This window comes from Nelusetta ayraudi, unplaced genomic scaffold (assembly GCF_046127955.1).
Source record: "Nelusetta ayraudi isolate G7.1 ecotype Tasmania unplaced genomic scaffold, CSIRO-AGI_Nayr_v1 ptg000011l, whole genome shotgun sequence".
Taxonomy (NCBI): domain Eukaryota; kingdom Metazoa; phylum Chordata; class Actinopteri; order Tetraodontiformes; family Monacanthidae; genus Nelusetta; species Nelusetta ayraudi.
In genome coordinates, this window is record NW_027466061.1 from 16,089,050 (window position 1) to 16,206,980 (window position 117,931).

General features: G+C 44.4%; 7 protein-coding genes across 11 annotated transcripts in view; 3 read left to right on the forward strand and 4 right to left on the reverse strand.

The window, feature by feature from the left end:
* bcl2b (BCL2 apoptosis regulator b) overlaps positions 1–2,749 on the reverse strand; it is a 25,461-nt gene extending 22,712 nt beyond the window's left edge. The window contains exon 1 of the mRNA XM_076021450.1: positions 1,347–2,749. Coding sequence (XP_075877565.1) covers positions 1,347–1,904 — 558 coding nt within the window. The 5' untranslated portion in view covers positions 1,905–2,749. The remainder of the gene's footprint in view (positions 1–1,346) is intronic.
* A 528-nt stretch (positions 2,750–3,277) lies between these two features.
* Positions 3,278–9,429, reverse strand: kdsr (3-ketodihydrosphingosine reductase). The gene is made up of 10 exons (XM_076021449.1): positions 8,995–9,429; positions 8,361–8,450; positions 7,260–7,316; positions 7,091–7,156; positions 6,876–6,971; positions 6,540–6,731; positions 6,165–6,248; positions 5,997–6,080; positions 5,807–5,908; positions 3,278–5,721 (listed from the first exon to the last, which is right to left on the reverse strand). The coding sequence occupies exons 1-10, from the start codon at positions 9,181–9,183 to the stop codon at positions 5,602–5,604; spliced, it is 1,080 nt and encodes a 359-aa protein (XP_075877564.1). The 5' UTR covers positions 9,184–9,429; the 3' UTR covers positions 3,278–5,601.
* A 269-nt stretch (positions 9,430–9,698) lies between these two features.
* On the reverse strand, positions 9,699–17,699 carry vps4b (vacuolar protein sorting 4 homolog B). Of its 2 annotated transcripts, XM_076021446.1 has the most exons (13): positions 17,487–17,699; positions 16,707–16,818; positions 16,012–16,112; positions 14,177–14,288; positions 13,654–13,801; positions 13,481–13,539; positions 13,267–13,386; positions 12,988–13,144; positions 12,746–12,894; positions 11,960–12,041; positions 11,661–11,880; positions 11,413–11,553; positions 9,699–11,325 (listed from the first exon to the last, which is right to left on the reverse strand). In XM_076021446.1, exons 1-13 carry the CDS (start codon positions 17,505–17,507, stop codon positions 11,224–11,226), a joined length of 1,524 nt encoding a protein of 507 aa, XP_075877561.1. In that variant the 5' UTR covers positions 17,508–17,699; the 3' UTR covers positions 9,699–11,223. The 2 variants fall into 2 exon arrangements, with proteins under 2 accessions (XP_075877561.1, XP_075877562.1); XM_076021447.1 differs by lacking the exons at positions 16,012–16,112; positions 16,707–16,818; positions 17,487–17,699 and adding an exon at positions 15,175–15,415.
* A 614-nt stretch (positions 17,700–18,313) lies between these two features.
* LOC142885203 (laminin subunit alpha-3-like) lies at positions 18,314–70,207 on the forward strand. 3 transcript variants are annotated; one of them, XM_076021442.1, is made up of 77 exons: positions 18,314–18,892; positions 19,475–19,627; positions 28,116–28,233; positions 29,031–29,149; positions 29,230–29,400; positions 30,170–30,270; positions 30,701–30,816; positions 32,035–32,153; positions 32,829–32,919; positions 33,701–33,832; positions 34,719–34,769; positions 34,870–34,917; positions 35,865–35,999; positions 36,108–36,242; positions 36,856–36,990; positions 37,092–37,144; positions 37,506–37,605; positions 38,590–38,642; positions 38,753–38,858; positions 39,041–39,140; positions 39,600–39,756; positions 40,327–40,465; positions 40,642–40,784; positions 41,555–41,658; positions 41,878–42,034; positions 42,507–42,667; positions 42,789–42,897; positions 42,972–43,069; positions 45,412–45,610; positions 45,759–45,885; positions 46,139–46,290; positions 46,718–46,833; positions 47,028–47,239; positions 47,323–47,527; positions 48,804–48,948; positions 49,051–49,191; positions 49,473–49,634; positions 49,814–49,915; positions 50,014–50,097; positions 50,870–51,100; positions 54,828–54,941; positions 55,345–55,463; positions 55,575–55,655; positions 55,734–55,834; positions 55,931–55,984; positions 56,083–56,234; positions 56,653–56,763; positions 56,869–56,980; positions 57,243–57,410; positions 57,939–58,135; positions 58,559–58,675; positions 58,926–59,080; positions 59,223–59,364; positions 59,491–59,590; positions 59,677–59,793; positions 59,865–60,035; positions 60,151–60,302; positions 60,382–60,576; positions 60,660–60,808; positions 60,887–61,049; positions 61,136–61,263; positions 61,366–61,510; positions 61,614–61,709; positions 61,818–61,972; positions 62,060–62,177; positions 62,269–62,409; positions 62,497–62,627; positions 62,745–62,882; positions 62,998–63,118; positions 65,114–65,247; positions 65,718–65,898; positions 66,001–66,159; positions 66,253–66,418; positions 67,111–67,265; positions 67,361–67,454; positions 67,563–67,682; positions 68,949–70,207. In XM_076021442.1, the coding sequence occupies exons 1-77, from the start codon at positions 18,551–18,553 to the stop codon at positions 69,089–69,091; spliced, it is 10,317 nt and encodes a 3,438-aa protein (XP_075877557.1). In that variant the 5' UTR covers positions 18,314–18,550; the 3' UTR covers positions 69,092–70,207. The 3 variants fall into 3 exon arrangements, with proteins under 3 accessions (XP_075877557.1, XP_075877558.1, XP_075877559.1); XM_076021443.1 differs by lacking the exon at positions 49,051–49,191; XM_076021444.1 differs by lacking the exons at positions 65,114–65,247; positions 65,718–65,898; positions 66,001–66,159; ... (3 more) ...; positions 67,563–67,682; positions 68,949–70,207 and adding an exon at positions 63,474–63,740 and having other exon boundaries at positions 18,315–18,892.
* Positions 70,208–70,867: 660 nt separating this feature from the next.
* Positions 70,868–80,965, forward strand: LOC142885205 (tetratricopeptide repeat protein 39C-like). The gene is made up of 14 exons (XM_076021445.1): positions 70,868–71,417; positions 72,784–72,832; positions 73,239–73,367; positions 74,374–74,488; positions 74,587–74,953; positions 77,108–77,276; positions 77,404–77,497; positions 77,583–77,690; positions 77,788–77,897; positions 78,884–79,007; positions 79,106–79,203; positions 79,299–79,403; positions 79,583–79,621; positions 80,316–80,965. The coding sequence occupies exons 1-14, from the start codon at positions 71,272–71,274 to the stop codon at positions 80,403–80,405; spliced, it is 1,743 nt and encodes a 580-aa protein (XP_075877560.1). The 5' UTR covers positions 70,868–71,271; the 3' UTR covers positions 80,406–80,965.
* Positions 80,966–81,258: 293 nt separating this feature from the next.
* LOC142885209 (oxysterol-binding protein-related protein 1-like) lies at positions 81,259–97,994 on the reverse strand. Of its 2 annotated transcripts, none has more exons than XM_076021451.1 (28): positions 97,630–97,994; positions 97,415–97,544; positions 97,244–97,329; positions 97,018–97,092; positions 96,790–96,901; positions 96,611–96,696; positions 96,159–96,303; positions 95,944–96,011; positions 95,358–95,402; positions 94,979–95,052; positions 94,721–94,784; positions 94,521–94,622; positions 94,284–94,409; positions 94,091–94,169; positions 93,734–93,840; positions 89,202–89,370; positions 87,768–87,951; positions 86,289–86,364; positions 85,515–85,649; positions 85,315–85,412; positions 84,331–84,513; positions 84,148–84,255; positions 83,782–83,871; positions 83,521–83,647; positions 83,330–83,446; positions 83,089–83,212; positions 82,866–82,956; positions 81,259–82,423 (listed from the first exon to the last, which is right to left on the reverse strand). In XM_076021451.1, the coding sequence occupies exons 2-28, from the start codon at positions 97,536–97,538 to the stop codon at positions 82,321–82,323; spliced, it is 2,898 nt and encodes a 965-aa protein (XP_075877566.1). In that variant the 5' UTR covers positions 97,539–97,544; positions 97,630–97,994; the 3' UTR covers positions 81,259–82,320. The 2 variants fall into 2 exon arrangements, with proteins under 2 accessions (XP_075877566.1, XP_075877567.1); XM_076021452.1 differs by having other exon boundaries at positions 97,860–97,955.
* Positions 97,995–103,747: 5,753 nt separating this feature from the next.
* On the forward strand, positions 103,748–108,722 carry LOC142884225 (histamine H3 receptor-like). The gene is made up of 3 exons (XM_076019740.1): positions 103,748–104,187; positions 104,617–104,783; positions 107,910–108,722. The coding sequence occupies exons 1-3, from the start codon at positions 103,947–103,949 to the stop codon at positions 108,660–108,662; spliced, it is 1,161 nt and encodes a 386-aa protein (XP_075875855.1). The 5' UTR covers positions 103,748–103,946; the 3' UTR covers positions 108,663–108,722.
* Positions 108,723–117,931: the final 9,209 nt, after the last annotated feature.

Here is a 117,931-nt window from a genome sequence, read left to right on the forward strand (position 1 = left end):
AAAATAATCCCGTGGATTAAAGGGGCCGCTGTCTCTCCCTAAAGAGGATGCAGAGCAGCAGAGATGCGCTCGCTCCCTCGCTCATCTCCGCCCGGCTGGAAAACGCAGACTGTGATGATGACCTACATTATTGTATCAGTGGGCTCCAGAGACGGCAGGCAACCCGGGCTGTGCAGAGCTCCGAGGCACAGGTCTCAAACAGCCAGACAAAGGAGTTCCAACCTATGCACCGAGGACGGTGTTAAACACAGTGGCGGCAGATTAGTGCTCCCCTCCGTCCCTGCAGGCAGGACCCTCCCCTCCGGTGCCCCCTCTTTGATATGTGGCGCAACCTGCCACCTCCAGGGGCCAGGGCACACTCAAGGGGAATGTTAAACGCTTCTTCCCTTTGAGATGAAATGTTCGATATGAATCATTGATGATGACCCTCCTCCCTCTACCCTGCATAAAAAAAAAAAGTAAAAACCCCAATTCTGATCCCTGGCGGCTAGAATAAGCCAACAACACAAACGTTATGTTCTCATTAAGGGCAACTCTGCCAATTACAGGCTGAATCACATTAAAGAGAAGGAGATGCTGAATATGTAGCGAGGGCAAGGTGAGGGCACATTAACGGCTTCCCCTCATCAGAATGGAGTGTGTGTGTGTCCTCTGGAAGCTGAACACTGCGAGCACTGAGCAAATTATTTCAACATTTGTCTTTTTGAAGATGCTTCCGCCGGTTTCATTCCCCACCCCTCCCGTGGCCTCAACCTCCTCGCGACAGTCTGCCGCGCTCTGTCTCTTGGAACGTATTTAGAACACAGAGTCAGTGAACTCTAAAAGCCAGTGGGAAGAGAGAGAAAAATGCTGGATGATTCAACCTGAATGACAGCAGCGTGATCGCCACCACCGGGGCTCTGCAGCTAACAGGGAGGCGCTTAGCAAGAGATCGTGGGGGTGTGACCGAGGTCTTCGCCTCTGATTGGCCAATTGGTTAGACTGCCATCACCCTCGTCCAATCAGAGCGACGAGAAAAGCCGTCCATCTCGTGCGCTCGCCGTGTTCGTGCGTAATGGGCGCATCCAGAGAACTGGGTTTCCTTTTATTTCTTTCTTTTTTTTTTTTTTTAATGACGAACCGCAGCTGCAGTTTCGTCCCTACTTCCTGTCAAATCACATTACCACGGCTGGATTACTGAAAATTGATTTAGATCATGCGCATTTACTTATCAAAGTCTTTCCTTTTTTTCATTAATTAAAAAACACACACACACACACACACACACAAAAAAAACCACACACACACACAAATGGAGGACTCGTGTGTCCTCGCAGCTGCGCCACATGATAATGAATCACACCTACCCATCCCCCGTTATCTTCTATCCAGCTGTTCAGAGGCCCATTCAAATATTCCGTCATCCACTCAGCGATGTTGTCCACCTGGCGAGTCATCTCCTCCCGCGACACGCACTCCACGCACACCGCTCCCCCGAACTCGAAGAAGGCGATGATGCGGCCCCAGTTCACACCGTCCCGGAACAGTTCGTCTATCACGTCGGCGAACCTGCCTTGCGCCGTGCTGGACGTCAGGTACAGCTGCCGGGACATCTCAGTGAAGTCCGGCTGGTACAGCCGCTCAAGTTCGTCCCCGGCCTCTCGCAGGACTCTGTGGACGGCCGCGCACGGGCCGGTCTGCGGGAGCCGCTTGCACACAAGCGAGGAGACGCTGCCAGTACCGGTGCCGGGCCTGGGGCTCGCCTCAAGCAGGCGGCGGATCAGAGCCGGCGCCGGGTCGACTACCGAGCCGTGGTCCGCGTCCTCGTCGTCCCGCACGTCGCCAGATCTCCATTCGAAGCCGCGTTTCGAGAGTTTATGGTAAATGAAGTTTTCCACTATGTCGCGGTGGTACTCGATCGCCATCCCGGCTCGGTTGGACACTTTGCGCGGACGGGGGCTGACTCAAATCGAATGCATTGCGATCCCGTTTGTGCGACGCGCAGCTCGGGCTGAGCCAGAACTCGGTTGGAGCAGGAGCCTGCCGAAGATCAATCCCACGCAAGAGAGCAAACCGCTTCGTGACTTCGTGAGGGGGTGAAAAAATATCCCTCATCAAAACAAACAAACAAAACAGCTTTTAAAAGGAAGCTTTAAAAAGTTAGAAACCCCACTGAGATCAGCTCTTCATGTCTGGGATCCTCGCGGGGACGCTGGTTCTTCTCTTCGCACACAGATCCAATATGCGGAAGAGGCTGGAGTCGTGTCGCTCTTCCTGTGCACATCAGCCCGCCGCGGATCCGCTGCCGATTAAATCATGAATGAGGGCCGAAGTTGTCGCCTGCGTGCCTGCCACGAGTCGTACCGACGCCCACGAGCGTCTCGGCAGCGCTTACGCACGACTGGGCGCGCGAGTGGGAGCCGGTCGAGGTTGGACCGAGTCGCCTTCCGTCCACGGCTGCTCCTCACAGCCTCTCCAGCGGCTCTGCTGCTCTCGCCGGTTGGCTGCACTCTGCTGGTGAGTCCCCCACCTCCTCCTCCTCCTCCTCTTTCTTAGTCCTGACGTCAACCACGCAAAGTAATTCCTTGTGGTGAAGCTCGGAGACTCCCGCGTTGAGAGAATGAAAACGCTCTGGAAATCGTTAACAGCCTCTTCCTCTCGTGATTGCACGTTGAAAGCAATAAGTGGCTTCACGGCAGCAACAACAACAAAAAGTTTAGTTGCTGCGAGCCGTGTGGCTAGCTCCTCTGAGAATGCGGAGAGCGAGAGAACTCTCCCACTGTGCTGAGAGGCTGCTGGCTGTGGTTCAGCCACCCCCTTGTGGATGGAGATTCAGCCTTGCACTGTGGAAAAGAAATCAAAGCGGGACCTATGTGCACGTGTTTTCTCTTAAAGCAGCGCTATATAGCTGTGCTACCGCAGAATGAGCCGTGTGATGTGCAGGAGGGCAACCCCGCCGCTGACACAGAGCACCTGGCTGGAGGGTGCTGGGCAGGCAAGCAAAGTTATCCGGTCTCAGCCAGTAAATTGTGAAAATGAATTTGAAACTTATCACTTTGAGATTGAAACGCGTCTCTCTTGTGCTGTAATTCTATCCTCTCTTTATTATCCCTTGGGAATTCTTATTCTCTGATTGGACGACATGCGAACCACCAAATCAAATCTGAGATGCTGCTTTGATAAATTCCCTTGTGGATTGCAATCTTCTTTCTTCCCGCTTTTAGTCCCCATAACCTTCTCGCAACAGTAAAGTGGGCATTGTTAGGTAAAAAAAATAACCTCACATCAAGTTGCGCTGTTCTTTTTCCAGTGTTTATTCAGTTTATCACGTAAGAAAATAAGACAACAGAACGTTCCACCTCTCACATCATCTTTCAATGGCACACAAGGTGAAGGTGTTTTTTTTTCTTTACCAGGAACATAAAATAAAAAGAATGAGAATGTGACTTCCATGACAATACTTATAGAACCAATCCGAAGATGATGCCTTTAGTGGGGGGGAATCAGCGTGACTTACAGAACCCAGACCTTGAATGAACATAAACACACTGTAAGCACAGAATTCAATTGCATAGCTTTAAAGTTAAAATAAAACCTACTAAAATAATGGCCTATGTGTTTTTTAACAAGTGTGTGTTGCTACCTTGACCTAAACAAGACGTCGACGGCAATGATTGTACAGTAATGAGAGATTCTTTAGTGCAGTACAGTTTACCTTCCACTAGTATCAAATGAGAACATCATCCAACTCAAGTCATCCATTCTCAATGTCATGTCTAGAATTTCAGTAAGGCTTATTTTTTTTGTACAAAGACAAACAGTTGGCATCTCACGCTGAAAAGTAGCTGGGACTAAGCATTAAATGAACTGCTAAACGACATGAGAGCAAAGCGGCGCCGCTCTGCAGAGGGTCGCATTCTCATAGCATTAACTTCTTCAGTCGTCTTGTCTTAAGGCTAAGAATGCCCCCCCCACTGCCTGGCAGTTTGAAATGACTAACCCTAAAGATCAGCAGAGCAGCAACACAAAGATAAAACCTTAAATAAACACAGTGCATGTCCACAGATTTCCTTGAAACATTTTGGCATTCAAATACTGGTGAATTTCAAAATAATATTCCTGCGCTCATATTCGGTTGCTTTGTAGTAAAGAACATTCTCCCTGTGTGTGTGACAAACCAACGGAAGGCTTGAAGACATGAGTCAAAACTACTTTTCTCTCGCTGAGATGCAAAAAAAACAAACAAACCCAAAGAAAACAGAAAGACTGCAGTCGTGTCCAGACCTTCCAAGGCTCGTCACAAATGGTGAGGGAATTGTCCTAAATGTGCAGGGCAGCATGACAACAGAGGACTTTCATGCTTGCTCCGCTTGTTTTGGCGTCTCTCCTTCAAAACAAATCTCTAGCGCCATCACCGGCCCCCCTCGGAGACACGACTCGAACCAGCAAGTCTGCCCCTGCCCTGACTTGCACCACCCCAACGGATTCAGGATCCCACTAGACTGGGGTGGCTGTGTGTGCGTTTGTGCTCTGCCTTGTACAACTGCATGTTAAAAGCCACTTGCTACCGGTCACGCATGCTGTGAAACATTGCGAGTTCAATGTGATCCAAATTTGGGTGAAATAACCTGCGCGGCCTGCTGAGAAAATAATTTGCCGCGTCTTCCGTGAAATCTAATGGCTTTGCTTTCCCCAGGGGTTGGCTCAGTCACAGCAAACACACACGGTCACACACACCCAAAAATTGTTGCCTCGAACACACACACACACACTTATGAATACTAATTTTAAAGTTATATATCTGCATTGACAAAACTTAACAATCAAAGAGAGTCACACGTTTTCACTCACTCTCGCCGCCATGGTATGACTTTGGAGTAACACTGCGCCACATCTTGGCCTGGCTCATGTGAAAAAACAGAATGAGAAAACATCCCACGGCATTTTCAGAGAGCTGTGGGACACAACTGGTTTCTGACATGGAGGTGATTTAATCAAACTGAGGGGGCTTTGCCTGCAAAGACCCTTGGTGTGGGGAAAAGGTGAAACTACCTGGGCATAAAGCCAGTTTGGAGAAACATGAAACAACAGGACCGAAAGCTGAGCATTAGCATTGCGGTTTGTCACTATTGCCCCTGGTGGGAAGTAAACTCTAGCCGTGTTCTGCGCAACCGGTCAGACAGGCTCTCTGCCCCCTCCTCCTCCTCCTCCTCCTGCTTTCCAGCAGGTGGAAAGCAGGGAAGCCTGATAATCTGTAATGTCAGTGGTTTTTCAAAGCCTACCTGCTCTTACGAAGCAGGCGGTGGGATATTTAGTCTGCCCTCATTTGCTCAGAGTAAGGCTGCTCCCTCAAAGAAAAGCACGTCAACACATCAAACTGGGGGGAGGGGGGGGATCAGTGGAATGGCTCTGAGAGGAAGTAATGAAAACAAATCTGTGAAGTTCACGGAGGGGTTACATCACTGGAGTAGCAAAGAGTAAACATCTGCCACAATAACAGCTGACATCGGAAATGCATTCGGAGACCCTCCTGGACCCCCCCGACCCCCTCACCACGGTTGTGCACTTGTACAGGTTAGGAAGGGAAGGGGGGGTGGGGGGGGGGGGGCTGCAAGGCGGCCGCTATTCCCTCTTGTCCGCCGCCTTGGACTGCTCCCTCTGAATCATGCAGCGGCGCACGATGCTGTCGAAGCTCCCCAGATAGAAGAGGGCGATGGTGCGGAACAGCCCCATGGTGACGATCTAAGCAGCACATCGGGCGACATGTTGTGACCAAAAGTTCGACAAACTTTGGGAACCCAACCAATGCCACATGGGGCGGCTTTACCTGCTGAAGGCCTTCCGTTATGGAGGTGACCGGTGACATTCCGCAGGTGACGGCCGACAGCATGTAGCCGTCAGGTCCCACAGAGCTGTTGAAATTCCCCTGCTGCATGGGTGAGGAGATGAAAAGAGTTTTTAAAGGTTCAAAGGCTTTTAAAGCCAACCAGTCATACGCAGGAGAATTAGCTTCTCACCACTGCATCCCGAACAATAATTTTGGCCACGTGGTCTGGCTGGGAAACTCCAGATGTTTCAGAGATTAATTTAGTCTCCAGGGGCTAAGAGAGAAAATTAAAGAAAAAATGTTGGAAGGTGACCATTGAAAATGCTCCAAGACAGGGTTGCGTTAAAGAGGAGCTGACCTTCATCTTGTTCTCCTCTGCCAGCAGTGGCGTGTCAGTGTCGGGGGGGTATGCCAACGTCACATAGATGTTGTAAGGCTTTATCTGCAAGAGGAGAACAGTGATGCTGAGAATGTTTTTATCATCCTCAAACTACTGCACCAACAGTTCACAATCTTCATCCACATTACCAGAGGTTCATTTACAAATGACCACTGTGTCAAGGGACGCTTGCTTTAAGAATGACCAACTTGTGGTTGCTTGTACTTCTGTTTCCTTAAGGAATTGCTCTTTGTATACGTATAGAAGCGTATTAGACAAATTGAAGTCAATTTGATTTGAACAGATCCCTTTGAAACGTGACACAATGGGTCTTTGTAAGCGCAAGAAACTCACCTCCATCTGCAGGGACTCTGCTAAGCCACGCAGGGCGAACTTGGTTGGAGAGTAGGCCGTGTAGCCAAACAGGCCGATCTGACCCGCCTGGGAGGACACAAACATGATGCGGCCCATTCTTCTCTCCTTCATGGTGGTTATGACGGCCCGCGTTGGATAAACGCTGCCCAGGTAGTTCACTTCCATTAGTTTCTGTGTGAAAACGAGAATGCAGTCAGTACAGCATATCCCACGTCTGTCCACATTTTGACGGCAGAAATGCACACGTTGGCACGAGCAAGGCTTGAGTTTGCCGACACGGTGCTTCTCGGCCTAACCACACGTCCAGGTACCCACTTTGAAACGGTCCACTTCTACTTCTTCAAACTTTGCAGAAATGGATGTTCCGGCACAGTTCACCAGCATATCAACTGGTCCCAGCTTCTCCTGAGCCTACACAATGACAAGAGGTGAGTGGGGTGGGGGTGGGGAGTCTGGTCACTGCTTCAGCTGCATTTACTCTGTTGGCTGTTGTATGTACTGTATGTTTCTAAGAGGGGGTAACGCCTGACCTGTTTTATCACACTTTCCACCTGGTTGTAGTCACTGGAAACATCCACAGATATGCAGAGCACCACCTGCGAAATGATATGGTTCATTATGCACTGGAAAGCATAACTCACATCAGCTTTACATAATAGCCGACAAAAACTTTCCCATTCAAATACACTCAGCCCTTACCTGTTTGTCATTAATGGCACATTTCTCCACTTCTTTCTTTGCTTGGATGAGTTTAGCCTAAGGAAGAGTGCACAAGCATGATCACTTTAAAACTTTTGTGGTGATGTTTATGACTATAGATGTCACCAGACGCTTTTAGAGGATTGTGGGAAATCCGGGGGTTTGTTCAGAGAGTGTGTGTGTGTGAGGGTTGCTGCTCTTCTCCGCATCATGTGGCTGATTATCTGTTACACACACTAAATGCATGAACTGAATTTTGCGAACATTTAGCTTTCTTGGCACTTAGAAAACAGGACTAGACTATAACCATTCACTTTAAAGGCTACACCCTTAGACTTATGAACCTGAAAGAGCATCTGTTGCTAACATTCACTTTAATGACAGCCAGTAGGCGATAGCTTTGTCAGTTTGCCAGTCACTTGTCTCTGACTAGTAAATCTGATGACCTGATTGGTGGCTTGTGGCACAGAGGAAAAAAAATGTCTGATCCATTCTGCTATTGATTCAGATCAATCAGGAGTCAGTGAATCAATGAGATGGACACACTTCTTCCTGGCAGGGCAGGTTGCTGCCTCCCTGTTGGAGTCTGTTACTGCAGGCAGGCCACACAGTGAGGCAAGGGGAGGCCAACTGACATAAACTGTGACATTGATGTTGTTGTTGTTGTTCTAAAACATTCTAGGCTTATGGTTGGGGGAAAAAACAATAGCATACAGTAAAGTGAATTAAACATGTGAACGGAGTGGAACAAATTCACCACTGTGTGTGCAGTGGCGGAGCCAGCTTTTAAAATTTTCCATGGGCTGTCCAAGCTCGGAGCCACCAGACTCAAGTATATGATGGGGAGTTGGGGTGCTGCCTGACAATATTGTACGGCTGGGGGGTGGGGGGTAAGGGGAATGCTGTCAGACCGAACTCATTGCTGCCACAAATAAGGCTGTATTTTAGGGGTGCCAGACAGATTTCAGGGCTAGCCAGTGCCACCATGCTGGTTCAGCCTCAGTGTGTTTGACGTCAAACAAGTGAAGTGCCTAGAAAAACACCACGGCTGTAACGTGATAAATACAAGGGAATGTCTGCTTGAGAGAAGAGTTTGCTGACCTCATCCCGTGCTACCAAAGTTATGAATGCCCCTTGCCTGTAGCACTCAATGGCAATGGATTTCCCAATCCCACTCGAACCTCCTGTCACCTGAAAATTCAGAGAGACAGAAGAACCTTCAGCTTAGCTCAAACGTTTTCCCGGCTAATCTGTAACTCTGTACCTTTGGCACGATTTAAGGGGGTAAAGGTTCCCAAATATGACAGGTTTATTACCTTTTAATTTCAAGATAAAACATTTCTACTTTGTTTTTCCATTAGAGTCACTCAGTGACTCGAAATCTATTTGGCAACTGTTAACCTAAAATACACCAGTTACACACGATTATCATGATGTTTTATATCTGCCTGCAGTTCATTAGTCGGGGGAAATTCTGAACCGACTGTAGTACATGACGACAGCGCGACACGTCCACGTAACGAACTATAAGGTGGGCGTGTCGCGCGTTCTGACAGTTGAGGCTCGACCTCCACTCCGCACCAAATCACGTGTTTCCACGTAGAAGAAGCAGGTATTCTCACAACTTTATAAAATGCGTTCAGTTAATTAACGCTGCAAAAACAAAACGCATTGCAGTCGCAGTCACTGGCGTCGCTATCCAGGGTAACGTTCGCTAGCATTACGGCGCACTTACCACGACGTGGGCCCCATTCAGTTTCAGAGGTTTGGGGCTAATAAGAGGCGATATCATGTATAACAGCAAGACAAAAGCAACAATGAAGGCCGCCACGACGAGGAGCATTATGACTGGCACGATAGGCCACCAGGAACTGATGAAAATCCAATCCGTGACCGTTGAGCCCGAGGCAGCTTCAGGGGACATGGGTGAAGCCAGGCGACCGTTAGCTTGTGTGCTAACTAGGCTGGCTGGTAGGTCGGGCCTGATAGGTCCGATAACAAAGTTACGAAGCTGGCCGCGGCCCTAAGCGGGAGTGGCAAAGCACAGCCCTCGGAGGAGGAGCTTCCCACGATCCGTCAGTGAGTCTAGATTACATCCACGTTGAGAAGCACAGTGGACTTCGGCATCCCGTGACAAAGCCCCGTCTATACAAACCAAAACAAATCGAACTGTGCAGCGTAAGGGGACTTCCGGGATATTTGGGATTTGTAGTTTTTAGTCACAGTCCTCTTTGATTTTAGCGTGCGTTTTAGGGCGTTTCTTGACAACAAATCCCAGAATGCACCGATTCACTTCCTCATTCTTTTTTAACCAGTCTGCAGCTTGGCCAGCCAACCGCATAGCAAAGGCGGTGAAGTCTGGGGTATCAAATTATATAATCTTAATTGCATAAAAATTTTTTTAAACAAACAATTTATTTATCACACAAAGGTACACGATTTTTCTTGAAGTAGTTGTAACTTTTATTTACATTTAGGAATGAAAAACAGAAAATCTTCAATAAAGTGACATTGCAAATAAATGGATCAGGAAATGAGTTGGGTATATGCATAGGCATTTACAAGAAAATACATGTTTCCCACCAAAACTGAAAAGAAACAGTTTTTATACCTTAGATGAATGTAGCTGAGTAATGGTACAAGTGTATACAGTCTATAAGATGCTACGTGAAATGTGAATTATATATTGAGTACTTTTGACAAAGCAAGGAATAAATGCAGTATGACCAATTTTAAAATAAACCAATAAAAATGAATCTGCAGCTTTTCAAGAAGGCACATGGTGCACACTGTCACAAGTGGCTACCTGGAGTTCATGATAAAATTATATTGGGCAAGGGCAAAAGATTTTAAAGATCTCTCATCAGCACTGTCAGTGTTTTCCTTTATCCTTCAGTACATACATGGCGTTTTATCAAAATTTACATTAAGACATTGATGGAATATTAAGGCTGAGATTTTTTGCCAAAGGCGTTAAATTGAAAAGCTTAAGAAAGATGATATTAATGTAATCTACTGATAGCCAAAACAAAAACAAAAATATTATGTTTTTCCCAGACAAACGTACAAATTAAAGCTATCGGACTGTTAAACTGTCAAATAATGCTGATTTGGCACCATTGGTGATGTACTTTCAATGTTAATGTTCAATTCAGATGACAAAGGTGCAACACATGCAGCAATTATCTGTTCGGAAACTAAAGGAGCCCATTTTTCCATAACATGTTTTAAAGCTACCTTTATCTTGGTCTCAAAATGTTGACGGCCGCCTCCCTGAGACGTTTATTTGCAGAAAAAAATCCTTGAAGCATCCGTCTTCCACAGCACATCATTTGTACATTCCAAAAAGTACAGTAAACACTATAAAATGCTTGTTTTTTTTTTTTAATAATACAAAAAATAGATATGGGGACATTTGTTAGTGAAGTGAAAAGTTTTGGTGACTCAAAATGAAGAACAGAAGACTCTGTCCTTCATTATAATAAATTATTATTTCCATGGCCTTATTTTTCCAAAAAGAATAATTTTGCCACTTATTCCCTTAAGTCACATAACTATTCTGCTCAGCCATAGTCTCAGAGAAAACTCAAAAGCCTAATTTCCTACTACATCCAAGTGATGTTCCTATACAATCAGCTTCATTGGAGTTTTGTTTATTAATATGTATTTACAGTCAAATAAATGATATTTTAAATTTAAATTCCACCTATGACTGTCACTCCTAGGTGCAATAAATTTCTGTTTTGGGTGTAGTGCCTGATGTTTTTCTGTTTAGAGATCCAATAAAACCAAATCCACCACTTTCTGTGTGATTATCAGTTAATAAACATGTCTATTCTGGTCAATCCACAGGGCCTGATGAATGATTAGAAGACAGAGAATGAAACAAAAAACAGGACAAGAACAGTAAAGATAGGCAATCACAATTCATTTGCTTTGGTTTGGCTTACATCAATCATTACACCTAACCCTCTTGTCCAAAGTCTTCTGTGAATTTTTTCAATTTATTCAGGTCTTGTTCGTTGACTGTTGGCTTTGTGGTTGCCAGAGACCTCATCATGTCAGACTGGCAAGAAGAAAGCAAAGCAAGAACAGTTTTGGTGATGCAACACTGAACTTAATAGTTCTCAAATACATCATAAAAAGCTCTTACCATGCACACCACCGGCTCCATCAGCTTTTCCCCAGGGACATCAATCCACGTCATTTCTAGGGCATTGGGATCACCAGGTGAGCAAGGCATCAAGAGGTCATCAATAATGATGTTGGGGTCAGTCCGAGATGGACCTCGTACCTAAAAGTAATTATAAAAAGAAAGGATGAGAGAAGTGGCGTTCAGTCAACTCCAACAAGTTCAACTAAAGGTGAATTTAAAATGTATTTCTTTTAAGGACAACCTACCCGCTTGAAGTGTGTTGCTGACTGGACCTTGCGAACAGGCTGCATGAGAGCATCTCTGACAATGATGCTGATATCGGCTCCCGAGTATCCATCTGTTTTCTTGCCCAGGGTTATGAAGTCGCTCTCTGAGAGACTGTTGGGCGTGCAGCCCAGGTGGAGCTTAAACATGGTGGATCGGGCGTGCTCCTCGGGCAGTGGAATGTAGATTCTCTTTTCAAATCTGTGTGAGTGTGAACAGTGCACGGTCAACACATATGTTGGAAACTGGGGAAAACTTTCACTTGGACAGTCACAAATACCGTCTCCTGATGGCAGAGTCGAGGGTCCATGGAATGTTTGTTGCTCCGAGAACCAGCACTCCGTTGTTGTCAATGCCGACACCTGCAAAAATAGCATTGTCAGAGCGTAAACACACATGAATTCTAACACAGAAACAGTGCCTGCCTGGATCATGCTGTCAAAGAAGTCCTTCTGTACATTCCTCACTTACATTCCCCCCCCCCATTTCACCTTCATATTCTACTGGTGATTTTTTGTACAACCAAATCATATTGCTCAGTTCAAGAAAGGTGCATGTCAAAATAAAATGAAAGCCTTTTCCTTCTACATTTGGAGATTTCTCTTATTGTTCCGGAGGCTGAGAAAACATGCTGCACCTCAGGCCACACCCTGGTCTGTGACATCACCCCGGGTCTTTTGCATATATATCAGAGTATACCTGTTCTGACATCTGTTTATGTGTGAGAGTGGAGTGAGGGAACGGCACTGGACTAAAAGTGCAACGCTTCAGTGTGCATGCGCTAAGCTGGAAATCTGGCATACAATGACTGCAATGCTGTGATAAATCAGGTTTTTAAGATTTAATGATCCTTCTGCAGCTTCACGTTTCACAAAAGTTGCCCGATCAAGTGCATGGAAATCTGAAAAAACAGTTCAGACCCAAAAGCTGTCAATAACGGAAAGAGCTTAACTGGTATTTTTCAATTTTCACACTTTAAATGGTTAATGAAAAAAGTAAAAAACAAACCAATACAAAAAAAAAAATCACAATATTCTGTGTCCACAGTTGTTTACTGCAGACTTACCCTGCATCTGAACCAGGAACTCCGTCTTAATACGACGAGCAGCCTCACTCTCATTCTCACTTCTTGAGCCGCAGAGTGAGTCTATCTCGTCGATGAATATGATGGAAGGCTTGTTCTCCCTTGCGAGGCTAAAGAGGGTTTTTACCAACCTGGAAAACAAAGCAAACATTTGTGAGAAGGTTTTCAAACAACATGCTTTAGAATGACTTTATTTCTTATGGATTGTTGTTTATATGACTGACTTCTCACTCTCTCCTAGCCATTTGGAGACAAGGTCAGATGAGGAGATGGAGAAGAAGGTAGAGTTGTTTGCCTCGGTGGCAACAGCTTTAGCCAGATAGGACTTCCCTGTACCTGGTGGTCCGAAGAGCAAGATCCCTCTCCACGGAGTTCTCTTTCCTGCAAATCAAGAAAGGAATTGATTTAATTAAAAAATAAATAAATAAATAAATTAAAAAAAATCCCGAGATTCATGACCACACCATTTACATCCATGAAGCATTCTTATTAAAACACAATACCTGTGAAAAGGTGGGGGAATTTAATTGGGAGAATCACTGCTTCTTTCAGTGCTTCCTTGGCTCCTTCTAAACCTGCAACATCATCCCATTTGACTTTTGGTTTCTCCATGACAATTGCACCTGCAAAGTATGACACTGCAGTACTAAGTATCCAAGTCATAAATCCATTACCAATTTAAACAAATGCTTAATATTTTGACATTGCATTTCTGACCTGAGAGTTGATTCTGAAATTTCTTTTTTTCTGGATCACCACCTTCATCACTTTCATTTCTGGAAAAAAGAAGAAGAGAGAATTAGAAATCCTTAATTTTGATGCTTATAAAAAGTACAGATTTATCGGACATGTGAAAGGCATTAGGATCATTGCCATGCACATAAACCTACCCTTTATCATCAGACCCGGACTCTTTGACAGGCTTCGCTACAGACTTTTCTTTTTTGTCCAGATAATCTTTCAATTTCTCTGCTCTGCACAAATACTCAGCGCATTTTGCCCTGATGCTCTCCTTGGCTCTGTCGCCCTGAGCTTCATCTGCAAGAAATAAAGATAAAATCAGGATCCAAAAACACTCATTTCAGATTTTGATATTTATTCAGAAGCACTTCCCGACTTAATTTGTTGGCTTACTCTAGTATATGGAAATGAAGAACAAAAACCAGCAATACTCAGCAATTCATTCATTTATGCATTTTCTTTTCAATCACTGATTGTCCCACACTCAGGGTACGGGAGCCCATCCCAGCTATCTTGGGGTGAGGGTGGAACCAGTGATCAGTTCACCACTCACTTATATCTAAAATTTTGAGTTGCCAATAAGACAACTGAGTGTAAAGAGACACAAAACAAACAATAACAAAGGTAAAACATTCAAGCTCCATACAGATTGTCAAATAAATAAAACCTTACATTTCACCACATGAAGGAAGTACTGAACAGCACTCTGGTATAGACCGAGAGCTTCCTCATAGTTCTGAGCTCTGTCTTCTACAGATGCCTTGTTGGCCAGGTCAATGGCTTTCTGAAATTAAGAAACACACACACACACACACACACACACACACACACACACACACACACACACACACACACACACACACACACACACACACACACACACACACGCACACACACACACACACGCACGCCTTGAAATATACAAAAAACAAAATAATGGTATTTGAGGACAGTTATATTTTGAGAAACAAAAATCAACACGAAAACAATAGAATGGAAGAAAATGATAATAAACAATTACATCAGGGTGCCACACATGAATATAACGTAAGCGTCGTAAACTTGTCAGAATACGTAACTAAATAGCTAGAAGTCATGTGCATGGATGAACAACACTTGCGCTATTGAGCGATTAAATATATATATTTTTTTTAATATTTTATCCCTTTTGAGTATTTGATGATGCTGTAACCTTAAGGTGAGACAGTTAAATTAGAAAAAAGATACGGTTTATACAATTACATAAGCTATTAGCCAAATACAACCACTGTGCTCCCTAGCAACTGTTTACCATTAGCACTTTATTTTTTTTAGTTTACAGGAAACGACAACTTTGCCCAGTTGTTAATGTGGCAACAATCTATGAGTACACCTAAACAAAGATTTTGAAAAGCACAAAATTGTAATGTACAGTCAATGCTAAAATCTGGAAATATACTATCTTATCTCGCGAAGTGTGCTAACAATGCTAATTTACGTTAGCTAAACTTTGAAGCGTCCTTCTTAGCGTTCGAGCGCGGTTGTACCAAACAGCACCTGGCAATTTGAGAGAACAAATGTTGATTATCCACAACTAAACAACTTTTTCCACGGTCTTTTGACGCAATCGACTTTGACAGGTTCTTAACGCGGCCGTTTCGGCCCACTCCAAAGGCTGCTACGCCACTTACCTGTAAATTATTTGCCATACGGGCTGCTCGCTGGACCAGAGATCAAAGCAAACTTTAGACACTCTGAGAGTGGAACCCTAAAGAAAATGAATCTAAAATGTTGATTATAAACGGTCGTTTACGGCCAGATGATCTTTTAAAGACTTCCTAGATTCGCTTCCGAGCAGGACCGACTATTTATGGGACCGACCGGAGCGGACCGACGAAGGGACTTCCGCATTATAGTCAAGACTCGCGTGCACGGAATGTAATGACGTCAAGACGTAGGTCAGGGACGATTAGTTCACGAGATTGTACACGGTGTTTTAAAAACAGATCTTTAAATTAAGGGGCCGATGTGTGACATTTGAAAGGGATATTTTGTTTTATTAGAAGAGTTCACTAAACAAATAACTTATATTTTGATCCACTCAGAATAAACACTAAATGGCAGAAAGAGCACGTCATTTTTTTGGGGTCGCCGTTTATTTTCAATAGCACAGAATGTTGCTCTACAAGGCGCTTTGTGGTTCTACCCTGGTATCTCCGCTAGTAATGCCTACAAAAAGTTTTCAACAAAATAAAATAAAAAAAATACTTTTGAAGATTTATGTGAGAAAGACAAGTTTTTAGTACCAGGCCAAAGGCGGCAAAAAAGTGATGTTGCTTCCTGTCTTTGGTTTGTTCACAACACCAAAATGAGAAAAAGGCCCGATTTAAGCAGTCTGACAAGGATGATGACCAGCACGATCACGGAAGAGAGAAGCAACTTGATTTTATTCTACGAAAGGAAGATGACTGTGTAAATGTGCAGCAACGGTGTATAATTTGTTAGACATATTCAGTCGATGTAACAACCTGTTTATTTTGTAAGTACTCCTGTAGCTCTTCTGCTCTGTCCAGGTACTGTTTGCATTTATCTCTGATTTTCTGGTTGCCATCCTTACCTTGCGGTTCACCTAATAAGAGAGAAAACATCATTTAATATATAAGGATATGAGATTACATGGTTTGCATCAGGAATGTTATGAAGCAGTTGTTGCCTAAGTTTAATTCAAGTCATATATATTGGATTTTATTGTCAGTAGAAATGGACAAGAAGTTAAAAAAAAAAAGTCTGGGATGCTGTTGTGTCAAAAATGATGCATGTTCCACATAGCTCAGAAAAAAGGTAAAACAAAAATAATCATATTACAGCTACAGAATACTGAAGGCTGTTTTGATGGCTCAACAACCGTTTAATAATGTGTTGATAATCTTCAGTCTATAAGCTTCGAATAATGTGATATAAAGGAGTGAATTTTTTTTTTACAAATGACCGATAACTATTGAACCAGTTTCATGGAATATGCAAGCTTCCACAGCTGTTATTAGCTGATTTATGCACATTTTAGCCTAATCTGTAAGCAATGTAATTTTACTTGTGGACTAACTGGTCCTTCAAGTTATGATAGGGAATGAAATCTCTCTATAAGTTACCATGCAATGTCTGCAGACCTGAAGGTGGTGTTTGTTAGGTTAGAGAGATTTAGTTTTGATCTGTGAACACCCACGTTTGACAATGTGTAGAAAGTACTTGACAGCGTGTTCGTAGGAGATGATGGCATCCTCATACTTCCCTTCCTGGTCTTCCTGTGAAGCCTGTTGTGCTTTAGCAATAGCTTTCTGTTTGAAAAAAAAAACAAAACATTTCCATTAGAAAATACTTTCTAAATTCACGTCACAAGTGTACCCTCTTGTTTATTTTAATCATTATCATATGCCACAGACTGTATTTGGTTTGTCTTCTCAAAATGTTGATAAATAAATTACTTACAGGAAAGAGCTGCATGAAATGAAATGCCAGTTGGTTTACAAGGACAATTTATTATCCCTAAAACTAATTTCCAATTTACAGCTAAAAGTCTGCAGAACAAAATAACACAAATCCCTAATGCATCCACAATACTGTTGACTTCCGTCCTTGACGTTTACAATGATTGAATAAGAGCTGTTGAACTGTTGACATGTTTCACAATTTAGCAACAAAAAGACTATTTAGAGCAGTTATTTGGGTCAATGCCTACAGTTCGCTAAAACAGAAACACTGAAAACAACTACAGTACAACGTGTGAGGTACAATGTGCGTAATTTCCCATTGGGGGCAAAACCTAGAGAGCAAAGCAGCTGAAATGAGATGAACATACATCTACCTGCACTGCACATGACGAAATGAAACTGAAGACGCGGAAGCGCCAATATCATTGGTTTGGTGCCACTGGAGGGCATGTAGCTACGCTTTACTCAAAAGACGAAAAAGCCCACGCAGAAGCGGTACATTTTCCCCACCTTACCTGTAGATTAGTCGGCTCCATGTCCCACAGGAAATAACCAGGGCGAAGACGACCTGAGGTAGTTTCGTTTACTCGGCGCAGGGCTTGTTACCGCTCAGCCTGTTCCTGTTTGCCTGTCGCTCCACACAACCGACACTCAGGAATGGCAACAATGCTGGTAGGCACAACAGTGCTGCTGACACTGAGTCACGGCGATGAAGTTGTCGTGCAAGTTCGTCACAAATTCTCATCTGATAATTTCACTCACGAAAGAGAGGGAGAGATAGATAGATAGAAAAAAAAACACATTGGTAATAGAAGTGTTGACTGGACAAAGGGTTCTTTCTGTGTTGACATACAATAACGAAGCGCTCATGACGAGACAGAGATGAGAGTCTACTTACTTGTAACCCAGCCTGCCAACTGTAATTACAGAAGAGCATGTGACATTAACTCGCTTTTTCACTTTTTTACACGACAGCCCCTAGAGGTCGCACGAGATCAGCATAAAGTTCTCTCAATGGAGAAACTGTTGAATTGGAGTTTTGAAACTCTTTTAAGTAACGAAGTAACTGATCTTTTTTTTTTTTTTTTTAATGACCTGAAATAAAACTAACTAACCAAATAAATAAAATTAAATACTTAATTCCGACACAAGAACGTGAAAGTTGTAAAAAAAAAAAAAAAAAAAAAAAACTATAATGAAACTAAAGCATCTCATTATTAAAGCGGGCAAAGAGGGACTCTGACTGATGCTTTAAAATTCACCTTAAAAGCTTTTTATTCACACACACACACACACACACACACACACACACACACACACACACGTCAGCCGCCATATGAGACCTTTGCCCCCGTCGCGCGCCCGCTCGGTGGATTAACCTCGCGCTCAGACACCTGATCGTTCCAGTGTGGCGCGCACGGCTCGCCAGGGAAGACGGAAGCCCGCGCGGCGGCGTTTTGAGGGAAACGTGAGCAACGCGTCGCTTCAACCTTCATCAACCTTTCGCGAGGGAAAACCGTCGTGTGCGTCACCTCGCGCAACGCGCGCCACACATTTGTTTCCCCATGAGGACCTCTGGATGAGGAGACCTGCGCGCTGCGCTGCGGTGCCGGGTCGATCGCAGCATCTACCGCTACTTGTGGCGTGGAACATGGCGAGCGGGATGAGAGGAGCTCATCTCCCCGCTCTTCTGCGTGTTCTCACACTGCTGCTGACACTGTGCGGGGACGCGGGCGCACAAGGAACATTTAATGGTTTCACGGGGTTCAACTTGAACCCTCCGTATTTTAACCTCGCCGAGGGGGCGAGTATCTCAGCCACAGCGACCTGCGGACAGGATGAGAGAGGGGCGCCGAGACTGGATTTATACTGTAAGCTTGTTGGGGGAGCGACCACCGGAGTTCCTACGGAAAATATTCAGGTAAGAAAAAAAACAAATCAAGTCCGCTGCAAAAATGCGCGTAAAATGCGAAGTACTGAAGTAGGCCAGGTCAACAACACAGCCGTATCCACAGCACACGTTCACTCCCGATGTACCATTTAACTATTAACCATTAAACTGCTTTGTCATCTGCGACTGCCTCAAGTTGCAAAGATTTTATCTATTCAATTGTAGCTGTGTTCCCGAAAGAGAGTGGAAATGACTCAATTCCTATGATGATTTACTTTGAAAGACTCCTCATTTTTGTGAAAACAATGTGGGCATTTTAAAGCAGTCAGCGACTCCCTCATGGGGAATGTTAAGTCTCCTTGAATTGGCCTGGACCTGTTCCATAAAGTGTCATTAAATTCCTTTTATGGTGCTTTGGCGCTGTGAGCACCTGATGTGACGTGCCTCTTCTTCCCTTCACCTGAATCCAGAGTTAGATGCATTATGTTTCTTTGCATTTGGTCATTTGCCAGTGCTTGCCCGTGTCATACCAAAGGGAGACAGCAGCTGTTTTCCTCCACCTATTTGCTGTGCATGTTTCTAAATCCTTTCCCCAATTTTTAACACCATCAGGGTCAGTACTGCAGCTACTGCAACTCCAATGACCCGAACAAAGCCCACCCGGTGACCAACGCTGTGGACGGGACAGAGCGCTGGTGGCAGAGTCCCCCTCTGTCCAGGAGTCTTGGCTACAATGAGGTGAATGTCACGCTGGACCTTGGCCAGGTGAGTTACTATTACCTCAAGTCTACTCCAGCATGAACCTTTTCCTGTTACTGAAGAATCGACAGCAGTGTGGCGACTGTAACGGTGTTATTTCTCTGGGGGAAGAGCTCAGAACACTTTTGCGCATGTGGAAACGGAAAGCCTGCAGCTCTGTGAAGCCTGTGCACCTTATAATCTGAGGAGAGACTTTGTTTGATTCTGTAGGTCACGTTAACTACATATTCTTACTGATCATGTTTACTGTTTGAGCTTTAGCACCCCAGCCAGCGGTGATCATGTGGGCAATGTGCAGTTACATGGCTGCCAAGGAGCAGATTCGCGGCCCCGTTTGGCCAAGCAAATATGGCCCCATCATGACTTACGTCTCTGGCGGGAGTTTGGCCCGCGGCCCATGAAATTGCACCTCACGCTCAATTACCCAGGGTGAGGATGGAGAGGAATTCTGTCGCTGGATTAGGGATCAGAGGGACGTGGAATCAGATTGTCGAGCTGCAGGTGGACCTGTTCGCGTTGCAGGGTTGAGACTCATTGTGCCAAAACCCAAAAGAGCTCTTTGCCACATGTGTTGCATTTCTCTTAGGCTCCCGGTAGTGTCAGACAATGTGTGTTGGCTGTTTAGGTCCTTGTTTTTAGCGGAATTGAGCTGAGCAAAAATCCGGCACGGCTAAATATAGCCCTCACTTATGAGAGGATGGACACATGTGGGGCCTTCAGTTGCCTCTGACTTTAATACTCTGTAATGCTCTTTTTATGTGGGGACAGAGGAAGGTAGCATTGTTGCATTATGGAGAAATAAAGATCAGCCCCAGCTGGACAAAAAGAAAGCAGACTGCCCTCACACACTTCAACATCATCACCTCCACCATATAAACACACGCACGCATGCGCGCACGCACACATGCACATACATACGCAGACACGCACACACACACCTGTCACGCACATTCTTCTGTTTCTGGCGCGTGACGCACCCACCAAGAGGGTAACAATCCTCACCTGCCGCCATTCCATTTTACCTTACGTTTGTTTCAGCGACTCGAGCAGCGAGGAGAACACACTTTATACCACGACGTCTCTGAAACGTGCTGAAAATTATAACAATCAGCTCAGTTGTTTGCAATCCAAGGGCATCAAAACTTGCACATGTTATTCCATGAATGGTGACAAGTGCGATATGAACATAGCATTGCTGCTTTCATCTGAACTGCTGCTTTCATCAGAATCAAACTCCCTCAAACACAAAATCCTTTGTTTTGTTTTTGATGGAGTTTGATTCTGACATGATTTTCTTCTTCATGGTAAAAACACAAGCTCATGTGTTTAAGCTGTGTGACCATGTTCCATTTATTTATTTTTTGACCTGCTGAGTAAATCATTTGCAAAGCGTAATGTAAGCATTAGACTCGGCTGAATGGGTTTCGTGGTTTCTTTCAAGACCTACGCAGGTGGCGGTTCCGCTGTTATCTGTACAGCTTCTAAATAGATATTTGAGATAAGGGATCGCTTGATGTTTATGTTGTAATGGGACGGTTCAAAGGCTTTTCTGAGAGAGCCGTTTCCGGGTTTTTTTTCTCTGTGGGGAGGTTTTCAGAAGTTCAGAAGTCTTTACAAGCACTGTTTGTCAGCATTTTGCTGCTTTGTCAAACGTTAAAATTGTCTGTTAAGGCTCTCAGTCATCCAGGTCATCCTAATGTAGCAAGGAGCCTTGTTCTTCCAGATCTCAAGAACAAGTTCAGTTGGCCCAACTTAACCTTTCTATAACCGTTAGAATTGTTTTGTATGAAAATATTTTGGCATTTTCATGGACATTTCCGCATCTAAGTTTATTGAGGATGCTTTTCCCCCTCTGCTTCCTTTATGCACTGCCGGTACAACAAACATATTCTTATCCTTCTGCTTGAATAGGTAAGCTTTTTCTAAACGTATGTCAGGCAGTAGACAGTTCCTTCAATCTTGCATTCACTCAGGAGGTGACACAACGCCTCTCTAAACTGCTCCCAGGTCAGAGAGCTCCTGTGTCTCCGGCAGGCTGATGAAAGCAGGTTGGCTGCTCTGTGATTTCGTGACATCCTGACTTTTGACCCGTAACAAATCCCAGCTGGAGTTTGAAAAAGGTCCCATCACTTGGCCTCTGTGTGGATAAATTTGCTTTTTGACAGTGTTGTTGTTATCTTGAATTCTTCCTTGACACATTCACATCCAAAATGAAAAAAAACAAAAAAACTTTAGAATATTTATGGGATCAAAGGTCATTTTCTGAAGGTTTTTTGCTAGTAAATAATTTTCCTCCCCCATTCAGTTCCACACTAATCTAGGTTTGGCTGAGCCAAAATTGGCTACAGTTCCATTGAACTATTTACGGGACACAGTAGTCAGGTCATTGTTCTGGTTAACATTTACGCTATGTATCAGACTGCCAGTCACTCCTTCTTTCGAAGGAATGTATTTTAGGAGCCCTGACCACATGTACTTATCTGCCTGAGTGAGCCCAGAGTGGACCATGTGAGGCAAACAAAACAGGGCTTACTTCTGTCCCTCTCCCATCTGATGAGGCTGAGCAGCCTGTGATTGGTCGGGTGCCGTGCTGAACTGATGTTCTTAAAGACTTGACTGGCATTTTAATGTAGAGGTCGAAGCTGCAAGTTTGAAAGTTGGAGCTCTTGTATTTGAATTTGAGGAAGTACAAATCCCTTTGTCATCTCTTATCTCTAAAATTTGCTTAGGAGGGCAAGACGGCGACTTGTCACTTTCTAGATCATGTATTAAAACTAAGATTTTAACACTTTTAAAGATATGGCTCATCTTAGTGCAGTGTCTTTGGCAGAGAGAGACATAAATAGGCAAAGCTTCCTTGAACTCAATTTTAAATACGTTGCTCTGGAACTTAATCCCCCCTCGTAGGGTTCCACATCTCACCAAAGTTGGTTTGAACGTTTTATTTGCTGCGGTCGCCCCCTTTTGTGGGAGAGTCCTCCTAAGGGTATTGTGTGACACCCTTTCTATGCACTCAGGCTCCCACTAAAGTTCAAGATTCCCTGAAAGCGAAGTAACCGTCTCTTCACTAAATAAATGGAAATTGAAGTAGAGAGCTGGTGTAATTTGGTGCTAAGAGATTATTTAAAGAACCCATATTTTGCCCATTTTCAGACATATCTTTTCACCCCAGATTCCAGTGAAACACCTTGTATAAAAAAAATAGTATATTTATCTCTCTGTTTAAAGCCTCCCGCAAAAACATCAGGTTTTGTTCTTGTAAATGCACTTACTTAATTAAACAATCCCCTCATGTATTCTTTTGATGTGTTTGTGTCTCAGTCTTTTGCTGTCTTTACCACACTCGTTTTTCCGTGCAGTGCCTTGTCATTGATGATTTCCCTTCAGCTTTTAGTGCTGTTCTTATAAATGTGCTCTGAGTCGAAGGCATAGACGCTAACATGCAAGTTCGGCACAAAAATTTATTGCACTGCACATTGGACTGCATTTTCAAAAACATGCCTGACTACACCATCCGGTATTTTTAACCTGGTCTAAACTGCGGCTGAAAATGCAAAGCGTCTTTAATTTCTCTTTTGTTGCCTTAGATCTGACCTGACTGATGGCTAGTGTTAGTGCTGCTCATACTGCTGTACTGCTGTTGGTGGTGATGTAAGCAGCTGTCTTTAGCCGGGCTGCGCCAGGCCTTCCCATCACATTTTTAACCACCCCTCTAAGAACCAGCTCATGCTACATAGCTTTGCAGGCGGGTGACTGCAGTCTATCCTAGATCTGACTTTGAAAAGCACGTGGCAGCCAACTTCACCTTTTCCAGGCCTTTACAACCAATATAGCCATGGCAGCAGCCGCGGCAGTTGTCACGGGCGAGCTGACGCTGACGCAGGCATTGATGTAATGGGACGTGTAGGAGAGCGGAGCAGGAGTTTCCCTAGGCCTGTTTGATAGTGCCTCTCATTAATAGTAGTGCTCAGAAATAAACAGGTTGACGCAGGGTGCCGGTTGGAGGAGAGCGACGGGTGATATTTAACCTTCGCTGGTAAACCTTGTTACGTTTGGACTCTCGCAGCTCGCTGAGTTTGCTGTAGGATTGATGTTGCCTTGTGACTTTTAGCCAGCCGTTATTTGTTACCATATAGCTAATTCTGTCATGGAGACAGAGAGATACAACAGCAGACTAACCCCCCCTTCCCTCCCAAACTCCTCTCACCCCCTGCCCGCCCTCCCCTGCCCCTGCCCACCTGTTGCATGCAGACAAACGCTTGTACGAGAGCATTGTTACAAACTGCAGGGGCAACTGCTGCGGTCGGCTCTGTCTGACAGGGATGATCCACTCTGACAAAAGGCGAGGCCTCCTTTGAATTGTGTTAATCTGATGTCACGTCAACATTTCAGGATTAAACCCGCGACGCGCACTGTTGAGTCTGGTGGATCAGCACCGCCGGCGGCCCAAAGCATCGGCGTTGATGACATGCGAAACACAAGACGGTCATTCGGACTGCTCTGCAAACAGGAGTGGACGCTGGTTCTATAAATTTCAGTGCACACCCTGAGCCCCAGTGGCGCGCCTCGCCCATAAACAGTAACACCTGCATGCAACTAGCCATCATTCTAAATGAGAAAGAGAAAATGAACAGGTGTTCTCACCCAGTCTACACAAATATTTTGAAGTAAAACCACTGGAGGCTGAATTTGCAAATCTACTGTTCATTTCTGTCAAACTCTTTGAAAAAAAAAAAACACTTTGAAATTGATTGCTTGTTTTAGTTTTTTCCCATTCTTCAAGGTCTCTTTTTATGGAAAAATTTATTTTAGCAATACTTTCTAGTACTATGTGTCCCTAGTCTTTTTGTCTTTTGTGCCTTGATTTATTCCAAAGAAAGCTAAAGTGAGTGTTTTTGAGGGCTAAATGTCTTTTTTTCTGGAGATACCCAGAGTTGTTGGCATAACTAATTGCGGGAGGCTGCTAGCATCCAGATTGACAACTCAAGCTCTGAGAATGAGAATAAAATGGGACTTTCTAAAACGCCTGAGTTTGGAGTCCGACTTATAAAATTCTGTGTCTAATTTTTGTTCCCAAAGCAATAAGTATCACTTGTGTAAAGTATCAAGTCTACCGCTACATAATACGGCCATGACCTAATTCCAAAAAAAAGAACACCCCCTCATTTGTTCATCATGCTGTTGCATGTTCTCACAAGCATACTCACAAGCAGAGAGTGTGAAAATGTTCATACGCTGATGTTAAAATAGCGTTGGCTCCTGAGTGACTTGCTGTGCTGCGTTTCCCAGTGGTGCTAATTAGAAGGTCAGAGGAGTTCACCATTCTTTATTCCTTGTATATGTGGCGCTATTATAAGGGCCAGAGAAAAGGAATTTGAGAGGGCTTGTTGTTGTCAGACACTCCATACCTGCCGCAGTTCAACCCTTGACCTTTTTGACACCCACCCACAGCCTCCTTCACTAAAGCTCCTGGCATGACACTCCTGCCCCGATCTGGAGGCTCCACAAGCAGGGAGGGGCCGGTGATGGCTCAGTGCAAATGTTATTCCAAGTTTTTTTTTTCCTCCTCTTAGGGCTTGTCAGTCTTTTCAATTTATTTTTACAGCACAGTCATCCGTTAGTGTGCATGGCAGGGCATCACTGTATCTTGTCTTGTGCAGGAGCTAGGCTTGTTTCAAGAATGTGTTTGGATTGTGAAGGCAGTAGCAAAAAGAGACCTGAAATAAACCCTAAAACTAAGCCAAGCTCCTGACTTCTGAGCTCATCATTTCAGTTTTTATGATCAGTCATGCTGGCTGCATGGGAACAACTGAAATGCCCTGAAAAAATAGAATCAAGGATGTTCCAACTTATTGTCATGCTGTATATTACCTATAGTACAATTTAAGTTTGCACTTTTAAATCATACAAATGATATTTTACAGGTAAATGTTGTTGCTAATACTGTACATGTAATTATGCAGCAAAGAAAAAAACCTTAATGCTTCAGTGGGAAACTGCAATGTCAATAGTCATGAGAATGAAAGAAAAGACATTAGATTAAGTTTGGTGTGTCCAAACTTTTGACTGGTAGTGTATATGTACTGTGTTTTACATATCCTGTGTATACGCAATGCGTGTATCTACTCTATATCTGTAGATATAGATACAGTATGTAACATATATATGTGTGTGTATATGTTATAAGTACATAAATGCATGCACCTTCACTAAAAAGCAAACAAATCAGCAAACCATTTTCTTCCTAAAAGTCTGAATCTTCTCAGCCTATAACTTGCCAACCCTTCTGTGCAGAGTACACAAATGAATGCAGCTTTTCCTTGTACTGTTTTGAGGAGCGACTTTACCTTTTCTGAAAAACAATGTTCCCACTCAATGCAACTGTGGTTTGCATCATGTACATGTACCGTCAGTATCATCATAAACATATATGCCTCAGTATTAACAACAATTAAGCGCAGTACATAACATAGACCTTTCACCATGGAATATTCACTCCTATTAGCCATGAAAATAATTTAGCATAGCAATTTTGTCTTTTCCAGAGAATGGTCCAAAACCAAAATGTGTGTGTGAATTGGCAGTCAATATCAATGAGTGTCAGTGATGAGAGGCTTCAGAGAGCAGCGGCGTGTTCTGCTTCAGGGACATTAGGAGTGGAGGAGAATGTGGCGCTATGTTTGGAATCTGAGATGGGCCTGCATGCCAGCCAGCACGTCTCTAGGCACCCCTTCCTCAACACACACACACACACACACACACACACACACACACACACCCGGGCCAACGTTCCAACAGCCCCCCCCCCCCCCCCCCATCACTGCAGATCTTGTGAACAGTGCTTCATGATGGATGTTTTAGATGGCCAACATGTTGATGGAAGGCAGCACCTCATTCTCTCTTCTTCTTCTTTTTTTTTTTTTTTAGCTGGATCACATCCCACATGCACATGAACATGCTTTTGTGTTTACGTCTTCCTTTTTCTTTTTCTGACATTATATCCTGTTGCACATGGGCGGAACTGCTCCCTGATTATTTCTGAGTCACACCCTATTGGTAGTTGTGGGAAGAAAAGTCATTTTATTTGCTGCCAGAGTGACTCCATGGGTGATTAAAGAACGGCTAAAAGGTCTATTCTGGGCTATCTGCCCAGCAATCATTGTGTTGTTTGTTACAGGGGTATTTTTAGAGAAAAAGACCAGGCTAAAGGCTGACCTTTGACCTCTCTCGCCATCCATCAGTACGTGAGCAGCAGTAGCATTGCTTTTCAAGGTTGCGGTGAAGCGATCCATCGGGATAATGGCTGCTCCTTCTTGACAAAGTCCATGACTTCAGAGTGGAGACTTCTCTCTGTTTTCCTTTGCTCTAAGTGTTAACATAGCCGGTCCTATTGAAAGAGGCACAGGGCCGGGTTGCTTCGAATGCCTGCAAGGGTTTTTAATCAAGGCGCCGAGGGATGCAAGACGAGTGCGGGCCTGCCTCCAACCATTTCAAAGAGCAGACAGTCTATTGAGTTGTCTTGTATTTAAATAGCAAACATCACTTCAAATACAGTTTTGGTTGAATGCCGTGGTACCAAAGCCAGTCAAATAAAAATCAAGGCATTTTGGTCAGAGCACTTTTGTTTATTTTCAGATCTTTCATGGCGTTTGTTCCAGGTTGAGCCTCCAGTTCTGCTCATTGGCTGACATGGTCAGGTGACAGGCCAGGAAGACCAAAGTCAAAGTTTTGCACATTTGACTCTTGGTCAATTGGTCTATGGATGCTCGCATTGATTTTGCACACCAATTAATACGTCAATCCATCCCTGATCTCTTCCCTTGGCATAGGGATTGATTAGAAAGTCTGAATTGAAGTAAAATGAACTGGGGTACACGTCATGCATGGCAGCTGAAGGCCTCCAGACGCAGCTCACAATATGCAGGCTGATGTCACAGGGTTCATACTTAAAGATAAACAAAGTTCATTTGAGACCATAACAAAGAAAAAGCCTTTTATACTGGGCAGATTATCTGCCCTTTGTTCAATATTTAATCAAGTTGATGTCACAGGCTTTTATATGGCTTGATGAGTTGATGATCCTCAAAGGGAAATGCGCTGCCCTGAGCAGAATATAAGTCTTTCAGAAAGCTCTCTGCTGGCAGCAACAATCATTGGCATGATTTCCTGCCCTTGTATGGACTCCATATACTGATGAGAGTTTGAGATAGGGTTCAGAGAGAACCATGTAGATCATGGGGGCTTAGATGACGTCTCCCTCCTTCTGTCCTGGCCGCACCTGCATCGCTTTTATTGACTCTGTGATGACAAATGTTGACAGATTGTTTGTGCTCAGTGCAAGGAGATCCTGACCTTGTGACCTTATTTTGTTGGTTTTGTACTTCATAATTTAATTTGGAGGAAATGAGAGAACTGGCCCAGCTGCTGGAAAAGCCTAAATCTCATTAAGAGCAGTAACTACCTTTCACTGACTCTTTGATCTTCTGCTTTTCAGCTCTTCCATGTGGCCTACGTCCTCATCAAGTTTGCCAATTCACCGCGTCCTGACCTGTGGGTGCTGGAGCGCTCTGTAGACAACGGCAGAACCTTTACGCCCTGGCAGTACTTTGCACGTGAGTTCATCATGCTGTCCACGTAAAATTCACCATACATCTTTGCAGAGAAGTCATAAATGTTAAAGCATCATGGCAGAAACTGCCATTTTGCACCTGTGGTTGAGAGGTTTATATGGCATCATTGGCAGAATGCAGGGTTATTTTGTGGCTTTTAATTATCTATCTGTCTTTCATGCTAAGACACATCAAAAATGAAAATGTTGCCTCAGATGTAATGAAAAAATAAATGAAAACTGCCAACAGAAGATTTCAACAATGAAACCTCAGTATCTGAGTGCAGGTTTTGTTCCAAAATGTAGCAAGTGGCAACATGATTAACTCATCCTACCTTTTCGGGATGACCTAAACTGCACTGCATGAGTGTGCAGTCAGGAACAGCTGAGTTGACAAATGGAGGTAATGATGACCAATAATACCCTGAAGGCACCTGAGCTCTGAGTCGGCAGACACAAATTCACAACCCCGCTGAATTTCTCTTTTCAGTTCAGGTTTTCATGTCTGGTCTTCATGTTATTTTTTATTTTCTGTCATTCTGAAGTAGGTTAGAGACTATAATGTTCCCATTATGCCCCCCAGGATGTTGTTTTCTGTAATAACGTAACAAAGGAGTTTGTATTACAAAATGCAACTTTTAAAAATATTATTAATATATTTATATTAAATTCAGGTTAGACTGCTTGTCGTTTTATCTGATTGTTCATTACCATTATAAAAGCACAATGCTAAGGAATGACCAGTAAAAAGTGAAATATATTGTGGCAAAAGTTCAAAAGGTCTTGAACTTCTCTATGCAGACTCAAAACGTGAGTGTCTCGAGAGGTTTGGAAAACAGCCCAATGGTCGTGTAGTGCACGACGATGACCAGCTCTGCACCACAGAATACTCCCGGATACTTCCTCTGGAGAACGGAGAGGTATAATGGCCCATCACGTTGCTGTATTTCACCAGTCATCAAAACACTTGTTTTTCTTGAAAAATGAATGTCTCGTCTAGATTGTGGTGTCTCTGGTCAACGGTCGGCCGGGTTCCAAAAACTTCACGTACTCACCGGTGCTGCAGGACTTCACAAAGGCCACCAACATCCGCTTGCGCTTCCTGCGCACCACCACCCTGTTGGCTCACCTGATATCCAAGGCGCAGAGAGACCCCACTGTCACACGCAGGGTGAGGGCTCGTCACATCATCACAACCTCTTGCCACTAACTCGGGGTGTGGAGGGGTAGCAAGGATCGGCTTGCAGGTGTTGATAATGGTTGACCAAAGACGGATAAGTCACTAATCAGGGAAGTAGTGAAAATTTTAAATTTATAGATTAAATGTGTAATATTTGGAGATTCTGAAGAAGAAGCAGAGACATCAGGTGGTTACATTTCAGATTGCAGCATCTTTCACTCTCCCAAACGCAATGTCAGGCGCCCTGGATTGTCCATACAGGCTTCCTTAGAACTTTAGAAGTATGGCGGTAAAGTTTTGGCACCCAACTAAGAGCAAGACCCTTGCTCTATGTATATTCCTTTATATATGCGTGTATAAATTTGTTGTGCTGCGATTATACACTTTTATGAATGTATTTATGGGCAGTATATTGAGCTTTTACCAATAGAAAATTCATAAATCAGGCCAAATATTACACACTGGACCTTCTTTAAGCTTTGGCTCTGTGTGTGAGTTTGCGTTGATGGAAATCAACAGACTGCTTTCACGCCAGAACCGCCAGATCCTACCTGATTGGCCTGGGCCGCATGTGGAAGGGCCCGGTGCTAAGAAGGTTCTCCATAAACGGCTGGTATCCACTTATCTAAATACTGTTTGACCCATTAAAAACTAGCCACAGCTGAGACATCTTGTTCACAGTTTATGGTTCACATGTTGGACTGGCTGTAATGAAACTGTAGTATGGATTTTTATTTCCTTTTTTCTTGTTTGTTGGTAGTACTACTACAGTATCAAAGACATCAGCATCGGTGGACGCTGTGTTTGCCATGGACATGCACAAGTGTGTGGCGGGGGGCAGAGACAGAACTTACCAAGCAGGTGAGTGATCTTTTTCTGAAGGAAAGGTGTGAATATTGAACATTTTGTTTGATTTTCAGGGGCATAGAAATGTTCTTTAAAGTGTTCTTTTACCACAAATTGAATGGATTCTACATTAACGATGGAAAAATGGAAATATGCAGCGTGTAAATCAGAAAATTCCTCACATATACTGAACTATATTAGTTGAACTGACAAACAAATTTTCTTTGTTTGATTTTAAGTGTATCAGCTGTAATGCTACTCAGTGAAGGTTTTGTTTAGAGCTGTTACCTGCTACTGCAGGAAGTCACTTTTTTCAGGAATCTCCTTTGATTGACAGACATTTTTAAATCACAGGGCAGAAACACTAATTATGCTTTAGAGGCACTTCAGGCCCAATTAAAACCCAACAGTTACCTAATTCAGGTGTCTTCTTACCTGTATTCAGGCACCAGTGTGAGTGCCAACACAACACCTGTGGGGAGTTATGTGACCGCTGCTGCCCAGGCTTCAACCAGAAGCCATGGCGTGCCGCAACTGTTGACAGCCCCAATGAATGCCAGCGTAAGTGTTCTCGTGCAGCGTTCGTTCATGCAACTTGTCAGCAAACCCGCCGTGTGCTGCTCTTCAAATTACAGCCCTGACAGTGGACTTTCGCCGCCCATCTGATCTCCATTATCGATGCCCTCATATGGTGCTGTGGTCCCACATTCCTCATGTGACATGTGTGATGAGAAACACTGCACCGCTGACTGCAGGATAGTTACTTTTTTTTTTTCAGGAACAGCCAGCCCGCCTGCAGTACCTGCATCAGCTGGATGCTAGCAGTTGGCAGTAGGACAGAGCGGCCTTCTCCAATTCGCACAGCGACGTATCGACGTATTTTGCACATGCAAGAGCCAAATGAACTCGTCAAATAGGCAAAAAATGGAAAAGAAGGAGCTTCTGCTCTCCAAAGTTGCTCTTTCATTTTCACTTCTCTTACCACATGGCACCAAGTCTCCAAGGGGCAGTGATTGAAATCTACCACTTCAAAATCAGACACACCTTGAACATGAGGCAACCTAATTGGTTGCTTCATGAATTGGGGCAGCTGATTGCTACACCCACACACTATACCTAAATGTGAACATGCAAAATGGATGGAATGGGTTAAATGGTATTAATGGGCCTGAACCCAAAAAAAGCAGAATGCGATACCCTCTCAAACAGGAACAGATCACGTGACTCCACAAGTCGGTACACCTCAGAATACAAAAAAAAGCCTATTAAGCATGTCTTATTGTGCATAATAGTGTATTTTGGGAAAAACTTACAACTCTGTCACACACAAAGGTACCCATATTTTAGCCTGATGCCTCAAGTGTAAATTATGCATTAATGGAATGAAAATTGAGCTCTTCAGCAAGCTGCAGGCTGGCTCACTGTTTATTGCCTCTCTTTTTTAAAAACATGAACACACATTTAGAGAAGCCATAAAAACACATAAGAAGTATTTTAATCTTGTCAGTTTGATGGAAAATAATCACAGACATTCATAAACCTGAATAAGAGATAGTATGGGTGTTCAGGAAGAGGAGGTGCCACCTTGTTGCCTTTGTATTTTATGGTTTCTCATAAATACACCACCGACAGGCTTTTAAGTCTCCTTTTGAGAGCGAGTAAGTAGCCAAAGGTGTTTATATACAGTCGAGGAGGGGGATCAAGGCCACCGTTGCCAGGGCGTGTAAAATAATTCTGTGTATATTTCTGTCTGTCTCGATGGGGGGGTTTCCTCCTCAGCCTGCCAGTGTTTCTCCCATGCCGCTGACTGTAATTACGACCCAGAGGTGGAAAGAAAGGGAGCAAGTTTGGACACCTTCGGCAGGTATGACGGAGGAGGCGTGTGCATCAACTGCCAGGTATGAGTTGCGTGTCAAGTTGAAACTGATTCCACTGTGTAAATATGTGTGCTTGTTAAGCTAAGTGCAAGGCTATAAGGTGGGAAGATAAGGCACATTCCACATTTGATTGTGCCGTTCCTTGTGGCAACGTTCCCAGTCTGCAAGGTTCGGTGAAAAAACTCCAAATTTAACACCGAAAGATGTATTCTTTTGTTTACTCCGACTCCACAAGAAAATAAGATGTGCAATAATGGTGCAGTTTTCTTTTACCCAGATTAAGTTGAATTGGTCGTTCCGTTCCGTTACATTACATTACGTATACGATAAAATGTCATTATGTAACATTATGTTACGTTGCATTACCTTGAGTTGTGTTGCGTTCCGTTCCGTTGTGTTCCGTTCCGTTCCGTTCCGTTGCATTGCGTTGCGTTGCGCTGCGTTGCATTGCGTTGCGTTGCGCTGCGTTGCGTTGCGTTGCGTTGCGCTGCGTTGCGTTGCGTTGCGTTGCGCTGCGTTGCGTTGCGCTGCGTTGCGTTGCGCTGTGTTGCGTTGCGCTGCGTTGTGTTGCATTACGCATACGATAAAATGTCTATCTGATCTGTGATGTGTATCTAAGTGCCCTAGAAACACGATGTTTCTTCGGTCCTTGCTCAGTTATGTGGGACTCACATATAATTTTATCCTCTTTCATAGCACAACACTGCTGGAGTGAACTGTGAGCTGTGCCTTGAAGGTTTCTACAGACCTTACGGTGTTCCCCCTGAGTCTCCAGCCGGATGCATACGTGAGCTGAAACATGTTTTGTTTTTTTCTCCATCTTTGATTAATTGCCGCTACTGCATGTCATCCGCGCGTGCCTCTGACAACCTCCCTGACCAGCTACACACTTGTCTTTGCTGAAAAGGGCAATATGACAATTTATTCTCCATTCATTTTTAAAGGTGTTGCAACTGAACATTTTCATCAGACACATTTCCAGTGCAGAGGCTTTTGGAAGCAGATAAAGCTTCACTATGTTGGTTATTTATGAGAGAGACTAGAGCAAAGCTCAAACAGGGTTATATTCATGGAGGGAAGTTCACTGTCAAGAGACAGACACCAAAGGTACCAGCACGTAAACACCACTGGCACCAGTGCTTGGGTTACTGCTAAACTGGGCATTGCTATTGTTTACGTGACTTTAATGGGATGTGGCTGTCCCTCTCCACATAAATAGCTGCCACTTGTGTTTGGATATTAGAAAGCGCAGGAATTAAACTGGTTGCCCCCCCGTAGCGCTTTGAAAAGTAAGCTGTTAAAATCCATGAGCTCAATTAGGACTGCTTGAAAGGAGGGAGGCGTTCAAAAACACTCTGAACGTCCACTGTAAATGTAAACACTGTAAATCGTCAGAATAATCATTACTTGATTCGTTAATCACAATACATACATTTTGTATGTGACTTTGAATCTACATTCCTGGAAGGCATTTACATGCACAGATGGTCATTTTAGGTGCTTATTATCTGGTGCTGTGTGTTTATTTCATTGTGTTTGTTACTTAATAAGACATATGACCTCACCAGCCTGCAGGTGCGATGAGAGGACCGCAGCCAGATGTGAGATGGGGTCCGGCAGGTGTATCTGCAAACAGCAGTTCACTGGAGCAAACTGTGATCGCTGTGCAGACGGACACTATTACTACCCTCAGTGCATCCGTACGATTTTTCTTCCATTCTTTGCATGTTTTCTGTTTTGCGTATTTCTTTTTATTCAAATACGCCGCTGATGTTTGAAAATGATGAGTCATTTTAGCGTCTCCTGTCTTTGGATTGACTGACATGAATCCTTTTTAGGCCTCTTACAGCAGCAACCAGCTTTAAAACCCTGTATTGTCAGTCTGTCAGGCAGGTATGTGTTTTCCCAGAGGTTGGACTTCTGTTGTAATTTAACTGGAGTTAGCTTGGTGCGTATAATGAGCCACAGACACATGAGCTCAGTGCACATTTGAAGAGGTACTTCTCTTGTGCTCAGCACTGGAAGCCACTTTCATTGACCCGCGGCAACGTCTTTACCGGGTCATTTTTCAAACACATGCAAAAAGGACGCATTTGTAAACCCCCTCCATGTGTAGTGTTTGTTGTGTCGTATAAATGAGAAGCGACTGTGAGGGAAAATACACGCTTGGTTTTTTTATGAGTAACATATTTATAACTGGAGGTTATGATAAAAAAAAAACCCCACATGTCTCTTTAATCTCCAGACTGTTGGCTGTGGCAAACCAGCCCAAACATGCTGGCTGTCATTATAAGGCTGCCTGGGGTTCGAGAAATTTTAATCTGTTGTCTTTGTGTCAGAGTTTGAAATGTTCACCACCTGCCTTATGGTACAAAAAAAATAAAAGTGGGTGTGGGTGTCGGTAATTTTCATGTTTATTAAATTTTTGTTTTTGCTGTTATTTTGTTGAAATTAAAGGTCCAGTATTTGGCAGGATTGAATGCACAGTGTGTGTACTGTACCATATTATAAAAAAAAATGTACAGAGATCTCCTTTCCTGTTCTTTAAATTGAGTTTTTGACTTGAATCTTTTCTTTGAAAATCAGGGTATCCAGTTTATCAGACAACTACCTATTCCCCTGCGGGACCCATTGTAGGTGAGTGTCATTAAAGACATTTGGGTTTAGACTGAAGTTCCCTTCTTGAAAACATGAATTGTTTTACCTGCCTGTTGCTTTGGTCTCTTTCCCTGTACAGTTCCCACCACCTGTCCCCCGGGTCACTATGGCTCACCAAACTGTCAACGTGAGTGTTGTGAGACCTGATACCTAGAGTAATATACACACAGACTCAAATATTAATGTTTAAAATGTTTCATTTTATTTCACTGCATGTAGACTCAGCTCTTTGCTGACTCCGCGTCGTCTTTTTTATCGGGCAGTTTTTAATTTTTTTGTCATTAACATGAGTTATGGAACCACTGTGAGTCTGAGCTGAGTTCAGTTGTTTAACTTTTACTCGGATCTATTGGCACGAAAATGACTGGAAAATAGGAATGTTTCTTTGTATGCGATATGCTTTAGTATCAGTAGACACTGGTAAATCATACACACTTGGCCTTAAGTGTATGCTAAAACCTAATGCAAGTCATGCATTAACTTCCCATTGTATCCAAATGTGACTGGCGAGCACTGAAACTCAGTGCGTCCGTGTGGATGTAAGTTCAAGTGCTCTCTGTCCTCCACTAATGTCAAAAGTCAGTCTGGACCTTTCCATGAAAACTAAATCTATTATTAGTTATGAGGCCTTTGCAATATTTCCTTTTCTGGTTTCATCCAAGAAGAAGAAACTATTATTAGTTTTATGGAATTTTCTATTTAAACAAACACCCTGTAACCCTGGCCTCTTTTTTCTATCTCATAATTTGGTAAAGAATGTCAGCAAAAATGAACTGACTGTGAACACGTCTCCAGTCTTCCATTCTTTGTGATGACTTAGAGGGGAATTTCGTGAGCGGCCATGCGCAAAGCTAGTTATCATGTTTTGGAGTTGTCACGGATAAAATAAAACAGTCCCGGTCTCTCTGGTGAGTTGTTTTCTTTGTCCCGCTGCCAAATCTGTCCGACTGAGACCTGAGCGTCACTGAAGCTGTGGCACCTCGCGACACACAGTACGCTAGCAATTCATCTGACAGATGGAGCAATTGAAATATTGACACTGAAATGCGTGTTTGTGTGTATGTGTGTGCGCAGAGTGTCAATGTGACTACCGAGGGACAGTGCAGGCAGTATGTGATGCCTCAGGACAGTGCCTGTGCCGTCGGGGTGTCAGAGGTCCTGGATGTGACCGCTGCCAACCAGGATACCACTCCTTCCCCAACTGTCAAGGTCAAAACTGGAAATACTGCTCTTAAATTAATATTCCCTTAAATATTTTAGAAATGTGCTGCTTTCTTTCATTAGATGCTCACGACATTTTCATTTCTCCTCCTCCAGAGTGCGTCTGTGATGGCGCCGGCGTCGCCGACGCTGTGTGCACTCCAGCTGGCCAGTGCATTTGTTTTCCCAACTATGCCGGCGCCGAGTGCGACAGCTGTGCACCTGGCCACTACGGATACCCGGACTGTGCTGGTGAGTTGGCGTCATCGCTCTGAGCCGCACAGTGAATGGTAAATGGACTGCATTTATATAGCGCTTTTCCAGCACCTTCACGGTAAGCGCTTTACAAAGTTCTGTCATTCATCCATTCACACACATATTCACACACCACTGGGTGGCTGCTGCCATGCAAGGCGCTGCCAGCTCCATTGGGAGCAATTTAGGGTTAAGTGTCTTGCCCAAGGACACAACGACGGACTAGGATACATTAGATGAACCGAGGGGTGTTCCCTTGGTGCGCCATTCTCTTGGGAACCACGTCGCTGCTGGTTTCGCCGGGCTGCCGTTCGGCCTCTTCTCATGACACTGCCCAGCGTACGTCCTCGTTCTCCCACAGCCCCTCATCAAATCTTGTTGTTGACATCCCCCTGTGATGGATCTGCAACTTTTCTCAGGAAGCCGCGGCGTGAGATACATGCCGACTCCTTCCTTTTAGGGAGTACTTGTCCCAAAAATAGACGATTGGGAATCAGATTCTGGAAAACAGCTGGGAGCCATTCCTTGCGTTTTGGTTTTAATAGAGTCTTTACCCCAGTGGCGCAGTGATGGAACTGCTTTTCACGGCATTCTTGTTTCCTGTCAACAGCCTGCCACTGCTCACAGGAAGGCTCTTATGGAAAGTCGTGCAACCCGCTGTCGGGCCAGTGCTTATGTCTCCCAGGGGTGGTGGGCCAACAGTGTGACCAGTGCGCCTCTGGACTCAGGTTCCCCCACTGCTCAGGTAACCATACCAGCACTCACAACTGAAATGAATTTGGCACTGAACTGCATCTGATTTGCTTCTTCTTATGTAAATGAACATGTGTTCATTTTGTCCTGTAGCTCCCATTGTTGTGTGTAACTCAGCAGGAACTGAGTCTGCTGATCCCCAGACGGTATGACACTCACCACAACTCTGTTTTTTGAGCACAGGAGTCAAACTGTAATCATGTTTTTCATGGCGGTGACCCTGTAAATCAAGCACCAGACTAATGAGTGTGGAGCTTCAAGAAGTCAAAGTTGTGTTACTGATAAGACAGCAAAATAAAGGTCTCTGTGCTTGACAGGAAGTGCAATTTCCTTAAAATCTAAAAACAGTCAAAATAAAGGAAAATAAACTTCCTTCTATTTTGAAAACAATGACTCTGTCAAAGGTTATTCTCTCCTCTAATTTGGAACCTTGGCCCCTGATTTCAGCCATGTTGTTTTCAGTAACCACCTCTACGAGACTATAATACTATTTCTCTGTTGTTTCAGGGCTCCTGTCACTGCCTCCCAAATGTAGAGGGGATCCTATGCAACAAATGTAAACCTCTCCACTGGAATTTGGCCTCTAGCAATCCTCAAGGGTGCACAGGTGAGAGCCAAGGAAGGAACATTGGGCGGCATAATCGATCCAGTTAGATTCCATAACAAAGTCATGAAGGTTTTTTTTCTTTTCAATTTGGACTCCCGTGGTGCAGCCTCAGATGATTATTTGTTTAAAGAACTCTGCAGATCTCCAGTGTATTTAGCCCTCTGTTTGCAGCCCTCTTTCCTGGGTGTGGCTTCTTCTAATGTGGGTCATCAGTAATCATCATATCAGTATCATAAAAGTATCAGCGGCGCTTATGCCTCTTGTGTGTGTGTGTGTGTGTGTGTGTGTGTGTGTGTGTGTGTGTGTGTGTGTGTGTGTGTGTGTGTGTGTGTGTGTGTGTGTGCGTGTGTGTGAGATGCAAACAAAAGAAGGGAAGGACGGATTTTTCCCATCTTTGCCTACCTTTCTACCTTTCAGTGCGGAACCTACAAATAATGCACAAAGCTGTGGAGCTGCAATTGAACCTGCAGACCTTCCTGCTGTCACGTTGAGATAAGAGTTGCCCGGAAGGACATTTTTAAACAGTGACTGGATTTCTGTTATGTCCTTTCTCTGCCAACAGTTAAAAAAAAAAAAAAAAAACTATCCCCATCCACCTCTCAATCTGAGAACAATGCATTAGCATCTATTATGCAGGCAGAGGAGAGAGAACAGCTTCAGGCTTTGTTCAGGCACCTCTCTAAGGTTACACTGCGGCTCTGTCGCAGTAACGTCATTGCCACGCTGCCTGAAGAACTACTATCCCCAAAAACCTCTGCTCAACTACAGGATGTTTTTTTTTTCTTTCACTGCGTTGAAAGCAAAGCCATAGCAGTAAATCTCCTCCGCACGTTTGATGTGAAGATCTCTCGCAGATTTTGTGGAGGTTTGTGCGACGGCGTTTCATCCGTGAAAGTGACAATATCCTGTAATCAGAGTCTATTCACCGAGATCCTGCTCTGTCTTTTCCACAACAACCCCCCCACCCTCCCTCCCTCATTCCAGACTGTCGCTGTGATGTGAAAGGGACCCTGAGTGGTGTTAGAGAGTGTCAACAGGTGAGAACCAGGAAACCAGGAAGAGATAAACACCTTGTCATCAAACTGTCATTCAGGTTGCAATCCAGATTAGCCGGATTTTGGCTGAAACCTTTGTTTGTGTGCGCTAGGAAAGTGGGCACTGTTACTGCAAGCCAAACGTGCACGGACATTCATGCAACACCTGCAAGGACGGATTCTTCCTGCTGCAGAAAAAGAATTACTTTGGCTGCCAAGGTGGGTCATTGACCTGTATGCTTATAAAATATAACAAACTAATACAAGGACTACACTTATTTATATTGTTTGTATTTCCTACGAACGATGCCCGGGGCTGTAAAATACTTAAGCACAGCAATAAAATTCTTTTCAGCCCGTTAGCGGGTTAGTCATTAAATGGCCTTTGCTTTCTTTGACAGGTTGCCAGTGCGATGTAGGAGGAGCTGTTGACATGCTGTGCGATGACAAGTCCGGCCAGTGTCTGTGTCGCAAGAATGTAATTGGACGAAGATGCACAGAGTAAGAAGTGACTGTTTTTTCCCCCTGAACACGTACCACAACTACAGCTTGTATACAGTCCACATGAATACAACTTTGCCAACACACACACAGATACAAACGCTGCTGTGTGCGCTACCTCCTTGCTTGTGGATACAAACGCCACTATCAGCAAATTGCATAAAGGTGCTCGGTGTGAACGTGGCCCTGAGGAAAATGGGCGCAGTTGCCAAACCCAACTTGGTGACGTCATCACCATGAGGTCTGAAAGCACCTTTAAGACCATCGAGGTCACGTTTGAGCAGAATGAAGAATTTGACAAGATGACAGCATGCGACCAAAAAACAGAGACAATAGTCGCTTTTTGTTGCTATTGCCCTTCTAGAAAACGTCCTGCTGGAACAAAAAGCATCATAGAAAATGAAACGGAATAAGATCACAACCTAAAACTGTGATTTTTTTCTCGCACTGTCATGTTAGGCCAGCGCCCGGACACTATTTCCCCTCCCTCCACCAAATGAAGTACGAGGTGGAGGACGGCGTCCTGCCCAACGCCAGGCCAGTGCGCTTCGGCTACGACCCTCGCCAGTTCCCAGACTTCAGCTGGAGAGGCTACGCCGTCATGTCTCCTGCGCAGGTGAGCTCACTTCGTCTCCTCATCTCCACCTCCAGTTGTCCTGCCGATTATTGTTCTTGACGAGCGACGGTTCACGGCTTCACAAAGAGATCACCTGCTTCCTCTTCTGGTCCGTTCTGATCGTGCCTTGTTTTCCGCCTGCGCGCTCACATCTCTCTGCACACAACCTGCACGCCGGTGTGGGACCGCGGACAGCGGCTGTCTTTAGAGCTTGATCTGTCTCTCTTCAGCCGGAGGTGGTCCTATCGCTAACCCTCGCCTCGCCTGGCCATTTCCATATTGTCATGCGCTACTCTACGCCCCGACGGAAGGGGAAGGCACGTGTGCGAGCGCGGATCTTAGCGCTGGATGAAGCTGCCTTTCGCTCTTGCTGCGACTGTAAGTCAAGGCCGCGCCTTCCTCCTGCTGTGGCTTCTTTTTTCTTTCCCAAACCTCTTTCACCTTTTGCCCGCTGTCTGATTATTAACCACGTCTGTGTGCCGCGAAGCCCTCATGTGCAAACTGCCTCGCTCACGTTATGTTTAAAACCACTCACCCACTCACTCTGTGTGCCCCCCCCATCCCATGCAGAGTGAAGTCAGAGTAACAATGCATGTCGACCCGAGCGACGGCAGGCAACGTTTGTTCCGCCTGGTTCTGCGTTTCAGTAACCCGAGCAGCGCCAGCGTGACAGGCAGCGTCGAGGCCGCCAGTAGCAGCGGCGCCACAGGTGAGGCCGCCTCATGTCGTCAACCTTAACAAAGACATCCAATTAATTCATAATAAAAATAACCCAGCCATTATTCCCTCTTACTGTGCCTCACTTTATACCAATGATGTGTCTTTCCACTCACAATTCAGCATTTGAGCGACGCACCACTGATGTTTTGCTCTGCTGCCCTGTAGGGTCGCTTCAGAGTAAGGAAGTCATTTTCCCAGCGAGCCCCTCCCCGTCTTTCCTCACCGTCCCTGGGGAGGGCTTCGCAGAGCCCTTCGCACTATCTCCAGGGAAATGGATCCTTCGCATCAGGGCAGAAGGAGTTCTGCTGGTGAGTGTGTTCCACAGGATAACATCAACACTCAAAGCAGCGTTTCTCAACTGGTGGGTCGTGGAGCTGTTTTGATTGGGTCGCAGCTTAAGGGGCAGTTTCCCCACTTTTTATTTAAAAAAAAAAAAAAAAGGATTTCTAAAAATATATCTTTACAGAGGAGCGTATGTAGCTCAGTAGGTAGAGCTGATTGTCCAATGACCGAAAGGTTGGCGGTTAAAATCCCGCTCCATCCCAGTCTGTCTTTGGTCAAGACACTTAACCCACATTGCCTCGTACGAATGTGAGTGAATGTTGGGTGGTGATCGGAGGGGCTGTTTGTCTTTCTGTCAGTCTGCCCCAGGCCAAGCCACCCATGTAGCTTGCTACCACCAGTGTGAATGTGGTGTGAATGAATAATGGGTTCATTGTAAAGTGCTTTAGGTGCCGTGAAAAGCGCTATGTAAATCCAATACATTGTTATTGTTAGAGAAAATGTGAGGTATTCATTTTGCAGGGTACACAATTCAATTCAATAATTTCAATAATTTATTTTCTAGACATGGTAGAAAGAGGGCAAGCGTTTTATTTTTGTGGTTGTGACTTCACTATAAAAAAAAAACAAATGTGATTCCCCTAGTTGAGAACCACTGTCTTAAAGTATGTCATATAATGTTGTATAACACTAAATGGAGAGGAATCCTGCTGCACGTTAGGGCCTTCTTTGAATTTTATTTGTCAAACAGACTGTGTTGTAACATACAGTACGTGTTGTCACTCCTCTTCCCCAGGACTATTTAGTTCTGCTGCCGCAGGATTATTATGAGGCGCCTTTACTCCAGGACAAGACCACCGAACCCTGCACATACTTACCCCTGGCAAATAGGGGCGAAAGGTAACATTTATCTACACTTAAGTGCCACATTTCTTCACAGGTCAAGTTCACCTGATACAGAGTCAAAATAAACTAAATGAACAAAGAGCCTGGCAGTCAGTTAGCAGACAGTATTTGATACAACTTAGTAACTTTAATTAAGCCAGGTGGTTTCCATCATTTTGCACCGAATTTGTCCATCGTTTTGCATTTTTTCACGTCACTGTGTCTCTGTCCCAGGTGTAAACTGTACAAGCATGTGGCCATGGACGGCTTCAGCTCAGCACAGGGCTCACAGGGAACAGTCTCCAGTCGCAGCGGGCGCAGGCGGAGGCAGGCGCGTGTGCTGCGTCCGACCCCGGACCACCTGGAGATGGTGGCAGTCAGTGGTAGACAGGTACAGCAGCAGCGTCAGAGAGAATTACTGCAGGCCTTACAGTGCTGTTTGATAAAGAGTTGGAAGCTGTTTGCTAGTGTCTATATAGGTTGTTATGAATTCATATTCAGATTCAGCTTCCTTTATTGTAATTCATACGTTACATCAGAGATACACTGCAACGCATTTACAATGCACTGGTCACAGTCAAGAAATTGGATAAACAGCATAAAAAGAACAAAAAAGAACAATAAGTGAAAACCAGGTCAAAGAATAGGAAGCAGTATAAATATATCATATGTTATTCTGGACAAAAAACAGGTAAAAGCATAAAACTCTTGCAGAACTTCCTCTTCATATCATGAGCGAGTTGTGACTCACACACCAATCGCCGTGGTTTGATGTCTCCTGTTTGGCTCTACATTTGTTTCTCTTTTCATCACGGCTTGTTTAAATGAGACGAGGCGTGTTTGTTTGATTTCCCGTGCCGCAGGTGCTCCAGCTCAGTTTGCGCGTGCCTCGCCCTGGTCCGTATTCCCTGGTGGTGGAGTACGCCAGCGAGGAGGACACCGTCCAGAACGTCAACGTACTGCTGGGTGAGCAGGCGGACGGTCGGGTGGCAGCACGAGTCAACATCTACAGCTGCGCCTACAGGTGATTCAGTGGCGTTTTGCTTCGGCAAAGCAACACAGCGCTGATGTCTGTGAGTGTCTTCTTTACATTTTAGAGGGGGAAAAAAAGGAGCTCTCAGACGTTTTTGTGTTCTTGTCCGCAGCTTCTTGTGCCGGAGTGTTGCAGTGGAGAGCGGGAATCGCGTCGCCGTGTTTCAGCTCTCGCACAGGACGGATGTTCGTCTTCAGTCGTCCACGGCATCGTTCCTGCTGGTGAGGGCACCTTGCGAAAGACGTCGACCTTTGTGGAGGCGCGTCATGTGACCTGTGTCTGTTGCTCTCCGCAGTACAAAGTGTATGCAATCCCAGAAGAGGAGTTCTCTATGGAGTACGTGGAGCCGAAGGTGCTTTGTGTCTCCACCCATGGCCGATTTACACAAGACAGGTTTGTTAATCAGTCCCAGTTTGTAGTTGTTGTTGTTTTTTTGTTTTTTTTAAAGTGATAAGTTGCAAAGCGGTCAGTTCTAAAAAAATAAATAAATAAAAAAATCAAAGATGGGGAAAATGTCATACTGAACGGTTTCAGCTTAAATGTGCAGCTGCTGTTAAGAGTCATTTGCCTGTTGTTGTGTATTTTCTCACTGCTACTCCCTGGGTTTCCTGACAAAACTTTTCCAGCAATGTCCCTTTCTCTCAGAAACGCATTTTGTTTCAATGAAGGACATTAAGGAACTCAAACTGGAAGAGTCCATTTTCAACATTTTCAACATTTTCATGAGATGGATGCACTTAAAGTCGACAGTTCTTTTTGTATTAGTAAACCAGACCTAATGGATTTTTTTTTTTTTTTTTTTTTTTCTACAAATGTGCTGGATTTGCTTAAAGTTAAGCCAAAGGAAAACATTTTAAAATGGGGGCATCCCTTCTAAGAAAAACTGGGATGAATTTTTCTATTTTCTGTCTGGAACAAGACTTGAAATACCGTAATTTCTGGACTATAAAGCGCACCTGAATACAAGTCGCACCAGCTAAATTTAGGGGAAAAAACAACTGTGTACATATACAAGCCGCACTGGACTGTAAGCCGCAGGTGTTTCGTCAGGAAACGGGTGCGACTCTGGACTCGCACCGCGATCCTGTTTGCGGGGGCCCGCTGGTCACCTCGGCTAATTGGTATGGAGTCGGACCAGAACTCGAGGCAGCGACGCACCGGAGCTCACAAACACAGAGCGCATAAAGACAAGAGAACATACAGACGAGAGACAAAACAGAAAAGTTGCGCACTGAACCCACTGAACACACGTCGAACCGCTGTCACTTTCCTTCATGCGCACTGGAACCATTAAAGCCGCTTCATGAACACTGAAGCCAGAAACCACCTGTCACTGTTTATCTTCCTCCTGCGCACTGAAACCATTAACGTCACTTTCCTCAGTGTCGTAGTTGAACAGCCTCAGAAGAGCTTCGTCACAAACCTTTTCTGTGTCCGTGTCAGTGTTGCTCTCGGTGTCGCCGCTTGTCTCGTTTTTGCACTTCCTGCTAAAGCGCCCCCTGGCGGGGGAAGTAAAATCCACAGGAAAGCCGCACCTTTCCAAAAGCCGCATGGTTCAAAGCGTGGGAAAGAAGTAGCTGCTTATAGTCCGGAAAATATGGTAATTTTAGTTTGCTCACATTTCAGTTGCTTGATATTTTCCTGTGTAAACAAAATGGATTGAAACGAAAGGTTTATTCCGAATCTGCAGAAGCACGGATTCCTGTTGGTGTGAAGGCCGACGTGAACCATGATGGGCTGCACTGTTGAACTAAATTCTTGCTACAGGCACACAGGAGGAGAGAAAAGCCTCTGGCTCTCTTCTCTTCCTGTCTTTGAATGAGGAAACGTTGCCCGGTTCTGATATGTTGCGTCACCAACTCTCCTTCCCCTTCTTTCCTCTCAAAGGATGCTGATTGATCCGGTGATTTCCACCAGCTAAAAGAAATAAAACAATTCAGAGTGAAACTTTGAGGTGGATGTGTAAGAATCCAGACTTACATCTTGAGATTAATTTTATCATGATGTTCTGACCAGTCGGCCCGGGCCACTGTGCAGAGTTGCTGCCCTGCACCTGGAACTGCACCACATTGTGCTGTTGTTGTGTGAAGCCACACACCTGCTTTCCAGGTGTGGCCGGCATTCAGCCGTTCAAGTGTGCAGGGTCACTTAGCTGAACTTTGCCTCTCATTCTCTTTCACCTTTCCCTTTCCCTCGTCTGTCAGTTTAACGTGTTCCAGCAGCGGATGACACCTTAGGTGCTGGATGTAGAGTAGTTACAGCCTTGGGGTGCAGGCCAAAACATGCCCAAAGTAAATGCCAGGCATAGTCAGGGAAAAAAAATACTTTCAATATTGCTTTTTCTGCAAGGAAAAAGAAGGCGCTTTTCACCTTTACAAGTCACAAGTCATCGCTGCAGAAAGGTTTTGCTGCTGCCACCTTCACCGGCACTAATCACACACAGGTCCTTCGTTGTTCCTAATTATTATACTGCTCTGCTCTTGTGTCTGTGTGTTTAGAGTGTGATGTATGGAATCCTGCTCTTGATCGTAGGTGAAGCTGAGTGTGATAACCAGAGAATTTCAGGCTTTAAATAGGATTATTGGAGATTAATGTCTCCTCATTGGTCACAGCCTCTGACTGCTCGCTGACCCTGCTCCTCAATAACGCCTCCAACCGCTCTGCTGTGTCAGCTGTTAAAAAGCTATTAACGGGATTAAGGTGATAAGAAATGCTTGGATGTTTAATGTTTCCAGTCGACACTGCGTGCTGCGCCAATTTGACAAGCCCACCTCGGCCAAGATTCTGTACGCGGGCCGAGACGGACGGCTGTCATCTGCACCTGCCGCTTCTCCTCAGCAGCGGCAGAACGAGGACTGGAGGCAGAGACGACAGACTAAAACGTTCCCAGACCGTGAACCTCAGAGTGATGGCGTGTTGCTGAAGTTCCCTCAGGTATGAAACCTCTGCATGTCCTGACCCGTGTCGGGTAAATCGAGCCCTTGCTGCTAGCCCTGCTTTTGACCGCGCTGCCGTGAGACCTGAGATGAAATGTCTCTTTCATCACTCGGTTTGACGGCGAAGTCTCTCTTTAATTTTTCAGACGGAGATCACTTTCACTGCCAAGGAGCCCCTCAGGGGGAGGTATGTGGCAGTGGTACATTATCGCCAGCCTGAACACACCTCCTTCCCCGTGGATGTCCGGGTAACCACAGAGCAATCGTGGAAGGGTAAGTGTGCCAGGCTCCCCTCGTATGAAGGGTTTACACTAGATGTTCTTATTAGACAGAATTCAAGTTACTCAGGAGGCGAAGAGGAGATCCATCCTTTGTGCGATGGTGATACATCTTTATGAGCAGATTAACTCCTGGAGCTCATGACAAGGAGATCAAAGGCTCTGGGCACAATTCCCTACATGGCTTCAAAGGAGGTTTTTCTGCCTGGCGTTCAACCCCACTTAAACTCATCTAACTTCTCTTCCAGGTTCAGTAAATGCTTCCTTCTGCCCCGCGGTCTCTGGCTGCCGCGAGGTCGTCAGTACTGACGGTCGAACGATGACCCTCGACTTTGATGAGAATTCTTGGCAGATACCAACCATCTCTGTGACAGTGCCACCTAGGAAGACACTTATCCTGGTCAGTGGGTAAAGTTGTAAAGTCCAATAGAGATCCTGATTGTCTTTCATTACTCAAATGTATTTCTTTTTTCAAGGCCTAAAGTATATGGTGTGTGTGTGTTTGAACTAAGTTGTTCCAGGTTCAGTTTTTGGAATGCTGAGTTCATCTCTCATCCACAACAAAGAGGGAACTGTATTGTACCTGAAAGCACCACAATGCTTTGCCAATTCTAAGCTTCCAACCATCATAAAAGGAGGAGCAGGACTCTGTGTTTCCCTCCCTTCATCTGATAAAATGGATAACAGAAACAGGGCTTTTTAGTTTACCTTTTCACTCCCTAATTATTCCCATTAATCTCTTTTAAGTGCAAACCAAACCACAACTGGAAGTCTCTGGTTAGAGGGTGTGTATTTAATCGTTTGTGTGATTTCTTTCCTCCATTCAGGATTATATCATGCTGGTACCTGATCGCAGTTACTCTCTAAATCTCTTGGAAGAGCAGCCGCTGGATAAATCTGCAGATTTCATACAGCAGTGCAGAGGAGAAAGTTTCCATATTGAGTAGGTCCACACAAAGTAGATGAAATCAATTTCCATTTATTGTTCTGTGATACTTTGGCGTTTGTTCTACATAGTCTTCTTTCTTCTGCATAGTCTCATCTTTAATGTATGGTTGGGAAATTGTGCCCTCTAGTGGTACTGTTTCAAACCAGTATCGCAAGGCAAACCTTCTTGTTGATGTTGTGCCACCCCAGCCGCAGCACTTCTTCACAGTATTGCAGAGACTCGGCCCGCTCTCTGGTGGCAGCCTATAATGATGGAGCTCTGCCATGCAACTGTGACGCTTCCGGCTCCACGGGAGATGCGTGCGATCCAGTGGGAGGACAGTGTCCCTGCAGGGAGCACGTCATCGGCCGCCAGTGCACAAAGTGCTCCACGGGATACTACGGTTTCCCCCACTGCAGGCGTGAGTGAACCTTTTACTACTTCTCGGTTAGTATAAAAAAAGCTTGCTTTTTCTCCTTCTCATTCTCTTGTCTCACTTTGCAGCGTGCGAGTGCGGCCGCCGACTGTGCGACGAGGTGACGGGGAGCTGCATCTGCCCCGCGCAGACAGTCAGGCCAGCCTGCGATGTGTGCGAGGCTCAGACGTTCAGCTACCACCCTCTGCTTGGCTGCGAGGGCTGCGACTGCTCCCCCAGCGGCATCAACGACGCCGCAAGGCCCGAGTGTGACCGCATCACCGGACAGTGCAGGTGTGTGTAAGAGGACACCTGCTGCACACAAAGGCTGTGCTTGTCATATCATTCTGACGAGGGATTTTTCAGGCAAATCAGGCTGGTTTGTCTCCATGTTCCTTGTGCTTATTGTTTATTCAACAATAATGTCCTCTCTCAATGCCTTCTCTCTTGAATAGGGATGCACCGATAATACTTTTTTTTTTTTTAAATGAGAAGAGTAGCAGCATTTCAGTACTCACCGATGCCGATACTGAGTACTTAATAAGGCCATTACACATTATAGAATCACTTTGATTTTCTTTCCACAGATGTTCTTTTATTTGAACAACATTCCTCAGCATGTTTTTCTAGAACAGGGTGGCTGTCACAAGTTTCACTGCAGTACAAACGCAAAATCAACAAAATTGTCATAAACATACACATACAACTGGTATCGTTGTCGTGGTATCGGCATGTATTCTACGAGTACAGGAAGGATACTCAACCCTGGTATCGGTACTGATACCAGATACTGGTATCAGCATTGGTGCATCCCTACTTTTTAATGTTATTTTTGGCAATGTGGATGTTACGACCCCCTAGAACCGCTCGCTCCCAATAGGATCAAACACAATCAAACAGTCAAGAGTTGCAAATAATACACTTTTTATTATTGTGAGGCAAAGTAAGTAACGTGACCAACTCAAAAGAAAACGAAACCTACCAAAAAATCATGACTAAATAAATGCTGGTGGGCTAGCCAAAAATAACAAAAGGAAAGAGAACCACTACTGCCCAGCCCACATGAGCGGTCAGAACAGAGTTCTCCCCTCTAACCCAAGCAACTAAACCCAAAACAAATGAGAAATTAAGCCACGGAAACTGAACTACTGAACCCACCAGAAAATAAGAAGTCAAATTCACAAACACAACTTAATAAGGCTACATTGAGTTGACTGCTGCTGCTGCTGCTGCTGCTGCTGCAAGAGGGAATGGTGAGCATGTAACAGGGGGAAAGACTGTGTCGCCTGCAGCAGTGAACAGAAAAACATGTCATCAACCCAGAAATGATTGAGTGGGACGTCAGAATGATCTACAGCGTGTCGGCTCCTTTGCGAACACTTGAATGGAATGCGTGAACAGAAATCAAATGAATGGCGCATGCATCAGTATCCAGAATGTGATTGTCCTTTTTTTCCCCTCCCTAATGGCCCAGTCTAAATTTGCACAGCGACATATATTGTTTACAAACTGATGTGTGTATGCTGTTTTAGGGAATAAAAGTGTTTGGCTTCAATATTGTGTTTCGCAGTTGCAAGTCGAGGATCGGAGGCCGCCAGTGTGATCGCTGCGCTCCAGGTTATTACCGCTTCCCCGACTGTGTACCATGTGACTGCAACCGTGGCGGCGTCACACCTGGCGTGTGCCACCCAGACACGGGGAGGTGTCTCTGCAAGGTGCGTTCGTCTCACTCAGCCGACTGCCGGCTTCCCTCCCGTCGCTCCTGACTGGGTTGCTGGGTCTTTAACTCTCTCTGTTGTATGACTGCGCGCTTGCAGAGAAACGTGGCCGGTGTCAAGTGTGATGCCTGCAAGGGCGGTTCCTTCCACTTCAGCCCGTCCAGCCGTAACGGCTGCACCAGCTGCTTCTGTTTCGGAGCCACTGACCGGTGTCAGAGCTCCAGCAAGCGCAGGGGGAAGGTGTGTTTGCTTTATTGTGCCGCTGCATGCTGCATGAATTCCTGTTGGGAATTGAACGCCTGCTAAAACTATGTTCCTGCACTGAACAACATTATTGTACGATGAAAGCTGTGCCTTTCAAAGATAGCGATCTGGGAACGCTCTGTAACTGAGAGTGGCTTGTGTTCTCAAGCGAGATGCTATTTGCATGTGGGGTATGAGGATTTTTCCCCAATGGTGCTCCTGCAGATTTTGACCAGTTTGAGTTTGAATCTTATATTTTCACCCTGTTTTACCTCCAGTCCGTTGACATGAATGGCTGGCGATTAGAAAGCCCCGACCAGGAGGATGTCGTCTCAGTGCTGAACACAGCCAGCAACACGGTGGTGGCAGACATCCAAGAACTTTCACCCACAGTACAAAGTCTACACTGGGTGGCACCATCGTACTATCTAGGAAACAGGGTAAGAAACAAAAGAGAGAAAGAGATCACTCCTGCCCTGATGACTACTTGTATTCAGGTCTCTTACTTTGAAACAGGATCCCGGTCACATTTTTCATGCTTTGTGCCACAAATGTCCCTGCAGGAATTTGCAATAAAGTTGAAGAAATATTGAAGCTTTTTTTTTTTTTTTGTCCTCAGGTTTCATCTTACGGGGGTTTCCTCACCTACCAGACCAAATCATTTGGGATTCCCAGCGAGGGCATGACTCTCATGGACAGAAGGCCTGATGTCGTGCTGACTGTGCGTAGTTCCAAAGACTCCTTATTGAATTCATACCATAAATTATGAAACTTAATGAAACAAATAGATTGATGGTCTACCTCCCTACTTGTGCGCAGGGCCAGGACATGACTCTGGTCCACATGGCGTCTCAAGTCCCACTTCCAGACAGACTGTATCAAGGCAGAGTCCAGCTCGTAGAGGTAAAATGGTCTTCCTCCATCATTGCGTTTCTTACTGGATAGTCTGAAATAACTGTAAATTGTGGAACTACCCAATGATCGGCTCATGGGTTAATTTATTTTATTGTCTATCAATATTGAAAGCAACACTAAGTTGTTTTTCTGCTCAAATCTTTCCTATCAACTTTATTTGTCTAGTTTATTGAATTGTAAGAGGGAGACCAACACTCCTACTATTGACACAAAGCCTCCATCTGGAACTGCACTGGACTGTGTACCTGGTTACCTGACCGGCATCTCCATGCCTGTTTGAGCCCTTGTCCAGCTACTTTTTTGTTCTCACCTTCTTGCTTCCTCTGTTCGAATTGGATCTTTTTGGCTCTCCCATTATGAACATACAGTTAGCTAAGTCCTTATAGGTTGAAGTGATACATGGTAGCATAAGAAAGATGTGAGCTCAAGTGGAACATAAGAAAAAAATGGATTAGTCGTAACATTGTTTGCAGTGTGTTTTCTTACCACTAGATGCCGCTAAATGTTTCACATTGGGCCTTGAAGGCGTAAACCTCTGCTAGTGAACCAAATTAAAAGAGTTAAAGGGTAAATTTAACTTTTATTTGGTTAAATTTGCAAGATGGCTGCTAAACCCTAGTCATTCATTCTAAAATATATATAATAGAGCCTGGCCACTGTTTGAAAACCCTCCAACTCATGTTAAATCTGTAGTTTGACCGAGGACTACTCTTTCTTTTCCCCTGTATGTGTCAGTAAATAACCAGTCTGTAATTTGCAGGGAAACTGGCGCCATGCCATCACCAACAGGCCCGTCTCTAGAGAGGAACTGATGAGGGTTCTGTCTGGCCTGGTTGGCCTGAGGATCCGAGCCTTGTACTTCACCCAGAGCCAGCGACTCAGCCTCGGGGAGGTGGGCCTGGAGGAGGCCAGTAACACGGGGACGGGGGGTCCTGCCTACACAGTTGAGCGCTGCTCCTGCCCTCCCCAGTACACTGGGGACTCCTGTGAGGTGAGCAGCTTAAAGTCCAACAGATGTCGCTCAGTACAGGCAGTGTGTATTTTTATAACCTCCCAAAGCAGCTGGATGGCTGGAATTTCAGATAGGAAATCTTGCACCTGAAAGCATTCCATCCCTAACTTCATATAAGTGTCCTTCCAGCTCAAAAGTATGAAAGCCGGAAGTAGCTGCTGTAAGCTAAAAAAACAAAACAAAAAATCCACAGAGAATGAAGAAGAAATACAGGAATTGTCTGCGAGCCTTGAGTCTTGGCTGATGCTAAAACGCTCAGCATGGCTGTTGCAGTACCAGCAGCCTCAAGAGCACCATTTTGCTTTAGAAGTTTTTACTTTACTGCATCTGGCAGGACTGTATTTACACACCACAAGAATCTTGCACACGTTGTCCGATTGGGAGCCTTGCGTTGTTGATACGTTGATGAGTACAATTTGCAGCTTAAACCTTCAAAGTTTCTATTTTGTTGCATTTTGAACGGTTCTGATGGTTTCCTCACCAGATGCGTATGTGAAATAACTCCAACGGAATTAGGGAATGTGCTTGAGTCCCAGGTTAAAAGTTTCTTTGAATTAAAGGAAAGTGTAAACACCTCCAATTAGATAATTAAAGATTTGATCTAATAACAGACTATCTTGATAGCCAAAAGGAAATTAAAGTTCTACTTCAGCATCTTTAAAAGTTGCAGTGGAAGTTATTTGTGGTTTGGCAGACGCGTTGACATTGCCAATCATGGATTTACTAAAAGACCAGAAAATTTGTCTGTATTGGAATACAAAGATTAGAAACCTTGAAAACTTTGAAAACTTTGTCGTTGCTGTGTATTCACTTGAGTAAAACGAACAGGGCGGAGGGAGGTGTTGACAGTAAAAAAAAGGCATCATGTCACCCTCTTGAGTTGGGTCTACTCATACACTTCTGGTGTCCTGACACGCCTGGGCGAGGCACCACACCCTAATCTGAGAGGGAAAAATATTCCTCACATAAAGAGCCTCAGGTGGAATGTACTGGAAAATACCGAGTGGAGAGCTGTGCGGCCAAATCGCGTAGCCCCAGGGCTGGGAGATGATGCACAATCACGCAGACATAATACTAGTGATTTGATAACTATATGAAAGAGAATGGCCGCAGTGTGCAGGACGCCTAGTGTAAACCAACCTGATGCAGTTGCCATGGAAAAAGCTTTGGTTGAATTCTTTTTATCCTGGGAATGGCGCTGAGTGGACCCAGCGCGTTTGTGCTGCCCAGATTTAATTTGTGCACACATGACTGCGGTGGGTCTTTGCCCGCAGGAGCTGAGCAAAGTCCAAATACAGTACCAGAATCTGCTGGTGAAGAAACTCTGACAGAAATATCACCTTTTACGTTTGCTGTTGTGACCTCTATATATAGAATATGTGACACCCAGCGCACGTCTACCCCTGTTAGAGAAGGATGCCGCTCTCTCGCTCTCTTTCTGTCTCTCTCTCTCTGAGGTTTCCTCTTTTTTCCTGCTGAGTTTTTGTTCCTTACCCAGTTCTAGGGTGGAGTGTGTTGCATCTGTAGACAATGTAAAGCCCTTTGAAGCAAATTGTGTTTATGAACCTAGGCTGTACAATTCAATTTGAGTGATAGATAATGTCTTACTCAAAGCGGCAAGCATCCAATTGAAAGCGAGCCGCAGACCAAATTGGGTGTGTTTGGAAGGAAGTTATGTGTTTTGTGTGTCCAGGGGCGGAATGACGTGGCGCCTCACCTTGACTCGACGGGTGTGGCGCTTGGCAACACACTGTTACTCAGAAAACCTATGTGTGCTCGCTTGAGTGCAACACAAGGTGTCTGCGATTGCAGCCACCACGCCTCGTTGTCTGTGTGAAGAGGTGTGATTCAGGGGTGACTTTGTTGTCTGACAAAGTCTGACCCTCTTTGCAGTCATAAACCTTGCACAAACACACACACACACACACACACACACACACACACAGGTGTTTGTGAATCCACCTTTGCTACTTTGTTACTTTGTTACTTTGCATTAAGTTCGTTTTACAGCCGATCCCAAACTTCATTGACATAATGCCTGATCTCAATTCAATACCTGATTTCAAGACTTTACTGGCGACTTGTCCAGGGTGTCACCCTGCCTTCGCCCTATGACAGCTGGGATAGGCTCCAGCAGACCCCCGTGACCCTGAGCTCGGGAAGAAGCGGGTATGAAAAATTAATGAATGAAAAAAGTAGCTTTTATGTTGTCTTTACACGAACACGCAAAAAGCGCACACATAACTGCAAAAGTACAAACTGCGCTGTGTGGCCACTCCCTGTGGCTTGGTGCCAACACAAGAGCACTGTGATTGTCCTCCGGTCGAAAACTGCTGGACTTCCTGTGTTTGTGCCCACATTTGTTTTTCTGAATGCATATCTGTGTGCGTTGGGAGGGAGAGAGGGAATCGGAGCAGACAGAAGAGAGCGAGGGAGCATGCAAACACTTGCATGTGCGAGCTTGTGCGCCAGGGAACAGACAACATAGTGACTGCGTCAGGTGAGGAGACAGGGGGAGTGTCTCTTCCTTCTCCTCTTCCTCCTCCCCCTGCTGCGTCACACTGGTGCGTGTGCGTCCGCGATGAGCGCGTCTTCTTAAGAGGCCGGGACGGGGGAGCGCGGTGAGTTATTTCACACGGGCTACACATTCGGAATGTCACACACGAGGACGGGAACGCGGCGGCTGGCGGGGCTTTTGTTCCAGACCCTGCTGTTCTGGGCTTTGATTGCAAATTCCCAGGCCGGCCACAGGCCTTACCAGCGAGGGGAGCGACCGCGACACCCCAGGCATCATGACAGACAGGCTCAGCGCGTACACCACCCTTCGCATCACGGCCGGGGGACTCAGAGGATAGAGTATCCGTCCGTCAGTGACCGAGGCAGCCAGGGGCTTCGCTACCCCTGGCTGCACGACAGAGGGCAGAGAGTTCAGTATCCCTCCGTCAATGACGCTGCTGCAGGTGCTCAGATTCAGGTAAAAAAAGAAGAAAAATGACAGAGATGTTGCTTTGTTTGACGTTAAATCTATACTTGTCAGGTGTGGCCTGTGAACGACTCTGAGGCTCTTATCTGTTAGACTTGCACTTAGGTACCGCGCTGTTAATTTTTAACGGCACTCAAATGTCCACTGTTGTTGTGGTTGTGGTTGTCGCCGTTGTTGTTGTCGTCGTGTACGCCGCAAGTGGATGTTGCCATGGGAGAGGAGATTGTCTCTCTTTATTAATCATCTGCTCTGGACAGGCAGATTCAATCACATTCATTGCTCCCTGAAATATTGAGCATGTTGCTGGATTGCAACATTATTCAAGATCTTCACACGACAACCAAGGACAGATGTTTTACAGTATTTACTAAACAAAGTTTTTTTTGTTTTTACGTCTGTAAAAAAAAAACATCAGTGAAAAAAAAAAATCTAACTTCACAGATAAAGTTAAAGTTTTATATATTAATATCTTTCTTTATAACATTTCATGACAGATGTATTTTTAAATGATGGTATGAAATAAGTAGTATTCCTACCTACCTAATAAGTGTACACCTTAAAAGCAGTTTACCTTACATAGATAAATAGATATTTACTTGCTGTACCTTATACACCCATGTCTTTTATCTTGTCCTATTTTCGCGTGTGTACGGACAGTTCACTTATGGGTGGTTAAATGGGTAGTTAAAAATTAATGTAGTGATCTGTTCATTTCCTCCTCAGAAATGCGCTCCTGGTTACTACAGGGATGCCAGCGCTCTGTACACTGGCCAGTGCGTGCCCTGCCAGTGCAACGGCCTAGCGGACGAGTGTGATGAGAAGACAGGGAGGTGCCAGGTAAGAAACACCTTCACCCATACGACACACACCTGATGACCTCCCGCACAGCGCTCAAACCTCTCTCCTGGAGGGAGCGATCTCTCTGAATCTCTAAATCATCATTCAGCACTTATTCCCTGATGTCTTGATACCTGGATCCTCTCCTCTTCTTCTTGCTGGGTCACTGATGTCATTTTGGCATTTCGACCTGTTTGTTGCGTAAGACACTCAGGACTGGACATGCGTGAGCCACACAAGCACGGATCCACACCCCAGCATATTAAAAATTAGCCGCCTCCTGGATAGCTGCAATCAAGCCAGAGAAAGTGTATTACTCTGCCTCAGAGTAGAGTCAGGAATGGCATTTGAGTTTAGTTTTTTTTAAAGCAGCCTATTAATAATTTTGACACCTTGTTTTCAGAATTGCCAGTACAACACAGCTGGGGATCGCTGTGAACGCTGCAAGGATGGCTATTATGGCAACGCCGCTCAGAGGACGTGCAGAATTTGTCCGTGCCCCTTCAGCATGGAGACAAACAAGTAGGTGGAATTTAAAAAAAAAAACACAAAACAAAGAAACCCAACAACACTAATGCATCAGTATTCATACATTTGTATTTTCAAATGTATAATCTGTCTGTGTCTGGGCAGCTTTGCATTAGGATGCAGGGAGGTCTATGGAGACTTCCAGTGTGTATGCAAGACAGGCTACACTGGGGAAAGATGTGAGAGGTGAGCGTCCATCAAATTCTTTGCGTGTTGACTTAATGCTGGTTTATTTTGCCACTCATTCTACTTTGCTTGTCTCAGCTGCGCTCCCGGGTACTTTGGTGATCCTGTGAGTCGGGGGGGCAACTGCCAGCCCTGTAACTGCAACGGCAATGGCAACAACTGCGATCCCAAAACTGGAGGTCAGAGTCACCCTGGCAAGGCATTTATGCCCTTTAGGTTGGTTAGTTGTTGCTATGTTATTATTGTGCTCTCAAATAAAATCTCTTCTTCTTCAGTTTGCAAGAACACGCTGGAGCCAGGAGACACAAACACAGATGAGCGCTGCCAGGGTCAGTCGGCGCAACAACAACAACAACAACAACAAAAAAGGAAACTTAAAACTCAGATCTGTGCCTCTAATCTTAGGTTAATTTGATCTGTCTTGCAGAATGTGACAACTGTGCCCAGACTTTACTCAAAGACCTGGAGAAGCTGGATGAAGAGCTGCAAAGGATCAAGTCTCAGCTGGGCAACGCCACTGCCAGCGCCTCCGCTCAGGAGAGGCTAAAGAATCTGGAAAAGGCTTTGTTGGACACAAAGGTAAAATGTCCAGGCCCTGCCAGCTTGAGCTGTAACCATGAACTCTTTAAAATGAGGTCAAAAGAAAAAAAACAACAACAACAACTATTAATCAGGTTTTTGCAAAATGTGCTGAACTTTGCACGCCTTCTCCCTCCTGGTACAGTACACTCTCACAGGAAGACGAAGGCACAGCATGGGTGTGCTTGTTCAAACACTGGAGATCCCTGCTGATAAGCAATCTCAGTCAATTTTCTCCCAACGCTCACGTGTCGGCATAAGTTAGAGGCCGTGCCACTGGCCGCAAGTGTCCGTTGCCCCAAAGTGTGCATTCATATTCTCGGCCTCTTCCTGCTTCTTCACTGGGTTTTTGTGCAGCCACAAAAGTCAAGTTGCTGAGCAGCTTCTTCTGACTTTCTGCCGTTGTGCCCTGTTACAGGATCTTGTCAACAAATACAGTGCAGCCGTCAACAACCAGAGGTCCAAAGTTACTCAGTTGGAACAGGACCAGAGAAACCTTTCAGATGACATCAGCTCCCTTAAAGACGAGGTAGAGGGACTGCAGACAGTGCCTGGAATATTTTTTATTATCATGCCGTTTTATGTGTGAAAATGGGCTTGAGTGTGCTTCGTCTGTGCATATCTCCACATGAAGGCAGATAAAAGGGCCGCCGATGCCGACAAGGCAGTGGCAGCAGTGGAAAAAACCCACAAGAGGGCAAAAGCTCTGGATGCAGACATCAAATCCACTCTCAAGAAAATCCAAGGTGAGGAAAAATTCAACCTAGTGTTGTCTTTTTGTCGCACACCCTTATCTTATGACTTACCTTCTTATCTCTCTGTTTTTAAATGATACCTTTTCCGCTTATACACTTAAATATTATAGTATAATACAGGGGTGGGCAAACTTTTTGACTGTGGGCCATAATGGGTGCTAAAATGTGAGATGTGTCGCTGACTTTGGTCAGTCCTTCCTAAAAAGTCCTTCCTAACTGGAACAATGTGCCTTTTTGTGTGTGTATTTTAAAGCTCTAGTCGACCAGCTGCAGGAGGCCGACACCAGTGGTGAAATGGTGCCCAGTGAAAACCTCGGGAAACTGATGGATGAAGCTAAGCGCATGGTGGAGGAGATGGAGAACAGGGATTTCACCCCGCAGAAAACAGCTGCTGAGAAAGAGAGAGATGAGGCCAGAAAGTGTAAGGAAACAAGCAAATGTTAAAGGACCCATATTATGCAAAATTCAGGTCATTGTCCAACAACAAGATGAGTTGACAAAGCTTGTGAATGATCTCCTCGCAACAGAGGGAAGTCCACCCTTTTGCTTCTTTTGCTTGCTCCACATTTCAGAAAATGTGTGCTGAGGAAATCAGCCCTCTGTTACCGTGCATCGCCCCTCCCGCTTCCAATATGCAAGCATCACTTTTAACAGGAAGCTAAAGCTGAACATTTTTCAGGAAACACAGAGACATGTCATGTTGCGTAGTTTCCCAGTTTGGGATCAATGAAGCACATCTATCTATCTTTCTAATTATGCACACACGGCTGTTCCGTTGAAGCCTAGGATGATAACAAAGATTTAAAAATAAGTGTAATATGGGTTTAATCAATTTCCCCCTTTTTACAAGAACAAGTAACTCATTGGCTTTTTTTCTTTGCGTTGTTTATAAAATCTTCAAGCCCCATGGGCAAAAGATTGATGGCGTTTTTTTTTCTCAACAATGCAGTGCTGGAACACATCAAGGCTAACGTAAGTAAGCAGTGTGATGAGAACGAGGCTGCAGCCAAAAAGCTCCGAGACCTCCTCAAGAGCTATGAGGACAAGCTGAAGGACCTCGATGAGGCTCTTAAGGAAGCCAATGACTCTGTGAAGAAAGCAAACGTGCAGAACGGACTCAATGCTCAGGCGATGGAAGATCTGAAGGTACGTTTCCTCAATTTTCCACAAGCTTATTAGTTAAAGGCACAGCTGGTAACGTCTGCAAGGATCTATTGTCCAGAATCGAAGCTTTTTAGTCCGACAAACCCTTTAAAAGTCATTACTGTTGTTATTGTGTCATATTGCCCCACCACATATCTACAATAATCCATAATGTGGAACTGCTCAAGTGTTTGTGATTTTCCTTTATGGAAGAATTTTGATCACGTTTGACTGTCATTGGTTGCAGCATGTTCTCCTAAATATTACACACTGGCCCTTTAAAGGGGCTCGCTGGGCTCTTCTGCATTTGATAAAGAATTCACACATATGTTTACATTAAATCAATGTTATAAAAGTTGGCTTTACAGAAGAGACTGACAAAGACACGCAGTTATTACAAATCTAACAATGTTTGTTTTTTTCCAGAACCGTATCAATGACTTGAAACAGGAGCGGAAGACCGTTGAAGACCAGATGGCCATGGCAGGAGAAGAGCTGCAGAAGGCAAAGGATTTGGGGAAAATGCTGACAGACAGCAAAACGGTACGAGACACCAGCAGCACTCGCTGTACACTTCCACGTCATTTGCTTCAAGCATGAACCTTTCAACTCTCTATAGCTGTCCCTTATTGTGCAATCCCGACTCCGATTTCACACCTGTGTGCAGTCAGGCCCTGACATGTCATGTAAATGCTGATAACCATCAGCATGCCCTGCTTGTCATGCCCATCGCTGAGGCGAAAGGCATTTCCTGCTTTATGACGAACCTGCTCCCCCTCCTCCATCTCTGCAGGAATACGAAAGGCTTGCAGCGCAACTAGACGGCGCTAAGACCGACCTGACCAAGAAGGTGAATGAGATTTCCAAGGCTGCAGCCAAGGCGGATATCGTGGAGGCTGCGGAGGATCATGCCAGGAACCTCAACAAAATGGCAGATGACCTGGAGAAGTATGACGTTTGGCCTAAAACTCAGGCCTCATTTTTACTAGAACCCTTCAACGTCAGAGTTCTTTCTTTGTTGATTCTTTGCACGAGGCGTCTACGTTTGCACCTGTTTCTATATTATCTACTCTTATTTTTCTTTCGTCAGTGCTGTGAAAAATGCTAGCGGACGTTCGGAGGTGCGTAATGCCAAAGACGCCATCGATGCCTACAAGAACATAACGGATGCAATAAATGCAGCCGAGGCTGCAGCTAACGAGGCAAAGAGGGCTGCAGACAAAGCTTTAAATGTAAGGCACACTTTTGTTCCAAGACAGTTCAATTGTAAGGTTGTTTTTTGTATCTTTTTTGATTTAGATTGATTTTTGTTTTGTCAAATGAATTAAATGAAATGATGATAAATGTTTGTTGTTCAGGACCTAGTGAAGCAGAATCTGACAGATCGAGCCATAGACATGAAAGATCTGAGCGAAGACTTACTGCAGAGTGCGAAGGATGCAGACAGAGAACTTAATGGTGATTCATCCTCACATTTAACACCCCCCAATCAACTTTGCCCCCCCCAAAAAAATCCCATTGGTTAATTCTCTGTTCCCACAAAGATGCTGCAAGTGATCTCACCAACCTCAAGAAGCGGCTGGACGATGCTGAAAAGAAGAAGAAAGCTCTGCAGAAGGACCTGCAGAATGCGCAGAAGCAACTGAATGGCATCAAGACAGGTATTCAAGTTGAGCAGATTGGTTCTGTCACACAGTGCCAGAGCCAGAGTTCTTATGTTCTTTATCTTTAGACGACATCAGCGGAATGATCGATGACGCCAAGAGGAAGGCGGCTGATGCCAACAGCACAGCCAGCAACACCATGAACAGACTCAACGACATCCAAAAGGAAATCGACAAGATTAAAGTGACTCCCGCTAACTCCAACCTGAGCAATGTCTTAAATGACGTAGATCAGACGGGTGAGAGTTTGCGCCAATAGTTTTTGTGATCGCTGCTTTAGTGCTCATTTATTATGTCCTCTTTAAATTGCGAACTTGTGATTTTTACTGTTCCTTTCCCTTCTCATCTTCGCAGTGAAGAACTTGTTGAACACCATACCGTCTCTCAACGATAAGATCTCTGAGGTGGAGAACCTGACGTCACAGTTCTCGCCCCTCAGCAACATCACTGAGAACATCAAGAAGATCAAAGAGCTCATTGAGCTGGCGCGGGACGCGGCCAACAAGGTGCGACGCCTCTCTGTCAGGTCGATCCGCCTCAAACTGCAATGTCTCCGCCGTCTAACTTTTCACCCTTTTTCTCCAGATCGCCATCCCGATGAAGTTCACCGGCAACGGCCACGTGGCGCTGCGTCCTCCGAAGGACCTGGAGGATCTGAAGGCTTACACGTCACTTGTGCTGTCGCTGCAGAGGCCCAAAGGCAGGGGTGATGGACGGCGGCGACGCAGACAGACCAGAAACAGCGCGGACATGTTCGTGCTGTATCTGGGCAACAGAGACGTAAGTCTCTCGGAATGCGCAAATGGCTTGGCGCCAAGATTGAGTTCTTAGTTCTCTTACCCCGAGCAACCTGTGTCCCACAGCCCTCCAAGGACTACATCGGCATGGTCGTGAAGAACAACGTGCTGTACAGCGTCTACAAGCTGAACGGCGTGGTGCACGAGATCAAGACGGACTCCATCACCTCGTCTGAGTCCGAGCCGGCCAAGTTCGACAAAGTCAACCTGCACAGGTGAAGCGGCGACAGGACGTCCCCGTTTTCAGCTGCGAGTTTGGTCGGCATTTTAATATGTGTCCATTGATGATCTAGAATCTACCAAGATGCAGAGATGGTCCTGGTCAAAGACATCACCTCACAGACGCCCAAAGAGCCGATTGTGCGCACCACACAAGGAACCAACGAGAAGAACCTCCTGGACCTGACGCCCAGCGACGTGGTCTTTTACGTGGGAGGCTACCCTTCCAACTTTACAGTGAGCAGCGGGAGAACACGCGTATAAAAGTGACGTCTTCCTTTCTTGTCTAATTAAACATCTTTTCACCGTTTGCTTCTCCCCAGCCACCGCCGCCTCTCAACTTTCCCAGGTACCAGGGCTGCATCGAGTTCTTCTCCGTCAACGATAAAGTCGTCAGTCTGTACAACTTCAAAAACGCTGAGAGGATCAATGAGGAGACTGCATGCAAGAGGTACGATGACAACCGCTGAGAGGAAAATCCACTTTTTTAGGGTATCTTGCCAGATGGGATTTTTCAAATCTCATTTCTTGTCTTTTTCTCTCTGGCACACAGATATGTCCCTCCATTCAATTCTGAATACTATGAAGGCACTGGGTACAGTAAAGCCGTGATAAATAGAAAGATGACCAGCCTCGTCATCAAGATGACCCTCTATTCCCGCTCAGAAAATGGTCTGCTGTTGTACGTTGGTACTGAGGTAAATCACTTCCCTGTGGTTCTTTCATATGGTGCGAGAAATAGTCCCGTTTGACGGCATATGAGTGAGTCAGAATGTGATGAATATATTATGTGGACAACAGGACGACTACTTCACTGTCACCATGGAAAAGGGGGAAATTTTCCTTCATGGCAATTTGGTCTCTGCTACAACTTCACTAAACCGCAAAATTTTCCCGGTAAATCACTTCTTTCCCTTCCCATCTCATTTGCTATCATTTAACTTCACCCCTTGGCCTACATTTGATTATACTGACCTTGTTTTGTTCTTCCGTCATCACTCTCAGACGGATGACTGGGTGGATATCCTCATCATCTGTAGAAACACAGGTATCTCAGTGCGGGAAAAGGGTGCAGAAATTGCCACAGCTCAGGCGAAATACAAGACAGATCAGTTTCAAGAGTTCTACATCGGCGGTGCCCCGCAAGAACTGAGGGAGAGGTGCTGAGTACTTACATTCTCTAACAGCCACGTGATTGATTATCCATTCTGTTTTTGACAACTTTGATTGAATTCCCCTTCCTTCAGAAATAACATCACCATGCAGCCATATAAAGGATGTTTGAAAAATCTGAGACTCGGCTCCGACTTCAAAACTGCTGACGAGCAAGTGGGCGTCAGCAAAGGCTGTCCCAAAGAGTCCCTGGTAGGACCATTCATTTCTGCTCTGCATACCTTTTTGCCCAAATAACACCCAGACCCACTTGGCCCACTGACACCATCCTGTCACTGTCCAGGTCCCCCGTAGAGCAGAGTTCAGCCTTGGAAGCTCGCTGTCGACGGAGCTCAAGAATTTCAGCCTGAGCGATCAAGTTGACGTCTCCCTCGGGTTCAAGAGCACGCAAAGTCAGGGTCTCATTCTGCAGGACAAACAGCAGGTCAGCCGCAACGTTTCCTTTCGGAACATCCCCAGCAATATTTCACCCGGGTCGGGTTTTAACGCTTTCTCTTCTGACACTTTCCAGGCAAACGGGATGAACATTGGTTTGGAAAACGGCCACGTGGTCTTCCGTTTCAACAACAAAATGTGGAAATCAAACAAACAGTATAACGATGACTTGTGGCATTATGTGACCGTGACCAAGACGTCCGGAGGGTAGGGAAAACTTCTGCGGACATGAGCGCTTGAGGCATTGAAGAAAAAAAGTCCTTAACAGAAATATAAATGTAGGGCCGAAGGACAAACAAGTAATACAAGTGTTTTTCCAAACAGGATTAAGATGATTATTGATGATGAAGACAAGGGTCAGGTCCAGAGCGGCAGCACCTCCATACCCTTCACAGGCGGCACTGGCATGTTCCTGGGAAACAACAGATTCCAGGGCTGCGTTTCCAACCTCTACACAAGACGGTGAGATCTGCTCACATTTCAGTGCACGTACAAATTGTTTTAGGTAACATTCTGCTGCGAGATGGGCAGCAATTTGCGCTCTTGGAATGCGTAGTAACAGCAGCTTGTCTCACAGGCCCAGTAACCTGTACAAAGCCGAGGACTTCAGCAATTTCCTGCCGTCCGGAGACGTCCTGCTGGATGTGTGCGCAGCTGACAGCCCTGCTCAACTCATGTTGGACCGCAGTTCTAAGAAGGTGAGTGTTTGTCTCACATTCCCACAGATTTTTTTTTTTTTTTTAAGTTAATCAGATATATGCAGTCCTAATTCTGTTGTAAGTCTCAACTTATGCAATTATCCTATCAGGTTTGTCTGAGTTGAGCTGGTACATGCAACTTTTTCTTCACACTTCCACATTTTGTTATAGTGTAATTTTCAGAAGCACAAACATAATAAATATGCATGAATTTGGCCGCCAACAAGCAGTGACCCTTAACAACATTTTACTGTTTCTCTTTTATATTTATGAAATGAAATAGCTATTTTTAGGCCATGCAGTGTTTGTCTTGTGTTGACGCTGTTTACATCTTATTTTGCTGCCTTATTTCCAGAGGTGAAGACAAAGGAGCCATAAGACCTGCTGATGCCGGCGAGAGTTTTAATATTGACATGAAAATCAGCCACTTTGCACCACAACGCCCTGCTGTTTCTGCACATGCTCATTCATCTGCACGTGTACTTCCATTAAAGACAAACGGAACAAAATAAAAGCTGCATGAACAATCCTAATAATTATAATAATTACCCACTGTGTTGTATCTCTGTCCATTCTATTTAAAGTTCAGAAAAAAAGTTGTGAATAACAAGCTTGAAATCAACTCCTGTCTCTTTTCTTTCTTTCGCACAAAGTCAGCGATGACTGAACAGTGATTCACAAGCACTCGACACTCACTAATCCAGCGTCCGGTCGAAACCGTCACGCTCCCCTTCATGCCATGATTCCAATGTTGATTACATTACATTATCCCAGTTAATCAGTAGCCATCAGCATGTTGTTTCACAATGTCAACAAGTCTATCTTTGAAATGAATCATTGTGCTCTCAACATTAATTTAGTAAGTGTAGATTTGATTTGAAATACATCAATAGATTCACGTCTTCATAATTAACTTTTACTAATTTTGTCCAATCAGAGTGAACCTTGCATGCTGGCCACGCCTCCAAACATAGTTTAATTTCCCCCTAACTCTGTATGACCCTCAGCGGTGAATTCTTGACTGCTGTGTGAGTTCATGCTGGCCTTGGTAATCTGATGGATCTGAAGCAAGATACCAAATGACACTGCATGAGATCAGCTGATGATTCAGCCCCGCATAACATCCCAGCGTAGTGGAAAAGTATGAGCTAAGACTAGCCAGTTATTGGTGCCTTTTGCACCGGGAGCCATGGCATTATAGTGTCCATGCTGTTTTAAATTGTTCACTTGTAGTGCTCAGGTGTGTCACCAACTGAAATCCTATAAACAGGCGGCAGGTATTGATGCAATTGCAATTTAAAGTTCTTAAAGTTCTCTTGTCACATTGAAACTCTAATCCTTTCATATCTAACACTGAAGAGCCTGATGCATCCCATTAAAACCGACTACTTTACTTCATCTTACATTTAGCTTAATTTTCAATTTTTTAAAAAAATCATTAGGAATAAGCTGATTATACAATTAGGGTTATACTAATGGGGTAGTAGGGTTTATTGGAGGACACTGTATACCTCTGTTTCGAATAATGCTATTATATACATATAAAAACAAAAAGAAACTGGATGTTTTCCTGCGTTGAATAAATTGGGGACATTGGCAGAGTTTTGAAATTGATTCAGCAAGTGATCCATAAAATGATCAAAACAAATAAATGGTACCAAATGATTGTACTTTTTTCTGAAAGCTGGTGAGAAAACTATGGTCTGATCCTCTCTTCAACCATTTGTTTTGTTTTCCCTGGTTATGTACATTTGGCAGCACTTGAAGTGTTCTATACAAGCAGACGTAAATAGATGAAGATGAATTTCCACACAGGGGACACTAAGGATTCCTATTCTCCTGTCGTCAACTATGAATTGTTCTTTCAGCAGCAGTGAAAGAATTCCTTGGAGTCTTCCCACAGCGGTCAAACGAGCAAACACTGGAGGGCCAAATGTGCATCCTGAGCTTAATATGTGTGTGTTTTTTTCTCGGGGTGGGTTTGTGGTGTTTTAGGAGAGCGTGATGAAACCCCTGAATGAGCGCCCACCAGCCTGCGCAGCACCGGCCCTGGTTCAACACGCTTATCGCATGTATGGTCATGCCAGCAGCCTGAGCTACGGCCTCCCACTGCAGTTCTTGCAGCCCAGGTGAGCAACTCATCCACCCTCCGGTTTCTCAACACTTGAGTAAAACTTGTGATGTACAATAGAAAAGAGATGCTAAAACAGCTTACTGGTGTGTTTTCTGCTGAGTAATAATATGGGGCTATGTTTAAAGAGTAAGTCCACTTGTTGGGAGGCTTCAGAATGTGGGTCTACCAACATCACTGTTGGTATAAGAAAGATCCGAGAACAAGTGAGACATCAGACAGCAGGGATTAAGATCAGAGTAACCTTCTCCAGATGGAATTTGCTGATGAGAGAAAAATGTCTGCAAAGCTAGCCTGATTACAATGTATTGTTTGAATAGCTCAAGTGATGCCAATGTTGCATCGAGCCTTGACAAGATTAATTAAAAAAGAAGGCAAAATATGTTTTATGCCATTGGATATAACTGCAGCTACTAAGACTGTCTCATTTAAAAATATTCATATTCTACTTCTTATTTTGATCTCCAGGCCTCACTTTTCCTTGGACGTCAGGACCCGAGCATCAGAAGGACTGCTGTTCTTCGCTGCCACCAGAGGGGGGCTCGCCCATCTTGCCTTGTACATTTCCAAAGGAAGGATCAGACTGTCTGTGGGCAGAGAGAAGGAGATCTTCAACAGGGAGAAGTACAATGATGGGAAGTGGCACTCTGTAAGTGAGCCCGTCTGTGACCAAAAAATAATAACGACACATTCCACAATATCTCGCACGTCTTCTTCACTGTCAGACACTGTGTGGTGGCTTTGCTCCTAGATCATATTTAGTTTGGAGAAGAAGAAATTCCGATTGGTTGTGGATGGGATCCGAGCGCAGGATGGTCAGCTGACACACTCCGAGCTGACATCCATGCAGTTGTTTTTGTCACCAGTGTATCTGGGTGCTGCCCCGGAGACCTTCCATAAAGAGTTAAAGGTAAGAATAATAATAATAATGATAACAACGATAATAAAACTTATACACATAGTTAAAATATTGACAAACTGATTGTTTATCTTCTTTATTTAGTCAAAGGGCCTTCCCAAGCAAAGCATCTCCGGCTGCATCCGACATTTCAAAATGAACGGCGCACCAATGCTAAATCCAATTTCAAATCACGGAGCTGGGCCCTGCTTTGAGGGACCGACGCAAAGAGGGGTTTATTTCTCAGGGAACGGAGCTCATGTCATTGTCAGTGAGTGCACACTCATCACCCCAAAAGTGTCAACTTTTGGAAATATTGTTGTACAGCCTGTGTTTCATACTCCTTTAAAAAGATAAATAAAAAACCCTTGAACGCTCCCAGTCAGTTCCAATTCACCAGTGTCATCGAAACAATTGTATATCTCTGTAGGCTGTTGTGACATTCCCAAAAATCATTTTTTCATTTACTTACTTCTTTTGCTTGCTCAGTTTTTCATACCCTGTATGGGGAAAGTTGTGAAAACCATCACTGATTCTCTGACGCATGTTAATGGCTAAGTGCGAACAGATGCTGCGAGATCCGTTCTCGTGATCCAATCACCCAAAACAGTTACAAGTGACCAAGTGAAAACAGGGCCTAAGATCACTGATACCTCTTCTATCCTGCCTCTTCTTGGCAAAGGAGGAAAAGCAATTCTAAAGCAAATCTAAAATCTGAGCGATCCGAGCGAACGCCATTTAATGGTCTGACTTCTTGATGTAAGCTACAACCTTTTGATTCAGGAGCACTGTCCCCTGCATTAGTAACTCAATTAGAGAGATCCCTTCAAGGACTTCAAGGATTTCTTTGTAGATTAGTTGCCAATCAGTTTTTTTTTCTCAAGAAAATAGACTCAATCAGATGGATCTCCTGGACATCTCCTTTCATTGCTGTCTCCTTAATGTTCTCCTGCTGTTTTTCAGACGACTCCCTTGTTGTGGGCTCCAGCTTAGAGCTGCTGTTTAACATCCGTCCTCGCCGTTCCACCGGCCTGCTACTGTATTTTGGAAACTCCAGCAGGAGCCAGTATGGACCGGAGATGGGTCACTACCTCACAGTCTACATGCTTGATGGAGAGGTGGGTCTTCTTGACGCCATGTTGCTGTTAAGAGGCCATAACGACGTACGTTGAAACTTTCCTCCTACGTGCCATCATTGTGTGTCTGTTTGCAGGTCGTGGCCCAAGCCAATAACGGAAAAGGGGAATTCATGGTGAAGGTGAAGCCAAAAGCTTCTCTCTGTGATGGAGCATTTCATAAAATATCAGGTAAAAGACAAAAATCCCTCTTTGGGACATTTTTAAAATGTTTGGCTGTTGTTTTGCATAAGCTCTCATATAAAAAATTAACTCATGTTAATTCAATGTGTCCTCCAGTAATCCAGAGGAAAAATGTTGTGCAGCTGCATGTCGACACTGTAGACAATTACAAGATTGGACCACCGTTGTCCTCGCCCAATTCCACCAAAAGCTCACTGTATGTGGGTGGCATTCCTGGTGAGTGACTTGGACCGGGGAGGGGGGTGGTGGGCTTGCTGATATCTTTCCCTGCTTAGTCACAAAACCCCTGTTGTTGTGTTTTCTGAGAGCTCCTCATGACAGCCGTGCTCTGGTCCCCTTGTTTTCCTTTGGAAGGTCCAACAAAGCATCAGCTTAGCAGGGAGCTGTTTTTGCCATATGTTGTAAACTTCGGGCTATTTATGCTACATGAATGAATGCATCATGTGATACTGCATCACTGGAGTTCAGTGAAAAGGGATGTAACAAGGGCGACACCGTGGTGCAAGGTGGTGCAGCGGTTAGCGCTGCTGCCTCATAGCAAGAAGGTTAAGGGTTCGATTCTGGGCATGGGGCCTTTCCGTGTGGAGTTTGCATGGTCTCCCTGTGTCTGCGTGGGTTCGTTCTGGGTTCTCCAGCTGAAACGTCCATGTGAGATATTTTGGGAATTCTAAATTGCCCCTTAGCGTGTGTGTGTGTGCGTGTGTGTGTGTGTGTGTGTGAAAGTGAATGGTTGTGTGTCTTTGTTTTTCTTTCAACGTGGCCCAGCGATGAACTAGTTGACTTGTCCAGGGTGTCACCTTGCCTTTGCCCTATGGCATTTGGGATAAGCTCCAACAAATCATGCAACCCCGAGTGCAGGAGGAAGCGGGTATTGAAAATGGATGAATGGGATGTAACAAAAGAACCTTTACAATGACAATTTACGATGAATGAATTCAGGCATGGGCGACACGGTGGCACAGTGGTTAGCGCTGCCGCCTCACAGCAAGAAGGTCGTGGGTTCGATTCCGGGGCCCGGACCTTGGACCTTTCTGTGTGGAGTTTGCATGTTCTCCCTGTGTCTGCGTGGGTTCTCTCCGGGTTCTCCGGCTTCCTCCCACACTCCAAAAACATGCATGTGAGGTCAATTGAACATTCTAAATTGTCCGTAGGTGTGCATGTGAGTGTGAATGGTTGTTTGTCTCTATGTGGCCCTGCGATGAACTGGCGACTTGTCCAGGGTGTCCCCTGCCTTCGCCCTAAGACGGCTGGGATAGGCTCCAGCAGACCCCCGTGACCCTGACCTCGGGACTAAGCGGGTATGGAAAATGGATGGATGGAATTCAGGCATGACATCTGATGTCAAATATAAACTGAAGGGCGAGTGTCTTCATCACCCTGACCTTATGGAACTAGAACCCAAAGATAATATTAAACAAAAATGACAGAAGTCAATGTGTCACAACACAACAATGACACAACCTTGTCCCGCTTGCACTGCAGAGACGACGATGCAAACGGCGCTTCCTGTCACGTCGGCCTTTGTCGGATGCATCCAGGACATGACAGTCAACAGCCAACCAGTCTCGTTCGACAAGCTTCCCACCGTGTTCGGTGCCATCAACGTCAGAGAGTGTCCAGACTGAAAGAGGAGCGTCTCACTGCGTCGTCATTGTTCAAAGTGAAAATAAATAAATGAATAAAAAAATGAAAGAGTAATCCACGGGACCACGTCCACTGCCGACCATGTGCAATCAGTTACCAAGACAGAGAATGTGTTTGTGTGAAAGAAAGCACAGTGAGGTAGTGTGTTTTTAAGCATGTGCACGCGAGAATGTGGGTGAAAAACACAGATGTGGGCAGCGGCATACAGGTCTGTGCAGTAACATCAGCTGTTGACATCCAACCAGTTCACCACAAGGCACATTTATTGCCATTTCAGATCAGATGCATCTGAGCAGGCTTGTGATTGGCTGGAGTTACAGCGCAAGCAAATCTGCCGCACTTTAGGAAAACAAAGATGCCTTTTGTGACGGTGCTTCACATGTTTGATTTTCTTTGTTGTTTGTTCATATTATAATTCATTTTACACCCACGGAGCTCAGTACACTGGTGTCAAAGAAGCCTGTCAGTTTTGTGGTGACGTCACAAAAGTCTGGATTTAGACGGGGTAGTATGCAGCTTGAACACCACAAGACATGCGATGAATAAAAACAAAATATCATAGTGCAGTTATTCTAAATCCTTTTTGCATTCCTTTTGTAATTTATCAAAATGTTATTTAATGTACTGAGTTTTATGTACTGTACTAGCATATGTTTGGTTCCTCACAAACAAGTTTAAAGTAAAAACATTTATATGGTCCATTTTCACATTGTTTACTTAATTGTTTTGAACTTTTATGGAAAAACGTGCATGATTGGACAGTTTCTGATGCGCATTCCTGTCTTGTGACCATTAAACTGTAACATGTTCAGGTATTTTTTTCTAAATAAATAAAAAAATCCTAGTGCCATATAGAGTGACTATTGTCATGGAGGCATCTCAAGTTATATATTTTGAAATGTGTCCGTCCCCCCTCCCCCCAGGATTAATTGTTGAATTTTACTCAACAAAAATATGTATATTATATATTGATTGTAAGATTAAAGCAATACCATTGTTTATTTTTCTTAATCTGCATGCATCTATACTATATGTGTGATCAAAATCCCACTTGTTGGCTTTTTTAAGTATTGTACATAAACTTTGTTGCCACATTTTTTGTTGTGAAGCAGTATCTAATTATTTTTTTATTAGATCTAAGCAAAAACATTTCAGATATATACTTTAAACGTCCATGCACTAGTTTTCTACACTAAAAAGTCAATCATCAATTAGAACATCTGGGACAATAATAAATAAATAAATAAATAACAATTAACTGATTCAATTTTGTTAACTTTTTTTTTTTTTTTTTTTTTTTTTTTAACATAACAGCATGTTGTTGCTATCATTTCAAAATTAAAATCTAAATTTTAGTATGCTATAGAACAAAAAGTTACATATGTACACATGTAATAGCTACAATGGGAACGTCTGTTAAAAAAAAACCAACCGGCTTTAGAATGAGTATTTTTGTGACTTCCGATCACCGAACCCGACATAATATGGCCGCCGCAGGACTCGACATTTTTGTGCGTGGCGGGGTGTCTGGTCGACCTATTCAACTCAGAAAAACGCAGAAATATCGCTGCATCCACTTGCCAAGTGCGGGGCGTTTTATTTCGTGCTTTAGAAATCACTGGCGCATTTTAATGGACGTGGCTTTCAACACCATAGCTCAAATCAAGAGTAGTCAACCAATTGAACATTTACTTTATTAATATGAGTTTTAATTAATTTTGTTTCCCTCCGTTGTCAGGCATAGACTGGGCGGGCAACGGACACTGGTTGCGGCAGTTCTTCAAACAGCGGAAGTTTCTTTTCAACTGCTGTGGTTTAATTCGAAATGTAAAAGCCGAGATGTCCGACCGCCGTGAACGCCACAATGTTTGCTGTCTGCTGCACGCAGGAAGTGGATCCACCGGCCATCAGGCGGCAGAATACGGACTAGCGACGCCTCCTGTTTGTGCTCCGGGAACACTGGTCATCACGGATTCACGTTTAATATCGCGGTTGTCAGTCGTCATCGTCTCGTCTTTTCCAAAGCTACGACTATGACCGAGCTTACGGATAACATCCGCACTTCCGGCTGAGACTCTTCTCCCGGAAAAGTCACTCAACGCAGCGCACGTCTCCTCCCCGCCGTCCCCAGAACCTCGCCTCCGGTGTCGGCTTGGTCTAAATGGCGGAGCCGACAGAACCGGCCTCAGGGAGCGCGCAGGACGAGACCAGAGAGCCCATCAACGACGCAGAGTTGGCACTTAGAGGCATCAACATGCTGCTCAACAATGGATTCAGGGAGAGCGACGAGCTCTTCAGGACGTACAGGTGTGTGTGTGTGTGTGTGTGTGTGTGTGTGTGTGTGTGTGTGTGTGTGTGACCCCCCCCCCCCTCGTCTCCGCGAGGGCTTCGTGCAACTGTTTATTTTAGGGAAGTTTTTTTTTTTTTGAATGATGCTGATTTCGCAATAATAGAAGAAGAAGAAAAAAAAACCCCGTCTTCAACATTACGAACACACTTTTACAGTGTAAGCAACATATGATCAGATCACAAGCTAGCTGCAACTTGCCAGAACCCCCTGAGCGAGGAGTGTACAGAGTGTGACTCCTGAGTGTCAACTTTACCATATCATCACGATTATAAGATCTTTATTCTTCATTCCAGACTCCGGTGAAGCAGCCTCGAACTAAATCACAAAAACCCATCTGGATCTCCAGAAATCAGCACAGTTTGGCCCGCTGTTTACTGCACCCAGCAAAAACAATGAATCTTGTTCCCCGCTTTAACTTGTATTACACCCACTATCTCTATATTTTTATAATTAGAGCTGAAACTGGACTTTCCAGGATTACTGTTACTGTTTGAGCACATTGGGGAAGTAAAATGAGCAAACTGTGAGATATAGCAGTTCAATGACACTGTTAGTAGCAGCAGCAGCTGCGTCTGTCTTTATGTGTAGTGACAGAGTGATAGAACTCCTGGAAACATCAAGTCACTCCTGTCGGGCCGCCTCACCTCCTCGTGCTAACCTGTATTTCCTTTACCTTGACGGGCTTCGTGACCTTCTCTTTATTAAAGCCTGTTGACTATCAGGTATCACTTCCTGCAATACAGCCACCAGCTCTTAAGAACTTCCTTTTTTGAACTAACACCCTCAGGTCAGTCGGCCGCCTCACTGATGGCAGGATTTCCACACACACACACACACACACACACACACACACACACACACACACACACACACACACACACACACACACACACACACAGACACTAATAATCTCACTGCCATGTTGCTGTTAGTGCTGATTACCTCTAGCAGAGGGTTTGTGCTTTCAACCTGACTGTCGATGTCACAGAAGGGCAACCCCGCAGGAGTCTGGCCCCCTGCTGGCCACTCAAAGGTCATCCCCTTTCACTAATTGCGATGAGCGTTGTGTGTCTTCTCGCTTTGATTGCAGTGGGGACAAAGTCAGTGGTTGAGATGACTTGACCTGAAGAATAGAAACACGATGAAGGAGCCGCTCCACCGGGTTCCAGTGGAACAAACAGCCATGCAAAACAGGCTGAACAAATGTTGTTTTTTTTCTCACGCCACCCCTGAGCTCTTTTACTACACTGAAATGATGGCACCTGTGTGTAGTTGCATCCTTTATTCCATTTGACCTGTTGTTTCCCTTTGTTTGTTGTTCAGGAACCACAGTCCCCTGATGAGCTTTGGAGCCAGTTTTGTCAGTTTTCTGGTGAGTAAACTGTTTCTACCTTTGCTTTTCAGTACAGCGACTGTTCAAATATCTTGACAAAGTCCCGCTGCATCACGCTGAGGTCGGAGGATTTCAACAAAGCCCATATTTGTATTTCCTGTGTTGCAGGAGTGACAGGCTTGTTGGACGACGATGTCATGAATTAGGCACTTTCCTCTAAGGCTTTTATAAGCCAGAAATGCTCAAAAGGGAGCATGAACTCTCAAGGCCACAGTTGACATTAGCAAGCAGAGAGAAAAATCTTCTATCGTCTTTAAACCAAAAACAACAACATTCATTTCACACAGTCTTCTATCTTTTCCTGTGTAATTAACAGGTTTAAAACGGTCTGTCTGACAAATTATTCTGCTTTTGCCTCTGACTTTTTTCCATTTTCTGACCACAGAATGCCATGATGACGTTTGAAGAGGAGAAGATGCAGATGGCCTCGGAGGACCTCAAAGCTACCGAGCGACTGTGCGAGAGTGAAAACGCCGGCGTCATTGAGACCATCAAGAACAAGATCAAGAGAAGCGTGAGTAGCCTCCATCAATAAGAAGGCAACCTTGCCCAGACAGGGAGAATGAGAAAGGCTGCTGTGAGAGTCCACGGCAAACTGCATAAACAAATGTAGCCCACGTGATGACACCACTGGGTTTATTCCTCTTTGTTTGTCAATTGGAAGTTTGCAAAACAGCTTGTTGCTCACCGCCACCCTCTGAATTGCTTTGTCTACGCACGCAAGCGTGCTGGGCACACAACAAAGTTATTGTTGTAATGTGCTAAGCGTGAAGGACATTTACAGTTCAATTCAATTCAAATTCTTTATTTTATTCATTTGTAAAAGAAAAGAGCAATTTAATATGTATATATATATATATATATATATATATATATATATATACATATATATACATATATATATATATGTATATATATATATGTGTATATATATATATATATATATATATATATATGTATATATATATATATATATATATATGTATATATATATATATGTATATATATATATATGTATATATATATATACATATATATATATATATGTATATATGTATATATATATATATATATATATATATATAAAGAACATTCCTAGAATGACAGTGAACAGAATGAAGAATAATTTCATTTAATCTGCACCCTTCTACCAAGAACTTAATTTACAAAAAGATGTAAACTGAAAGAGCAGCAAAAAAACCCCCCACAAGATAAGATTAGATAGCTGAAGACCAAGACAGTCACATTCATTTTTACATTTTACATTTCACATGTTACAGTTTAGTGAATAACATTCTGACAACAACAAAAGCTGTTTATGCTTTTCATGAAATGGGGCAATTAACATCTTTCATTATGTTTCCTAAATAAATACAAGAATAAAGACATAAGTCAGGTGTGTGTGTGTGTGTGTGTGTGTGTGTGTGTGTGTGTGTGTGTGTGTGTGTGTGTGTGTGTGTGTGTGTGTGTGTGTGTGTGTGTGTGTGTGTGTGTGTGTGTGTGTGTGTGTGTGTGTTCAGATGGACTCTGACAGGTCGGGGGTGGCTGCGGTGGACAGGCTGCAGAGGCAGATCATCATCGCCGACTGCCAGGTGTACCTGGCGGTGCTGTCCTTCATCAAACAGGAGCTGTCGTGTAAGCTCCTCCCAGCGTCCGTCAACCATCCAGAGCGCAGGTACATGTTGATGCATGTTATACAGCACCTGTAATTGTTTTTCTCAATCTGTGGACAGCATACATCAAAGGGGGCTGGACCCTCCGCAAAGCCTGGAAGATGTACAACAAGTGTTACAGCGACATCACTCACCTGCAGGAGGGCTGCAGGAGAAGAGCGTCTCAGCAGCAGGCCACGCCCACTCCCAGTCCGCCCTCCTCGGACGCGTCGTCTCGGAGGCCGGAGCCCGTCAGCTCCGAGGCGCTGGACCGGCTCAAGGGCTCGGTCAGCTTCGGCTACGGCCTCTTCCACCTCTGCATCTCCATGGTGCCGCCGCACCTGCTGAAGATCGTCAACCTGCTGGGGTTCCCCGGCGACCGCGGCCAAGGCCTGGCGGCGCTGGCGTACGCCAGCCAGAGTAAAGACATGAAGGCGCCCTTAGCGACGTGAGTACGTCAGTGAGTCCCTGCAGCTTCCAACAGTCGATGACAGCTGCAGTCGCGCTCGTTCATCACCATCTCACCGCTGGAAGATGCCATCACATTCACCAGCGCTCGCAAGCTTGGGGTGACTGACTGGTTTCTGCAAGTCAACTCCATTGTAAGCAGCTGTATGAAACAAGGCTCTTAAATGCTCTGCCATCTTTAGCAGTCACTGAAGATGTGCTGAACAATTATGGCAACATTTTACAGTTTGATGAAAGTTGAGAATTCCAAGTGTGCAAAATTCTATGTCAACACAATAGATGTAGACTAAGTATAAAGTAGTTTGTTTACAGCTAAGTGTGATTATAATACAAAGTTTTGTTTTAGAAGTGTTTAATTGTTAAGCAATTTGAGAGCATTTGTAATGACGGCAGCGTATTGCACACTTGATATTCATTCTTTAAAATAACCTTCAATCAGACATTCAAGGCAACAAGTGTCAGAAGCCATCCCATAATGTGTTCAGCACATCCTGATTGACTTCATGCACTAGTAATGTTCTCGGAGCATTCCAGTAGATTATTCCATGAAGCTGGTTACAATGGAGTTCAATGCAGAAATGAGTCGGTGACTTTTGAACAGTCATGTATGCACTTTTCAAGGGTCTTACTGTGAAAAACAGACTTTTTCAGCTCTTTAACTCTTTGTGTGTTGTAGACATGACAACTAACACACCAAGGGGTAGTTCCTCAAAAAAGGGCGCGCAGTGCTAAAATGCGGCGCATTTTGCGGCGGGATTGCGCCCGCAATCTGCGCCACAGTTGCGGGTATCCACAAAGGTTTTTGCGCTAATGACATGCAGGCGCAAACACGCCCACGAATGCGGCACCTGAAACAGGTGCGAATGTTGCGGTCTGGCAACCTGAGAGCAGTTTGTGCCAAAGGTTGTTGGTGAGTGCGTGTGTTTGACAGTGAAACTCTGCTGGGATAAAAAGCGCTCCTGTGAGCGCCTGGCATTACGATGCAAGACGCGTTAGTCACCAACACCTGAGGACCATTTGTATTTTTCATAGCCGATCTAAAATATTGGCATATATACTGTAGTCAATGCCGATCTATATATCAGATTTGGGGAGCCATATATATATTCCAGGCTTTTCAGAGAGCAAAGTTTCACTCAGAAGCCAGAAACACTTTGACAGACAGAAGCTGCGCCTGGTTTTGAGTGGCGGTGTTTGCGTCTGTCAAACTGCGTGCGGACACGAGCGCAAACTCTTTCTGGATCTGCCGCTGTTTGAATGAGGCATATTTACATAGAAGGGGGTGTGTCCTTTTGCGCGCAATGACTCATTTCAATACATTCTGATTTTCACATTTGCGTCCACTCTGTGAATCGGAATCACCGTTACACGGATTTTCTGGTGCAAAAGCCGCGCAATCGCTTTGTGGATCCACCCCCCAAGTACAAAACTGACAACTTGTACATTTCTAGATGGTTCGGCTTTTCCCGAACTACTGCACTGAAACGAGTCATTGGGATTTTGCTCAGCTTTCTTTTCATTTTTTTTTTTTTTTTTATGTGTCCAGGGTGCCACCGCTTGAGAGCTGGCTGGTAGCTCTAACAGCTAGTGGCTGGCCAATCACAAGGGAGTTAGGTGTTCCAAGGTGGATCCTCATATGGAGAGAAATAATTGTTTTGTGCTACCTGTAGAGTTCAAACTAGGAGTTTTTTGACCAAACAAACCATTTTTCATGTTTGGAAGTCGCCCACCAAAATGATTTTATTCAATCTAGAAATCTCCATGGTAGGGCTCCTTTAAAAACAACAAACTTAATTTCAACCCTGACCATCTGTAAAATTCTTGACTTTGGACCTTCCACATATTTAGTTGGTGGGCATGGGCCAGGCACAGAGAGCAGACTGAAGGGAGAGGCATCAGTGAAGTGTAAATTCCCTTTGTGACATCACATAGGGGTGATTTCTAGAACTGTTTTAACTACAGCCTTAACAAATGAAAGGATGAACTTTATTAATGTTTGGGGAGTTTGTTCCAGATCATTTAAAACCTCTAAAGACAAACCTTTGGGCATTTAAAAAAAAACAACAACCAAAACTAGTAGGAAGTTGTCTTCCATTTCCACCTCTTCTTACAGCGTTCTGTGCTTTTCCCACAGCCTGGCCCTCTTGTGGTATCACACGGTGGTGCAGCCTTTCTTCGCCCTGGATGGCGCAGACACTGAGGCGGGCCTGGCGGAGGCCAAGTCCATCCTCAAACAAAGGGAGACTGTCTACCCAAACTCCTCCCTCTTCATGTTCTTCAAGGGCCGAGTCCAGCGCCTGGAGGTGAACACATGCCAAGACCAGACCTTTGTATCCGTGTGCCTCGTGCCCCTGACTGGGTTAAGCCCACTATTGTGTCTCACAGACACACACACACACACGGACTCACTGTGAACCTTTCCCCTCACAGTGCCAGATCAGCAGTGCCTTGAAGTCGTTCCGTGATGCCTTGGATTTGGCCTCGGACCAGAGGGAGATTCAGCACGTGTGTTTATACGAAATAGGTAATGGTCACCGCTCCTCACATCCCAAACCACACTAACCGGCCCTGAGTCCTTGCCCTTTCATCTAAAGCGCCGCTTCTTTCAGGGTGGTGCAGCATGATAGAGCTCAACTACCGGGAGGCGTTCAGGGCTTTCGAGCGGCTGAAGACGGAGTCGCGCTGGTCGCAGTGCTACTACGCCTACCTCACAGGAGGTGACGACGCTTCTGTTGTGGCGGAATTGGGTTGTGCGCATCTGTCTTGGCTGCTCATCCCAACGTGTTGTGCCTTGTGCGTCTTTGTGTTGCGCAGTGTGCCAGGGAGCCACAGGTGACCTGGAGGGAGCCGTCTCTGTTTTTAAGGACGTGCAAAGACTTTTCAAACGCAAGAACAATCAGATAGAGCTCTTCTCCAACAAGAGGGTGAGTGTGACCATGCGGCTAAATGGATTGTGGCTTTGAGGCAATGATGGGCAAACCTTTTGACTGGTGTGGTCACAATGGGTTCTAAAATTTGACAGAGGGGCTGGAGCAGATGGATGGAGTGTTTTGGTGACTCATCTCATAGGAGGAAAAATCTATCATGGGATATGTACAAAACGTGATTTCATGTCAATTGAAAAGGAACAAAAGCAAAGTTACAACAAAATATCTCTTTGAATCCCTCTTTGTTGAAGTGACTCTTTAAACACAACTGAATGAAATGAAATAGTTTTTCTTTGCGAGCGCTAACAGTGACTGCTATTTAAAAGCAATTTAGAGTTATATTATTCTTCAGGGTCAGGATATCATCATCATCACTGTGGCAGAAAGCGCAAGAAAGCAGGGAAACTAAAACATGAAGAAGGTTTCTCACTATAGTTGCAAGTTCAGTCAAAGAGTTTAACGGGCCACATGTTAAACTGTGGCCCGTTTTTTAAGGGAAAAAAAATACAGGTATTAACAGTCTCTACATGTACCTACACAATCGAATCCCTTTCTGTTTTTTAATAACACTATTCTGCATTCTGATCTAGACGTCTCCGTGGCTCAGTACACAGTAATGCAGTAATGCAGTCTGTATGTTGCCTCCTGCTCCTCTGCCAAGCTGCACTCGTCTTTGCTCCTGCTGTGAACCCTCGCCACAACCTGCCTCTGCATGATAATAGTGATTTCAAGCCATTTTGTATGCGGCTGTGTATGACGACACACAACTGGTGCAGCGGGCGGCTGCTCTGTCACACAACTGCCGTCAAACCTCAGTGCTCAATGGCCGTCGGCTGACACGCCATTCTCAGCGAACCCCACACAGCTCGATAGGGAATAAAGCTGAACTGGCAGGACAGTGTTGACTCGATTCAGCACATCTGATCCAAATCAGATGTGCACGCAAACATACCAACTGATGCACTGTGCTGACGTCCCATCAGGCCGAGAAGCTGCGCAGCTCCAGTCTGTCCCAGGAACTCTGCATCCTGTCGGTGATCGAGATCCTCTACCTGTGGAAAGCTCTGCCCAACTGCTCGGCCAGCAAGCTGCAGTCCATGACGCAAGGTAGCCGCACTTTAAACCAGCTCTGATCGCTACGAAACACAACCATGCGTCGTTATTGTTGCACCAGGCGTCATTCACTGGTTCGCTTCCCTCTGCAGTCCTGCTGGGGATCGACGACGCCTCCAGTTCAGGCCTGAAGTATCTGCTGCTCGGTGCCATTCACAAATGTCTGCTCAATACCAAAGAGGCCATCCAGGTATTCCCCCTGGACCCAGATATAATGCGCACAATGAGGCCTTTTTGTTGTGCTGATGCGCCTGGGACTGACTTGTGTTCCTGCTTGGTCCGCAGTGTTTCCACCTGGCAGCCAGGGACGAGCTGGGCCGCCTCAGTAACTCCTACGTGCAGCCGTATTCCTGCTACGAACTGGGCTGCGTGCTGCTCAACACCCCAGAGGCAAGTCGTGGTGTGTGTGTGTGTGTGTGTGTGTGTGTGTGTGTGTGTGTGTGTGTGTGTGTGTGTGTGTGTGTGTGTGTGTGTGTGTGTGTTTCATGAGAAAGACACCTCCCTCCCCCACTCCCTTTCCTCACTGGTTTAAAAGTCCCCCAGTCTAAATCTATTATTATGTCTTTCAGTCTGCAGGGAGGGCCAGGATGCTGATGCTTCAGGCCAAGGTAAGAATTTGGCTGGACCGCCGGGGCACTGATGGCTTTCATGAGTATTGCCGGGACCTTCAGGTGGTTTATTCTTAGGATAACATGTTTCTCGGTCAATCTACTGATTACATACTTGAAGAACCCTGTCCATGACTGAATGGAGGCTTTTGACCCAGATAATAAATCCTAAAAAAACACTTCACCTTTAGTAGAAACGACCTTCATGGCCTCCTTGGAAATAATCAGGGCCTGGATCTAGACAAGATGTTGACAAAAATCAAAGCTAATCTCACTCTGAGGACTAAAGGTTACATCATTTCCTGATGCTCATTTTTAAATAAAAATGCTGACCATGAACCATATTCATTTTCAGATCAGAGATTTGTTCAACAAATCCTTTTCTCATAATGTTGTTTTGATCAAATGGATAAAAGAATATTAGGATACTATTAGATAAGGCAATATCTCAGCCATGTGCACTCTGTATTTGGGGATCAACCACTGTTAAACCTCCAAGTTTAACCACTCGGTCAGAGTGAACATTTGGGGGCACCATGTGCTGCATCACAGCTGACTGTGACGCAGACGAAGCTCTTGGCTTCTGCTGCTGCTCTGCATACAGAGGGTGTATTGATCGGCCACAGCCTGCTCACTGTGAAGATTGTTGACGCGCTGTTATCTCATCTCCCCCTCCCCCAATTGGCTTTTGCAGGAGGACTTTGCGGGCTACGACTTTGAGAACAGACTCCACGTTCGCATTCACTCAGCTCTTGCCTCCATGAAGGCCGACGCTCAGCCTTGAACTCTGTAGCTGCACTTCAGGAAGAACTGGAAAATGTACTTTTGAGAGGCCTCGACGCCCTTCTTGTTTACCCCTTCAACACTGTAAAGAATTATTTATTTTTTATTTTGTGAGCTGCTCTTTTTATTTTGAAATGATTCTAGAATTCTTTTGGTCTCTGTTCCATAAAAATGTTTTAGTTATTTTTCTAAACTCTTAACTTAAATACTGGAATCTGTTTTGATCTAAATCAAATTTTTATTTCTTCAGTTCTTTCTCTCACCGAGAAGCGCTTTTGTTCCTCACTGAGTCCGGTCAAGCAGTTTACTCATTAAGAATTAATTGATGGAATAATTAAAAGGAATCATTTATATGTGACTTTGAGAAGCCTTTGTTCTTTCCACCCGGGGATCCTTGGCTGACTTTGGCATTTGTGCTGGAAAGTCTTTACTAACAAAGCTTGGCACAAGTCACACTTTTTCTAAGATGAACGTTTTTATCAGTGTAAACGTTCTGTCAATGGGCCCTCTGAACATGTCATCTATCTTTATGATAATAAATTCACCCTTTTTAAAATTGGATTTCGTTTTATGCTCTTAATCTTTTCAGCTATGCCATCCAAAATTATCAATGAGACTTTCACAGTGATTAATGAGTTCACTGAGGAATCAGCAGTAAATTACACTCAGCCGATTACAGAGGCAGAATCATCAGTTACAGGAAAGAACTGAGTGAAGAAGAAAGAAGAAGAAGAAATGAGCTTCAAGCCAGGTGATGACTTTTGAACGGTTTCAGGTCTTTCATTTTAAAAGATTCCAAAGCAAGTTAACATTGAGTGTGTGAGACTCTCACAATGAAACAAACTGCTTAGAAGTGTAGTTAATAAGCCTTTATTTAGCAATAGTAGAAATTCTGATAAATAAAGCCAATACAGGAAATGAACCCGAAAACTACCCGTCAACAGGGAGGAATATCAAGAATATCCAGGGCTCACACAGGCCGAGTGATGCACATGCTTCTTTTGTGACGGCTTTTACAAGAGACAAAGATAAACACACACACACACACACACACACACACGTTCAAACTTGTGAATGCTGAGCTGCAGTCCCTGCTTTAGTACGGGTAGAAAAGGTGCTACTGTAACTACATTCAGGTAGATTCATGTGTAATGCTGCTGCTCTAAATATACACACAAACTACACTGTGCATAATCAGGATTTTCTTTTTTTCAAACTTTTGTGACAAACTGTTGTAGTTTTGTCCATGATAACTGCAACATTTATTTCTACAACCCATAAACAAGTAGTGTAGGTGTGACATCCATGTAATAAAAAATGAAAGGGGCTATACTTTCACCCTGCAATTCATTACAGCTGAGGGTGACTGTTTAAAGGTCCAATGTGTAGCATTTTTAGGGATTTATACCCATGCAATGGAAAAGGAAAAATACAAATGCATGATTCTTTTCCTCAAAGTCACAAGAAACAAATGGCGGTTTCTTTTCTATGTGCTAATAAGAATATATAGTTACATCAACAGATAACAGATAACAGATGTTTCTTATTGCCATGAGATGCTGCTGAATCTGACACCTTGGGCCTTTTAATATTTAACCAGAATTATGGACAAACTAAAACAGAAAATGCCCTTTTGCATCCTCCCATGTAACATTTCTATCATCACGTTCTAGTTTTCCTGAAACATACCTACAGTTTTCTGAGATCAAAATGATCAGACTATGCTTTTTTTTTTTTTTTTTTATCTCACACTTCTAATGAAAAAAATAAAGGTGTTGGGTTCATTAAGTTCTACAGCTTTACCTGCTGAAGGGCACTGATTCTTGCATGCGCTACAGAGTTCTGGCTAAACCCTCTAGTCTGACAGGGAAAGTGGATATGCATCTCTTAATGTCTAATAATAGTATATGTAATAATTAGTATATGTCAGGCAGCAGAGTGTACTTTCTGTCCCAGTAGCCTTTCAAGTAGAGCCAGTCCTGAGCTTTGTTGTGAGGGTTAGCACCTTGCTGGAACCATCTGTGGAAATAATAATAATAATATTAATCAGAGGAAAAGAAAACTTAACTGGACTACCATAATAAAGCTGCTGAAAAAAATAAAAATAAAAACACACAGCCTACACAAAAATAGAATCGTTTGGGCTTAATAGTGTCACACAAACGTCTGAAGACAAGTGTCAGACAAACGTCTGTCACTGATAGACATGATGCAATTATACATTTTTCCCAGAAGAGGGCGGTGCTGTGCAACACTTCACACCAAAGAAATGAAAATCTTTGCAAAGCTTTGAACCAGACCTCGGGCCGAGGGCAGCGTTCCTTGTCAAGAATAAAATGGGTGACAGCACAGCAGGCAAGAGAAGACAACAGGGGGGCGTTTACTTAAAATAAAACAGCCAATAAAATAAATCAGTAACAGGCCAAACCGCATCATGACATCATGTGAGACAAGGACTCACCTTGTTTTCCACTCATCTGTAGATTTAGTGCGGTTCTTCCGGGCTGTCCTTTGTTTTTCCTCAAGTCTTTTCTTCTCGGCACTCGCCAGATCTGCAAAATGTGACCATCAATCATCACAGACACCTGAATCATGACATCATGACACCTGAACACCAGCGGGTGGCGCTGTGGTGGTGGTGGTGGTGCAACAAAGACTTCATAGGGAAGCCTTGCACACCGTACCTATGTCTCCGATCTCCATGGCCTGGATATCAGGTCTGAGGCGGCTGTCAGTCAGAGGAATCACTCCCTCCATGCTCTTGTGCAGCTCATTCAGGTGCAGAGCGAATGTGGAGAATGCATAGAACTGGCAGAGAGATTAACACAGACGATGAAGCAACAAACCCACCGGATGCCGAGGCTGAATTTCTTTTATCTGGAATATGAACTGCGGCGCTTTTCATTCCCTCAGCCCCTCTGGTACCTGTGAGGAGTTGTGCGGCCGCGGCGTTATCTTCCAGATGAGCTCGCTGCCTGGGATGACCTGCACGGTCTCGGCGTCGGGCGGAGGCATCTCCTCCGGCTCCTCGTCCACGCTGCTCTGCTGGGGGTGCAAGCCAGCGTTTAGCGCGAGGTTCCACCCGATCGAGACGGGACGCCGTCGGCAGGACTTACCTGTTTAGCGCTCTTCTTCTCCTCCGAGTTCCTTTTGTCAGATTTTTTGTGGGCATCAAATGTGGCAGCATCCACCGTGTACAGGCATTCAGTCCACTTGCCATAGATCGCACATAACTTCTTTTTGCTGCAGGGGCGGAAACAAGCGATGGAACATCACAGCAGAATAGATTGTCTTCACTAATTGAATAATTACAAATTAACATGGTTTTCAGGCAATGTCAAACATCGGCTGAATAATGGAAGTGTTGGTTGAAATACCTTTTATCTAGGATGTAACCCTCCACTTTATGGAGCTCTTTCCCAAAGAGGCCACAGGGCTTGAATGTGATATTGCATCTCTCCCCGGTCCTGCGACAGAGCGACACGACTGTTAATCTATTCCCTTTCACAACTCCCTCCTCGGCAGGCTCAGCCTTTCAAAAATTAATTATCCCGCGCTGCTTTTCCAACAACAACCGTCCCAGTTTTGCTCCCTTGATCAATAGGCCGAATCTGAAAGTGGATCACCACACAAACACGACGCAGACGTTCACGCCCCAGGGCTGTGCGGGCGAGCGTGTCGGGCGTGCGTGCACTTGCTGCCAACGAGGACGGCACCTGCAAAGTGGAATTGGCTGTTCTTACTTGTGATTGATCACCTCCACGCTGCCGTACTGCTCAATCCAAAGCTGACCGACGATGATGTTGTGCACACAACAGGTGGGGTTCGTCCAGGTGTAGGCTTCGTTGTACCTGTGGAAAAGACTGCGGTTGACGGGGGGGGAAACGAGACGAAGCCGGGCTGCAGCCCGCAGAGTGTGCGGCTACCTGGGCAGCTCCAGAGTGATGATCCCCTTGGGCTCGGCTTCGATGCTCTTTCCCCAGAACTTCAGCTTGGGGTAGATAGAGCCGTGAAAGATGAAGTCGTCCTTCAGGCCCTCTGCTTGAAAGGCACTGACTGGAGGGTGATGGCTCACTTGCTCAGACACCCACCTGAAGCCCAAGTCCTCTCTGATCCGGGAAAAGAAATGTGTCTTGACGCCACAGGAAACTCCACAACATAGGTGTCAAACTCTGGCCCGCGGGCCAAATTTGGCCCGCAGTGTGATTACATTTGGCCCGTAAGGAAATACAAAATAACTACAAGATCTGGCCCACCAGTATTACACAGCACATGCATGGCTAATGCTCAGAATCTCAGAATGCCCTGCTGGTATTTTGGCACAGCAATCAGGACAGGACGTTCATTGAAGGATATATTATTATGACTTATTACTGGTTTATTGTTGATTTATATTTTTAAATTTATAATTAGCCAATGGGGAAAATGTTACTGTTGAAATTCAAATCAGAAGTCTGTTTTTTTTAATTTACATTTTATTTATTTTGATGAGTTTTTAAAAAAATAAAAATAAAATAATAATAATAATAATAATATGTATATATATGTATATATATATATATATATATATATATATATATATATATATATATATATATATATATATATATATATATGTATATATATACATATATAATTGGGTTTTGCATGTGTGCAATATTAAGTTATTTATTGTCTAGTATTAAGCTTTGCTTGTTCCATATTCAGGTTGAAGCAAAGCCAGTTTGGGTCTATATAAAAAGGTTCACTGTTCTCTCTAGAGGAAGTTTTCTTTCAGTAAATATCAATGTCGGCCCTCGGCTTTGTCCAAGTTTTACATTTTGGCCCTGTGTGTATTTGCGTTTGACACCCCTGCTCTACAACACGTGGTTTGTGCGTTTGCCGACACCCGCCGACACTCACTGCCTCACCTGACAAGCTCGTAGGTTTCTCCCAGGAGAGGGTTGAAGGGTTTCCCGGTCCTCTCCCACTGCGATGCAACGGCTGACACTGCAAACGCTGCGACGCACTGCGGGACGACGCCAGGTGTGGGATTTCACGACAATGCCGAATACATTAAAGCCTCCTGCCTTCGATTTGTTTCCAAGAGTCAACCTAAGCACAGCGGTACCTTCATCCTCTCCACAGAGTCGGTAGCAGCGTTGGCCTGGTGGATGAGTCTGGTGTGCTCCATGTATTCCGCTAACCTCTGGAGGAAACTCAGCGGCTCGTTGAATATTACAGGCATGGCAATCTTGGACAACTCCTGGAAGAAGATGGATTCAGAGACCTTCATGGATCTGTTCACTACCAGTTTAGCCCCATTCTATTATCTGCAGCTTGCCAGAGAGCCGAGCGAGCAAGCAAGTGGACAATAATAAATTGATTTATATTTTTGCATGTGTAGTAGTAAAAAAAAATGTATTTTTCTTTCCTCCATGTACAATATATGTTGCACAAGTCGAGTGCAAAACCACTCAACATTTCTTTTTTCACACAGGAGCAATAGCTTTGACATTGAAAAAAATAACATTTCAATCATAGTGAAGGGTGCATGATACTGGTAATGACTTTTCTAATGAATTTCCCAAACAGCATTTACCAGAAAATTACTAAGCTTGAAAAATCTTGAAAAGAATTTTGCTGGAACATTTAAAAAAAATAAATGTACTGTACTGATCCTCACTATTCGAACGCATAATTAGAACTAACAGAATAAAAGAATCACTCATGCACTCATCTGAAGTAAACTGCAGCCTGTTCAGAAAGATTTTTGAAGAAAATCTCTGGTTGTTCTGCTCTGGTCCAAATAAAAGTTGTGTCAAACGACTGTCGAGCATCAACGTCTCCAAGCACGAACACGGATCAGGTCTAGGAGGGATTATAGGGCGCCGTCTGTTCTCACCATGCCGATGCATTTCTTCAGGATGCTCCAGATGCTGACGTCGTTCCTGGAGAACATGGGAGCCGGCAGACAAGTTCTGCGAAAAAGCGGCAGAAACGAGGGAGGAGCCGAATCAGAACAAGAGAAGAAAACAGTGATTATAGAACAAAAATCAATGGAAAAAAAACACGGTTGTTGTATAGTTAATATGATATTAGACACTTTTTTTTTTTAAATGAGCATATGGTCGACTGATGGACAAAATCTCAAAAGAACATAATTAAAAGTTTTCTGAACTAGCTTTCTACCTGGCTTGGCAAAAACTAAACTGCATTGTTTGGTCTGCTTTACAGATACGCAGTGTCAAGACAGATGGCATCCTGGCACAAAGTGCAGAGGGAACAACACAATCACAAAGACAAAGTGATTACTTCAGCTAAATAAAGAGAGTCGGCAGTGCAGGGATTTACGCCAGACTCTTCATCTGGCCGGCTTTGGATTCTGGAAGATTCTTCATATATATGTTCATTTTGTGGCTGTCTTTTCTGGAATCTTTTTCAAATAAATAAACAAGTTAAGAACCTTTACCTTAAAAGTGTGTTACATGTCAATACAATCTGGGAGTGATATTTTAGGGGGGGATCAGAGGGAATTGATGCAGTCATGCAGAATTTCTTTAAATATTGAACGGCAAATATTTTAACTTTGATTTTTGTCTTTTCCCAACAACACTTTTCCATGTCATCCTAACTTAACAATCAGAAATATTACACTGACTGCATGTAGCTTAAACTTCACGGTCACCAGCCGTGAAGGGAAGTCACTGCAGGATGCCTTCAGGTTGAGACAATTTTCAAACAGCTGCACTTTCCATGGCCGTGTCTTTAAAAGACAAAAGTCAGGCCAAATAAACCAACCCCTCATAAATATTGACGGCCGGTCAAGCAGCCAGCTAAAGCACGCCCCTGTCTTCCAACCACTATGCTAAACCTGCGCAGGCTAAATTATTCATGGCTCAGTCGCTGGATTAAGGGAGACGCGGAGGCCATCGGCAAGAATCAGGCTGCCGCAGGAAAACAGAAGAAATTGTCAAACTGTCACGAACCCCTACTGAGCGCACGACCGTGTTTGTTAGCCTGGAGAGCCGCGCCGTGTAATGACAAACAGTCTGATTTATTCTCTGTGGATTGGGAGCGCAAAGAAAAACACCTGATGACAAAAGCAGAGTCGGAGCGGCGGTGTCCCATTACGCCGTCCTCTGGTCTTGCAGACTGAGGGCTACGACCTCAGATTTGCATTCCGAAAGAGCCACCTTTTGCTAGAGTTTGAGTTGCAAAAAATAAATCAAGAAGAAGACAAGAAATTGTCTCTCATCCCCGTTGCCAGTTTGCGCGCGCCGCGCTTTGAGACGTGCTCCGGCTGGAAAACGCCTGCGAAGCACTCCGGCGTTTCATCTCCTGCCCCACACAAAACAAGCATCGCATCCGCAGCGCGGCCCACCTGTGCGTCTCCACTCCGTTGTGCTGGGCCGCTTGGTTGCCATGGCCACCCTCCCCTGACATGCCGCTGGGCCCCCCGAGTGCGCTGTGGCGGTGGAGAAGGGAGGCGTCTTTCCCCTCGTCCTCTTCGCAGGAGTGGCTGGCCACTGACAGGAAGCCGCTCACAGAGAGCTCCGAGTCCGAGTCTGCGGGACGGCGGCGGCCAGGTGCGCCAGGTGCAGGGTCATGCCGAGCGTGTCGGGGCAGAGAGCAGACAAACACACATGGTACCCCGAGCTCAGGAGAGCGCCAGCCTAAACTAAACACTGTCTGCAAAACAAGCACCTGTGCGCTCCTGTTCCTATTGGACTGCCTCCACCTCCCGCTCCTCCTACTCCTCCCACCCACCGCCCGCCAAACCCCACCTGGGAATCGTGTTCCAATGAGAGGCTACAATCATTTCCTTCAGCACTGTTTGCTCAGCGTCTGGTGGAAGAGGCTCCTCCCTCACTACTGACACTGGTGACGCAGGTGCTACCATGAACACAGGTGTTGGAGTAGCAGTGTTGCAAAGAAAAAGGGCCCAAATCAAAAGATCTTGGTGCTGGTTTGTTACAAACATTTGATCAGCTCATCCCTGAAAATGTTCATACATTTTCAAAACACATTGGGAAGAAACTTTTGTTGAGAAGCTTTTAATTTGATAATCGCTGCTCTCCTCTACAGCACGACAGTGCAGTGCAATACAACAGAGGGCAGTATTTCCAAGTTAACTGTGCGCCTCATTTCCTTTCCTTTCTTCCATTGTTCATGATGGTGAACTAGTGTGTTTGGGAAGACTAACACAAGACACTAATCTATCAGGACTTGTTGTCTGTTTCCCTCACAAGGAAGGGAAGCAAGGGAAGGGTGAGTGGATGCATCGCACCAGGAACACTGGAGTTTATGCACCATAGAGAAACTTCACCATCACTTCAGAAAAGCATTGCATGATTTATTTTTATTTTTTTTTGGTCATATACTTGTGCACAACGTCCTACTTAAAACTCGTGCTGGCCTTTATGCATCCTTGGTGGAGGCAGCACGCTGACATCAGAGCAGCAGCAGGTGACGGAGGAGTACACGGCACCTGACAGAGCTGCCAACAGCTTCAAACGGACAGAAAAAGCTCCGTCGGTTCATGTTAGCGGCCATGAGCGGCCACAAACGAAGCTTGCGTCTGCTGCCAAATTGCCCGAGTGTCAGCTGACAGCGCCAAGACCAAGTCTGGCCCAGCTAACTTTGGCATTGTTCACTAAGTATATACAGGAATGGTATAAACTGAACATATGCAACAGAATCTCATGAACTTGTGCCTGAATGTTTGCACAAAGGTCTGATTTTACAAAGAGGCCTTTAGCTGAACAAAGCACAGCAGAAAAAAACAACACAAAGTGTTTAGTGAGGAGGCGCTGACCTGACACAGCATCAAAGAAATCATCTTCATTGAGGATGCTGAGTGTGGAAGACCTGCCGCTCCTGCACAGCGACTGCTGGAGTTGGTGCTGCTCAGTCGCTAACGCCTGCAGCGCCTCGGCCAGAGCTTTGTTCTTCTCCACCTCCTGCTCCACCTTCAGACTCCACACCTGGGGTGACCAGGACACAGGCACAGCAAAGGTGGATGAAAGACGTCTTGTACAGACACACACACACACACACACACACACACACACACACACACACACACACACACACACACACACACACACACACACACACACACATATGTAGAATATACATTTGATCCAATATGCAAACAAAGCAGACCGCCCTGCTGGTGAACCTGTGACAGGAAAAGAGTTTGATTGGTAAAGTTTGGATCAGTTTCTGTCAGTGCCACGTTGTGCGTGTGCGTGTGTGTGTGTGTGTGTGTGTGTTTCTTTGTTGTGAACCTGTCCAAAGATCTGGTTTCGTCCAGTCGGAAACCAACACCCCTGTCTCAGCCAGGATAGAGTGTCCCTCCAGGGCAACCTGAGCCGGGCCACAGTGCGACAGACCAGATCACTGTTTCTTGTTGTCTAACGTCGGGATCCTCTGCCAGCCCACAAAAGATGGACAAACTGTTGTGCAGTAATTGATAAAACAAAAACAGTGCAAACTGCCAATACGAAAGCTGTATGGAGGGAAATGGGAGATTGAGAATGGCAGAGGAAATGAGAGAAAGCGGCACAGAGCCGAAGACTTCTTTGAATCCTACCATCTATACCTCACTTTATCCGCCAAAGACAGCATAAACACTGCTATTATGTGTCATCACATCAAGAGTTTTGTTCCAAAAATCAGCAGCATTCCGTATAACTGCCGCCAATCATCATTGTTTACTGATGTTTCCCAACAATCAGATGTGTCATACGGCTGCCAGCTGGGGACTGGAATGAAAAGATCCAATGTGTTCATATTTTGGCATCTTTATCGAGTGAATTGGGGATGTTTGTTGATGTGATGATTTTTCTTGGCATATGCTGTGATAGCACCGTTTGGCAGCCTTATTTTTTCCCACTCCCCCCCCCCCCCCCAAAAAAAAGCAGATTTGTTTCAGAAAACTTTAGTAGGAAACTTTTTTAGTGTTTTCACAGGAGAGGAGCAAATCTGCTGCTTTGTTGGTGAAAGGTTTTTGGATAAATAATTACTCCAATGGAGTAATAATACACATCTAAAAATGGGTGTATGAGACCTTCAAATGAGCTAGCGGTTAATTACAAAAAGAATACAACTAGGTGAACTAAAGGCAGACAGGACCGACCAGAAAAAAACTTATTTGTGTATTTTCAGCAACACGAGTCGCTGAACTTGCTGAAACTCCTAACCTTTCCAGCCGCACATCAGCCGCTCCCTTTTAATCCAAAAATCCCTCTGCTCTGTGTCGACCAGGGGCTCTCGTCTACTTGAAAGCAGACAAAGCACTGCACATGTAATTGAAAATCTTTCCAGCTCCTCTCAGTCAATGTTGACCTCCGGTTGAGGATGCCAGACCCAACAATTTCACCCTCTTGACATCGTGATGACACTGGCTACCAAGATCATGTTGACATATGCCGGAAGAAATAAACAATCCTGCTGGTGAAGTGTGTGAGCCAGCCACGTGGGAGGCAGCTCAGCTCTGTGTGAACAGTCCCCGTCGCAGCCACTTGGCTGAAGAGCCCATGCAAGGACTGAACACTTTTATTGTGCGACCATCCCAGCCAGCTCTTTAGCTCCCACTGCATCCTCTCGCCCGAGTACAAATGCTCTATTTTAAGCTCTGTTCAGGCTGTGTGCAGCAGCAGCTTCTGCAGCCTGGAAGGGAAGCCTCTCCTTGGCCGGCTCCCCCTGAGGGGTGCAGCCTTTCTGCTCTATGTGTTCTCGCTCCTAAAAAGCACATTTCCAGGGCTTGAAACAGGAATCTCTGAGCACACGCGGGTACAAACAGCTCCACCGCAGCTGCTGGCTAAAAAAAGAAAGGGACAATCATTCTATTTCAGTCATAATATAAGTGCTGTGAACTGACCTAAACTGATACGTTGACCTGGCACCTTTCTGCGTATTGACAAACTTTGGGTGACTGAACATACACGCACTTTACTTGTCAAACCTTTGCATGAGCTGTGAAGGCTGGAACCCTCGCGAGGAGCTCCGAGAACAGCCCCAGTTTAGTCTAGCTGGTCTGAGGTGACAGTCAGTGGGTAGCTAGCTCCCGCAGCGATGGCTGAGGTAAAGGTCAATCTACAATTTCTGCCCTCAACAATCCACGAGGGATTAAAAAAAAAAAAAAAAAAAGGATACTGCGCCACTATTCTTCAGCTCTGACAGCTCTGCTTATCTGTGTGTCACCACTTAGAGGTTTCATGCTGTAAGCCTGTTTGTTGCCTTGACAGCTGTAAAAGCCCTCTGCCCAGGTTGAGTTTATAAATGTGCGTGGCGCTGCCACAATCCACTGGAGGTTTGGTTGTCCCACACTGTCTATCAGCAGCCCCCATCTTCCTTCCCCGTATAAAGACGCAGGATCAATTTCTTGCTGTGTCGTCTCAAAGCCAGGCAATTTTCACTGCAGGAATATGGCACCACTGACTGGCAGATAGTGAACAGCATGGGTATTGTATATTAAGGCCAGGAAGAAAAAAAAAAAAACACACACACATGCAAGTGCCAGCAAAGCAAATAGAGGCATCTGTGTTGGGACAATGGGAATACAGGATTAGAGTTAATGCTGCCTAATGCAGCCAATCTCAGCAGTGTGAAATATAATCCAGTTAGTCGACGTGGTGGCTCCATATTAATCGGACCAGGAGATGTAACATGGTTGTTGATGCATTTTTTCCGTATACTAGTTCTTTTTCTTTTCCTTTCCTTTCACAAATAACTGTACTGCCCATTAATATGACACTATGATATGAGAATAATATGAGACCACTGATGTTTTTAGCCTGCTTGTATTAACACTGCTGACTTAATCCCTGTGACAGGAGAGCAGCTGCTGCCAATTCATACCGAGATAATGCGAGCTGGCAATGCATACACTCCTGTGTAAACATGCCATGTTCAGTCATTGTTGTGCAGCATTATGGGCAGCTGAGAACGTCCTCGCAGGTTGGTAGAGACTCAGTCATTCACTTATCTGCATGTGGAGCCAAAAGCCAGGAAGGGCTTTTTAAACTATATTAATGTCTCCATGGCACTAGTGTTGGGCTGATAGGGCACCATTTCCCCACATATCCCTATACCATGAGCATGCTAGTACTGCTGTATTCAGACACTGAAATTCTCCTCAAACCTGAAAGAATAACAAGAGAATAAAAAAAAAAGAAGATTTGGGTCGGAACCTGTGGCAAAATCATTTTAAAAGTGCTTGGGACAGGTTTGACTGACACTATTTCAAATGTATTTCCCTCACTTCTGCACCTCTGCTTTGACAGATATACAAAATAGGAGGGCCAACTCACTGTGAAAAAACAGCAAACAACAGTATTGCATCTAGCACCACACTGAATCTGCTCACTGTCTACATCACTAAACTGGGAATGATCCTTTCAGCATAGAGTATCAGCACAGCCTCTTCTTCTGAACACACCAGAAACGGAGGAGCAGCAAACAGACAGCAGAATATTCTCTCTAATTTCCTGTGTGCCAAACTTTAAACACAACAACAGAAGTCATCTCTGGGAGGTACGATGCAAAGACAGCCTGTTTTTAAGCTGATGACGGAAAAACAGGAAAAGACATAAAGGAGACAAGAAGCGGACTTGGTTTGTACCTGTATGCAGAGTGCTGTAAGTGTCTCTCCTTCATCTGGTGCTCAGATGCTCTGGCATGTGCACGAGTGCCTGCGAGCGCGTATTTAGCCAGTGTGAGCTTGAATGAAGCGTCTCCGGCTGAGTCTGAATGTGCACGCGCTAGAGTTACCTCGCTTAATGCTCAGCCTTTCCCTGGAGCAGGACTGTGTGGATTCCAGTCCAAGAGGCGTGTGCATGTGCGCGGGTATCTGTGCGTGCGTGTGTGTGTGTGGATCTGCAGGCTGAATGCAGACGTAAGCATAAATGTGGATCACGTCGGGGTCCTTAGTACAGACGTGCCAGTGATTACCACACAGTTCCTCCTGCATGTCCGACGTGCACGGCAACATGGACAGATGGACCCGGTCACAAGCGTCCGCTCACACACACCTCACACCTAGCATGTGTCGAGGGAACCAACAAGAAAAGGGGAGGGGCCGGGGGATTTTGCAATCACTTAACATCGTCCTATCCTGCCACGGGGAATGCAGCGTGCGAGGGTACGACAGACAGTCAATGAGATGAAGATTCAGACATTGGCAGCAGCCTGAAGAAAAAGAAAATAAAACTGGCCAGGAAATTACATGGAGCACAAGATATAGTACGAGATCAACTTGAAAGCCTCTGTGGTGCTGAGGAAATGAAATTGTGTGTGATGTGATGGTGGGAAATGATTGAGACCACGACGTTGCTTGCTAACCTCCTCTTGGTTTGACAGCAGTTCAAGGCACAGCTGGAGTGCAGCACAGGTTTCACTGGAGAGCCCGCTGGTCTCTTTGGCTTTCAGAAGCAGGGGGGCTGCCACTGCTTTAAAAAGAAATGCATACGGATCATCATGGCAGGTAGGCTCAAGGTAGTAGCCTCTCAGTCTCCTCCATTTCCTGTTGTAGTGTGCGCTTATAAAGCGCTAGCATTTCCAATATCCCTAGAAATGAAATGTGTAAAGCTATCTTTGCATTTCCTACACACTATAAAATGTCCTAAACATTTTTAGAGGTTAAGATATATTGTACAGTGTCATTAACAGCGTTGGTCTCAGATAAATTCTAGGACTTACCACACTTCTCCTCATTTTTCACCATGGTCGCAAATATTGACACTTGACTCTCCAGCTTCTGCTGGAGTGTATTGGCTGCCTGCAAGAGCAAAGGACCAGATGAATGGCTTTATATTAAAATCTTACTTCTGCAATTCCACATTTTATGCACCATCACTAAAACAACACCAAATTCTTTTCTTTTTTTTTTTACCTGAAGGGCAAGGGAGAGGCTCTTCACAGTTGAGCTGTTGTCACCATTTACAATGTCTACAATCTTCTCCTGGATGCCCTGGCGTGTGCCCAAGCAAGCGTGCGCCTCAAACGCATCCATCCATCTCTAAATGCACAAGTACCAGTCACTTTAACATGGCCAGCCTTATGGGATAGATGGCAGTGAGAAATGGATTGGAAGGAGGGAGTGTTCAACAACAAGAGGGTCACGTCTCACTTTTCTCGTTGCCACTGAGCCCGTCTTTGAAGGCACCCTAAAAGAATGGACAGTGTCATCAAAGCACCTGAGCATGAAGAAGCAATGATCCCATGGTTTCACCTGGAATGAAGGGAAAAAACAACAACAACCAAAAAACAAAAACTCCACAGGACATCAGCACAGCAGCAGTCACAGAGCATCTGTGCGCTTCTACTCACCATGCAGTAGGACTGTGCTAAAGGAATGGAGCCCTGCTTTCTGACACCAGCTTGTGCATCAGCTCTAGAAGAGAGAGCAGAGGACGCAGAGGTAGGCTTCGTCGTGAGGATGATCTTTTCATTTATGCTTTTAATTCATTATGCATCCATTATGCTATATTAGATTATATATATACAATCTATAATACAGTACATTATTAGATTAAGACATCTCTTTCAATATATCAATGTCAATATAGAAAGAATGTAAGAGCTCACTGTCTGCGGTACCAGGAGAGAGTTCCATCTTCAATGACCACCCAGTGGGTTCGCCAACCGAGAAAGCGTGAACTCTCAAAGAGTAAGACCACAACAAATGCATAATGCAACTCATGTAACTCATAGAAACACTCAGATTATACTCAATATGCCACAAAGTATCCAAACATTGAGGATAAAATGTTATTTCAAATAAATGATAGCATTTTAGAGGCATTATATGCAGAAAAAAATGACCAAGTCATTACAAAGATTTTTTTAAGTACCCCCAACGGTCAAAACAGAAAATATTGATGATACCTTCAAATATCAATAAGTCAGAAGAAAAAACATTGCCTGACAAATGAGGGGGGAAAAGAAAACCGTAGCATCTGCGTACCTTCCAAAGAGGCCCCTCAATCTTCTGCACTTCTTGTATCACATCCTTTGTGGGCAAAAAATACATTTGTTTACAGTTTTGTTTCGTCAATAAAGATCTCATACATCAAATATTTAGGAAAGTGGACTCTAGTGCAGTGGGCTAAAGATGATCTTTACAGTGATGCAACTTTGTTTTGATAAAAAGCAAACAATACACTTTAAATGTATTGTTACCATATTAAAGAACAGTTTAAGGCTGAGTCTCCTGTTTCATTTCTACCATGACTCTGCAGTGCTGTACTGAAACTGTGCCAAGCTTGTTGGCAATTCAAGCAGAAGCAGGTCTGATCTTCACTGCTGTCTCTGGTTTTAATTCCAACCACTTCCCAGCCCCATTACACCATTGCAAACTCACCATGTTTTTAAATGGTAGGAGGAGTAAATGGGGATTGAGTTGTCATTAGACCTCAATCAATCAATAAGATGGCCGAGAAAAAATACTCCTGCCATTTGCAAGACAACAGTGTCCACATTATCATTTAAGAAAAAAAATGACATTGGCAGCACAGTGAGACCTAAGTATTGAACTACTTATCTGTACCTACTTTGTCCTGATAGGCTGCGAGAATCAGTCTCAGTTCTTCACTGCAGGCCAGGTCTAAAGCTGTCTGACCTACAACACAGTCAGCCATACAAAGATTGTCGTTTGTACGTTTGAATTTTTGCATTAAAAAATAAACGTGAGGTTTTAAAAAAAAAAAAAAATCACAGACCTTCACAGTTGACATTACTGCAGTTAAGTATTGCGTAAAAAGTATACCATTTCTGTTTTTAATGGAGGGGTCAGCTCCAGACTTGAGCAGCTTTATGATGCATTGCTTCTGCCCTCTGTAGGCTGCACAGTGTAACGGAGTATTCCCCACTGAGTCCCTGCAGTGGATGTCTGGTTCGTCTTTCCCACTCAGCTGATGTCATGATGAAGTTGAGCAGGAAGAAAAGAAATCAAGGAGTCCAAGAATCCAACTACACGTAAAATAAAACATACTCATACGGAGACAGTAGTCATTTACACTGACTTATTCGTCTTTGGCCAGTCAAAATATACCAGGCCAATACAAGCTGAGTTTTTGAGGTAGGCCAGATAAGTTTTGCGAGAAGAATTTATATAAATTTGTGTATTTCGTACAATTTGAGAGACAGCAGAAGACATGAAGTGTGACGGTTTTTCAACTGTAATACAAGTTGGCACATTAGATCAGATCACTTCCTGACCATGTTAGACAGAGCGGAGAGGTCTCCTTCTCTGGCCGCTCCCAGTAACTTCTCCTCCAGCCGCCGTGTCTCTCTTCTCTCTGCGGCTGTGCGAAGCAAACACTCTGATAAGACCGGGAAAACAGCAAGAGCTGCAGGACTGAGAGAAAGGGAGGGAATAAAGTCCAATCCCTTCATACCCTCCAGCATTGTAATGATTTCATCATCTTCCGTCACATCTTTGGGGATTTGCGCAGTTCCATTGATTATGCTGGAGGAGGCGTTGTACCGCAGCAGCAAGAGCACAATCTCCTGAGGGGTTCAGTTTAGAAACAAAGCAACAAGTCTGACCATTGGTTAACGTCACTTGAAGGATTCAACACAAACGAAAAAGACCTCCAAGACCAAGTGACAATTCATTGTTTTACCTTTCGACCAGTGAAGGCTGCTTTGTGAAGGGGAGTGTCACCCATGTTGTTCTGCAAATTGGCATCAGCGCCGGCCTGCAAGTGGATCTCTAAAAGTAACCTCACTGCCTGCATATATAGCGCGCACGCGCGCGCGCGCGCACACACACACACACACACACACACACACACACACACACACACACACACACACACACACACACACACACACATCCCACCTCCTTACCTTGAGGAGCTCCTCCACAACGTCCTTGTGCCCAAAGTTTGTGGCCAGGTGAAGGGGTGTCCATCCACAGCTGGCTTTAGACTTGGCTGCAGTGGCAGAGACAAACACGATTTAAAAATAAATAAATAAATGAATGAATAATAATAATAATCCAGGAAGCGCTTTGCTTACATCTACAGTTGATGTCGAGAGGCAGGCCGTGGTCAAGCCTGGACTGAAGGAGCCGCTGGATGTGAGGACAGCCGCCCTCTTTAGCGTCAAGGAGGAGCTGCTCCTCGGGTGTGTCTGCCTCCATTCACACCTGACAACGGAAGGATGGCAGCGTAGACTGTATTTATCAGCTCTGTCTAGCATGTTTATTTGTTGTATCAGTGTGTTTGGTTTACCTCGACTGTAATCTAATTAAACTTTAAATGTGACGGAGGACGGGCGGCCCGAGGAGGGCTAGGCTAGCCCGAACCGACCTGTGTGCGACCAAGCTAGCTTTCTTCAGTGATTACAAAGTGGCGAGAGCTCCTATAATTACATTCAAACGAGCCTCAAGTTTACTTCTGTAGCATGAGCGAGAATAATCGAATTTAGAGGTTGAGAGCTGTGCATTCGTTTAGTCTCCAACCTGTTGTGTCTAAACTTTGGTCCGCTGCTCTCACAGAAGTTTGGGAGACACACAACAACAAGAAGCGCCGCCGCCGCCGCCGAGTCGAAACTTGAGCAGGATGTCAAGGGCTCGTCACGTGACCGAGAGGCTGTCTAACAGGTGCACGCGGGGGCGGAGTTGTGTGTCACACACGCGTGCTTCAGAAATACCCACAAATAACAGCTCGTGATACTACCAAGATTGCAGCAGCAGCTGCTGCTAACAGTGACGACAATAATGCCAAGAAAAAGGAAAAAGTAGGAAAATTATTTTTCCTTTAAAAATAAATAAATAAATGAATATTATTACTTGCAGTGGGGGCAATAGTGTTTCTCACATTTACTTATTAGTTATTATCAGGAACAAAGCAGACGTGAAAGGGTTATATGTGTCAAGTTATTTGCTTCGAAAGTGACTGTATTTTAGTGCGTGGTGATTCTCCATTTATTGTGGCAGTATTGTGTGGCAACTTGATGACGTGGCTCGATGTTTCATGAGGACCACAATGGAATGTCCAGAACTTTTGTGTTTTTGTCCTTGATTGCTGACTGTGGGTTCTATTGCATAGTTGCTAAGGCGACTGAACCAAATCAAACCATTTCAAGGATGCATTTTTGTTTGGAAACTCTTCCTTTGTGTCCACTCTGGTGAGATGATTTGTTTTAATCTCAACAGGAGATAAACAGCATAACAGAGAACTTGAGGATTTAATTTTAAGGAACTCTTTTTGAATGGCTTTGAAAGTCCCTCAGACCATTGACTTGCCTGAGTGACGGTCAAATCAGACAGGATGACATGAGGTTTTGGCTGCAAGTCATCCCTCAAGGAGAGATTCAAAGATGAGTTAATTAGTCACCCATAAGAAAAAAACACATATATTGATAGGGAAACCTCAATTACAACGCTAATGCATGAAGCTGCAAAATCAAAAATATGCTGGGGATTGTTGAACATCAAGTCTAACCACTAAATTTTTCCAATGTCTGTGACTCAAAGCTGAGGTATTTAAATGGACTCACCAACAAACAAACTGAGGCCAGCAGCTGTGAAGCATCTGGAAGAATAGCTTCACAGGGAAGTCCTGAAACTGAGGAGAATTAGGCTAAGCAAAGCTCAGTGGACCTGTAGATGTGACTGGTGGCTTTGCAGAAAACTGTGACTGACAAACCGTGAAGGCTAAAATCTGCTCCATCTCCTTTGGCACCGTAACTTCCAGCATCTTATCACATCAATCTGTTAGTATTTCTAATCATTCTCTGTGTGTTATTTTAAACAATAATGCCAAAACAAAGAGACCCCTTTTGTCATGACTTGTATTGTGGCTCTTCATGTTTCCTGTTCTCACTTTCTCATTGATTTCTACACTTACCTAAACCCTGAAGCAGACAAATAAATTTGATACATGTTTATTTTGTTCAAAAACAACCGCCTTTACATTTCTCTTGTCCACACATATTAGTCGGTCATCACCATCAGTGGCTAGAGTTACAGCAACACAGACGTTAACATGGCATATTCATCAATTCAGGTCTGTTGAGGGAAGGCTCACAGGGTTAGTTCTCGCTAATTAGCATGGCAATTATTGTAAGCTGTCACAGTTCTTAAGCAATGGGGTGGACCGTGTGTGCTCCAGAGCGTAATCCCTCACAAATTACAAGATAATGGAGGCAGAGAGAGGCCACTGCTTCAAAAGGAACCAAGAGATAGAATCCCCAGCAGGGGACATTTTAGGGATATGCAGGGAGAGAGCTGGCGAGCAAAGGAAAGGTAGACGACAGAAGCACGCCATGTATTCCCTTCACATAGAGCGAACTGAACAGGGGAGGCTCAATTAACTCTGCAGATGACTGGTGAAAAAGGAAAGTTGTTACGTGTGGGTTTGCCATTTCAATCAGTGATGGGAAAGAAAGAAAAATATCCACGTTCTACTGTAGACACGTTGACCTGCTCTTTACATTATTAACACACTTTAAATTGATGTCTATAAAATTAATAAATTGTAAGATTTTCAGCTTGGTTCAAAAGTAATCTGCAATCTAATGAATGATGCTTAACACAAGCCTTCCTTGACCAGCAACAAGTATTAAAGTTTTGTTTACACCAGGGATTGCCATAATAACCAGTGTATTAAAAAAAATATAACATAAAGAAAAACATTGTAGCAAAGAAACATTTCCTCCTTTTACTTGGTTTTGTACACAGTCTTTAATTATGTTTCTTATTTTATTTCTCAAATAATAAATATACATTCTGCCTCTGGCTGATCCTTTTTGGTCCAAAAAAGAAAGAAAACAACCTTTCATTTTTATCTTAATGAACCATCTTTTTTTGTTTTTGTTTTTTTTTAGGAAATAAATGGTTGCAGGTAATTTGATTCTTTATGTGTCATATGGCCTTTAATATGGAAATAAGCCCAAATGCCATGTTTATTAACAAAGTTTATAGTGCTTGATAAACTAACTTTCTCTTCAATTATGGTCTCCTGACACATGCGTTGCCTTGCTAAAATGCTTTCAGTCTCTTCTTTGAATGAGCCCCAGTGCATTACTGTATTGAGCTATTATATCCACTGGGGCATTGTTGATGTTTTCTGATAAATTGTCAGATTAAAACACATCTATTCATAGGGAGAAAATTATTCTAAAATAATTGCTCTAATACTGTAGAGTAAATGTGGTGCCATTTTGGGATAACATGCCTCTTAGGTGCCTGTTAACCTGTAGTGGGGAAATTGATTTGAATATTTGCATAACAATGTGTGCAGTTTATTATAAGAGCAAGACTTGCCAAAGCACTTGTGTAATGATAATCATAACGGATGCATCATCATAACGTAACTTAGAATTATTTTTCTATTTCTAAGAATGCCAACATTTAAAGTTTCATTTTGAAACACACGTTCTTAATAACACAAGGCTTAACTGCATTATTAGCCTTCCAAACAAATGTTGACATGAGGGTGGGACTCACTGATATAGCATTAATCAGCATGGAGCTTTTGAAAATGAGATAAAAAATTTAACAAGTGAATATGCAGCCGTGAAGAGACACGCCCTCAGCATATCAATGAGCCTCTGTTGATCAGGAGCAGAAGATAAATGCCACAAGACTTCAGTTTCCAAAGAGACTGTGAGGCTGTGGGACCAACCAATTATGACTTCAGTGACCCAGTTCTAGCCTGTTAAGAATATCCAGAAAATTATACTTTGATTCACTATTAACTTTGATTAGATTAGATTAGATTGAACTTTATTGATCCCAAATTGGGAAACTAGGCTGTTGCAGCAGTCAAAAAGAAATACAAAAAGTGAAAATAGAGGAATAAAAATAAACTATACAGTAGTTATAGTTACAGTTAAAGGCTGGTGAAACTATACAGTAGTTACAAAATATACAATAAAAAAAAAATCCAATCAATCTATTTACAACAAACTATTTACAACAAACCAGACGAATAGACCATCTTGTAACTCTTTGTCAATTTGATTCCAGACCTTAGTCTTTCTAACTTTAGATTATTGCAAAATTACTACTGTTGTTATGCTCCTAAAGCTGTAGTTCCATGTATGGCCAGACGCTCAGAAAAATTCTCATCAACAAATTTAGCTTCATTAGACAAACTACCCCAAATGTACCTAGCTTGCATGTAAAAAAAATAAATACAGATTTTTTTTTTTCAAATCTTTTAAAGGAAGTGATAAGGGTTAGATCACATACACTCTCAAATCAACAAACCTAGTCACAATTGACATGATCATCAAATTAGGAGTTTTATAATTAATCGCATAAAGATTGTGTGCAGAGAAGTATTTCTTGCTAAGAACAACAGCACATTGTTTCTATGACTTGGAAGCACTGGGCTTAGGTATTCAGAAGGAACGCAAAAACATCAGAGATGTTTTTGTTTCATGTCACTATTGATTAGTGGGCTGGCACTCTGTTACTGTCTGACAGCAACCGCGCTGCACCTGAATATTAGAGTAATAGTGATCCACAGCAGGGCACAGCATAATCAACAACACTGGAGCATCTCTCTGTGGCACGGTCTTGTCTGCCTGAGTGCCCTCCATTTCCAGATGACTCACTGCACTTGTGTTTTCAAATGAGGCGGCTGCGCACCTGCCAAATAACTCGCTTTCCAAACTGTCTTCATTATGCATGCCGGTGCCATATATATATATATAGAAATTAGATGAGCGATAGCCTAATTAAATTTGGATAAATAGACCCCGGACTGTGGGGGTGATATGCCACCACTCCCCTCCCTCCATGTTGTGAAGTGGAGCCTGGTGATGTAATGCAGGGTTGAGGCACCTGTAGAGTCTCTGTATTGTAAATAATTCTGATTTAAGTGTTTTGTGTAGAGCTCCAGCAGGTGAATGCGCCGCACCAGTGTAACTCGTACCATGTACTGGTTTCCATGACAGCACAACGTAGGTTTCCATGACCTATTTGTGCCTTTGTTGCACATTTTAATAACGTTTGTAACTAATGGATGACGTACTTTGTGTCGAGCCTCGCTCACAGATAGCTGGGAACTGTGAGAGGTGGTAGGACAGCAAATTACTAAACCTAAATTGCCCAAAGGATGAATATTACCTGCAAGAGGATTCTTGTTCAAGCCTCTGAATGAGAGTTATTCCCATCAAAACATTGAGTGAAATTATTATCACATTTTCAAGAGCAGGGTTGGCTTTTTCCATGTTCTTTTTTTGTAAATAACTGAATGAATCCACACTCAATCTCCTGTTCTTGCTATATGTGTTCCTGTGCACGGATTTGTGCATGGCAACTGTGACGTGACCAACTCTGAAAGATGGTGCTGGTTCCATTTCTGGCCAAATAACAGTAATTTAAGCTTGGCTCCTTCTGTCACTTGCGCCCCTCTGTAGTATTTCTCAATTCTGGTGGACCACAGCTGGGGTGGCTGACAGGCGGAATGGTGTGAGAATGCAAACAGGGCTCAGTGCCACTTTTCCACTATGTGCTAAAGCAAATAGCTAAGAACAAGGCTGCACATTGGTTACTTTGTTGTCCATACAGAACAAATTGTCTAGTTTGGGAGAAGGTAAGAGTAAATGAATGATGGAATCAGGAAGCTTACATAGCACAGGAACACATGCATCAAAGTAGCCACACCAGCTAACACAATGTTCTGTGTTTTGGATTTTGAGGTTTTCCAAGAGCAAAAAGACCAATTTGATTGTTGGAAAAAAAAAAAAAAAAAAAAGCCCCTCAGCGATGTGTGATTTGTAAGCTATAGATAGAATTACACATTCCCAACTTTGTATTTGAATAATGACTGGATAACTTTAATTTTCTGGTAAACCAAATAGAATTTTGCTCAAAAACGAAGTCCAAAAGGACAACATAGTTTCCTAGATCCTAATTGCTTATCACCTCTCACATTGTGGTGTGAGGTTCACAATTGATTGGGATGCATCAGCATCGTGCCTTCACGACGGCTTCACTCAAGACTGAATTGACAAGAAAACTCCTTTTGATGTTTGGAGACGAACAAAGCAGGACTATAAATGCTACCTGGAGAGCGGAATTGTGTGTTTGTACGAAAACCGCCAAAGACTCTTAAAGACAAACACAACGAAACAATCTCAGCCTCCAATTCGGCACGATAAGAGTGTGGTTTCTAGATGGTTATGATTTGGGTGGTATCTACACTGTAGCCACGTTTTGTCAGTGCAGCAACTTCATTGGTTGTGATTGATAACAGACAGGTGAGGGAAGCCATTGCATCTACAAACCTTACAAGGTTTAGCCTCAGTTGTTGGGAAAACGCCATAAGGAAATATTTCTAATATTATGTTAACAATTTCTTCAACGCTCTGATAGACAGCCTCTTCATCATAACAGCAATAGACCTCCAGCGCTCCCAGACAGCGTTCTGTGGAGAGCCTCGCGCGCTCTCTCGTGGATGGTTTGGGGACGCCGCGCGCGCGCCGATCGCTGTTCGGTACGTGTGTCTGGCTCGAAGGACACCGCGTGTAATCGCCCGGAACCTGTTGCGGTGTGGAGCTTCAGACGCGGACGGCAGAGGATTTAGTGAAAATGTCGGAGGAGGAGAGGGACCCCCAGTCGGGTCGCCACTATTTTGGCAAAACTCGCATTCAGAGCAACACCGCCTATTCGGGACCCATGTTTGTCCTTTTGATGGTGATGATGGTGACTTTGGTGGTGGTAATAGTTCTGGGCAACGCGCTGGTCATCTTGGCTTTTAAAGTGGACAAGAGTTTGAGGAGACAGTGCAATTACTACTTCCTGAATCTGGCAATATCTGATTTTCTTGTGGGTAAGTCGGACTCTTTGGGTTCCACCCCCACCATTGTTTATATGTTTTACATTATTTCTCTCCCACGTTAAGAATATTCTATGTAACATGATGTCTCCCCACATTCACTGCTTTTCTTCATTTGTTGTAGTAAATAATTACCATACAATGAAAAAGTGTGTGGGATATATTAATCTGCACAATAAATGATGGAAATTATTTGTACTATACTGACTTCCACTTACAACAAACATATGGATATTCTTTTTAATTTTGCTAAGTTGAGCATATTTTGCTGATTTAATTTTGGAAAATAGATCACCAGACACAGAGAACAATGCTTGTGATGATCTGATTCCCATATTCTCACTCACATAAGACTGTAAATGCACCTGTAACCTACAAAATGTTGTTTTATCTTTGACCCTCTTCCATCACCTGCACTTCAAGGTGCATTCTGCATCCCAGTCTACATCCCTTACACACTCACAGGCAGGTGGATGCTGGGCCGAGGACTGTGCAAGCTGTGGCTGGTCATGGACTACCTGCTTTGCACAGCGTCCGTCTTCAACATTGTCCTCATTAGTTACGACCGCTTCCTGTCCGTTACACGTGCGGTGAGTGGCTGCCTTCCTCCTGCCTTCCTTCTTAGTAAGAGAAAAGAACTGGTTGAGAGCTTTTGAAGTCCCTCCTTTTTTTTTGTTGTTGCCATACAAATGTAAAGTGCTTGAGGTTTGTGGCTTCACTCCTGGCAGGTGAGTCTCCAGGTCACTGGTAGGGGGCAGTGTCGCCTCATCCTCCCAGATGTGCCCATCTGCAAAGGTTAATCATCACTGACCCCTCCAGGCCCAGTCCCACTCCTAATTATAGCCCTTTCCCATGATGAAGATAAAAAAAAAAGCCAAAAAAAGCCATCAGGGTAAATGGGCTTCTGAAAATGTCCAGAAAAGAAAGCATGTCAACAAAAAGTTTCCACAGCGCGATAATGGTTTTTTCTACATTCATGCAACTGTGTGTTTCATTCTCCCCTGGAGTACAACTACACCATGTGACTAATGTTGTTTTTCAGTTATGTGCCTGTCTTGGCACATTTCTAGTAGTTAGCATGCATTTCTTTCCTCCTGCCCATTGAATCCTTTGATGGGGCATTTCCATTCAATAATAACTGACTGTGTTCAAAACACTCATGTGCAAACAACAATGGGAGATTCTGGCTTGACGTGGTAGACAAAGAGTGTCCACTTTTTCCTTTCACATGCAGACACTTAATATCAGTGCTACAAATACAAAATAAAAGCCAGAGTAGAAGAGAGCTTCTTCTGTAATTAGCCAGCTTTCATCATTGCGATCCTCCTCTGTAGCACGACCCTTCCATTCTGGATGGGTCACTCATCGCAGCTACAGACAGAAACACTCTCTGAACCGTGGAAGGCAACGGATCGTCGACTGCCACTAAGAAAAGGTTTGTCTTCAAAGGGAAAATCTAGCTCATCAGAGTCTCATCAAGAGAGAAATTAAAAGAAAAATAATGCAATTGCGAAGACAAATGCTACTTCTGTTAATTCTGAGTGGAAGATATTCAACTAGGCGGTAATAACATTCGGCAGATATTTTGGTATGACAGCGTCACACAATTACAGTGTACATCCACGGCGCCAATCTCCTGCTCCACTACACCCCAAAGGTACTCTGCTGGACTGTAGTCTGGCGAATACGGAGACTGTTTGAGTAGATTGAACTCATTGTCATGACCAAGAAACCAATTTGAGATGAGAAAAACTTTGTGACATCAGAAGGTGGCACACCATGGCCATAAAGAGGTGGACACGATCAGCAACAGTATTCAGGTGGGTTGTGGTGTTTAAACAACAGTCAGGTAGCACTGAGAGGCCCAAAGTTTGCCTCATCACAACACCACCACCACCAGCAGCCTAACCCAGTGGTTTTTAAAGTGGGGACTGCGGCCCCCGAGGGGACCAAACGTTTTTTGTTTTTTTTATATGTTTTGTAACATTGTCAGTTGGTTTGTCAACTGACAAACCAACTGACAATAACGGTTAGGGTTACCCAAACCCCAAACCTAGCCCAAACCCTAACATCAACCTTAAACCCAACCTCAATTGTAACCCCAACCCTAAACCTGACCTAAAACCTAAACCTAATCCTATACACAATCCTAACACCAACCCTAACATCTAACTGCAAACCCAGCTCTAACGCCAACGCCAACCCTAAACCCAACCCTAACCCAAGATCCTGCTCTAACCCTAAACCTCATCAATACCCTAACCCTAAAACCAATCCCAACCATGCATTATAAAAAACATACTATTGACAAAGTAATGTAAAAAAAATATGAGGCAGCATACATTAAGTATGGCTTTACATACAGATAAGTGATTATCAACATGTTAGTTGATAGTTTTCTTAGTTTTTATTTGAAGTACAAACTTTGTAACATTATCTGTTGGTTTGCGAAAGGGGTCTCTGGCCAGATGCTGATGCTGTTTAGAGGCCATGGTGTGGAAAAGCTTGAAAATCCTTGGCCTTCCACGGATACGATGCGTATTGGATGCCTTTTATTTTGTTTCTGCCAATTTGTGGCTGTTTTATTCAAAAGTCGCAGCAGAAATCGCAGCTCTTCAGACAGGGCATAATTTTTTTTTTATCTTACAGTAGTGGCCCCTGGTTTGATTTGCCGTACAGTCCACTTAAAGTTGGACGTATGATTCATTCAGGGTGTCTTACATACCCCAGCTACTTATTTTAGCCTCGGTTGCTCTGGCATCAACAGGGTAAGTCTCCTTGGTGCTCACAGGATGTTTTCTCTTTTTCAGTTAGCTCTGCACGGAAAATTCCAGCAGGTCAGAAGTTTCTGAAATGCTCAGGCGGTAACGTTAAAATCTGCTGACCTAATCACCCATGACCATTTTGATGCACATTCTTAGTGTACCAGGTTGTCTTGATCATGTCATTTGAGGCACTGATTTTAACATAAGCCAAACTTATTTGTTTTTGACTGTGGGAGAAATTTGAGTGCAGACAGGAAGGGGAACCCACAAATACACAGTCACAATTGAGTGGCCCTCACACCACCTTGTCATCGACAGTCAACGGTTGTAAAATAATTAATGCGTGCATCTCAGTCTTTCTTTCTCTTCCAATCCATCCAGTATTTCAGCTAATTGATACATGCCCAAGGGGAACCTTTTTCAAATCTCCTTTGAAGATGAGGAACTACCTTTCCCCCCCTTATGGTAGCTGGAGAGGCTGTAAAATGCATTGCCTGCTGTATAAGAATGTAGACAGGGGTGTGAAGCTTGAGGGGCGAACCTTAATTTGCTGGCTGGCAACACACAATGCCATTCAGTGTGTTCTCACAGCTTTTGCAGATATTTTTTTAAAAATCGATTGTTTGTCCAGAAAAGTGTATTTTATGCCATTATCTCAGGTTAATGGCACTGAGGTGCATTTATCCGTGACTCTGTCATCGGGAGGGCATTATGATTTTTACACTGGCTTGTAACTCGAGGCTGAGCTCCAATTTATTGTGCCATTATCCTTGTTATTTCAAACTGTGTTGTTTCACACGGTCTCCTTCAATTGTGTGCTTTAGAAAAGCCAACTGTTTCTGACCACCTTCCTATACTATAATAACACCAGGATTTAGCGATAGCTTACACATAACAAGCTTTACTTTGTATTTAATCTGTCTCCTGCGTTTTGTCCTGTGTCTCCTGCAGGTAAGTTACCGCACCAGACAGATCATGAACCATCAGGCCATAATGAAGATGATTGCCGTCTGGGTACTGGCCTTTGTTCTGTACGGTCCGGCTATACTATTCTGGGACCTGGTGGTGGGCAGAAGCCGTGTTCCAAAAGATGAATGCTTTGCCGAGTTCTATTACTCCTGGTCCTTCCTTTTGAGCGCCTCCACGCTGGAGTTTTTTTCACCTTTCATCTCCGTGGCCGTCTTCAACCTCAGCATTTATCTCAGCATACGCAGGAGAAGGCTCCGCAGCAGAGAAGCCCAGCTCCACCTTCAACTGAGCAAGCCTGCCTCGGCCCACGGGGGAGCCGTCCCCGCGTCCCACAACTGGGGGTTGGGGATGAAACTGGCTGCGAGAGGCTCCATCCATTCCCAGTCCTCCTCGCCCTGTTTGGGCAAACTTGATCCCTCAACCAGCAGGGCTGCCCAGCCTAGCCGTCTGTCCAGGGATAAGAAAATTGCTAAGTCCCTGGCCATCATAGTGTGTGTGTTTGCCATCTGCTGGGCACCGTACACCCTACTGATGATTATTCGGGCTGCCTGCAGAGGGCGATGCATCCAGCATCACTGGTACGAGGTCACCTTCTGGCTCCTGTGGCTAAACTCTGCTATTAACCCGTTCCTCTACCCTCTCTGCCACAGCAGCTTCCGCAGGGCCTTTGGCAAGATCCTGTGCCCCAGGCAGCACACTCCTCCGCCGACATCTGTCCTCCGCACTGCTCAGTAGCGACTGGATTCTCATTGGATGAGAATGACCAGGGTGCCAGTTCTTTGGTTGGAATTGATAGCTCGACACTTCTCTGCTTCAGAGAAAAAAATATATAATAAAATTATTAACCACCGTTTCACACATTTTCCACAATTTACAGGTTTAGATGTATTTGTCAGTGTTTGGATGTGTAAAGGTAGTGTAGGACACTGTGTTATAATGCGTTGCCAGTCATCTCACACATTTAGACAGGTAGATAAAATAAAATGTACAAAAATAATTTGAATGCAGTAAATGACACATTAATTAGGAATGCTAACAGAACATATAACTCACATGTTCTGTTAGCAGCAACAAACAACAACAACAAAAACATATTTTGCATTCACTTTGATTACCGCCCTCTGCTGTTAGAGCATTTCCTAAGAACTTGAGAAAAGAATAAGAATTATAAAAATGCAATTCGTGTTTAAATGTGTTCAAAGTACCTTTTATGATGTTTATTTTAGTGGTACAAGTGACTGGGTAACAGTCATTCTTAGAGAAGTATTATGATTCATAACTTTTATGTCATTCGTCACCCAAATGTATTACAAATTCGATTGTTAATATTAGAATAGAACATAATAACGATTTAACATTGCTGATAATACTTTTGCAAAAGACACGTGAAGGTTACACGTCTTCGTCCGATAAGATCATACAGCAAGTGAATGAAATGCTTATTCTACTCACGAGCGGATGCATGTTCACCAGTTTACCACTAGATGTCACCATTAACCTTTATAGCTTTCTGAATGTGCAAGAAGCGTTTGGGCATTTCAGTGAAGACCTGCGACTAGCCACAGTTTTACTTAATGTTAAATGTGTTTAACATGCTGGAAACACCGTATTTATTCCACGGCACGGTGATGGATTATAATTCCACCAGAAGGACTCCACCAGAGTCCTTCAATCCTAAAAACTTGAACTACAGTAGTGTATCATATACTTCACTAATGTTTTTGTACATATTTATGTTTCATATGATTGTTCACTACTGTGATATGATATACTATTTGCTTATTGCTCATACATTCTGTGACATATTGCAACTCACAAATTAATAATTCATTCATTCTTTGCTTAGTTTCAGCAAAGCAAACAAACATGAACAAACACCAAAGCCAAAGCGTTTTCCTTTTGCAAATCAACAGATTTTTAACAGCATAATTGTGCCCTGCACATGCTGCCAAACTGATGGCTTCCATGTTGTATATGACTAATGGCTTTGGCTGGATGTGTAGATGAAATGCTGACAATGCAATATCAATTCGCGAGCCTGGCTCAGGTTTGATCTGCTGGAATAAATAAACTCTCTCCAGATGTGTCTTGTGTTAGACCTGTGAGTGCGCCATCACGTGAGACAGCGGGGATACATTTGCAGGTGCTGGGCCCCATCAGGGACTTGCATTGCTCAAATTGTTGCTGTTGCCTGCATGCGTGCGTGCACATCTGGGCCCCTGGTCAGGTGCTGGGAATAAGGGCACAGCTGCAGGCCCATGCTTCTCCCATTTGCTCTCCTTTCTACCTCTTGGCTCAGAGGGGTTGTTGGTGGTGGGTGAAGGGGAGGGGAAGGGGTGCGACAGGGCACACAGGCTCTCTCCAGAGTGGAGGGAGAGCTTGCGAGAGCCATTCCCCAGTGGTGACAGTACTGCCTTTCTCAGCAGAAAGGCCAGCCTGGGTTTACTCCCTGTATAATCTAAATGCGACAGCGCGATCTGGCACTATTACATCTGAGGAGAACCCCAGCTCCATGCAGTTATAGTCGGAGGGCTAGTGCAATTGACTGTGTTGATGGATTAAAATGTCATTGCATGCAGGGAAGAGAGCAGACTTTGAATGTACTGAGGATTCTAACTTAATGTAGAAAATAAGGATTTAATTTAATATGACACATGAACAGACAGCAAGGTGAAATCATCGTCTCGTGTGTGTAACAATGTTTACAGCAGTATTAGACGTGTGTGACCCACAGCAGTGCATCTAGAATGTGACCCTGCATGGCATGCACCTGTGCCCCTTTGGTTTATAGAGTCCCATTAGCCGGCACTGCTTCAGTGATCAGAGGTGGGGGAGAAGGCCTTTATAACTTCCTCACGAGGAATTCTCTCTAGTAAAACTCTCCGTGATTGCCCCTTAGCACTTCTCTGGAGTATGACCTAATGGTGAAATGGCTCACACCTCCGATTCAAACAGCAAATAATGACTGTGGACAGATGTGTCGACTGTGTTTGGCCCAGATGTCAACACTTTGACATGCCAGTTGTTTGTCCCGCGAGGCAGTGAACGTGTTACGACTAAAAGCTGTTATGTAAAAGAACCAACCAGACAAACCAAACTGAGCCATCATCATCATCATCATCATCATCATCATCATCATCATCATCATCATCATCATCATCATTATCATCATCATCATCATCATCATCATCACGATCATCATCACGATCATCATCATCGATGATGATGATGATCATCATCATCATCATCATCACGATCATCATCACGATCATCATCATCATCATCATGATCATCATCGCCATCATCATCATCATCATCATCATCATCATCATCATCATCACCACCATCATCACCACCATCATCATCATCATCATCGTTGTCGTCATCATCGTCTCACTCCTTCCCCACTTTTCCCTCTAACTAAATGTAAACCGCAGTTAATATTTCACGAGGGAAACGCTCAGAAAGAAAAACACACCATTTCTGTTTGATTTCTCGCCTTTTCCGCTCTTCCGTTTCTTCCTCTGCCTCCCTCTCTCTCTCCCTCTCTCCTCCCCCTTTTTTTTTCATCCTGCAGTGTACTTCCTGACTAGAGATTAAATAATTCCATTGGAATCCTCTTAGGATGGGTTCCCAGCACTTGGCAATTAAACAATTACATTTAATCAGCATGGGGCGACGCTTCAAGTCACCCTCATTTCAGACGTTGATTAAAAGCAATTCTGCAGTGGTTATTGCTGTCGACTTACGAATCTGTGGTTCACTGAGGTTTCGCCAGGCCTGCGGGGTCAGGCTGGATAGCAATACGGCAGGTTCAGTGGGGGTCAGGAGCAGCGTCTGCCTGCGGTGGGTAAAGAACTCCAGTTAGACCTCATATTGCCGCTGCACTCCACAGCAAAGAAGACTCCACGTGCAGGCAGATCCTGTTTTTTTTCCTTCACGTTGGGTGGATTTCTTTGTGCACTTCGCTTCTGCCTCTGCACCGGAGAACAAATTGGCCTGAATGCAATCCAATCAATGACAACACCTTCCCCCCCATCATGAAGGAGGGCAAACTGAGAGGAGGGTCCACGTCTGCAGGAAGTCCGTTGCGCGAGCAGCTTACTTGAGATCAAGCTACGTCGCCCGGCTTTGCCTGGGCGTACGTGGTTGACCCTCTCAGCAGCACAGATGAGTTGCGATGGATACCAGGCCTCTTTGCGGGAAGCCGGGGCGCCCCTTGTTTGAAAAGCAACCCCCCACCCCTTCCCCACACACACAGACACACACACACACACACACACCCCACCGGCTCTCCAGCCCCCTTCATTAGCGGCTTCCGTCAGCTGGCACCACAAGGCCCCGAAGATATCCAGCTCGTTCCAGATCTTCCGCTTTAACAGATGGATTCAAAGGGGCACTGAGGTGTTTTTTTCCCCCCACCCCTCTGCAGTTCACCTGTGAGTTCTATGCTATCTAGCTGGCATGGGCACTCAGAGGAGGGAGACAATACTCCGTAACGCCTCTGTAAAGACGGGCAACTGCACAGGCAGGGCGCCGAGTTTCTGTCTCACTTGCACAAACTATACACAGTGTAACAAGACGCGAGATGATTTTTATATGATGAAGTCAAATATAGATAAAAGATCTCACCAGGATAGGAACGCTGCCTTTTTCCTGGTGCAGTAGCGGCGCTGTAACAATAGTCTCTTCTAATGACATTCCCCCAGTAACTTCTTGCCTCTACAAATCTCAGGGGGAAAGTGTTACAAAAAGTGATAATTACATGAAATATACATAGAGAATAAAGGGAGCATGTTTACATAACTAGGCCCATAAATATCTGACGGAGAAGACATTGTTCTCCGACTCCTTTTAAGCTGATCTCCCAGGGATGCCATTTTAATGACATGATGGTTTAAAGAGATGCTGCTCCATCTCGTTCCATATTTAATTAACTTTTGCTTTTCTGACGCAGAGGAAAAACAGAATAAAGAAGGCATGATAGAGACAAACACACAGGCACAAATGTGCGCGCGCGCGTGCGCGCACACACACACACACACACACACACACACACACACACACACACACACACAATATCGTGCAGACAATAACAAATAGCTGGGAGAACAGAGAGGGAGGCAGAGGGAACATGAGCAGAGACCTTGTCACGCTTTTGTGAGCTGTTTACAATACAAGAGATGCAATGGGAGGAGTGTCGGAGGAGCGCATGCTCTTAATTTTTTTTTCAAAAAAAGGAGGCAAAAAGATGGGAGAGATGGAGTCGACTGGAGAGAGTGAGGAAAAATCTGCGAGAATGAGGGTCTTGTTCCCAGGGGGCTCCATTATGGAGCTTTTTTTTTTTCGTTTCTCACCAGTAGAAAATAAATGACAGTGTGTGTTTAAGCGACATTCCAGAGTGTCATAAATAAAATAATCAGAAAGTTGTTTTTTTTTTTGATTTTGCTTTTTTGCTGTCTCTACATTTCATGCCACACAGACCGTTTTGATATGCCACATGTTTGTGAAATTAACAAATTACAGATGTCAGCGAGAAAAAAAATGAGTCCACGTCGGAGTTGAGAGCATGTTGACATTCCTGAAGCCTGTGCGTGAAAAAAAGGAAAGAAAATCTGTGCAGGATTTTCCGCACGCTTGGTCGCTGGCGTTTGCGGAACTGTGAACGTTCACAGCAGCAGCCGCCATAAACTGCAGCGATCTAGCTGCTGGATGAATGTCGTGGCCCTCGGATGCAAAAGCGACTGTGCCCAGACTTTTGCTGTACCCTCCTCTCTTTCAGGCGGCTGTGTTTTCCATTTCACTGTCAGCTGTATACAGTACACTCTGCATTATTGATAGCTCCTGCTCTTGTTAGACTCTCCCCTTGTCCTCGTATCATTACACCAGCCGCAGCGGCTACCAAGGCTGGAGAATTTGACCTCACCTGGTCTATATTTTATTGCTCGGTGTTTAATACATTTTTGAAAATTCTCCCCACCTCATCCATGAAGATGATGGGGGAAAAAATAACCCACTGTCTAGTCTATTTCAAGTGTTTTTCTTGGTGTGGTGGAGGGAGATGACTGGAGGGCGATACTCACCTTCAGCTCTCCCACGACAGGAGACAGGAGGGTATAATTAGAAGGGGCTGGAGAGAAGGCTAAAGAGTGAAGGTGTTTATCTAGATGTGTCATGAAATAAGGGCTTGTCCAGACCCAAGTCACCAGAGACCACAAAGTGTTTCCAAATAAAAAATAGGTAACGCTTTAAAGCAAGGATTCATGAATTATTGCAAATCCAAGAAGATTTTAGGGCTGAGATATAAGAAATTCACATATCAGCGCGAAGTCAAGCATAAATTTGTCGAAGTTCAGCAGGAAACTCATGCAGGACCTCATGATGATTCTTACTGTTTAGCATTACCACCACATTGGTCAGTATTTGTCTTGTGCCTTTAACCATAGACTTACTTGTCATCGTGAACATCATTAATCACCAATGCGTCATGGTGATTTATGTGTTAATACATCAGTTTATGTCACGCGTCATCATGAGGCATAAACATGTGAATTTGTCTCAGTTCAGCAGGTAATTCAAGCATGGAAAAAATAGATGAGGCAACAAAAGAGACTTCTTTTTGGCTTCAACGAATGAAACAGCAGAGATGGTGATGAAGTGGTGAAGGCCTCTGCACACCGCGGCGAGGCTGCGCACTGGGTTTGCGGCGTCCATTTTGCTGACACAGTTCCGGAGTGAAAAGATGGCTCTCTTCTCTGGATGCAGAGCGCCGTTGTGAGAGATTGGGTTACCCCAGACAGTCCCAGCGGATCCCCTCGGCCAAATGGATCTGGATCTCACGCTTGGGCGCACATATTGAATGCCATAAGAGGTCTCCGAGGTCTCCTTCAGTGGGAGGAATTGGGCAGCCTAACAATGTGGAGTTTTCACCAAACTAAATTTTGCACCTTGGAAGAGTTATAGCAAGGACACTGGAACACCGGGGACGAGCGTTGAAGGCACGCTTACATTTGTGCCGCTTGTTCATATCAGATAAAGGGGATCATATATTTGTTTTTAACTTCCTGAGGAGGCCCGCTGCACGGGTTTTGAGCCGGATCTCATAATTCTTTAATAACGTCTTAAAATTTGCCAGTTCTCTTCTCCCACAGAGGACTTCAGGTTTTGGCCTGTAAAATGAAAAGAACGGAATGGCCCAAAATTGCAGTTTTAACACACACACACACACACACACACACACACACACACACACACACACACACACACACACACGCAGACCACAGACAAAAACAATGGCCTTTTGGCCGCTGCAAAGCATCTGGCCGGGTTGCCCAGTTCCACTCTGGGCTGGCCGGCCTCGTGGCAGCGTCGAGCGCCACTTTCGTTCGGGGTTATGTTCGCGCGATGACACTGTGGAGGATGAGCCGCGGCTAGGCTATCTCTGAATGAGCCATCCATTCTGCTGCTTTCTGATGGAAGAATACTTGAGGGCCGTGTAATTATATTGCTTTAAATGAACCCTTGAGAATGCCTCTGCCAAAGCGCCCACAAAGTCTCACACTTGGGCGAGTGTCAGAAACGTAGCACTGGTGTGTAGCCTGTGTGTGTGTGTGTGTGTGTGTGTGTGTGTGTGTGTGTGTTTTGCTGTCTAGGCTGGCGTTAAAAAGGGAGGCCGCGGTGCTTCTGATACGCCTCACAAGTGAATTTAATTAAATCATAAATATGAGCTGGAGGCCGCCACCCAATTTAATGTAATGGATGATGTGGGCCAGTCCATCTCTGGCAAAGCAAAGTTCTGGACCCGTTCAAATGCCCTTGAAGCTTATTAAAAGTGCCTGGCACAGGGAGACGCTAGCAAAGTTGTTTAATGGATGCCCAGCCTGCATTCAGAATGACAGTTAACGCTGGGCAGTACCACCCTCACGCTCGGATGAGGGGTTGCGTCTCCGCGGTGGAAAAGGCCCGATCCATCCCCCGACTGATCCTCATCAACAGTGACATCACAAAGGCAGACGACACACGCGTCTGATTTGAATAAAGAGACCCGCTAAGTGGATTATACTGATTTTAAAATATTACATGCAATCGCCCTTTGAGGAGGAAGCTTTAACACTGACAACAAAAGAGATTACTGCATCACTTACATTAAAGGATCAAAACACAATAATCTCCATGTCAACATGAATGCATTACACAGGGAAAGGACTCAGTCTGTACGTCGTATAATGAAGTGCAACTTCAGCCTCAAATCATCCATCAGCTCACAGCCGTTTGTTTCTCCCAGTTTAACCTAGTTACAGCGCTATAATCTGCAGCGCTGACGCCTTTTCAAAACAAAACCGAAGGCTTCAACAAATGTTATGCCGCTCGCATGTCGCTGCTGATGAATCATTTGCCGGGACAAACAGATGTTGATGCGTGGGATTTGTCCCATTCGGCAAAGGCAGAGGAATCTTTCCCTCTGACTCCTGGAGTGCTGGAGGCTCCCTAAATAGACCCAGCACAACGGTGTGTAGAATGGGACCGCACAGGGTGATGGGTAATGGAGTCATTAATAACTCAGACCTCCCATAAGATGCTCAGATGTTTGTTAGCGAGAGGCCACGAGGGAGTGAGAAAAATAGGATGTATAGTCACGCGAGGGGAGGGGTGGGGAGCGGCCTTGTTTGCATCACTTATTGCCCCATTAAATGAGAACCGTTCACATTTCCTCTCATCTTAAGACTCATGTGTCTGACATTAAAATTACCAAACATGACCAAAAACACAAGGCAAAATGTAAGTAAATGTTTTGTATTTTGGTGAAATAATCTGGAACTATTTTAGTTAGATAATCTTACTATAGACATAAGTAACTGTACAAACACAAATATGTGTTTTAAATGTAATAATACATTTATTTAATAGTAACACAAAAATAAAATATTAATAAAAAAGCTTTCGTAGTGGGAAAGGACAGAGTGTATTTGTCAGAAAAAAAGCTACACACTAGACATGTGATTCGTCCTTGCCCATGCAACAAAAATCACTTTTTTTTCTTCTTCCAAATGAATAACATCTATCTGAAATGTAAAATCTTTTCCAAGGTCATTTTTTATCCTTCACCACTTTGCTATTTCATTAAAAAGCTGAAAAACGATTTCTGGGCTCAGTTGAAATTGTTCTCGCAGACTGCACACCTAACATTTAATTGCTGTAGACCAAAATTGACAGCAGTTAAAACCAAGTTGACGGACACTAATATTTGCAGCATACCAGGGTGTCAATGGGACACAAGAAATAATGCACAATTGTTAGTGCTCAAATATATTTTGGAAACTGGGTGAACTCTGCACCCTGGAAGCATGAAAGTATTGAGCTTAATTACAGAAAATGTTCAGCCTGCTGGAAGGAGATGAAGCAGAGTGCGAGACCGACACCGACCATTATTTCTTTAGCCAGCAGAGATGGAGATGCAAGACACCCGGAGAGTTGTGTGCCTGTGAGATGGTTCAAGTTTAAAGGTCTTTCAGGGGGTTTCTGCACCTGAACGTAGAGACCAAGAGAGTGATTTTCACTGCTTTGAAAGCGAGTTTAAAGCAAATGCTGGAGTGCTGTTCAAGTGCGTTTCCATCAGCAGATAGTTACACTTAACACACACACAAGCGGTGAGCGATACGCTGAGATTACTTAATCAGACAAAACTTTTTCACTTGAGGAACTTGATGGACAAACTTTTTTACAGGCTTTGTACAGGCTTTTCTAGGCCAGTAAGCTGGTGCCTCTAGCAAATGCACTTACTTCAATTTCTACACTAATTCACTTTTCCCAACTTTCTCATCAAATGTCAATTGAGAGACATTTATGAACACACACACACACACACACACACGCAATTGTAAAGGCGTCCAGCGGCTCACACCACAGCCCTCAGCCGAGATCACATGTCGGAGGCGGTACTCTAGAAAAAATAAAAGTCAAATCTTGAGGAAGGACGGCACTATAAAAATGACGACATCAATAGC

What these genes read in the sequence shown, in the direction of transcription:
- vps4b (XM_076021446.1), bottom strand. Translation starts at nt 17,507, where the DNA reads ATGGAGCCGACTAATCTACAG. An exon ending in CTTTCTACACATTGTCAAAC is followed by an intron (nt 16,113 to 16,706) that starts GTGGGTGTTCAC and finishes CTCTCTTATTAG; the next exon opens with GTGAACCGCAAGGTAAGGAT. An exon ending in CAGCAACACACTTCAAGCGG is followed by an intron (nt 11,554 to 11,660) that starts GTAGGTTGTCCT and finishes AATTACTTTTAG; the next exon opens with GTACGAGGTCCATCTCGGAC.
- LOC142885203 (XM_076021442.1), top strand. Translation starts at nt 18,551, where the DNA reads ATGAGGAGACCTGCGCGCTGCGCTGCGGTGCCGGGTCGATCGCAGCAT. An exon ending in CAGTAGCAGCGGCGCCACAG is followed by an intron (nt 40,466 to 40,641) that starts GTGAGGCCGCCT and finishes GCTGCCCTGTAG; the next exon opens with GGTCGCTTCAGAGTAAGGAA. An exon ending in ATCTACAGCTGCGCCTACAG is followed by an intron (nt 42,668 to 42,788) that starts GTGATTCAGTGG and finishes TCTTGTCCGCAG; the next exon opens with CTTCTTGTGCCGGAGTGTTG.
- LOC142884225 (XM_076019740.1), top strand. Translation starts at nt 103,947, where the DNA reads ATGTCGGAGGAGGAGAGGGACCCCCAGTCGGGTCGCCACTATTTTGGC. An exon ending in AATATCTGATTTTCTTGTGG is followed by an intron (nt 104,188 to 104,616) that starts GTAAGTCGGACT and finishes CTGCACTTCAAG; the next exon opens with GTGCATTCTGCATCCCAGTC. An exon ending in TCCTGTCCGTTACACGTGCG is followed by an intron (nt 104,784 to 107,909) that starts GTGAGTGGCTGC and finishes TGTCTCCTGCAG; the next exon opens with GTAAGTTACCGCACCAGACA.
- LOC142885205 (XM_076021445.1), top strand. Translation starts at nt 71,272, where the DNA reads ATGGCGGAGCCGACAGAACCGGCCTCAGGGAGCGCGCAGGACGAGACC. An exon ending in GAGCTCTTCAGGACGTACAG is followed by an intron (nt 71,418 to 72,783) that starts GTGTGTGTGTGT and finishes TTTGTTGTTCAG; the next exon opens with GAACCACAGTCCCCTGATGA. An exon ending in CCAGTTTTGTCAGTTTTCTG is followed by an intron (nt 72,833 to 73,238) that starts GTGAGTAAACTG and finishes TTCTGACCACAG; the next exon opens with AATGCCATGATGACGTTTGA.
- kdsr (XM_076021449.1), bottom strand. Translation starts at nt 9,183, where the DNA reads ATGTCCCCTGAAGCTGCCTCGGGCTCAACGGTCACGGATTGGATTTTC. An exon ending in TGAATGGGGCCCACGTCGTG is followed by an intron (nt 8,451 to 8,994) that starts GTAAGTGCGCCG and finishes CTGAATTTTCAG; the next exon opens with GTGACAGGAGGTTCGAGTGG. An exon ending in TAGAAGTGGACCGTTTCAAA is followed by an intron (nt 6,732 to 6,875) that starts GTGGGTACCTGG and finishes GTTTTCACACAG; the next exon opens with AAACTAATGGAAGTGAACTA.
- LOC142885209 (XM_076021451.1), bottom strand. Translation starts at nt 97,538, where the DNA reads ATGGAGGCAGACACACCCGAGGAGCAGCTCCTCCTTGACGCTAAAGAG. An exon ending in TTTCTTTGATGCTGTGTCAG is followed by an intron (nt 87,952 to 89,201) that starts GTCAGCGCCTCC and finishes GCCGTCCCGCAG; the next exon opens with ACTCGGACTCGGAGCTCTCT. An exon ending in AACGGAGTGGAGACGCACAG is followed by an intron (nt 86,365 to 87,767) that starts GTGGGCCGCGCT and finishes GCTTTTTCGCAG; the next exon opens with AACTTGTCTGCCGGCTCCCA.